We start from the raw sequence: 135,906 nt of genomic DNA, 5'->3' as shown, positions 1-135,906 counted from the left end.
AATATTAAGCATATTTGTAATGTGGTAATCATTCATCATGCCTAAATCGATTACGGGCGTTTGAATCATCCATTGATAGTAGAAGTTACAAGTGTTTGATGTTATTAGTATGTTATTTCGGTAAAATCTTATATCTCTGAAAATTAACATTAAACAGGCCAAGTAGATACAGTACAGTATGTTTGTGTAACAGGTGACTTAACGCATAGTGATGAGACAGTGGACATTATTATTGTAATACCTGTACATTTTTAAATAGAAGAAAAAAAAATGACGTGTGGCCTTAGTACAGTCAAGAATGAACTATGCATTTAATAATGGTGTTTTAAACAACGACAAGCCTGCTTAAAGATTGTACAAAATATATTTGATTATACTAAAAGAACCCTTTTAAGAACAAGACATTTTAAATCACTACAGTGGTTAATCGTTGCTAACAGGGTTCTGTATCTTGCAAAAAGTGATGTTTATAAATGCCTAAATGGTCAGGTACCTGACTATTAACAGATGTTTGAGCATACCAGATACCAGCATGGGTATAAAACTTGCCATAAAATTCAATTCAAAGATACTGTATGGTAGTTTTTGATCTAAATCTAAAATTTGGAACAAGTTACCAGACAAGGTAAGCTGTTCTCAGGCCAGAGTTATTTGATCTTTTAGTGTTTTTATATCGTGTCATGCTTCAGTTTTATGCATAACACTTTGTTTTAAATGCTGTTTATGGGTTGTTTTATTTTGTTCATTATGCATGTTTGTTTTTTAAGTGATCGTGTGGAAATTGGTGTTGTGTGTGTATAGGTTGTTATATGCCACAATAAAACCAAACCAAAGCCATTCTACCTGACTGTGTGCTACATCTCATCCAGGGGTTTGGAGGAGAACTACTGTCGTAACCCAGATGGGTCGGAGGCTCCCTGGTGCTTCACATCGGTGCCAGAGATGAGGACTGCTCTTTGCTTACAGATCAAACGCTGTGCGGACGACATAGAGGCTGAAGGTGCGACTTCTTGATTCAGATTTGAGCAAAATGATGAATTCAGTTTTAGTTTACTGTCAACTGTAATGGATAAAGATGATGTTGTAAAGGCACTAAGACTGCATCCTATTTACACGATGACATGCAGGGCTGCAACCATGATTGTAGAAACACTGAGGTCATGAATCCAAATTCCTTCCAGTGCAACCCCTAATAACTCCTAATCAGGGGTGTCGGACTAGGGGTGGAAACGGGACTGAGTACCCAGGGCCCTCATGTGAGGAGGGTTCAAAAAGATGCTAGAATAAATAGCTGTGGATGCAGGGAGGGGCCCATAGAGAATGCCTTTCTACAGGGCCCAGAATTTTGTGCTCCCTGCCCCTGATAATAGTCTCTATCTCTGTTTCTTCTCTTACAAAGTTTATTTATTCAGTGTACTGTATGTTATAACTGAAACACATTAAAGCCACTCTTCGTAACTCACAAATGAAAAGTTAAATTTGTCAGCAATAAAATGCACCTTTGGTCAATTCAATACACTAAATGGTTTCGCTGCTACAGCCTTAGTTGGTCCGGTATGTCGGATGGCTAATATTTGCTAATTTTAGCCGATTTATTCTTAGGCAACCGATACTCAACCAATACTATGATTTGCATGTACCATTATCATGTTGTTGTCAAAAGTTACATGGTCCCACTTTGAGATCTAAATACAGTTTTGAAGAATACAATTTTGATAGGGAAATACAGAATCCTTTATTTATTTATTTGTTTGTTTCTTTGTTTGTTCTTAGAGTTAGAGTTTGTTCTTTCTGCCTTAGAGTAGTAATGTATTAAGTAAAAAAAAAATACAACTGTATATAATCAGTGTACATTGTGTCCACCATGTCTAAGTTTTTGGAATGTAAAACCCCCAAATCCCCCCTAAAATAGTTAGTATATTACCTCATTGTGCGCAACGGTAGCTATGGCCCTGCATGAGAACAGGCAGTTTCGCTGTTGTATCCAAATTTTACAACTTTTTTTAACACTTTCACTGTTATGATTCATCAAGGTAACTGTCATAATAACTATTTGTATTTTTTCTTCAGATTGCTACCACGAAAATGGAAAAAACTACAGAGGCATGGTCCGCAAAACTCGTAAGGGGATCACCTGCCAGAAATGGAACGTCAACACACCTCACCAGACCAAGTATGATGATCATTTAAGTGTTACAAAGACCAATGATTTTATTATCCAAAAGAAACAGTCAGTACGCATTTGTGGACATGAAAGAATGGAACGGGCCCTGCTTGTGGCCTTTGTATTGAAGCTGTGTCCAAAATCCAAACTGCATTATAATTCTAAGCAGGTGTTGAGTATGTTGTGTATTCAAACAAGAAAAGTGTCTAAATTAAGTATACTCAAAACAGTCAGTATACAGACAAAAAAAGGACAATACTTTCCCACAATGCAATGCATAGAAATAAAGGAGTTTCTCACAGATGGAAAATTTTAAACTAATTGTTGATGGTGGTGAAACAGCTCCAAGAACACCCCACAAAACAAAAATAACGGTTACATTTAATGTACATCTGTTTCAAATCAGCTATAACAGGTAATATGTTGTGTTATGTTTCATCCTACAAAAATAGATCTGTAAAAATAAGTATATAGTACATAATGTATACAGTTAGTATGTAGTATGATAGTACTTATCACTATGATTTTCCAGGAGAAACCCAAGGACGCATCCTGAGGCCAATCTGACAGAGAACTACTGTCGTAACCCAGATGGGGACCAGCACGGACCCTGGTGCTACACCACCGACCCCAAAACTGAGTTTGACTACTGTGCCATCAAACAGTGTGGTACATAGACTTCAGACTTTATTTTCCACAGCACTGTACACATCAGATAACAGTACACACATACAAAGTAACAACATACAATCACATACACACTCAGGCCAGTTCAGTGAAGCGGCTTGGCAACAATTATTCTGGCAGTGGTGTTGGTTATGCGTGTGAGTTTGGCAATTCATCCAGAGCTTCTGTTTTCTGACTCTAACAATTCATCTGTTTTTTGTTGTTTTCAACCAGCTGGAGAGAAAGTGTCAATGACTGAACCAGTAGGTTAGTTTCTGAATGAATATGAAGCAACAACAACAAGCCTTCTCATGTGTTTTTTTGTTATTTTTTTTTTCAATAATGTGTCACCTTTTTGTGAACGCAGAGAAAGTGGAGTTCAGTGAGTGCGGGAAGAGAGAGGACCGCTTCCAGAGGTCGAGGTTGCGTATCGTGAATGGGATTCCTGGGAACTCGCCGTGGACAGTGAGCCTCAGAGACAGGTGAGACTGAGAGCGGATGGTGTTGAAGCTGGCAATGAACACGTAAAATACACTCTGCTGTGCTGAGTGTAAACTCTGACCTCTTGTATGCAGGAGAGGCAACCATTTCTGTGGAGGATCCCTGGTTAACCCCAGATGGGTGATCAGCACCAAGCAGTGTTTCTCCTCCTGGTAAACTATTTATTTTAAAGTTTTTGGAGCACAGCCAATCAGCTGGCTGTTAGAATTGTTATTGTGAACATATTAGCATTTAACTCAAAGCACTGCTCACAGAACTGCTAGCATGGCTGCAGACTCTTAGTCTTGTTTAAAATGTCTCTTGCAAGTCCTTTATGGAAGAGCGGTATTAAATTGCTCGGCTTAGGGATATATCAAGATAAGACATGAACTAAAAAGAGTTGTACTTTGCTTATCTGCATGTGTGCACAGTTACGTTGACCTGCCTGGGTACTCGGCCAAGATGGGAACACTGTATCGTGATCCACAAGAAGAAGAGCCTGGCGTGCAAACCATCCCTCTGACCAAGATCGTCTGCGGACCCTCAGAGTCTCAGCTAGTCATGCTACAACTGGAACAGTGTGTACTGTCAAGTGCCCCCAGCAGGCACACACACACACACACACACACACACACACACACACACACACACACACATACACACTCACACACGCACACACACATTCCAATAATTTCCTCTGCCTATCTCTTCTTTCTGTAGCCCGGCCCAGTTTAATGAGCGTATCTCTCAAATCTGCCTCCCTCCTGAGCGCTACATTGTAGCTGAGGGGACGACTTGTGAGATCGCAGGATGGGGTGAGACAAGAGGCAAGTATAATCCTTTGGAAATGATAAATTTACACTGAATTAACTACATGCTGCGCTTCATTCCACTACTATATGCTTCAATTGCAGTAATTGATAATAGATGACTTCCTTAGAACAAGCATCTTGTTTCTGCCCTTGAAGTAATGTTGCATCTAAATGAGAGCGCTATTCAGACCATTGAGCAACAGATGGTGTTGCTATTTCCAGAACCATTCAACATCTGTCTACCTTCCTTTTTTCTTTTCTACATCTCTCTAAACACATTGGCTGCTAACTCATTCCTTCTTCTCGCTGTTTTTGAAGGGACTGGAGATGAGACTGTCCTCAACGTGGCCCACATACCAGTTCTTAGTAACAAGGAATGCAACAAATACTTCAGAGGTCGTGTTCGTGAAAATGAGATGTGCACCAGCTCTTTCCAGGGCGGGGTGGGCGCCTGTGAGGTAGGTGTCCATGCAATTTGCAGTATTAAAACTTTATTATCCATGTTGAATAGAATATGTTTTCACCTTGGAGCTGCAGCAGAGTTTCTTCATTCACTATTTTCTTTTGTAAGATTTCCTTTGTATTTTTATTGTTGCATTTTGCCTTTATTAGATAGTTTTCAGTAGAGATGCACTGCGGTTAATATGGTATACATCTAGGTCCCATGACAAAACGGACAATTTTCTTTGACATTTACTGCAGTGTGCAGTGGCATTAAACGAATAGTTTGACATTTTGGGAAATACACTCATTTTCTTGTTGAGAGTTAGATGAAAAGATGTATACCATACTCTCATGCTTGTATGCTAAATATGAAGCTAGAACCTATAGCCAGTTAGCTTAGCACGGCGAGTCTGGCTCTGTCCAAAGGTAACGAAATCCTCCTCCCAGCACCTCTAAAGCTCGGCTCCTTTGTTTAATTCGTACAAAAACTGAACTGTAAAAACAATTTGTGATTTTAAAGGGGGCTGTGTGCCTGTGAACCTTCGAGATTTGAGTGCATTTTTTTTTTACCTTGTGCATTTTTTTTACCTTAGCGGGCCTAGCTGTTTTCAGTTTTTATGCTAAGCTAAGCTAACTGGCTGCTGGATGTATAGCTTTAATGGTATCAATCTTCTAATATAATTCTCGGCAAGAAAGCAAATAAGCGTATTCCCCAAAATGTCAAACAACTCATTTTAAGGAGCAAACATAACACCATTAAGCGCTGAGAATTAACACTTCAAATACTGATGGTGAAGAAAATCTTTTGATGATGAAAATCACTTGAAGTAAAGAGCATACAGCTATTTATGTTCCTATAAATCAAACACATTTACTATTTGGATAATGGAGGTGGACTGGACAAAATGTGACTGCAAGATGTTTCCAACCTCAGCAGTGACAGTCAGTCATAACACAGACAAATAATGACTCCAGAGTGTTGTTCCTGTGTGTCTGCAGAGAGACTACGGCGGCCCTCTGGCGTGTCAGAACAGGGATTGCTGGGTACTCGAGGGTGTGATTATCCCCATGAGGCGCTGCGGACACCCGGGGCAGCCCAACATCTTCATCCGTGTCTCTGTCTACGTGGACTGGATCAAGAAGGTCATGGAGATGGCTTAGAGACAGAGACTGCCCTCCAACAGGGACTGATCAAATCCACTGTCAAAGACCTCAAGACCATTTATTCACTTACCGTATACATTTCTTTCTTCTCATATATCTTTTACATTAAAACATTTTAAATAATACGTTAAAATGTATAGTCAGAAGTTACAACGTTACTATATCATAAAGAAGACTCATTCAGACTCACACATGGAGAAAATGCAAAGACAGCACAGTAATTTGTTACAGTATATCTGCAATTAATTTCTATGTGCATTTATATTTAGTGAATCTTTTCAGCCAGAGTAACTAACTTTAGGTGCACCAGTGGGGGCATTTAAACAATAAGCAGAAAACATTTACATTCCCAAAACATAATCATGTATGCTGAGATGCCAAACAATGCAGAGAAGATTTATCATTAAAATGTAGTAAGTATTATTAAAAGTAAGTACATTTCTACACATTTTGGGCAACACTTTCCCCTCAGAGTCCCCCTCTTTATTCATTCATAAGAAATAGTCTATGTAAACATTTAAACTATAATGTAGGGGTAAGTAGATATAAAGACATTTGTAAGTGGTAAATAATAACGAGCAGTATTTGTCAACAATTTTAACTCCTCCTTCTTCTTCATGTTTGACATGACTGACATTTTTTACATTATTACAACTGTGTTTTTACTATATTTTCATGCATCATGTACAGCAGCCATCACTTATGGGAGCCCACAGGAGGAGTCATAGTTTTTCACAAATACAATAATAAACACTGCTTAGACTCGCACTTGCACAGCAACTTTATAGTGAATTATCAACCATTTATTAAATGTGTATATACTGCTTATAAATGCTAAATGTGTGGACTTAAAGTAAAGTGTTGTCAATTTTTGTTATTTATTCACCCAAAAAAGAATGCAGGGGCAAAAACTAATTGTAGCAGAGGAGAATAACTGAGAGTAAGTGACTCCCAATAAGGTGTGTGTGTGTGTGTGTGTGTGTGTGTGTGTGTGTGTGTGTGTGTGTGTGTGTGTGTGTGTGTCTGTGTCTGTGTGTGTGTGTGTGTGTTAAGTTTCTAACATCCCCTGGAAATGCACCCTTTACTACAAAACTGTACGCCTCCCCTCCTCTCCCTGGCATTGAATGGAGCTCTGAAATACCTTCTTTGCCCCCAGCCTCTAAAGAAATCCCGCCTCTCCTCTGTCTTTTGATGCCTGCCCCCACCTCTAAAGACATGCCTTTGTGCCTTATGCAGAACTGTATGCGCTGCACATTCTTTCTATTTCTATAGGAGGATTTTTGTAACCCGGTCCTGATGAGCCCACGGAATTCAGCTTAAATAAACCTCAAGATCAGAGTCTGACCGAATCTCAGATACACCAGCCTGCAGAGGGCCACTGAACTCACACACACACACACACACACACACACACACACACACAATTTCTCTCATGCAAACCCTCCCCCCTCTCTCTCTGTCTTATTCCCCATTCTAGCTCTCTGTTTTTTGTTGCTTGGACATTTTCAAACCAACATTTTTTTTCAGAAGATACTGACATTTTATCTTTTGCAGAACAAATAGGACTGAAATGTAAAAGATGTTCCCTTTAGCTAATGATAGCAATCATCCTCCTGCTGCACACAGCGTTTGGAAATAGCAGGTTGACAGTTATGATTTCAATGTCATTCTGCTCACTTTCATTTAGTAATATTTATAGTGGATGACTAATCTAATTCACATATGACTATGGGTTTTCACCAACTGTTAAAGCTTAAAGCTTCTGGGAAACCCAAATAAATTTGAAATAAATGCCACAGAAATATGCAAATAGTTTCTTTGTTATTTTGTTTTATGCATCTTATGGTAATGGTCTGTGTGTAGGCTGAATGAGAGAGAAAAATGTGTTATCTTTGAATTCAACATTTCATTATGATTTTTATCACAATGTAATGTAATGTAATGTAATTCATGTTTCACAGGATATTTAATATGTGAATTTCTGAATTACATCATGGAATTTACACTAAAACTCATTCAAAAGGATCCCTGTGCTTTATCTTATTAACTTAAAGCTTTATATTTTGGTCCTATGCCAGCACGCTCACCTGACATGACTCCATGAGTGATCTGGCATTAGCCGTCCCTGGAATGTATATTCACTGTGGTTCAGACATTTCTGTCTGTATTTATCAGTTTGTGCAAATTTACAGTTACCTCTTGAAAATCACAAAGACAAGAAAAAAAAAAGATTTTAAACCTACACCCAAATATGCAACAAAAACTACAATGGGAGAATTTAATTCCAGAAATACTACATCTACTCTAGGAGGATGTGATATTCAATTTTTATTTCACTATTTGAAAATAAAGACAATAGCTAATTGGAGGATGGCGTCTAATACAAACTTTTTACATCTTCTACGTAAGAAAATTGAAAGGGAAATTTGTCCTTTTGCTCACATATCTGTTTGTTTACTGCTCACACTTAATGTGTTTGCATGCAGCACATGATTAAATGAACAAAACTGGGGTCAGTCCCCCACCCCAAACAAATGCACATCAGACGGCTGCTCCTGCAGACTTTGTTCTCAGAAACCCCATTTGATATTTCTGTCCTTATTTATCATAGAATAATATATCTTAACACTGTAGGTGGGGATCTAACAGAGAGAGAGAGAGAGAGAGAGAGAGAGAGAGAGAGAGAGAGAGAGAGAGAGAGAGAGAGAGAGTGTGAAACCTCTGCTCAAAACAGTCTAGACAGTCTGATCTCACCAGAATTTATACTGAACCTTTTTCTTCCCGTCTGTGGGGAACTTCCCAGCCCCCGGACTCCACTTTGGGAACCCCGGAACCATACTCTACCCTCCTGTCTGATGCCCGTCTCTCTCTCTCTTTCCTTCTCTCAAGTGGGTGGTCCGGTGAACTTTTCGGGGCGGGGTCCTCTGTTTCAACCCTCCTTCCCTCTTTCCCTCTTGAAACATGCTTTAATAGAGAAAGTATGCAATGCATACTGCTCAGCTACAACCCCCAATTATACTGCAACTGGGGTATTCGTGACTGGACGTCTGGGGGGGATCACACACACATTTCCGATTAGAGGAGGAGAGAGAGGGAATGTGTGTGTGTGTGCGTGAGAGAGAGAGATATAGAGAGAGAGAGAGAGAGAGAGAGAGAGAGAGAGAGAGAGAGAGAGAGAGAGAGAGAGAGAGAGAGTTTACAATTTCAATCCAACCAATGAGACGGTCGATACACTAGGATTTTCATAGTTGTGCAGGAGCACAAAGTGAGCTGATTGTGTGAACTTCCAGGTAAAACTGCAAACCGTCTCTAGGTAAGTTCAACTCTCTCGGCTCTCATTGTTGCATTTGGCGCTGCCTGCACGAACAGGAGCACTCAGCCTGAACATGGAGCCTATAGCCTGAATGTATGTAGCCTATGTGTGTGTGTTTGTGTGTTCATGGCTGGTTTGATAGGAGAGCTTTTGCACCTGTGTTCCTCGCCTTTGTCCTTCTTGGTACAAAGTTTTTGCAGCTCTTCGGTTCGTCCACTTCGGCGGACCTGTTATCACTGCAAAACCCAACACATTAAAGATCGATTGCGCAAGTGATGGGAGAAGGGGGATGTTGTGTAGTGAGAGCAGACTTAAAACACTGACGGTCTCGACTGTATGGCGTAAACATGTGCCAGTTAGTCAACCCAAAGTCGGGAAGGTTTGAACTCACGGGCTCGCTGCACGAGCGCTTTGCGCACCTTCTCTAAAGGCTGTAAAAGAATGTGTTTTTATGGTTGCAATTGCCGCCCATATGCAAAAAGTACATTCAGTCCCAGTACTTGACTGCCAAACACAGAAGCGGACGGTCTGCCGCTGCAAAAGAAGTGCAGGACGCTTGTTGTGTTGCTCGGGAAATCAGTTTAATAGCGACGAAACGACGTAGTGCGTCTCGTTTGGCTTTAAATCTTTTCGACGAGGACGTAGATTTCTCAAATGACACCGACTTCCTGCTTCAGTGCGGCCGTTTTGATAGGCTGTGTTGGCAATTAGTGTTTGGCACATTCTTTACAGAGCTAGACCTTATAGTAAACGACCACCTTGGGACATTAGGCTACATTACCAACAGCCAGTTTAGAGTTGACATTTGTGGTTTATTCTCTTAATAAAAAGTAGCCTAAATATTACATTTATACTACTACTTTTTCGGAAGTTACCAGAAATATGATGTTATAAAGGCATACTGTTGTTTACATCAACATGGGTGCTATTAATCAGACCACTATTTGTTAATTGATTAATCGTTTCAGTCATTTTCAAGCACAAAATGCCAACTGTTCCCTAGTCTCAGATTCTCAAATGTAAGGATTTGCTGCCTTTCTTTGTCTTATGTGATAGGAACCTGAATATACTGTGCTTATTGGGCACTATTTTCTGACATTCTGTTGATAGACAAGTGATCATTTACGGAATTATTGACAGATTAAGACATTTTCTTGTCAAATCAATTATTTAAATGGTCTGTAAAATGTCAGAAAATAGTGACAAATGTCCATCTAAATTGTCTAAAGCCCAAGATGATGTCTTTTTTGTGACCTACAGTCCAAAACCTTAAGTTATTCAGTTTACTATAAGTAAAAAGCAGCACATCATCAAAACTGAGAAGCCACAGAAAGTTTGACATTTTTGCTTGAAAATGTCTGAAATCAATCAATCAAAGTAGTTGCAGATAAATTTTCTGCCGATTGACTGATCGACTGATCGACTAATCATTGCAGCTCTAAAGTTCACTGTAGGCTAAAAAAATGTGTCAATAGTTTTTCATGTTGTCGTGATTCTTTCCATTAAGATTTTGCATTTAGTAGTTCTATTTGTGTCTCATTCACACAAGTTTTAGAGTAAAAGTTGTCGCAGCATCAGCACCCTTACAACATGCACAACCCCATTGAGAAATACCTCACAGAGGCCAATGGAAAGGCAGCGTACAGTAGAGCAAATGCAGATTTTGGATGGTAGATTGAGTTGTGAATATCTGTGCTACTTTTAGTCGCTGGACACCACTCTCATGTTTCCCTGCGTCTGCCAGACCCCTGTTTGTGTTCCGATGAACCTGGTGCCAAGGCTTATGCATAAGCAGTTCCCACGCTCGCTCTTGGAAAAGGATCCTGTGTGATTCTGAATGATCCTTTCAGTGATATTAAGCACTGATTGAAAGTCACTGTGGTAATTGTGCAAAAAGAAATAAGATTTGAAGTGGTATAATAAAGCTAATTATCCCAGATTCTTCAAAGATGATTCCTGTAATCAAAAGTAGCCCTTTTTTTCTTCATGTTTCTTAGCTCACATCTCCAGCTCATGATACTCAGGTCTTCTCCTCTTTAAGCCCTCGAGGCTGCTCCTCCAGGCTTTGATGCCCTCACTCTTTGAAGCAGGTGGACAGACGCAGGCATGAGTAACAGTGGGACCAAAGAGCCGTCTCCCCAGCCGAGCACTGCCCAGTCACCTCCTGAACCTCAGCGCAGAGGCAGGGGTCGGCCACGGAAACAGCAGCAGGTAGGACTTCCGTCTTCAAAGATCAATTTGATCAACATTACCCCTTGTGTTGTCCATCTGTTTTACACTTATTTTTGGATTTAATGGTCAATAAACCTAATTCATATTAAATTATACCTAATATTTGAGTTAAAAAACCCAGTAATTATGAATAATCTTGACTAATAGTTAGGATCGGAGAAATGTATGTTGATTGATAATCACAGCCTATTATTTTTGGGCAATTTTGGTTAAAAGAATCCCATATTTTTGATATAGAAACCTTGAAAACGGGTCAAATTTGACCCAAGGACAACAGGAGGGTTAAGTATCTAATTAAAAGGTAATTCTGAAAGACAAAGATAGTTAATGATGTGTCTGTTTTCTGGCTGTAGAAAACAGCTCATTCAAAGAAATGTTTTTCACTGGTTAGTTATGGCTCCACATTTCTCTACAGGAGCCTGTTGGACCACCAACTCCAAAGCGACCGAGAGGACGACCGAAAGGCAGCAAGAACAAAGGACCCAGAACTGCACTGAAGGTTGAAACTGATCAGAGGATCTTTTATTGAATTTTAATTTCAGAATTGTCATACCTTGTGTCTGCAGTATAGTACTAAGTACTAAGTAATCTAAGTACTAAGTAATAAGTAATCTACATTGAAAGTCAGAACTTTTTGGACACCCTGTATTTATACATTTTCGTTAAGTCGCAAGAAATGTTATTGGGAATTTATGGCAAACATTCTAATATTAGAAAATATTTAAAGCTTTAGTGCATAACTTTTTAATATTAATGAACGTCCATTACATTCAAGCCATTGCCAAATGAGCTGCTACAAAGCTAGTGTTCAGAAGATTGTGGCGTCCGGCGACTTTCCCGCGCAGAAACTCGAGCGAAGATAACCTCTTTTAAGATTACCTCTTCTGACGATTCCATCATGATTTTTTAATCCTCCGTGTCCTCCTTGGCTACTAGCAACTGTATGGAGGAGGGGTGGGGGTTTTGCGTGATCACGGAAGGCTTGTATCATGTAGACACGCTGACAGTGTTGTTGTCATTACTTAGAATTCCTCATGGGGGAGAGAGAAACTATGCACTACAGCTTTAAAGAAAGAAATTATCTTTAGTAGATTTTTATGTATCTTCACTTCATACTTTAGTCAAAACAACCTTGATCTTTCTGGCTCCTGAAAAAAGAAACCAGTAACACACAACATATTTGTCTTACAATTGATGGCAGAACTTTCTATTCGAGTATTTGTACATTGTTGTATTACTACTTTTACTTAAAGGATACTTTTTCCGCCAGTGTGCTTAAAGTGACAAAGATCAAGATCATTCTTACCAATTGGATCTAATTTCCAATCAATAAAAAGAAAGCATTTCTAAATTCACTTGTATCCTAAAAGCTCACTGACAAATACACTTGTCTCTTTTTGTGTATTTGTGTGATTTTAAAAAGCTTACAGGGTGTTTTAAAAAGGGTTTACTGGCATTTTGTGTGCCATCGTTTTTTAATGACAGCTCAGTTCAGTTCAAATAAGAATTTACTGTACACCTGTGGAAACATGCACTCAGATATATCATTATCAGCAACATTGCTGTTTGCATTGTTATTGAAGAATTTGTTAGTATACAAAAAATTAAGATACCCATTGTAGTTTTGCTAAATCTTCTCTTAAAGTTAAAGTTTGAAGATTTTCAGAGGCCTCTTGTATCAGGAGAATAAGTTGTTGTACTGCCCCTGCTGGCAGTTTTCCAGTTTGCTTGTAGCATGTAGTTGATGTATAACACTGTAAATCAACTAGTATTTTTATACAAATGTGAAACATTTTTCCACACTCTTTTTTTTAACATTTATTTTGTTTTGTTGGGAGAGACACAAATCTTTTTCTTTTTTTTTTTTTTTTAGCTTCATCGCTATTTCTGGAGACAACTGAACTTGTTCAACTTGTTACACCAAAGCAGAGCAACACATATGAGCCTGTAATTAGACATGCCATCACACAAATCAATTGTTTGTGTTTTGAAATTTGGGAAAATTGAACATTTCTCAGAACAGTCAGATATGACAGCAAATATGCCATAAATGTGCGCACTTAGATGTTGATATTTTACTATCCGAGTGTTTAAAATCATTTAACTCTGACACAGTAAACGCTGTTGCGTGTGCAGGATTTGATGACATATTCAGCTCTGCAGGCACTGCACATGTTGACATTTCAAGGGATGATTTGACTGAGAAGAAATATATTTCTGTCCCTGTTTATCACTAAAGAGTGTAGTTGTGTTGCAGTTCTGTTTGTTCTGCTCACAAAATCTTAAAAATTACAGTACTCAAATGAAAACGTATAAGCCCTTAATCTTAGTTAGTGATCAGTGCTGTGTGACAGGACTGTTGAAATGTGAAACCTCCTTTTAACCATTCATTTGTTCTTTCTTAGAAAGTGGAGCCCGTTGGGGAGAAACGACCACGTGGGCGACCAAGGAAATGGGTATGGAGCAATTGTTGACAGTTAGAGACATCATGGTGTCCAAAGCCTCGGATGTCTACTGGAGCTTTACAGTTCGACACAGGGCGGCCTTTCTTTCATGGTTAATTAATTCTGTTTCCTCTCTTTCCACAGCCCCAGAAAGTAGTTCAAGTAGCTGAAGAGCAGCAGGTGAGGAAAACCAAATCTTTAAAAGGTTGTAGGGTGGTCGAGTTTTATTCTGATGTAGCACTTTGAACCGCAGATTCCCTTGACAGAAAACCTATTGTGAGTGAGTTGGTTGAAATGTCTTATAATGAGCAGCGGTTTGTTGCAGAATCTTTAAATCATTACAAAGCATTAAATCCATTTAGCCTCTGAACATGTGACCTCCTCAATTTAATAGTCTTCCACTGCAGATTTACCAAATTATTTTCACCTGTTTTTTTTTTTAATTGGTCACTAATTAGTCATTACATCAAACTGAAGCTGAAGTCACTTTGAGAGTTTGTGAATGGAGAAATGCAACCTTCAGTTGAACAGAAATCTCAGTTCGTGTCACACAATTTACCTTTTGACTAATATCAGTCACAATTATGATAAGCGACGTGTAAAGGCAGAGCAGATCTCATTTAACTATTCATGAATATCTTATGCTTGTTTAGCACAGGGCTTATGTACATCAAAACTAAACTACATTCAAAAGCCCTTTGAACCCATTATAGTGGTGCTGCAGCCAACAAACCATGGCCTTCGGACCTCTCTATCCTTTGATATACACTCAGTTACCACTTTATTAGATATACCTAGCTAAGACTGATGCAGTTCATTATACTGAGAGGTGTTTCTAACAAGACAAGAAACATGAAGAGAGAGGGTGATGACATACAACAAAAGTCCTCATCTTAGCTACCAGGTTGCTGTATTACAATGCAATAATTTAAGATAGATGAAGTAAACTGGCAACTGAGTTTATGCTATTACATTCATATACATTGTCCTAATTATTTTTAGACTCACTCACCCAAAATCATACTAGTCTAAACTATTCCAGGTTCCATGCTCTGGCAAACGCCTCCACAACCACAAACCCCACACAGACTTAAGAAAAAGCTTCTTTCCTCTGTGCATCCTCCAGCTTGTACATTGTCTACAGCAAATCCTTTGCACTGCCCTGCACATGACATATATTCACATGTGACGTATGCACATGTAACTATTTTGTATGTATTTATATTTTTCTCTTTTTATATTTTTGTTGTAATCCAAATTTTTTATTACACTAGTCTTTAGCACAATCTTAGGAGCACGCCACATTCCATCTTAGTACATACTTACTTGTGTTTTTGAGAAATAGATCTTTGAATCTAGTACACTATGTGTTATGAGACAAATATAATACTGCTAAAATTGCTGTTGCTTCGGCACATTTGACGTAAATAGCAAACAACCAATGTACATGTTCCTGCGCTTTACGTAAACTGACTTCATGAGGATATGAGGAGTTCTTGGAAAAATGCACAGATGGTGGTGCTGAATTCCCCAGATACACCTCCAAACATCCAGTTTTGGTGAAAGTACGCCCAGAGTTTCTGAGAAACGTTGGTTCTTTTAGACACATAGTTCGTTTTTCAAACAAAAATCAAACAGTTGTCACCAAAGCGGGCAGTTTTCTTGATGCCCCTCGTCTGCCTTATCGCATCATCTCCTCTGAGCAGTTTGCCAAGATGCTTCAAGAACTGAAACTGTTGAGACAGACTCCCTTTTTTCAGACACACGCACACGAAGGGGAAGAATGAGTCAATGTAGAGAGGGGAAACCTGATCTAACTGTTCTCTTCCTCTGTCTTCTTGGTTTCCTGACATAACCGTCGTCTTCATCACATTTCTAGGTCTGACAGCTGGACCTACTTCTCCGCACGCAATCGCTCAATGAAATTTTAACACTCATTCTTGTATTCTCGTGCTCTTTCTAGTATTGATTCATTACCTTGTGCACAATGAGTCACTAGACTGCAAGAGATTAGACGATGACAGACAAAATGACAGTGGTTTTTGTCCCCCCAATGTTCCAGGGCTCTTCAGAAGAGGCTGAGGAGGGTCCCTCGCAGCTCAAGCCCTCAACGTCTCAGGTTCCAGCGCAGGAGGAAGGGGAGTAGATAGGATGCCTCTCTACCTACCTCAAGGTTTGGCCTCAAACAAACATGGATACTGTCTGGCTCCTATCTGTGACTGGGATTCATAAACAAACACACACACATACACACACACACACACACACACACACAAAAATCATTGCAGTGGTTTCTTCTCCCGACCTGATACTGTATCCTGGTTTTATTGGTTCACTGTAAGAGTTTGGTGAACAAACTCTGTTTTAACATTGAATAATTTGATCTTTGGACATGTTTTTTTTAAGGGAATAGTTCGACATTTTGGGGAATACGCTTATTCACTTTCCGGCTGAGAGTTGCATTAGAAGATTGATACCACTCTCATGTGTGTGCATGTGTGCGGTAGAGCTATTGTCAGCAGGTTAGCTTAGCTTAGCACAAAAACTGGAAACAGGAGGAAATAGTTAGCCTGGCTCTGTCCAAAGGTAACAAAATCTACCTACCAGCACCTCTAAAGCTCAGCTCATTAATTAACAAGTTATATCTCATTTGTTTGATCCGTACACAAAGTGGAAAAACGACAATTTTTTGTTTACTGTTTACAGAGGTCATGTGCCTTTTGAGTTTTAAAGGTGCTGGTATGTGGATTCTGTTTGTTTCCAGTCTTTATGCTAAGCTAAGCGCGCTTGCTTGATGGACAGGCTTGCAGGTTAAAATGAGAGAAGTGTGGGTGGGTAAAGGAACCAACCTGAACCTGAAGTTTTATTGAAACATGTTTTTAAATCAAGTGGCATGAATCCTCACATGAAATGGGAGCAAGACGGTGACATTTTTAGCAATGTTACAATATAAACATGGTGCGCTGAAGTCGTTATTATGAAAGTAGACGTGAAGAGTTTTCTTCCTCAATGAAATATCCAATATTTTATGTTCTTTGCTCAGAATAAAAAATGCAAAGAATTACATTAGATCAATTGTCAATGTAAGCAAGAGTTCAGTTCAGATTAATAATCTCAATGTTTGTTTTTTTCCTTCTAACCAGCAGCAAGAAAAAAAGCACCCAAAGGTTTAAATGGATGTCTCATTTTTGGAAAGAAACCCTTCATATATACTTTAGTCAACAACAGTGTTGACGTGTCATTTTACCACACTCAGGATTTTACTATTACAGTGCTTTTACACCATATTGAAACCTCAGGTACAAAGCTATTCAGGAACATGTTGTCAGTCTACTCAGTAATTATTGTGCTGTGTTTGTTGTGCATTTCTGATCTGTATTTGACATTACCAGTATGCCTTGACACAAAGACCTCATTTAAACCTCAGTTGTCCTCAGCTTCTTAATCTCTCATACTACCTCAGTAACACAAACGATCTCCAACAAAGTAACTCTCCACTCCCTCAGCAGCACACACACACACACACACACACACACACACACACACACACACACACACACACACACGTTCATGTGCAGATATACAACACAGACAGGCAAAGGGTTTTCAGGCCTACATACAAACACACAAACACAATCAGCAGAGGATTTTTACTATGGGTGTATAGATAAAAGCCTCAGTGTCATTTATTTAAAAAAAACTGTATTTGTTAAAAGCTGAAGTGAGACTTGGTTTATTCTCCTGGGAAATAAAATGCAGCCAATAGTTTACAACAACTTGATAAAATACTTTCTTTTAGGGTGTAGTTCCTTATGAAATACTTGGGCTTTTTTTTTGGGCGGGGCGGGGTGGTGTCCTGTTACTCATTTCTCATTTTTACTACTTCATGTATTTTCTGACTCTTACACTGTAAATTGTATGTGTGACACTCTTAATTTGTGTGATTTGAAAGGAAGGGCAGCAAATTACCACACAGTGCTGAAATACATGTCCCATATGGGAAACAACAACAAAACAACAGCACCACAGATACATTATGTATGACAATGTCTGAATCAATTGTGGAAACGTGGTTAATACTAAACACTGCATCAGTAACCCTTTGTTTTACCAATTTATGAGAGAAAGGGTCCACGTTCTTCCTTCCTTTCCTATTTGGCTTTTAAAAGGTAGTATGAAGGATAAATGCAAAAATAGTGTAATAGAAGCACGAGTAGAAATAAGTTATAAACTGACTCAGTAAAAACTGACTCAGTAAAAGTGTTTATTAACGTCTTCCTACCAAGTGACCAAATGAGGCTGTTGCAGGAAACCCTCTGTGTTGAATTATAGTGTAAAATTGTGTAAAAATAGTGTACAAACCCACACTTTAAGGTTAACTCATTAACAAACTATTGATAGATTACCAAATTCGTTTGTTTGAACATTTTTTTTAAATAAAGAGGATTCCAGCCTCCAGTCTGTTTTCACAAAAAATGTTTTTGAAACATTGATGGTCAGGATAGTTGCACTTAAACTGACAGACTGCCTGTTGCAAATACTTCAAGCTCCTAAGATTCATTCCTTGTGTCATCATATGTGATAGACATTTATCCAACATGAACTACATATCACTTACTAGTTGTTTATTACATGACTTGAATATCACCCATTATTTACTGCATGTATCAAGTGTTTCCTCCACAATATGTTGTATCCCAATACTTTCATGTACTGTATTTCAGCATTGTTGACTAACTTTCTGCCAGAGGAGCTTAATTCATTTACATACAGGTATGTTTTCTTGTTCAATTGCATTGACTTTACTTTTTTTGCCATCTGGACTACCTCTGAAAACTAACAAGCCTGGGACATCTCTAAGGAAATGAGTTAGTTAGTTTGTTGTATCTGACCTTTTCCATCAGACCAGGCGATGTGCATCATGAAATCTTGAAATAACTATCAAACTAGTACTGTTGTAGTCCACTCATCTCATCTCCCTACATTCATTTCACCATAATGAATGGAAGTCAGCCTGAAAGTTGCCTCTTAATTGAACTAAAGCTGGGTCAATGTTTGTTATTTACACAAGCTGTGTCTGGATATTTACTCTCTATATGGGGACAACGTTGTTCTGTGATCTTACTGATAGTGATAAATAGTTACATACAGTACTTGATCCATTTTCAACTATTGAAAAGTTGAAGTGTAACTTGAGAAATCATCCTTTATGCCTTACTTTTAACACCATTTTGTAGCTATGTTATTGATGTGTCCTCATCCACTTCATTAATACAACTCACAAACCTGTGATATATATTTTTGTTATGATCCTTTACCATGTGATTTGTGTTATTCTGCTTCTTTATCGCGTATTAATAAAATATCGCACCTATCGACTCTTTTGTTATAGATCTGTACAACACTCTTTTTTTCAAATTGGTTTCAATAGTTTTAATGTATGCAGACGGAAACAATCCTTCATTGCTCAATAAAGAAGAAACTAAATGGAGAGGGACAGTTCACTTAAACATGGTAACACATCTGGAGTTCAAGCTTGTCAGAGACAAAGAACACAAAATCAGTATAACACTCTCTTATCAAACATGGAAGTAGATATTGAAGCTCAGAAGAACTTCACTGACAAGCTACCAATCATTTTAACAACAATGACACAACATGATTCAAGAATAGTGCATTGCACTGCATTTGTGCGCCAAATGACAACAGTGCAAGATTATATGTGAAGCTTCCCATTATGCTCCCTTATCATACATGCACCCTACGTTTGTTTGTTGTTGTTGAAAAACACGCCCATTTCAGGTACTGTGTCGTAGTGAGGAAAACATTCACCAAAGCTCCAGTTGTTCCAAAAAATAGTCCAGTTGTCCCTTTGTTTTCCTTCCTGAGAGACAGTCTGTATATCGATGAATCAACTAATGGAAGAGAGCTGTTAAGCGTTGAGAGCTTTGGCTACATCTGTGAAGACCAGACGACTGGGCCTCTGCATGGTCCCCTGGGAGGTTGTGAGAGTCTGCAGAGGAGATGGGCAGCAGGACGGATGGGAGATAAAACTGTTAGTGACATTAACTCCAGCCTTGGATTGTGAGAAATAGTGATGACAGCTAGTTGCCCCAGTGCGACATTCTGTTTTGTTCATTTTAGGACCATCAAAACAGCTAAATCAACCTACAGATTTAGAGTGTGACTGATTACTGAAACCAGAGAAAATGTGTTAGAATCTAAGGCCACATGTCTAAAACCATAGTATGCAAACTGTTTAGGGTATGTAATAAATTCACCAGTATATTAAAAATGCCAACCTGCATTCTAAAAATTGGTTGATAATTAATTGTAGTGCTGATGGACACATCTTGTTTTGCAATGCTCAACAACGGTTTGACTAAATAATCTTAACCAAGGTCTACTTTCTAGCTATTTTGCGTGCTTTCAACAGCATTTCATGTACTTCATCAATGAATGGCGTTTGCTCAGTTTGTTTCAGTTGCCACGTGTGAGATTTAGTTGAAAGCTATGGAAAAAGCCAGTAAGTGGGCCTTGAGCTTGAGATTGTGAGCGTATGTTCATGTTATGAAAGTTTGGCTATGGAACAAAACATTTCAAAACTAATAAAACTGCATTTATCATTTTTTTTTTTTTTTATCAATACTTCTTAACACATCACTCTGAATGTTCTCTACCACTGGAAGTCTTCAACATGCGATGGTATTAAACACATGAATGGATAGATTTGATTATTTGAAAATAAAAAAGGTGGTGATTTTCATACTTTTTGTGCATGTGGGCCCTGCAAAATATGATGTTAAAGTATTAAGTTGAAGGAACACAAAGGAAAGGATGAAAAATAATATAGGTGTAGGTTCAAAGGTAAAGACTTTGATTGTGTTGGTTTGTGTCCTCTGTTAGCATACTTTAATATAGATTAGTTTATATGAAATGACAAACACTACACATTACAAACAGCTAACCTACTGGTTATTGTTTGAGATACTGAAATAATGAAAGAATGAGGATTGTGGGGAAAAAAGAGGTTTAAAAGAGATGGTTCAAAAGACACTCAGGTGATACTTTACCATGTTTTCCTGTTACTCTTATGTCATTGTCAAAACTTAGAAGAAATCAAAGAAAATAAAGATAAATTATGACAAAAAAAACCAGAAATGGACAGTTACAGATTTACATCTATAAATGGAACAAAATAAACTGATGATCAGTAGCAGTAGCCTAAAATAAAGCACATCAAAAATAAAAACATATGCAACAACAACAACAACACGCCAGAAGAATCGCTTCGATGCACCATACTGGAGCATTTTGATAAAAGTTTGTGTTTTGTTATTGACGATGTCATGGCTTTTGTGGTCATCAAACCATTCACCACTTTTGGTCTGAATGGGAGCACTTTCATTCTAGTTAAGACAGCGGAGATACAGTGGTTCCTGTGAGAACCTTACCTTTGCATTGGGACCTGTGAGGCTGCCTTCCCGGCCGTGGTCCAGTAGTTCCTGTTCCAGCAGGTCATCTTGTTCTTCAGCCGGGTCAAAGTTGTACATGGGCATAAGCTGGTGCCTCAGCTTCTCCAACCTGTATGACAAGAGTTTAGAGGTAAAGACCAGTTAGCATGAAGAAATTATGCCTCGTTGCAAATGCTGGATTACCTAGTTGGTTAAAAATGGGCAAGAATTTGCTGGCCCCTACTAACCCTACACCTATGGAAGTATGTACACTGTTGTCTCAGTACTCTTACAGTGGAACAATACAATATAATAAATTGTGTTAGTTTGTGTAGCAATATACCATGCTGTGGACACAAAATAAACTAAAATATAGCTTTTTAAACAAATTTTGACACAGGCCTACTGTCATGGTTGTGGTTTTCAGTTGTAGTTTTTCCTGTTTAATTGTGTTAATTTATTCCCTGTTTCCTTGTTGTTTACTGTCTCCTGTATTCTCTGTTGTGTTTTACCCTGTTTCATCCATGTGTATGTTTCTTGCTTTGTGCTACGACATTTCAACCTCTCTGTTTTTCAAAAATAACATTGTGCACAGCTGTCAGTTTTCAGAAAAGTGTTCGTTTACATGTACCCGTGTATTATATGCTGTCAATGCCGTCAAGAGCATGGCAAACCTGTAGGTGGCAGTGTAACAAGAGAAGCTCAAGCCCACGTTAGCCAATCAGAATCCCGAAAATAGCAACAACAGCAACGAATCACTTCCTCTCTCTTCTCTTCCTCACTTCCTCGGCTGCCTAAAACCAAAGAATTTCTAATAAGGGAAGAAGTTACACTCTCTCGTTACTTCCGGCTTCTGAAGTGGTTGCAGTTCCACCAGAGTTCCATATAGGGGGCGCTCACAGGCCAGTGCAGAATGAATGGGACTCTATGGAGCTATACCCCTCAAAATCCACTTTTCTCAGGATATAATTTTTTGTCTAGTAATTTGAATGTTGCATTCGAAAGGGGAGGCTGAGAAAATACACACTGATTTTTTTTTAAGTGGCTTTTTTGTTCTAAAAAGCCTTTTAAAATATCAATGACGTCATACACATATATGGCCAGATATACTGCTTTACGGCAAGCTCTGAGTTGCTTCCTTTTTTCTCTCGAGGCATCGACAACACAGCTGACAGGTTAGGCTCTCACTGTCAATACACGTGCTAGAAAGACGTTTGCTAATGTTTTAAAGACCATGCCGAAATATTCACATTCTGGTTCTGCTTCGGATGCCGTTAAGCGGATCTCTGATCGTAATCAGTCCTTCACTGACCAATCATCATTCATTAGCAGAATGCTAGCGTGTTATGGGCAACAACGACTCAACCTGTAAGAAATCGAAAGGACATAAGTACTCCTTCATTCAACTTTCGACCTATAATCCATGTTGAACTTGCAAAACTACAATCAAATCTGAGATTTTTCAACGACAATCGGGCGAAAGAGACAAATTTAGCCGTCTAGCTCCATAGAGTCCCATTCATTTTGCACTGGACCGCGATCGCCCCCAGTGGAACTCTGGTGGAACTGCAACCAAATTCGGTACAATGGGGCTTAATAGGGAGTGGAACGGCTTTCCGTAGACCGGCTTTGCTAAAACTCCGTTTGTCTCAGTTTACAGATTTTTACAAAATCTCCACTCTGGTCGGAGGTTTTAGAGAGACTCGTTTTCAGAGGCACAAACGAAGGGAAATGTCTCCGTTTCTCAAAATAACCATGTATGTGTAAACAGGGCCTCAGTTTTCTGTTTTACTTTGTAGTGTCTGTTTTTTACTGTGTTATGTCTTGTTTTACTTCCTGCCTTGTTTTTCCCGCCTCTGTGATTGTCTGCCCTGCCCTGATGTGTTCCACCTGTTCTTCAGCCTTTAAGTCACCTGTCCCTCATTTTACCCTCGTTACCTTGTGTATTTAGTCTCTGTGCTTTCTTTGTCTGTCACAACATAACCTGCAGGACTTGCCTTGTCCTTGATATGTTTTAGTGGTGGAAATTCTTGGTTGAATTACTGAAACTAATTGGAATGTCGTAAACTAAGGCTAGTTGTGGCAAAAAACATCTTTGTAAACTTACCGCTTCCGTTTCCGAATATACAGCATCTAGGATGGAGAAAAGACATATAATGACAAACAAGCAGTGCTATTGATAGAAGTAACTTGTCAAAACTAGATGACAGAGTGACGTATATATGTTACATATGATGTGTCTCAAGACAAATATAAACAAATGTAAACATGATATTGGGTACAGAATCCAGGAGGTCAAGACATTCCAGTTCATTCAGAGAAAATATAATTTCTATTGATTCAAATGCTATTTTAGGGACAACATCTAAATGATTCCTTACAATTGCCACTGCCAAGCCAATGACAGTGATGATGCCAAAGGGTACGAGCACCATTCCCATTCCCGAGCCCTCGATCATCGCCTTCGGAAATGTGGTGGCATTGAAGCTGGTCTCGTTTGTTGTTATAGTAACAGTCATTAATGACGTTCTGGAGGTGACATTGTCTCTGGCGCTTTTGCTCGTCGAGAGAAAGGGGAGTGGGGTGGTCGTGGCAGTTGTGGAGAGAAAACTTGTAGTTGTCTCAGCTGCAGTCACAGCCATGGTCAGGTGTAACAGTTTCAACTGAAGGATGTATTTTCAATCTCTGTGTGGATGTTGATGTGTCGCTCAGCCTCTAGTGCGTCTCATGATCAACACAGGTGTCTTCCCTCTGGTTTGGGGTCTGCTGAGGCATTAATGATGCTTTGGCCATATGATCTGGAGGATAAAAACTAGAAACAAAAGGATATACAGTACATGATTAACAAAGGGTTATTGTAGGGATCATCAATACAGGTGAAGTGATTATTCTTCTGCCAAAATGAAAAAATATAATTTCCAATTTGCTTCTGTGCAGTGATTATTTACTTAAACCTTTGTATTAAAAAAATTAAAAAGTTTGAATTTTGGCACACATCACCCTTTCATTTATTCAAACCACGGTTGATTGTGCCAGCAGGGTTGCGGTAGGTGTTTTGGGGCAGGATGTGGGTAGCAAAGGCACAGGAGAAAAGTGGCATAACAAACTTGATAAAATACAGAGGAATACTAACCGCTCAAACTGTACCGTGCACTGTGAGGAAATGTGTTGGCCCACACACACACACACACACACACACACACATAGCTTCCATAAATATCTACTACATTCAAAACTCAGTACATGCACCTCCCCACCCACACACATACGCTGTACACATCCCATAAGAGAGAAGAGCAATGTACCCTGAAGATTTACATATATTGTGAGTTTTAAGAGATCCATTCCTCTCTCCTTAGTGCATTCTATCTGTCTTATGTGCCCTTAATGAGGAACATGTGCAGCTGAAGCAAACAACCAATGAAAACCAAAGGCTGGATTCAGTCATTACTGTTGTCTAATTAACAACCCCTGCACTGCAACAAGCAAGATTTCGTTGTTTAAATTATGTTATGGTCTTATTACTGCGTTACTGATACACATCATGTTATTTTTAGTCCTGCTCAAACAGCTGAGCTTCTAATCCTACCAACGTGACCAGGTCCTACAGTACTCCATGTGTCCTCCTCTCAGATTAGAGATGCATACGTAGCCTACCTTAATATACAACACGCATGACTTCAGAGGTGATCTGCGGCAGTCCGGGGTAGCTAGAGAGGGGAAAATTTCATTGGAAGAGGCAGCATTTCCTCCAGCCGCTGCCCCTCCTCCTCTTTTGCTTCCCCCTTTAGCAATGCAGGTACTGCACAGGCTGTTTACATTGACAAAACAGCCATTTTTCTGTGAAGATGGACTCCACACACCAGTTACCCTATCCCGGCAGCCTCCAAAAGATCCCCTTCCCGTTCTCCGGTTGCCTCCTCGTTTCCTCCCCCTGTCTTGCCCTTTCTTGTATTTCACACAACAGGGGCTGCTTCAGGGATGCTGCAAACAGAGACTTCCCTCCCCCGCCACCCTGCAATTGGTCTAATGGCTTCAAGATGATAGATGCGGTTGGCTCTCTCAGCTGTCTATTTGGCTTTGCAGGGATGAGAATAGGATTGAATGGCTCTGCACACCAGATGCTGTCAGACCCATGTGAATGACTGTATCCGGGTGGCAGCTCTGAGGAAATTAACCCTATGTTGTCTTTTCTTTAACTCTCAATTATCTGAATTTATTCTTGAACAAAACAGACTCTTAACAAAACAGACAGAAACAAATCACAATGTTACTGTAATGTAGAGGATTTATACAGTTATTCACAAATCACATGTTATTGCACAAATTCCCATTTGTACGACTAGAAATGTCGAAGACCAAATATACTTGTCTTTTCTTTTTTTTTTTTTTTTACAATTGTGTGTAATTGTAACACATGTTCACAACAGCTGCAGAATATCCACAAGATCTTCAGCTCATTTTGAACGAGTCCCCAGTCATCATGGCCACAAATTCTGAAAGAGTTCAAACCAGCAGTAAATATTTTTGTAATTTCCTTATTACCCTGTCATCCCATTTATTTCAATTTAAGGAAACATTTTTGATATACAAGCGTATTTGGACATTTTTAATTGAACCCCAAAATGTAAACAAATCCAATCCTTGTCACAGAAAACTACAATATGGTAAGGATCATATATTTGTGTATTGTAATTTCCTAATACACAACAGTAGTTGACAGGTTAAATAGTTCTGGAGTCAATCTGGCTCCAGTGGTCAATTCAAATGTCCACATACATACATACATTGTAAAAACATAATGGATTTATCTTGTTGAATAGTAATTACATTTTGACCTAGACAATAGATGACCTATACTGAATCAATATGACAAACAGCAATGCAGTACTGTCAAAATGTACACTATGATAATTATCTCCCATTAACATTTCATTTATATTTTCAACCAAATAAAGGTTTTTTATAGAGTTTTTATGGCCAGTAATTGAAATATACATTCAAACCTTCATAATTAATGGTTCCATCTCCATCTTTATCTGCCTCCTTCATCATCTGCTCTGCCTCAATCTCATTGAGTGGTTCCCCTGCGTTCATCAGTACATATCTGGAAATGAATATTAAACATGAAGGAAACACTGAAACAGCATTATGAAAAAATAATGTTAACACTGATTGTGTTTGTTTTTCATTTGTTTTATCTGGATTTTTATTTGGGATGAAAATAGATAATTATTTTTCACTTAAATAGTTGACATTGTAGCATAATCCAGCATGCAATAGATCAAATTAAGAGTTTATAAGAATGTACTTATTCAGTGTAAGGGGAATGTTTATGCTTTGCTTTTCCATCACTTCTGTTATTCTTACTTGAGTGTGTTCCAGTCGATGTATCCTTTGGCCTCTTTGTCAAATACTTTAAAAGCAGCTCGGAGTTCAGCATCCTGGTTCTTGGTTCTTTCCAGGTACAGTGCCATCAGACCCAGGAAGCTGTCACAGTTAAATATCCCTTTACCTGGAGTGTCACAAAAATAATAATATAATATAATTAAACAAACCCTCATTATCTGTGTGCAAAACAGTAACTTTTGTTAGTTTGTTGGATAGACATATTTATGTAGACACAAATACACACATGCTGTAAATAGAAGAGGAAAAAAATGCATAGATATTGTGGGATTATATTTCCAATGAAATTAAAATGAATCAACATCACAGCCTTTACTACAATTATCCAACCCCAATGATCTGTATCCCAATATCTCTGAAAACCCCTGGTGGTCACAATGTCCTGAATTGTCCTGAAAAAAATTTGCTTTTAGGAAGATAAATTGTTGAGTGATATTTTAGCATTAAAGGACATCTTCCGTTTTCTAGCATTTTTATAACAACCAAAACATTTTATCTAGATTCTTGTATTTGGATAAAAAACATTAATGTTTATAGGACTGAGATATAAAAATCTAGCCATGTTTTACAGCTAGAATTGAGTCAGTAATCAGTATTGTCAAGCAAAACATTTCAAGCAATACATCTTTGACATCAAAACGCCAAAATAGAATTAATAGAAAAAGACAGCATTATATTTGTTCTTTCCCCTTTTGCAGTTCAGAGAGAGGGGGGAGGCATACAGAGAGATGGCTAAGAGTAGGGGAAATAAAAAACAAGAATGAAAATAGCAAATTATAAAATGTATCAGTTAAGGTTAATGTACAGGGAACTTAATTTAACATAAAAGTTATTCAAGAAAAAGTCCATTTAAAAGATGTCCTCCTTAAATTAGCTGAAGGCAGACATGTATTGCTGGGCACTTAATGAAGCCCCTGTTCATGTCACATGACTTCTTTCACAAGATTTCTTTTGTTTTGTTTGTTCTTTTATGACTTTTCTGTGTGATTAAATTTCATTTATGACAATAAACTATTTGTTATTATTAGGGATCTCAATTCACATATAGGGAAACACTGACACCTAGTGATTAATGTGGTAACCTGCAGTAAAACAGAATACTGCAGTATTAGATAATGTTATGTTTTTTTATAATGCATTTCAGAAGATGTTACGGTCTTAAAAAATTGCACTAAATCCTAAATGTATGTAGATTTGCAACTAAAATGTTCCTAATACAGTATGTCTTGGATTAATTGATCTCAACCTTATTAGGACAAGTAGCAAAATCCATTTGATCTACCTTCCTATACTTTATCTTAATAGAAAACATTAGCTGATGTGAAAGCCAGGCTTTTATTACAGAGCCTAATTGAGCACATTATTTACTGACTTGGTTTGGGCTGAACTTTAGACAGATAAAGCTTCTCCTTCCATCCTCACCTCCAGGTGCAGCTCAGAATACATGCAAGGCATTGCTAAAGGCATTGCTAAAGGCATTTTAAGGCGTTACTCGTTTATGGAAATAGAACCATCTTACAATAGTAACAGTCAAATACACCACCACCACCACCACTGGTCGCAACCATAGAGTTGGAGCAGCTTTCTAACACATAACCAAAATAATTACCATTTTACGCTTTAAAAATATCGGATTTATGGCAGGGCTGTTGTACTGGATTACATTTTATTTTACATATATACTTAAATTAAGAGGACGTTCAAGTGATATGCTGTCACAGGTGTGTGTAATACCTAACCTATTAATATTAAACTTAGTCAGAGGCCCATAAAGGTTAAAAAAGCCAAGTTAAAGTGTTTTAGAGAATAATATTCCATAGTATGGGCTTTACTATCATTGCAGTTCATATTCACCATCTTTGTCCACATCTTTGGCCATCTGGCTGAGCTCTCTCTTTGTAGGATTGATCCCCATTAAACTCATCAGCCTCTCCAGCTCCTGTGTCTTCACATCTCCATTCCCCTCTTCATCGAACATCTCGAAAACTCCTTTGTACTCTGTGATCTGCTCTTGTGTTAACTTGCTGGCCTGAAAGAAAATAAGGGAGTTGTTTAGGGAGTTGCAGTATTTAATATCAGTCTTCAACCAGATTTATCAAGAGGAGAGTTAGATCAGCACAATAAAGCTTCTGGAATTACTTTATGTTGAATATAACAATGTTAATTACATATAATAGAATAAACATTTTTGTTTGTGAAGTTAGTTCCTTAATAAGATTCTCACCATTTTCTCTGGTAGTCCAAACACGGCTGAGGACAAACACTGTGGCAACACTTACTGTCGAATGAGAGTCTGCCTTGGCCAAGTCATAACTACACTTCTAATGCTCTTTCCCCAGGGTTTAGAGGAGCATGCTTTGTGGCCTTTTATGGCGCTTAAAGGATGGATTTGCTAATCACCCATGAGGAACATTTGGTTACTGACCTCAACTAACAAATGGTAAACAGCATAGTTAAACTTGAATATAATTTTGGAAGATAACTGGTTTGGTAAACTTGTAATTAGTTAAAATATTATGCTGTTCTCAAAGTAACCAAGACAGAACAGGAGAGAGGAGAGAGATAAGATAACAAAATGTGAAAACTATCAGATGCATTTTCTGACCTCAACATCACATGGTCCACTTATGGGAACTGCAATTAGCTTGCTGTTAGCCATTAGCAGGTGTCTGTGCAGCCCCTAGTGACTCTCATGAAAGCAGATAACCAAATAAGGAGGCACTTAAGAAGTTATTTCCAACATTGCAGTGGTAACATTAAGAATTTCCCATTTGTTAGTCAAGGCAAGGGGAATGTCTATGAATGCCACACACATATGATACATATACAAGTGAAACGACTTCATCAAGGTATTGGTACTTAATATTTACATGATCTGATAGTCAGCAAGTTAATCAATAAAAAAACATATTGTTCTTTCCTATATTCTATTTTTGTACACTCATGTTTAACATTTTCATCGTTGGGTCGTAGTTTGAACCACAAAATAAGTAATCTAAGACAGAACTAGCCATAACAGAAGATGGTTCTTTTAGACATAATAAAGTTTGGATCAATGTTGTGGAAGAATGAATGAATAAATGAATGAATGAAAATTATGGTCAATTTAACTGGCTGAAATGACCAGATTACATTGATTGGGCTCCTTCTGACCTATACACCTGACCTATAAAAAGTTTACTTGATACACCACAGGGTTTAAAAATTAAATATTAAAGGCAATGGCAGTATTGTTGGTAATTTGCACACAGGTGCAGTGAGAGTTTGTGAAGGCCTATCTACGAAGCAAAATGGTTTATGATCAGGCAAAGTAATGCGGAAATGATGTATTCTTTCTTTTTCTGCATCTTCAGCTGCAACCCAATTAATTGTGATGACCAGTCTTAGGCATTTATCAATTAAATTACTCATCTCTCAACTGAAAGCAATTTGTTTATGTGAGTTCCAACCCTTATACAGTATGTATGGATGCTTTATATTCAAAGTAAATGGTGTGCTGTGCATGTGTACTTTTTTGATTGCTGGTACTATGCACATTAGTACTAGAATGAAGTGAAAGTTAGAGACACTCATTCTTACTGTATGAGGGACTTTACCATTCGACTTATTGATATTTTTTATAATAGGACTACTTGTTTTCTGTGTGATTATTGCTGTGTGTGGCTGAATTGTCTTGTAATGTTGTATAGCCTATATGTAAGTTCTCAGGTCTCTTGCTGATCTCAGCAAGACTACCAGCACAAATAAAGCTTATCTTATTACTACCTATTTGTTTGAGGTATTGTACATACTGTGACAACAAATTCCAAATTAAAGGACAACAGCACATAGATCATTTATGATCATTTTGTGATATTTCAGGGAAATTGATTATGTTTAACTGTGACTGCTTCCTAGAATTGCACCACAAAAGGACCAATAACTAGTTAGTTATGTGCTGAAGTTTCTGTTATTTGTAGGCTATTCTGAGAAACACACCGAGAAAACAAAGTAAACCGCACTATAGACATTAACATAAGAACACACTATTTCCTAATTATCGATGGCCAGATTATGTTGTTGTTGACAATGCTAAAGCGAGCCCTGCTGAAATCAGTAATACCACCACTTACTTTTGGAACCAAGTTTGGGCCTGAGTGACTAACTGACTCAGCCTTTCACTGGGTTGTAGGAAGATAGAAAAACGAACACTCTTTGGCTTTCAGTCCACTCTGATGAAATGCACAAATACCAAATGAGAAGTGCCAAACATTGTTAAAAGTGATTGATAATCTCCAGCTGTATATTAAACATCAATAGATGGTTCTCTACCCATCGCTGCTGCAGCGTGGGGTTTCCCAGCGCTGACTGCAGGGTTACCGCGCCCATCTCGTCGTTCGATGGCCGGACGAGAGCGTTACTACGGAAAGGGCAGATGTTAAGCTTGGCAAAAGGGAGACAGTAGGCTGTCTTGTTGAATGAGGTATAGTGACTTTAAAGATTAGCATTTGTGTATGCCTGGGCAGTGTCTACAGTACAAGGCTAGCTAGTGGGTGTGATTCCCCCCTCCCCTCTCCGGTTGACTGAGGTTGTCAAGCTCCCTATAGCCGTAGCCTGCTGCGTTCGGGAAGGGCTGCTCCTCGGAAAACTAACGCTAGCTGGCTGGCTAGTTAGTAGGCTAGCGTTGTGGTGTTCGTTGATGCGTGGATCGGAGGTATACGCCGTCTTGCTTTCCAGTCAATGCCAAAACGCAAAAACAAACGCAAATTGAATCAGGTAAGGTGAAAAAAAGCGAGAATCATGCTGCTTTCACATCTTCCAGAGTAACTATTAATATCATTAGCTGATTAATTGTGGCGGAATTGGACTCTCCGGGGGTGGGGTTGCCAGACCTAGCTTCTTATCCATTTAGTTAGCTGCGGTTAGCTAGCTAACGTTGAGTTGGCTATTTTATCATGAGCAAATACAAGTGGCTAAGGTAACGTTACAAGAGTGTCTGCAGCGGTGGACACTGGCAATCAGTATTTGCGGTGGATAAACAGATTGCTACATAATGCCTTATGCATTCAGTCAAGTGAGTTAGCTAGCTATGTTAACTGTCAGTGTTCAATGAAAGCTCCTGGCTGACGTTGAAGCAACGATAATGTTGGTCAGTGAGGCTTGATGTCAGTGATGGCCCTTCGGTGGTGCTTCTTGGCCTAAAACACAGTACTTAAAAAGTACTGGGTAGTTAATGGGCAAAAGACACTGATTTTGCACTTTAAGCTTTAGTTGCTTTGTACTCGAAATGTTATATTTCAAGATGTTTCTGACAGTCGATGATGACACACTGGGTTGGGCTGGAACAATAAATGTCCTGTAAACAAATGAACAACAATTGTTTTTTGGCAATGGCAGAACAGCAAGCATAATTAATTAACGTGACAAGTGCACACTATACATCAGCTACGTGTTATTAACGTGAGTTATTGTAGCCGCGTTAACACCTTTTATTCTTTTTTTTTTTACAAGCCGAAGTAATAAGTTAGCATAACGTTATTGCTGCATCCTGCAACGAAACGGCCGCACCAGTGCAACGCCTTTAACTTAGGTTAGTAACTATCGTTAGTTATTTATCATTAGTTAGCTAATTGGCAGTTAACGTTATGCAGCGATGGGTGAAAGATGGTCATCTACTTTATGTAAAATCACCCGCATTTGTTATTGCATTTGTTGCTCCTGAAGTCAAACAGGCCACTGCCGCCCGACCTTGCAGTTTTGTTACAGACTCAGGTCCACTTAAGGATTAGAGAACCAAATAAATACACTGGAACGTTATAATCAAATCAACTGTGCACTGTCAGGTTTAACGAGATTGTTAGTACGCAAGTGGATTTCTGAAGGCCAAGCAACCGCCGGGTTTCTAGGTTTACCCACACTATGTTGGCTTAAAAGCTAACTACATAGCACTCCGTGTAATTGCGGAAGAGCAGCTGAGTCTACCCTTAAGTGGCTGTGGTTACGTTTTTTTTTTGTTTGTTTTTTTTTGCATTAGGTGCTAGAAGTGTTCTTTGTTGTAAAATTCAGCTTACGTTTTCTACTTGTCTACCGGACAATGTTAAATCACAAGCGAAACGGTTACTAATAAAGTGACCGTACATTGCTTTCTTTAATACTAGCTCTGCCCTGCCTGCAGGCCCACACTGGCTAGCCTGCTAGCAGGCTAACTAGCGGACAGCAGTCTGCAAGATGGCGTTTAGCTGCATCTTCTCAGATTTCCATCAGTGTAAGTCATATTATCATTACACTGTGCAGCGTTAAGTAAATGTAGAAATTCGATTAGACGTAGTCGGATACTAATAGTCTAATCCTCAGTATTCTGCCACATTATGGTGCTGAATTGCAACAAATTTTCTCCTGAAATATGTGTGGAGCCTCAGTAGCCCAACCCTCTAAACCTATTACGGTAAAAAACAGACTAAAACCGCTAACCAGCAGCCATTCAAATACAATGCAAACTAGACTACAGTTGTAGGCAAATCACAGTACTGCACACAGTGACAAAGTAAACTATCAGTACAGCACATACAGAGTTGGGTAAACCTCATTAGAAAATATGCATGATAGGTATGTTGATTCTATTACGTTGTGCTGTCATATCTTCACTCTATCTGCCATACAGTAGCTTAATATATTCTCTTTACTTTGTGCCAATTGTGTATGTAATTAGCAAATTAATTTAATATATACATGGCTTCTGTGAAAATGCAACTTTATCCTAGTTTATTAAGAATGGTACTAATTGTACAGTAGCTGGTCACATTGGACAACTAGAAGAGAGGGACTGTATTAGGCTTGTGATTTCACTGGCAGCGTGAAAATCCAGGCACTTGCTTTAAGCATGTTGTGTGTAAAAGAATTAAGATTAAACTCATCCTTTTATGATTGGGAAAACATATTTCTAATGCCTGGGCTGGCTTTGCCAGCTGTTTGTTAGTGGACATGGATAGGATTAGAGACTCATTGACGGAGGTTTTAGCTTTTAGGATTATGTAGTTGCTCAGTGATATTGCTGGTTATGGCTTTTTCTATGATCCAGCTTTAGACCTGTGGAACATTGCATTATCATCTTTTAACAGAACAGATACACAGGCTTGTCCTTCAAGAACAGATGTAAAATATGGCAGAGAGGTAAAAAAAAATTAACTGGAAATGTAGGAGACACCTTTTTGAAAGTAGCAGGCATAGACTGCCCTTAAGGGACCTGAGAACAGCTAGTGAGCTACAACTCCAGGCTGTTTGCCATTGCTCATTGTCTATCATGCAGTCAGCTGACCCTGATCAGGCGCTTTGAAAGCAGAAGTGATGAGGGAGTGGAACTCCTTAACTGTAAGCATCCACAGAGCCCTCTGTGGACCTCCTATGTAAAATAATATTTCTGAATGTGGAATATTTAAAACTTAGGCCTATAACATCACTCCAGGCTATCCTACTTTTGGATTTACCATAGCAGTTTTAGGGTTTGGTATAGAAACAGTCAAGACTGAAAATGAATTGGATCTTGTAATTTGATTGTGAACAAAGTGTGAATTTAATATATCACTCATTTTATAAATTAAATTTGATTAATCAGAATTTCATTTTAAAGCTAAAAATGACTAGAGTTTAATATAGGTAGCATTATTTTGCTAATAAATCATTATTGAAACATTCAGTATATTTTTATACTATAACATTGTTTATAACTTAACCAAAATGAAAGATAATTTACATGTCTTTTTTGTTTGTTTTTGGCTAAATACATGTTAATACATTAATTATACTATACATAGAGACAGAAAACAACATATTTAACTACTATACACTACTTTGGGCATTAGTAAACTTTATTATCTGAAAATGCACATCGGCGCAACTGATTCAACTTTCATTTTCTCACAGAAAAAAAAATATATATCAATTTGACAAAAGTTGAATATTGTTTTTAAATAGCTATCAACAATATTTTCAGAGGTTTTCAAGGTGAAAATAGCATTCTGCTGTCACTTGATGATACTGCGTAATAATTACAATTCATGACACGTTTATTTATAGATTAATGAATGTAAGAGAGGATGACCTGTGTTAAAAAGGTCAACCAATCAGGATAACAAAGTTGGGTAAAGAAGATTTTCAGTTTTGTCCTGAAACTCCAGTGACATAGGCCTACTGACTGAAATACACCAGGTAAGGCAAAGTTGGTCCAACTGAATGGTGCATTGCTTGCAATCTGCAATAAATCTGAATAAAATTTTAGTTTTCCTTTAGTCAGTTTATCACGTGTGCCATCTTTTTAAAAAATGTTTTTTTTTTTTTACATTGTAATATTGCACTTTGAGCTGCTACTCACATTATGTAAACATAGGTGATATGGTTTGTTCTTTCAAGATACAAGGGGGCAATACGTCTCTCATAGAAGACAGCTTGCACAGACTTGTTTAAAAAAAACAAATTGCACAAGTGATGAGAGTCACTATGTACTTAAAGAACGTGGTTACTGGGTTGTAATCTCCCATTCAACCGTGTTCTTACTTAATCAGTAGAAAATCCCAATTGATGTTGCATTTGGTCAAATTTGTATGTGCATACTCAATTTTCAACAAATCTGTACCATTAAAAACGCACACACAAACTTAAGAGTATAGTTACACTGTTGTTTTTTTTTCCTTATGTACTTCTGTACACATTTGAATAATTGATTAGATGGATCGGAGCCCAAGGTTATCCATTTCACAGGAATGCTAGAGTTGGTAAGCAATCAGTGACTATTTCACAAACTAATATCAGAAACAACTGACCTTATTCAAAGTGAGATGGTATATTCAGTAAGCTGTTCACAACTGTTTGTGGTCATGTTGCATTGTGCTTCCTTTGCAAAACTATTTTATTGCTTTAAATAAGTAGACTTGGACTGTGCATGTGTCATCAAACAGATGGATTGCCATGTGTGTCGCAGTATCCCTGCTTCTGCTGAATTATTTCTTTCACCCGGTGCGGACAAAATGTCACCAATAGACCATATATTATATACCTAAAATAGAAGTATTTTAAACTAAGTAAAGCGCTCTAATGTGAACTGTCTATAGTGCGATAGAACAATAAAATCTTGAGCGGCAGTTGCTAGATGAGTTCAGCCGCCGATAGGTGACTGTGAGCCGGCTACAGGCACCACCAGATGACGGTCCTTTCAGGGGCCAAGGTAGAGGAGTTTAGCCAAGAAAAAGTGAGCGTCATGCGTTGACGACAGTAAAGTTTAGGCACTAAAACGACTAGTTAAGTTTAGGAAAAAGATCGTGGTTTGGATTAAAACTCTCCCGAGGAACTAATATGCGTTTCCTGGGTGAAAGTATTTTGTTTTTGCCGGGAAGTGAATTCTGCTCCCCGGCTTGAAAGTGCTGTGTTTTATGTTGACACCACATTGTGCTATTTCATTTTGAGATTATTTTCCATTTGAATATTGAAGTTCATATCAATATGAACACAACAACAACTTTTGAGTATCCCAGGGATTGAGGTCAACAGGATAATGACTGATTTTCGGATCATTGGGAAGTCATGCCTTAACAGGATTTGTCTGGCAGTCTAAATTGTGGGTCAGGATTTTGTTAGCGACAGTGAGGTTGAACCGTTACCTGTACGTTGCATGTATTGTAGTTAAACCATTTAGTTGATTGAAAAGTGACAGCAAGCTGGCTGAAAATCCTCCCCTTCCCTACTGCTGTTAAGAGATTTGGTTTTGTCAGGCCCACTTTGCTTACGGTTGAAAATATGACCTTGAATTTAAAATGAGGAAGATTTACTTGAATGATTAAAGTGCTTCTCTTTCTTCTTTTTTTAATCAACAAGTGCCCCAGTAGCTGGAGTAAGGTAATTGAAAAAACAGAATAAAATGAGTGAACTGGACCAGTTACGCCAAGAGGCAGAGCAGCTCAAAAATCAGATCAGAGTAAGTAACAAACAGGTTTTTATTTTTTATTTTCCATACCATCAATTATCATTAAAAATGCCATTTACAAGTTGAGTCAGAGTTAAGCCTATACAACTTAAGGTAGATGTGAGAAATCCTGCCCTAAATATTTTTCTTCCTTTCAGGATGCCAGGAAAGCATGCGCAGATGCCACACTGTCACAGGTAACTTTTAAGATTAGGATCTTTGTCTTGGGTTGAAAAGCAATTGGTCTAAAAATTAACCAGAGTACTTAATACCTTAATATGTATCTGCTGCTATCATACTGTACAACAGACTATAACAACACACAGAGCCATTCTCCACAATGTCTGGTCCACTCGAAACACTCACCTCTTCCTCTCCACTGTCTCTCTGTACTGATTATATACCATACTGTTGATATATTCTTGTTATGAACTGGATTATACTGATCCAAATGTTACTTTTATTTATTTATATATATATATATATATATATATATATATATATATATATATATATATATATATATATATATATATATATACATACATACATACACACACACACACACACACACACACACACACACACACACACACACACACAGTGTTGTATTGCTGTATTATACAATACGTTTGATCTTACACTAAGTTATACTATATACTACATTATATTGCTGCATTATACTTATACTCTTATTTTATATTGCTGCACTATACTATATACTGTTATATTGTTGTACTATACTATACATTTTTATTATTAGGGGTCCAATCCCGAGTCTGTAAGAACGGGCAATAGCAAAGCTATGCCGTTCATACAGCAGGGCTGTAGAACCCTATTGTTTTTCTACTGATTTTTCCTCTTCATTATTATTCTTCTCCGCCTAAAACTCCGACTACAGCCTAAACCGTACATGGTGGGGGGTTGCTGTTTTCAGGACTGGTCCGAAACTCCGCAAGGACCTCAGGCGCAAAAATTGACCCACTTCCACCACTAGGTGGCGCTATAGCAGAAAAAACGCGTTTGGCCCTATAACTCCCACACCGTACACCTCACATTTAAAAACCATATATCCACGTGTTCCCTGGATCCAACTGAATCACGTGATATAGGCCACGCCCATTTCCGCCTAGACTTTTATGCGTGAAAAATCGCGATTTATCAAAAACCTACTTTTTCGAACTCCTCCTAGACCGTGCGACCGATCTGCACGAAACTTGGACCGTAGCATCTCCAGACCGACCTGACAAAAAGTTAATGAAAAGAATTTTTATAGGATAAAAATTGCGCATATTACGCACAAACAAATTTGTGTAGCTAACTATGAAAACACCGACTTTGCCATATCTCAGCCAAAATACATGCTATCAACGCCAAACTTTAGATTCTTGTTTGACATGACCCTCTGGAGGTCCCCCACGCGTTTTACGAAAATTGGTCACTAGGGGGCGCTACAAGTACAAAAAGTTTATATCTCATGAACGGCTCATTTGATTTTTACAAAATTTGATGGGTACCATCTAGGGACACTCCTGAGGCCATGTCTAGAGTTGCGTACTGAGGGGTCAAAGTGGGCGTGGCCAATGGGACCCAAGTCTAGATTCACCACTTACACTAATGTGAACAACTTTAAATTTACAGGGTAGATAGACAATGGGTCATGGACCACACCTACCAAAAATTACACATGTGGACCACTAGGTGGCACTATAATGGTTTTTTGCCTTTAACTCCCACATTACACATCCCACATTAGAAACCCATACATCCACGTGTTCGTTGAATCAAGCTGAATCACATGATATAGGCCACGCCCATTTTTGCTTAAAATCTTTTTCGCAATATCGCACAATGCGCAAAACCAACTTTTTCAAACTCGTCCTAGGCCGTGCGACGGATCAGCTCGAAACCTGGTAGGTAGCATCTCCAGATGGACTTGACCAAAAGTTACTCAAGAAATTTTGCTACGTTAAAGTATGCGCATTTGACGACCAAACACATTTTCATAGCTAGCTAGCACAAACATATCATATCATATCTCGGCCAAATTAAATGTTATCAGCAAGGAACTCGGAATCATTGTTCATCATGCCACTATCATGCTCTGTACCAAATTTGGCAAAGATCGGCCTTTAGGGGGCGCTATAAGCAACGTTTATTTGTTTTGGCCAATAACTCAATGCATTTAAATGGGAAATTTGCATATGCGATATCTCTGTCACGGTAAAAGCAATCACCACGAAACTTCTGGTGCTGGTTTGGCATGCCGCTCTGAGGCTCTGTACCAAATTTGGCGAAGATTGGCCATTAGGGGACGCAATAATCAACGTAGACGAGTTTTGGCCCTTTTACTCAATGTTAATGGGATATTTGCAATGGAAATGTACCACAGACCTTGCAGCTCACACTTGTCAATATTTACTGATGTTTGCCTCTTACCGTTAGGTTTTGGTTTTTACTTTTGTGTGCTCCTTTGGTTTTTTACAATAAACAAACTTCTTAACCCACCTGACAAAGTTTCTACTACCTTCACAGTGGACAAATGCAACTCTTTTTTCTCACTTTTTCAATCCAAAATCTACACCATTCATAGGCGGCGATACCGTGCAATTAAACATTGCAGTTGGTGCTAAGTGGAGCATCTGTCATAGTTTGATTGGTTATGTAGGTGGCATTGATGCTTAATTTCCCACGAAGCACCCACGGAGGAAAACATAAATCGGCGCCTATGACGCCATTTGCAACAACTTGACCACCTCCCCTGCTCCTTCAACCACCACACCTGCCTCCCCCCTCCACCCTCTCGGTCACTCTCATTTCTCTCTGCTGTACCCTGCGGTCAGGGGGGTTAAGAAGTTTGTTTATTGTAGAGAATACTTAAAGGTAGTCCGTATAAGCGTGGAGGTGAACTGTTGACCGCTACGTTTCCAACGGCGACGTACCGCAGGCGTCGCGCCTCTCGATATTTCGCGACGTTTGCCTCCCCGCCGCCCGGCTTCGGGTTCCGCTTACGCGCGCTCGGGGGCAACTGGCGTGGGTGGCTTGGGCCCCGTCATAACTGCTTGCAGTTCTAGTATACTATTATTACACTACTGCACCTTATACTAAGTCTTAATTCCCTCACTATTTTATGATGTACCATATTATACTATGTTAATGCTGCATTGACCCTTGCAATATATTCTATTAAGACTCTGCTGCTATTAATCACGCCACTGTCACTTTATCAGCACCACTCACTTTATCGTGTCATCTGTCTCCCAAATGATCTGTAGAGTTTAGTTTCTATTTTTTTATTCCATTTTAGTTTATGTACCTCTAATTATTATTTTGTTTTACTTTCTATACTTATCTGTATCTATCTGTTGTTTCTGTTGTACTGCTGCAACAACCGAACTCTCCCGCTGGGGATCAGTGAAGGTGTATCTTAATGTTTTGCAGATCACAGCTAATATTGACCCCGTTGGACGAATCCAGATGCGTACAAGACGAACGCTGCGGGGTCATTTGGCTAAAATCTATGCCATGCATTGGGGAACAGATTCCAGGTAACCCAACTGCCAGCGTTTATGACTTATGGTGTAACCAGAGATTTTGTTTATGTTGTTACGTTCTGTTCATGCTTTATGTCAAATGTTGAGCAATGTGTAAAAGTAAGACAATGCCTAAATGTAAGTTGTTACCAAGGGGGTAAGCTTCTCCTCACAACGCGTACCTCCTATGTCGCCATTTTGATGCTAACAAGCTCTCACCCCCCGTTAGCATTCCATTGACTGCCATTCATTTTGGCATCACTTTGACAGCGAATAACTTTACATCTGAAGCGTTTAAAGACTTTATTTATCCATTGTTTATTTCTAAAGAAACAGGACAATGTATAAAAGGCTCCATTACCTTGTACCTCACGTTATGGCTCCGTAGCAGATGTTTTTGTAAAAATAGGCTAACAATTGTGTCATAACCACGGGACTTACTGTCGCATAGTAGAGGAATTACCGTATAGTACAGGAGAAGCGCGTCGGCAGTTTCGACTTACGTTAGCTGTTTACGTTTAATTACTAATGTTAACTAGAATTTTAGTTGGCAATAATTAGCCTGTGTCCATGTTATCTCCTTACATATACCTTCGCTCTCCGTCTCTGCAAGATTGGGAATGATTGAGATTTCTCTTGGTACAGCTACCAGAAGACTTACAACTTTCAGACACGTTGCTCACGTCACATTGACGTCGTCTCTCTCAGTTGGAGGCTGCTCAGTAACGCTCAGCGCTCACCGGAAAAGTGCTTCTAATATCCTTCACTCCGTCCAGAGCAACGGGATCTGTTGGTCCATTCTATATACAGTCTATGGTTGTTACACTGATGCAGTGAATATTGTATTCATACATTATGTTTTTCAGCAGTGTGGCAGGCATCTTTTTTCCTGCAGTCCTTTTTCCTCAGTTTTTGGCTTATGATTCTAGATAAAAATAGATTTTGTGTGACGACTCTAATTGATGTTGTGTTGGTGTTAATATCGCTGTTCTCATTTTTGTAGGCTCTTGGTCAGTGCCTCTCAAGATGGCAAACTCATTATTTGGGACAGCTATACCACAAATAAGGTAAGTCATGTATTTTTTGACAGGGATTAATGAAGTAATGGTTGAATCATGCCACTCTGTCATCTAATTGTAAAGCAAAGTAATAACAGCAGCAGTTCAGAATTGCAGATAAAGGCGTGTCAAATGTTGCCATCTGCATGCAAATAGCTGCTACATTTTTAAAACTTGAGGCAGGAAAAGCAATCGTTTTAAAAAGCTTTTTAATATTGTTCCTGCTGCACTATATTTTACGGCATGCACCTATTTTTGTGGAACTCATAAGGTTATACTAGAAGTCCCAGGAGGTTAAACTAGAAGTACAAGGAGGGAAACAAACTAACTCGACCCATGCTGCATTCATTTGGAATAAATTCAAAAGAGTTGCAGATCAGCTGGAGGCTGAGGCATTTGTGGCCTTTACCTTGGGGCTGGTGTGTCTGGTGTGCAGTGAGTGGGATGGGTGGAAGTTGCAGAATTATGTTCTCATATATTGAAGAAGACATTGAGCTTGATACAGTGAGCAATAAATCCAACCAGGAATTAAAATCTCTAGACCTACTGAGAAGATTGCAGGCCAGATTGAGGTCAGAATTGTTTATGGGATATAGGGATGCAACGATTATAGATTTTGTTGTAGTCTGAAGTAGGGGTAGAACGGTACACTGAAGTCACGGTTCGGTTCATACCTCGGTTCAGACATCACGGTTCGGTACAATGGAGGGAAAACCATAACAAAAATGCAGAAGGCAATTTTTTTTTATTGTGCATGTCTCAGGCTGTACCACCTAGTGTGATCCAGTCTCTCCCCTGAGCTAGCTGCAACAGCCTGAAGCATATAAAGTAAGATGTAGCCTTAAACAGTAAACAATAAGTAGGCTACCCCACATCATCTCCAGACTCCATCTGGAACTTGTAAACAAAATAAGACAATCAGCTAGTAGTGTGATATGGGAGACAAGCGCTGCTCTCATATGTGAATGCACAGAGCAGGGGTGTTAAAGAGCAGCTTCGGTTACACAGAGCAGTTGGCGTTAGCTTTACACGCTAACAGTGGAGCTAGCAGCAAACAGCGAAGCTAACGGCGGAGCTAAAAGCGGAGCTAACAGCGGAGCAAACAGCGAAGCAAATGGGCCTGGAAGCCATTTGTGGTCGAGGCAAGAAGGGATACAGCTACAGTACATGCGTGTCTGGTTGTATATGGAAGGGACTAGTTTGCTTCGTGTGGACTCACTCATTGACATAAGGACTCACTGGACCGACTGGACATGTAGGCGGAGCTTGGGAGCTTCAGAGCTAAGGCGGGGCTACAGATTAGGTGTCCCTAAGAAATGCGTATGTAACAGTAGTTCCACATTACATTAATTAATTTGCACGCGAGTTTTATTTATTTTTATACCGTGTATTCTCCGTGTAAATTAATGTACCAAACCGAGATGCCCGTACTGTTTCGGTTCAATACGAATACATGTACCGTTCCACCCCTAGTCTGAAGAATAATCACGGTTTCACAATTATTATGCATTAATTTATTTCACTAATGTATAAAATCATACAAACACTCTAGATTTAAATGTGTTATGTATTGCTGCCTTTTGAAACAGTAATAACACAGTAACAGTTTTGAATGTTTTGAAAATGATTATATGATCAATCACCAACCTTTTTATTCAAATTCATCTGAAAAGATTAGAGACTAGAGGTGAATCACTCACACCACAAACAAAGGCCAAATTGGCAACAACAGTGCTGTCCTTTGGTAACGTTAAGCTAACAATGAATTAAGTTTGAAACGATTAAATTGCTAGCAAATTTACCAACTTGGGGTTGAATTCCCCCTGGCAGCTACAGCTGTCGTGAGGTCAGGGGCTGGCTCTGCTCGGAGTTTTCCTGCAGTTTGTTTACTTGATGTAACGTTAAAAAATTGCAGCAGTATCCCACCACGGGATGCCGTTGTGCATCACTCTTGACAGTCAATACTTGCGGTGGCAGGCGTCTGATGTGCGCACACATGAGCGTTTTTGTTGTCAACGAGGTCTAATGAGAAGAACTTCACACACTGCTACACATAACGTGCAGTCAGTTAACACTCGGTGTAGCGGAGCCTTTACGATTAATTAACCGTGCCGTTTTAAAGCGTGGTTAACGGTGAGATTGGTTAACCGCTGCATCCCTAAATACCTTAATGCGTATAGGGGCTCACAAATGGAAAACACTGCTAGTTTCAGCCTTTGTTAAATTAAGCGGCCACATTAAGCTGTCTGTGAGTGCCACTCTGCAGCGTATTGATTGATGTATACGATTTTTCCATCAAAAAAACAAGTCTAGCGTGGCCGGGTTGGTTCAGTGGGTAGAGCAGGCGCACATATACTTGGAGGTTTATGCCTCAACGTAGTGGTCCAGGGTTCGAGTCCGACCTGTAACGATTTCCTGCATGTCTTCCCCCTCTCTCCCCCCTTTCTCACCTAGCTGTCCTGTCGATTAAAGGCGGAAAAGCCAAAAAAAAAAAAGAGAAAAAAACAAGCCTAGCATTGGAGTTAGTTAGACCTTGAAATGTATATATCAGAGTAGTACCCACAGGTTGTGACATATTTGTGTATATTTGATGTATATTTTACATCAACAGATTATAATGGCATTTCCAGAGTGTTAGCACAGGGTGTCAAAAGTAATCTTAAAAAGGTTGCTCTCCAAAAACCAGAAATCAAGACTTTTTTTTTTTTTAGGTTACCAGACTGGTAAAACTAGCTACTGTAAAAGTACTGACTTTACTGTACCATGACATTTTTAAGGAAATTAACACATTTGTGTGTGTGTGTCACTTTTGTTGTAGGTTCATGCCATCCCACTTCGATCTTCCTGGGTCATGACTTGCGCATATGCACCTTCAGGAAATTACGTGGCCTGTGGTGGCTTAGACAACATCTGTTCCATCTACAACCTCAAAACACGCGAAGGGAATGTACGTGTGAGCCGTGAGCTCGCTGGACATACAGGTATATGATCTACTCTGCTAGTTACTTTTCTACTGCTAGTTATATTTCTGACATGAAATTCCATATTAATAACTCCCATTGATTTTTTTTTTTTTTTTTTTTTTTTTTTAATATCAGGATACCTGTCCTGTTGTCGCTTTCTTGATGACAACCAGATTGTTACAAGCTCTGGAGATACCACTTGGTAGGTAAAAGGATGGCCTATGCCTACATTGAGTTATTATACGGTGTTAAGTCAAACATTTTGTGTAAAACCTAGGATGTTGGAGAAATGGCAAACGGGTATCCTAATAATCTTGTATTTTACTTCATAGTGCACTTTGGGACATTGAGACTGGCCAGCAGACAACCACATTTGCTGGACACACAGGTGATGTCATGAGCCTGTCATTGGCCCCTGACTCCCGGTTATTCGTCTCTGGTGCTTGTGATGCCTCTGCTAAACTCTGGGATGTTCGAGAGGGCATGTGCAGACAGACATTCACGGGCCATGAGTCTGACATCAATGCCATCTGTGTAAGTTATTTGTTTCTTTATCGTTGAAATTGCACTTTGGGGCGCGTTTGTGTTTTTAAACAACTATTTATATAGATGTACTTCTTGTTTTTATGATTTTGTGTCTATGTGTGCGTTAACGAGTTCTCTTTTGTAATTTTCAGTTCTTCCCTAATGGCAATGCCTTTGCCACGGGCTCCGATGATGCCACCTGCAGGCTGTTTGATCTGCGTGCTGATCAGGAATTAATGATCTACTCTCATGACAATATCATATGTGGCATCACCTCTGTTGCATTCTCAAAGAGTGGCCGTCTTCTTCTGGCGGGATATGATGACTTCAACTGTAACGTGTGGGACACACTAAAAGCCGACCGTGCCGGTAAGTAGCTGAAGCATGATCTCCAATAGCAGCCCAATTTTTGCAACATGAAGGAAGGTGTTACAGAATTGCTCTTGGGTCGATAATTAGACAAAGTGATAAAATGTACTTGCTTGCTGTTTTGTTTTTAGTCTTGTAGACTAAATTACAATTGTTGTACTTGTCTAGGTGTGTTGGCTGGACATGACAACCGTGTTAGCTGCCTGGGAGTTACTGATGATGGTATGGCAGTTGCAACGGGATCCTGGGACAGTTTTCTGAAGATCTGGAATTGAAGCCTGAAGGTTCTTTTTTTAGTTATTATTATTATTATTATTATTATTATTATTATTATTTCTGTTTCACACTTTCTTACAATTGTACCTAAGGCTATTCTATTCCTAGTAAAGTAATAGTTGTAAACTTGTAGTTGCTTGTTTGTTGAAGCCTAATCTTTTGCTTGGCTGGAGTGGATGCTAATGTGGTCTTGCGCTACTTTTGTCCCTTACAGGTTTAAGAGTGTTGTGGGTTCAATGAAATATCTTTTTTCTTTGCGTTTTTGCTGGGCTGCATATTTGAGACACCTGTAACATTGAATGGATCTTGGAATTCTCTTTTGACTTGGTTTTGACAAACATTCTTGCTCCTACATTTTCAGCAACTTTGATTGTTGTGTTTACAAACCGTAAGGGACAATTCCTGCATATATGTAGGTTTAATATAATTTAATTTTTCTCTTAAATTCTTTCACCAAAAAATGGATGTCTTCATTCTGGTAGGCTCCTCAAAAGGCCAACAAAAAAACCAAATTGCTTTGTAGCTGCAGGTTGCATATGTACCTATAATGAACACAAGCAGCCTCCTGCATTCTGATGTCGGTCTGTGTTATTAAGTCTTAAATTACATTTGACAGAAGTTTAAATTGGCTTACTGTAGATCAAGTTAGATAAGGTAAATTCTAAATTGCATTTCTTTGTTTCCCAGATGTTCTTTTAACTCCAAAGTTGACTGGAAGACCATTACAACTTGAGAATGTTCACAGCATCTTCAACACTGTTTAAACTGACTTGGACACCACAAAAACGAAGGGAAACCAATGCCTTTCCTACACAAAGAAGAGCACAATTGTTTATCACCTAGTTAAGAAAGGATCTCCTGTGGTATCGAATCAGAAACTTGTGCATTCCTTCTTGGACCATTTTATGTTACCTTGAAAGAGAAAACAACACTATCATCCCATGCAAATGTGTGCGTCTTGAAAGCAAATGTTGGAGTGTAATTGTACAAATTATTTAACTTTTTTTTTTCTTTTTTTTTAAGAATTCTATTCTGATGGTTTTTTTCTTGATGGCTTTCCTTTTGTCATTTCTTTCATGGTTTTAGATATGTTTGAATTACAGCTTGTCTTTCTAATCCAGTTAAATCATATAAGACAGAGGAGAGAAAACATGCAGCAAGAAATGCGAGTAAAAGCTTGGATCATATTACACGAGCAGCTTTCAAAATGTCCATTATGTATTTATATACTAGCTGTTTTTGTTTCATCACAGCCTTTTGCACATGAAGAAGCTTTGCCTCTCAACTAATACTATGTTAACTAACCAAGCACATGCTATAAGTTATGAATGCTCATTCCAGTACAAAAGGAGTTATTACGAGTAACTTATCCAGTTAACCCCCTCAATTCTTGTACATGCCTTTGACTTTGGGTGGGAAGGGGTGGGGTTCTGAGGTAGGTGCTGAGATAATTGGGGCATGGCTGAATTTTATTCGGGGTTGTGTTTAGTATCCACTTTGAGTGATACACCTCACCTGACTAAATAGACACTTCCTTTGCTTGGGACTGCAGTTGCAACTCTGAATGAAATGTACAAATCAATGTCTGAAAATAATGGTCTGATGTTTTGAGTTAAGACATTTAATTTTGTCTGCCATGAGTTAATTTAGATGTGCATGCTGTAGACTTGCTTTCAATGGTGCAAAATCCTAATTTTTTTTTTGTTGTTTCTGAAAAGGAGAGTAACCTATTGATTGAACCTAGAAGCCAAATTTGTTTTGGCTCCAATTCTGCATAAACGTGTACTAATACTGGTAATGCTATGCACCAGAGTGAGCAAGAATGGAGAAAGACTTAATATTGACTGCATACTCAGTGTAAATGATGCTTACCAGTTCTGTTGATGCCAATTTTTGTAATAATTATAACAATCATTGTGAGCATTCATAGTCCTTTTTTCTCCTTCAAATCTTCACACTCGATGGAACAAAAACACCCTCACATACTGTCCATACTAAAACTTTTGTACATTATTTTTTTTCTTGGTCTTAAATTGAAAATCAGAGCATCTGAATGATAACATTTCACTGTATACAGAAGCACTTTTGTTAAAGTTGTGACATATTTTCACTTTTCCTTTTTTCTGCGATGATGTACAATAAATGTGATGTATTTCGTGTGTGGCCACAAGTGAAAATGCAATTCAACTGAGATGGATTCCTTTTTCTCTTTCCATTAATATTATAGAACTCTCCACCCTTATGTACCTTTTCACTTTTTGTATTTCATTTGTCTGTTGGTGTTACACGGTGAGCTGGATGCAAGATAGATACTGTACTAAATTGTACTGTTGATTGAAAAATGTAATAAAACGCTGTTTGAGATCTCTTTTTGTTGAGTTAAATCTAAAAGCAGCATTGAATGTTTATTGTATACATGTGTCATTCAGATTGAACATTCCTCTGCTTTCTGACAAGTAACTTGTAGTTGTACGAGATGCTTTTTCACTATTGTTCAGGGAGGGCAAGAATTAAAGTGAGAGAACCAACCAAATTCAAAAGTAACAAACAACCAGTTGATTGCAGGTATGCAATTAAGCTTTACTTATTTTAGATTCTGAGACCTATGGGTTGGCTTCCTTAGTTTTTAACAGAATAAAATTCAGCCAATTAGATTTCGTCCTGGTCTATCCAGAACAAAATCTAGCAACATCACACTGGAATACAGTAGCTACAATTTTGTGAGTGTAATAATTATAGTTTTGCTGGGTGTTGCTCTTTGCTTTTGCCTTGTAGCATCTTTTGTATTTTTACCACCATATACTTTTACAAGGTGTCTCTCATTGTTGACAGTTTTTGACATTGTTGACATTGTTGTAGTTTTAGATTACATAAATCTGTTGTTTCTGAATCAAAACTTAATCATGTGGGTTGACTATTTAACTGTATTATACTGTGTTATACAAGATTTTATTTCTATGTAAAAAAAAAAAAAAAAGAAAACAGGTGTACAAGTAAATGACACAATCTTGTTGATGGCTTGGAACTAATTTACAAATTATACTGCCAAATGACTTGATATCATCCTCTTTATAAACTTGTTTATTAACAACGTCTAACGTCTACTTAGCACAGACTTGCAATTCAATATATAATCTTTGACGACACAAATTCGCCAGGCTCCTCTACATATCACACAACTGCCGTTTGGCAACAACAAACCGTCGACACTGACTGTCAAAATGTTTGAAGATGTAGCTCGAGTTATGCCTCATGTCAATGCTGTTAGATACACATCATATCGTTCTCGTTTTAGATCAAACTAACGTTAACCCACGGCGCTGATTCAACAATGCAATCGAGGTTTACATTTATGTGCACCTGAAAACACGCATCGTGATACAGCCTGTGATTGTGATGCAGACAGCGGTTATCATTGTTGAAAATAAGGCGATATAGCTAACAGAAATGAGAACGTTTCAATTTAAGGTAAATCCTTCTGGTCAAAATAGTTATTGAGACATTTTGCGTCAATGTGGAATATAGGCTCCTAACGAAGCTACTGTCAAAGAATTTCTAATATTAGTCAGGCGTTATTATGGAACCCACGCTTCTAGGAAAGGCCTGCCCTTCAATAGCATTCACACACTACTATTGGCCAGGCGTCCATGCTAACGCAAGGTAACGTACCCGATTTGTTCAGGTCCTATCCCCTGACCAATCGGCTATCCTAACCTTAACCACTCGAGGTCTATGCCTAACCCCAACCAATCGAGCTGCTTCGTAGGGCGGGCCTTTCCTAGAAGTTAGGTGGGTTCCATAATAACGCGTCATTGCTATATTTTTTATTTTATTTTTTTTAATTTCTTTTATTGCAAATAAATGGTACAAATCACATGTGAACAGCCAAAACATACATAACATATAACAATAAAAAAATAAACAAAATATAAAACAAGATTGCCAGGGGAAGCTTATAGGCCATTACAGCGTCATGGCTGTAGTGGACGTACTCAACCTGGCCTACCATACTTTTTTACGGGGGTAGGAGCTAAATAAAATGGATTATCAACAATACAACTAATCGAGTTGAATTACGTTCTATACAAATAATCACATTATTATTACAACGTTATACTGATGAATGATTTAGTTACTGCTTATATTAACGACACACTCTAGATACATTAACCTCCATGAAATGAAACCGTCCAATCCAATGACGTACTTCCTTTTTCGTTTAGATAAAGCCATTTTGGTAGGCCGCATATGGTGGTTTCACATTTCGCCTCGTGGAAAAAATATATTCTGTACTCTGCGTTTGAGACGAGACTTTTGTTGCGGTTGGATACCGTTATCAGGCTACGCAAGCCATTTTGAAAAAAAATCGTGTTGTTGGATTACGTTAGTTAACGTTACGCAGTTTTCATTAGCGCGGCACAATTGCTCGGTCGTCGTCCAGTTTTGACGACACAGATCCCCGTCTCGGAACAAAGGAACAGAAGGCCGAGGCACGCTTGTTGGCGCGGTCAGAGCGACGTATTATCTATGAAATAATTTAAAAGTAAACCCACCCCAAGGCCTGTTTTGTTATAGTATTTTAACTTGAGACGTCTTTTTTTCTCAACTATCACTTTAGCCTGACTCATTGCTATTGTGGTCAACTAGCTAGCGAGCTAACTGCTAGCTTTAGCATTGTTTTGATATAGCTAAGCAAGAAGTTTTATTTTTGGGGCAAAATGGCTGAAGTATACATTCGAGTAGCAGAGGAGGAAAATGAAGAACCCATGGAGATACCTTCCGAGGACGACGGCACTGTTCTGCTTTCAACCGTGGCAGCTCAGTTTCCTGGAGCGTGTGGCCTACGCTTTAGGAGCCCTATTTCTCAGTGCATGCGAGGAGTGCGTCTTGTGGAAGGGATCCTACACGCGCCAGAAAACGGATGGGGAAATGTCGTGTATGTGGTGAACTATCCAAAAGGTAGATATGAGCACATTGCATACACTTTTTTTTATTTTTAACGTTACATAATACTTAAACCGAACAGGTGTGGAACGGTATTTATAATTCATGATGTAGCTTCAGCACACTGAAATAGAAGACAATAGCGTGACCTGCAGTTCGTCCACGCCCCATAAGTGCACTTTCAGACGCTAACTCCATTCACAAAAAGGAGCAAAACAAAAGTTGCCAATTTATGTAGACCAGGATCGAACTACAGCTTCAAATATTACTATATAGTTGAATTGACACAAAAGAAAAACGTTGTTTAACAAAGACTTATAAAAAAGTAGCGCTGAATGATTGGAGGTGTGTTGCAGAGTAGGTTAAGCTAGGTTTACCTAATAAACTATGTGCAACTTAGGTCCTGACAACTGCATAAACATTCAAATTCAATTATATGAAATGCATGCATGTTAAACCCCAATTGCTACTAATTGGTTGGACAACATAAATAATTGCAAAACGAAATATTTGTGGAACAGTGGAAACAATGGAAAATACTGATAGTGTATATTTTGTTCATAGAAAGTGAATTTAGTTTTGCTCTGCAGTTATTTACAGTCTGCAGAGAGAGTAGTGATGGCAGCCGAAAGTCGTATCTCATAGCTGTAAGGTTAAAATACAATGAATTCCTCTGTTTATCACATTTTAGACAACAAAAGGAAAATGGAGGAAATTGACGCCTCCTCTGCAGTGAAAATGAAGAGAGGGGACATGAAGACATCTGACCTGATCGTACTGGGTCTTCCTTGGAAAACCTCTGAGCAGGACCTGAAAGACTACTTTAGCACATTTGGAGAAGTCATCATGGTTCAGGTATAACATTAGCAACCGTAATTTAACACACATTACTTTGGGTTGTATGTGTTGACAATTGATCTTCATTGCTCGGTTTCTTTCTTTCTTTCAGGTAAAACGAGATACCAAGACTGGAAACTCCAAAGGGTTTGGCTTTGTGAGGTTCACAGAGTATGAGGCTCAAGAAAAGGTGGTCTCTCAGCGTCATATGATTGACGGAAGATGGTGTGACTGCAAGCTTCCTAATTCAAAGGTGAATTTGATAATGTCAATTTTTATTATACCCATACAATATAGCAATACACATTGTTGTTAATACTCTATAATCTGTAGTTCCCCTTTTGGTTACAGCAAGGTCCAGATGAGCCAATGAGGAGCCGGAAAGTGTTTGTTGGCCGTTGCACAGAAGACATGACCACTGAGGACCTACGGCAGTTCTTTATGCAGTATGGAGAAGTTACAGATGTCTTCATCCCCAAGCCATTCCGTGCTTTTGCCTTTGTTACATTTGCAGATGATCAGGTATACTGTTAAATGTGTAGAAACTACTTCCTGTTGTAGTGGTACCATTGCCCTGATTCATATCTTTTTATTTTATGTTTTTTTCCCTCACAGGTTGCCCAGTCTCTCTGTGGAGAGGACCTAATAATCAAAGGTGTCAGTGTTCACATCTCAAATGCTGAGCCCAAACATGGCAGTAGGCAGTTTGATCGTACAACACGGTTTGGGAATGGTTTTGGAGCTCAGGCATTTGGTAGCAGCCGTAGTGGGTTAGGGAGCAGCACTAACAGTAGTCTGGCTAATTTTGGTTCCTTTAGTCTGAACCCTGCTATGATGGCTGCTGCTCAGGCTGCTCTGCAGAGTAGTTGGGGGATGATGGGTATGCTGGCTAGCCAGCAGCAGACATCCACCTCAGGCAGTGCTTCCAGTGGAACAAGCTCTAGTAGGGACCAGAGTCAGTCTTTCGGTACAGGCAACAGCAACTACGGCACCAGCTCAGCCAGTCTCGGCTGGGGAACAGGGTCAAACTCTACAACCAGCGGTAGTGGGTTTAGCACAGGTTTTGGGTCCAGTATGGAGTCAAAGTCATCTGGGTGGGGTATGTAAGTTAAGTGTTTTGTATGGTAAGTATTGTGACAAAGATGAGTCTTTTCCAAATTTATTTCTGGTGTTGATGCCTATCTGAAATCTTAACACTTTTGTGGGAGATGTTTTGTACATTTGGAAAAAAAAATGCTAAAGATTTAATTTAGAAAGTGTTGACGTGAATTGTTTACCAGGATGTCTGACTAAAGTGCTATTTTTGACGTCTCATTTGTTAGTATCCATTTCAACTGGATTCTCTAATGCATGTATTGTGAAATGTGATAACCATTTTGAAAATGCATGAATGTTTGTGGTTCACCATTATCTGGCTTTGTCATCGACTTAAACGGCAATCTTGCATTGGAAAGAATCTGGTTGAAACCTAAATGTTTTTAGTGCAACTTTATTTGCAGTAAAGTTCTGTGGAAAAGCCTTCATTGAAATCTCTTCTGCAGTTCACCTCTCTTCCATTTTCCTGTGAGGAAGCTCCTCTTTGGCAGCATTCTTGGGGTGATATCGGTATCATTCTCCCTCTTCCCACCTGTAAATGCTATGCCATCAAAGAACGGCTTCACTCCGCATGTTCTAAGAGACGGTGGGTGTTTTCACTTTTATCCACTTTTAAATGGAAACAACTGCGCAACTGACATTTTAAGAACTGATGAGTGCGATTGAGGATGGCTTGTGGCGAAGAGTGAAGCGATGAGTGAGCGAACGGAGAGACGCGTGAAACGGACTGGTTGTGCAGTGAAAGAGCCCAATTTGACTGCTTTTTGAATGTGTGAGTGGAAGCTGCAGATGCTACGAGCGCCTCCCCTAACATGGACTTTCTTTAATTAGTACTTCAAGATTTTTTTTTTTTTAAATCTTTGCAAGTTTTTCCTTACTCTTTAAGTATGTCGATCAAGTGCAGAAATATCAAAATGTAGTGGAATGTCGTGATGAATTTGTATTGCTTATATTATCTGATTTGAATGCTGTATGGTGTGTGTGCTTTCCTGTTATTGAACTGATCTGTAAGTGTGTACTTGATGTGGATGACACCTGCTGAAGACTCTGGGGGACGCGAGTGATAGTGTGAGAACGTGGAGTGGTGTGTCCAATGATTCCCAGTAGCTCTTGTGTTGTTTGAGGTGTTTAAAACCTGTCAAATGAAGGGAGTTCTAATAAAGTTCATTTGAATAGATGCTTAGTAGTTGATATTGCTTGGGTCAGTTTGTCAAATAAAAAACATCTAATTCGATTCACATATCTAGGGACCTTGGGCTCTGCTGGTCGAGGTCTCCGTTTGAACCCTGACTGAAGTCTGTTCTGAAGGACGAAGACGGAAGTTCCAACACTTTCAGTGTGTGGCCTTCTCAGACATGACATGGGGTAGTACCTGTCTTTTTGCTGCTTTTGATGGCTTGTCAGAGTGAATTATCCCTTTTTTGATTATCCACAGCTACTTTTAAGGTGGGGAGGGGAAGAGGTATATTAACCTTAAATGGATGAGTTCAACAATGTGGCATCACCTCTCCAAACTGTATTGTCTGTCCCTACTCTGGCTTAAGTAATAAGACAACTAATGGCATGTTGCTGAGCTTAGGAATTTGTAATTTTTAGAAGGCCTATTTCACTTAGTGGCCACTTCATTAGGTACACCTGTGCAATCTATTGCAAATCAAAACAGTTTGCCATACATTTTACCTTCAGGAAGTATAAAATGTTATTTTGTTGACATTGTTAAATGTTTAAATTGATTAACTCTGAGGTCATAGGTGTTGTACTGGACTAAATTATATTGAGACATTTCATATTTATTTATTGTCCTATTTACATGAGGGGGCACATTAGAATCACCACAGAATATACTGCAGGCCAGTACAACACCACCACTATGCATGCAACTATGTCAGTTTATGAAAGTATCAACAATTAGGCAGGTATATTGAATAGCACTAGATTATGCAGGTTTACCTAATAAAGTGGTCGCTGAGTGTACGTTAGTTTGCCTGACAGTCTTAACAGTACCTTTATGGTTTCCCAAATTGAAAAATACATGTAGTTTGGAGAAACAGCAGGTATATAATGTAGTAGTCAGTCACTTTGACAGAAAATAGCCTTCTTTTGACTCAGTTCATACATAATTTTTATTGTATGTCAAACCAGTGCATTTGGCACTATCACTTGACAATGCATCAACAGGTCCCAGGACAGATAACTGCCTGAAGTTATTTTCTCCAAATCATAAAACTAATGTAATATAAAAAATATCTCATGCTGTGGAATACTTGAAAAGTTGAAATGCATCATTTCCCATGGCATCCTATGGCACATTTTATTACACTTAACTTATTGTCATGTATTAGTCAGCCTTCATGTTTATTTTAATGTTGGGCACAAGTGAGACACTGCAGGCCTGTCTTTGTCTTGTCCTTATTCTCTGCTCTCCTCCTCAGTGTCTCTGCTCTTCCTCTTCCCAGCATTCTTCTTTTTCAAATCCCTCTGCTCCTCGTTCAGTTCTTCACTTTTATTTTGTATGTAGATGGACTGAAATAAATAAAGGCAAATTAAACATTAAGTTTGCTGTCTGCTGTAGAATATATACCCCTACATTAGTTCCAGTATACTACATTATTAGGATGAAATGTTTGAGTGGTCTACATTGACTGGTATAACCATGTATTTTGATTTTGTCAAGTTACTTGACGTAATACACGAAGTGCTGTATAATTTCTTTCTGACAATAGACTGGAAATAACTCACCAATGCAGTGCTGCGACGGGCTACAAGCTTTACATCTTCGGAAGACACTGTGCTTCTTTTAGCATGCCTGAAATCAAAGTTGAAATAATAAATCAGATGTATTATGAAAAAGAAAGATTATACTAGTCTAGTTCTATTTTCTAAATTAAAGGCAGTACATAGTAAACTCATCTGTTAATATGGTAACAAAGATTCTCACCTTGCAAAGGCCTCCAGGTCTTTAGCAAATATATCTGAAAAAAAAGTGAGGGGATGTTGAGTTTAGATTGACCTGTGGCATTACAATGAACATTGTTAGATATTTTATACACACACACACGCGAATATTAAAGTTCTTTATAGTCTGGATCAACGGAAGTACATTTCCAGGATAATTGCCTGACGTCCCTCACCTTCCACTCTGTGTGTTGCCGTTCTCTAACTCGGTTCGCTACGTGAAACAACGAACTTCGAGCTAGCAAGCTACACGCTGAAATGGCAAGTTTTGAAGAAAGTTTGGATAGTGCAACAAGGCAGGCCTGCTTGGTTCCTTCTGGGAATAATTGTAAAGATTTACAAAGAACATGTTCACGGCGTTTACTATCTAACTGGGATGTTTTGGGAACGATAGGTGGGATTGCTGTGGACGAAGTAGTGACGGTGATACACTGGTATCGCCGTGTATCCAGCTAATTTAAATAGCTCACGTTACTGGATTGTGTGAACAGTTAATATTTTATGTGGCGTTTGCTTTTGCGGGGTGCAAATGTTCCACCAAAACAAGTTCCTTCCCAAGGCCAATAATTAAAGCATCCGTCGCTACGTCTGGAACTTAGACAAGACGATTGTGATTGGTTTAAAGAAAATGCAAACCAGACCGTTTTTTTTTTCCCTCCTATCCCAGAATATGTGTGTGGAGTAGCCAGACGTCACTCCACAGCGCTGTGTAGTGGTAGAATGAGTTGATGCTGAGACATATATAAAATGTATTGGTGTCATTAGGGCATTCTGGATGTGAGATTAAATTGTTGTACCGAGCTGCATGCTGGTGGAGAACACGTAACAATTATGTAAACAATTATTTAAAAAAAACTGCATACGCTACAATATAATCCAATTCAATGTAACAACAAACCTATAAATTATAAGCTTTAAAAAGGTATTACATATTTCCAGTGGTGGAATGAGGTACTTGTACTTTGAGTATTTCCATTTTATGCTACTTTATACTTTTATTTCACTACTGTCAGAGGGAAATATTGTACTTTTTACTGCACTACAATTGATTTGATCTAGTTATTAGTTACTTTGCAGATTCTCATTAATACAAAAATAACAAATAAAGTAGGATGTATTGGTATAGATTACTGTAATCAGTTGAAATCAGCTCCACATTTGGCAGCTGCAACATTAAAGTGATGCTTACACATTAATGCATCTCTAATTATAGTCCAGTAATCTAAATTACATTATTCTAAAATGGGTTATTCTGCATAGTGAGTTCTTTTACTTTTGGTACTTAAAGTACAGAGCAATTATTGGATTGCAGAAAATGTACAAATGTACCCGGTAAACTTGTAACTTAGATTCAGGACTGGTGACTGGATCTGCTGTAATGATATGGGAGTCAAATTTTGATATTTTAGCACACGTTGCACCTATAGAGATTTTAAATCCCTATGGTTCAGTTGGACAGATAACACTAGATAGAAATCTAAAAAAATGAAATATATCTATCCAAACAGCAAACTAGATACGATTCATAAATTGAAGCTTTACACTTGATAACGGGATGCCTATGAGTTTTACCATTTGGTATACACTGCATGTCTCTGCTGGACTAACGTTAGTTGCGACACCCACCACACTGTCTGAATGCTGTCTCGGCTATCGCTGCTATGACTTGTCGACTGAACTCTCTCCGGTGGTCCTCTCCCATCCTCTGACACAGGCGTCCCACGGTATAATGGACTGCTGCCTTTAACCTCTGAAATTCAAAACATTAAATCAGATTACAAGAAATCAATATGTATTAATGTAATTTTTTTGACCTGTCTGTTGCTCAGTGGTAGAATGTAACTAAATACATTTACTCCAGTACTGTACTTAAAGTATAAATTTGAGGTACTTGTACTTTACTTGAGTCTTTTCTTTTCATGCCACTTTCTACTAGCCTAGAAATCTAGACGCACCCTAGCGGCAGCTTGTCATGCTAACTTTCTACTTCTACTCCATTAGATTTCAGAGAGAAATATTGTACTTTTTACTCTACTACATTAATCTGACAGTTTACTAAATTACTTTACAATTTAAGATGTTTGCATACAAAACACATGTTTATAAAATACGATGTTTTCTTAAAAACTAAACTACGCAACAGTACATAGCCTACCGTACAATTAACGTCACAGCTGAACTGATTAGACAATTAATTAATAAGAAACATTTCCAATTCTAAAATGTGAGGATTTGTCTGCATTGAGTACTACTTTTAATACTTTTTAAGTAGGCCTACATCTTCAAGATGATACTTACATACTTTTACTTAGCTAACATTTTCAATGCAGGGCTTTTACTTGTAACAGAGTATTTTTACAGTGTTGTATTAAAGGATCTGAATACTTCTTCCACCAATGCCGTTGCTGTAGCTACCTTACGTTAAATCACAAGCAAACGGAAATGTAACTGGCTATTGTTATTAGCCGCACAAATTAAAATAACGTTCTTACCTGTTGCGTCTCGTCGTTATCAACTGACATCTTCTTGCGGAGAAACTTTAGACCACAGTGGCATCAATTAAGTAACTACGTTGAAAAAATTCCACTAAAGGTGTGAGAAAGATATTATGTCAAGTTGCTTGCTTGACGGTACAACTAGAAAACAAAAACTCGCGGCACAAATTCACCAGCAAACCAAGGACTCCTGAGTTTAAGTGCATATTTAATATACAGTACCACCTTGTGGTCCGGAGGAGGTACTGTAATGTTTCAGCATTTAATTAGACTCCTAGGCTATTCCACTCAGATGACATGCTCTTTATAAAGCATATAGACATTGTGTGGCTTATGCCAACTCATTTCATTCAATACTGTGAATGCATTTCTCTGAAGTCGGACATGGTTTTAAAAAACAAGATCATAGAGTCCTTTTATAAACTTGCTTGCAGACTTGATCCTCACAAGTAAGTTCCTGAGGAGACAAAACATAAAGTTGTAAAATTTTCCAACAAACAATGCTAAAAGTGAGCATGTGACTGAATGAATTTTATCAGTTTTCAGGGGAGAGCAAACTGTTCTTATGTATATAACTAATTAACATTATAACTCTATGAAGCCTATACAGTGCTGCTCATGAGTATTAGAACCCATGCTAAAGTTGACTAAAAAGAGGAATAAAAAAATCATCTTTTGGAAATTGATCTTAATGCCTTAATTGAAAAAAAATAGGAAAAATCCAACCTTTGAGAACAGCAATTTTCTTTGTGGATGAATAATGTATCGTAAATAAATAAATGTTCTTCCTTAAAATACAGAGGGCATAACTAAGTACACCCCTATGTTAAATTCCCATAGAGGCAGGCAGATTTTTATTTTTAAAGGCCAGTTATTTCATGGATCCAGGATACTATGCATCCAAGTTCCCTTGGCCTTTGGAATTAAAATAGCCCCACATTATCACATACCCTTCACCATACCTAGAGATTGGCATGGGGTACTTTCCATAAAATCATCTCTCAATGCAAATCAAACCAGCTATTAGGCTAACTGAAATAAAACCATGCCAATCTCTAGGTATGGTGAAGGGTATGTGATGATGTGGGGCTATTTTAATGCCCCTGTATTTTAAGGAAGAACATTTATTTATTTACAAAAATTGCTGTTCTCAAAGGTTGGATTTTTCCTAATATTTTCAATTAAGGCATTAAGATCAATTTCCAAAAGATGATTTTTTTATTCCTCTTTTTAGTCAACTGTAGCATGGGTTCCAATACTCATGAGCAGCACTGTACGTCCACAAAATATTATAAATCAGCATATGACAAAGTGTTGATCACAAACACTAACTGGACTGTCAGGGGCCACCAGAATAAAAACTGCAGAGTCATACCAGATGAAGCTCGTCTCCCTGAATCCAGTGAGTCCACCCTCGGTTCTTCTTTTCTCCTTTCTGAATACACACCAGCTTATCATTTTCCCAGTTCACCACAGTCTGATAGAGAACAAAAATGAAATACAAATAAAGCAAACTACATAGGCTATAAATATGGTTATGTTACAGTAGCCTACAGCCACAGAAAAGTCATTTGCTTGCTTTTATTTTCTTCTATTGTGTGGTAGTGATCACACATTCACATGCATCTTTGTGACCACATTTTACTAACGTGATTACCTGGCAGGACCTGTTGTCCATCCCTTTAGTCACTTCTGTGACCTCTTCTCCAATTTTGAATGAACACTCGTAATTTCTGAAAGTAGTGAATGTCCTGATTGTGAAACAATCTCCATCTTGCTTAATCACTTTCTGAGGCTTCAACATCGAGGCAATCTTGCGTGTTGCAAAATCAATGCCTGAGTGTAAAAATGAGAGGAATTTTTTAACTTTGCTACCACATTCATCATGTTCTGATCATAAAATAAATGAACAATTACTTGTTCAGCACACTTAGATAGATAAATAGATACACAGACAGACAGACAGACAGACAGACACATTATTGTCCTTTTCTTAGTAAATTTGTTGTCACAGTCTGAATCAAGTCTTTTCCATCTAATTTACATATATGATGCTGAGAACAATTTTACATTTACAAGAGATAAATACTCAGTCAACTATAGGCCTACATAAGGGTTTTCATCATACCATAATTTAACATTCTTTGAAAAACAAAGCTCAAATATCAGTGTGTATGAAGAAACAGTGACACTTACCAAGTGAGACCATGTATCCCTCAAAATTGACATTGCTGACAATGTCCCATGTCCCGCTGTAGTTTACAGGCATCTTTAGATGTTTGTGTGACTCTCTGGAAGACTCAACAGCACGAGCATCAGGAATTAACAGGTTTAAAGTTAATGGGTGGGATGTTTCATTGTGTGTCAATATGGGGCAGGGGTGATATGCGGACGGTTGCAGCTATTTTGGACACACAGAGGAGCACTAGAGGGCGGAAACAGCACTTTTTTTTTTTTTACACATAATATGAGGAAACTATTCTGTTCCTGTTAAGCACGCGCCTCTGCACAGGGCATTATTCTTAAATCTTATGAGTACAATGTATCTTTAACACTTTAATACAGACAGCCAAACACATAACAACAATTATCTTCAAGCTTAAATGTATGTGGAGATGTTGGGCTTTCAGGGAATGTAATGCAGCAGAAGTCTTTGTACATGTGCAGCATGAAATACAATCCTTCCTCCTGGTCACATTTAGAGCTGATGGCAGTTCTTCAGCTGAACACATCCCGCCATCCGGAGTAGCGTTACAGTATAATCTGCCTGAGTGTGTGACACCCATGTTTCTCTACATGCTAATCTTCATGGCGTATCATAGCAGCAGATGGATACCGAGGAATCAGAGGCTAAAATTGTAAGTGCTGTTTTCATAAGTCATAATAATCTGTTTTGATCGGATGTCTGTTAATTTAAACATTCTCATTGCAATGGGTTTTTACTTAATACTGATGTTTTACTCCATTTGTAGTCAAATAGTGAATGCAGTGTTCACAGCACTTGTCCTGGTCCCTCAGTTCTACGTCATGGGAAGGTAACTAGGACACAGGTGATGGCATTGAGCCGTAGAGCTCATGGGTCATTTGTACAAGAGGGAATGTGGCATTAATCATGGCGTCTGTTTTGTTTAAAGGCCAAAATCCTCAAGATACTGTAGGCAGCCTCTTCTGAACAACCTGTCAGCCTCAATTGCCTTGTCCTTTATAGCTTCAGGTAAATCCCATCACATCAGACACATTTCAAAAACACATGCATTACATACCACAAGCAAAAAAAGGATTAATATAGACATAACTTCAACTCTTTCAATAGGGTTTTCAGTGATATTCACATTGATAGACCCAGTTCCTCAGAGCTTGTGGGCCTCCTATCATGTGTTTGGGCTGCTGACATGTGGACAAGGACTATGCACGACCATCCTGACTCTGACAGCAGCAGCATGTGTAAGAAAAATACTAAGAGTTATTAAGTTCTATAGAGAAACTGCAACATCAAAATGATTCATGTATGTACATTCACAGGCCAAAACCACCCCTGAGCTGTACTACATTTCCCTGATTTTAACTGTCGCTTCTATTTTAAGTACAGGTAAAGCACATTTCTTATAAATTACATGGGGCGATTCATACACTGGATATTCAGTTAAAAGAAAGTAATAACACATGCTTGTGTCTGTTCAGGTTTCTTCATGGTAAGAGGAACGCTCTGGTTGACTAACAGGAAGCATGCGCCGGAACCGAGCAGAAACAATGAGCAGTGAAGCAGTCCAGCTCTCCCATGTCGACATCTGATACTCCACCTATTAAAATTTCATGTGGTTTCCACGCCACTAGCAGCTGGTAACTTCAAACCTGGAATGTGACTTAATCCTTCTCACGTTTTAATGCTCACTTCAGAAAAACATCACAAAGCAGGTGTTTGTCTCAGCTGTTTGCTTTTATTTGTTGAAAGTGATATTTCATTGAAAAAGTAAAGCTACATTCCATACAATCCTTTATATTTCAATTTGTAACTTTCACACCTAATGACCCAAACTCTAAAAGAACTGAAACATTATAGTAAAAGGAAATAATGTAATATTACATCCCATGGTGCCAATGTGATGCATCTAAGTGCTCACCTCACAGTGCGTGAAAAATATATTTTGTAGATGTAGTGAGTGTACATCAAACACGTTTTTAGTCTCATTTCAGCTTGTTCTTAACAGGCCCATAATGTTTGTATTCTGAGACCGTGATGCAGGACGAGGTCTCCTCTCTTCAGCTGAAACTAATGCTCATCAAGATGGATCAAACAAGGGCACAATAACACGACTGCTGAAACCCAGTCGCTTTAATTTAGTTAGAAGGCAGATAAATCGACCAACCTATTGATTGAAATAAACCTTCTCCTATTTGGACTCAATGTCTTAAAAAGCACAGGTATTAGATATTTTAAATGGAATGTGAACGGGTCAGGAATGTGATGTATTGTACCAAATATTTTCAATTACCTGAAATCGATAACAAATGTTTGTGTTTCTATTATTAGCATACACAAAAAACAATACAATCAAAAAGTGTAGATTACACAGCAAACTGCACATCTGCAAATTATCAAAATCACCTGAGATCATACAAGATCAACAACTTTCTGTTTGTAGTAATTGGTTTTCTGTACAAGTTGTTTCTGACATCAGATATGCATATACTGCTATACATACATACGTCGTACTTGTAAATGTGGACATGCATACTTTATGTATTTGTCTAGATTTTCACTCATCTCACACAATTAGGCTAAGATAAACTATAAAACAAGTCTGCATATGCATTTCACACACCCCCACAGAAAAATATTTCAATGAGGATTAAACTTCCAATAAAAAAAAGGACCATACCAGTTGTTTTAACCCATTAACTACAAATTGCAAATACTAAACATTCCTGCCACAAACCTGATAATGTGGCATAATGTAAAAAACTGCAGCAGTAATGTTAATGTGATTTGTGGTTATAAGTTAAAACTTGTAAACCCGCTGGTCCTTAAGTGCTGGCTCATACTTTCTCTTCAACCAACCAGCTGTCCAAAAGCATTTGTCTGATTGAAAGTAAGGAATGTAATTCCTACCCTAAAAGTGCATCATAGTCTATATACCAAACAAGTCTACCGTCAGCAGGCTTCACTCCGGTGACAGGCCACTTGTCTGGGTTGTCCTTCACTCGGCTCAGCTGGGTGATCAGTTCATGCTTGCCTTTGCCCATCACTAAAAGAGCAACCGTGCGAGCTCGGTTAATGGCACTGAAAGTAAGGCTCATGCGTTGGTGAGGCTTGACGGGGCTCTCAGTGAGGGCCACCAGACTCTCCCCAAGTTCATCCACTCTACTACCAGGGAACAGAGAGGCTGTGTGGCTGTCATAGCCGACTCCCAGCAGTACAAAGTGGAAGCTGGAGCCATTAACGAACTTGCTGACCTCTTTCTCATACAGCAGCGCTCCTCCGTCCTCTTCCACACATAGACGCTGGTTGAGCTGCACTGGCATGGGGTGGATGTTGTAATAGGGTATCCTCACATGTTGCAGTAGATGGTCATGCATGCCGTGGAAGTTGGAGTCCAGTTCTGTCAGTGGCACGCAGCGCTCGTCCACCATCCACACATGGGTGTTCCTCCAGGGGAAGGAGAAGTGGTGCAGGGCCAACCTGTGGAACAGAGCAAGGGGAGTGGATCCACCAGAGAGGGCAAGATGGAAAACACCGCCCTCATCCACTGCTGCCTCCGCTGCTTCCTGAATGTCTGCAGCTAGCCTCTCCACCAGCTCCTCAGCCCAGGCCGACACCATGTCAGCACCACGATATTTGCCTTGCATCACTTGGAAACCGTTTGCTGACATGCCACCCATTTGATCAGGGCTGATTATCACCACCTCACTGTTAAAGCCAATGTCTTTCCCTTTCACACGAATGTCCAGAAGGTCTCCGTTGTCGGCACCCCCGGGGTAGATGCGGGGAAAAGAGTTGGCTAGGCTATTGAGTAGTGGTGTCCATAAGCCCCAGGAAGCCAGCAGGTTTTCAGTACTAATGAAACTGTTCTTACGGCCAGCAAAAATGTGAGAAATAAGTTCGGAATAAGCTTCTCTCTGCTCTGTTGGAGTTTGCACATAATAGTCTGAAATAGGCAAACCTAGAATATTGACATCTGTAGGCTCTGTCACTTCCTTCCACTCACTGTCCATTAAAACTGGCTTGAATAAATTCTTACTGACAAGAATTGCTGGATATTGAAGGCTGCCATGCCCAAAGTAGAAAACTACCTGTTTGGGCTTGCAGTGGACACTGTTGTGGTTCTGAAGACAAAAGATGTCATTCTTGAAAAGGATGCGTGCATATCCCACACGCTCATCCAACATCTTCCCTGAGGTCAAAAGAATTGGCACACCTTCGTACTGGGTGTCATCGATGTGTGCCAGTACAGCTGAAAGACACAAACAGGATCACTTGTTACTAGAACAACTACATTTGTCATATAGCAAGTGTTTTACAGCAGCAAAGAATACATAAATTCATAATGAATAAAAAGAAAAGCGGTCACCTGCAAATGTTGGCGTGAGACAGACGTGATCTTTTGTCTTATTCAACTCCTGCTGAACTGCGGCTTTGTATGCTTGGTACTGGCCGACCACAGCTTGACTCCTTCCTAAAGGCAGCATGGAACTGAAGATCTGCAGCTGGTTTTGGAGGACTTCCTCACTGCTGCTCAGATTCATGGGAAGCCTCATGGTCAACCGGGTCATGACCTCAGTCATGTGGTTCTGGAGCACATCTCTGATCACCCCGTATTGGTCATAGAAGGGAATACGACCTTAAGGATCAAACGGGGACAGGGGACCCATGATTGCGTCTCAGGAATTCTTACTACTTTTTCATATCTGAAAAGACTTAATTACAACATTAATAACAATTTGTTTTTTTAAAATCACCTTTCACATCGAGGGTCTCTTTCATTACAATCTCCACTCTCTCAATGTGGTGCTTGTTCCAGATGGGATCCAGAAACTTCTTGTTCTCTATTCTGAATGGAAGTATCTTTGCAACCACCTTTTCAGAAAAGCAGAAGAAAAAAAAGACATACTATGAAATCAAACATCTCAATTACAGAGTTATGGGTGAAAGGCACATACTGTGTAGGGTTTCCTGACCTGCTTCCCCAGGTAATGGTCGATTCTGTACATTTCTTCATCCTTCAAGGAGCTCCCGAGCTGAGATGCAAGTACCTGAGCACTCCGGAAGTCGTGTCCGAAAGGTTTCTCTAGCACCACCCTCAGCCACGCCCCGTTGGTCGGCCTGCAACTATTATTTATCTTTTCAGAAATATCTGCGTATGCAAATGCTGGTACTGAGAGGTAGAAGAGCCTCCCTGCCTCTGTTATGCCCTCTTGTTGAAGCTCTTGCTCAATGTGCTTGGCCAAATCCTGGTAGTCCTCTAGGGTCTTCAGCTGCCGATACTGTGCGAGCCGCAGGTACTGCTCTTTCAGCAGAGCGCAGCGATCCTGCGATACATTCCTTGAGCAGGACACCGCCTTTAGGATCTCAAAGAGGACCGGTGTGGCTGCGTCGGCCGGTGACAGCCCTCCGCCGTAGAAGGAAAAGGTGTTTCCACTACTGACCTGGTTAACGTACAGCTCAAAGAAGCCCTGCCACAGGTACTTCTTTGCCAGATCCCCTGTGCCTCCTACTATCACCACTGAAACATGGCCGGGTCTCTGTGCCTCCGCTCTCTCCTCGCCATTTCCTCTCTGGGCACAGAGAGTGACCAGAAGCAAGAGCACAGTCACAAACATGCTCTGGTCCTAACCGTCCAAACTCCTGTATGAACACAGCAATGAGAGACATTACATGTAGGCAATTATCTAGAACCACCGAGCAATAAAGACATCATATCAAGGCTAAATATATGATTGACACCAAGCGTGAAAAATATGTTTGTAGGGTTGCAACTAACGATTATTTTTCACTATTGATGAATCTGTTAACTAGCCTATTTTCTTGATTACTTGTTTTGTCTATAAAATGTCAGGAAATAGTAAATTATATATATATATATATATATATATATATATATATATATATATACATATACACACAATATATACAATAAAATATAATATATAATAATATATACAATAAAAAATACAAATAATTATAACAAATTATAATTTCCCAGAGCCCAATGTGATGTATTCATATGTCTTGTGTCTAACCATCTGTCCAAAATCCAAAGATGTTCAGTTTACTATTACATATGACAAAGACAAGCAGCAATCCATCTGATTAAAGAGGCAAGAACCAGCAAATATTTTGCATTTGTGACTAAAACAATACATTATCAAAATAGTTGCTGATTATAATTGAATATTCTGTTGATTAAGCACTACATGTTTGTGATAAAAAGCTAAATAAACATTAAAGTCGCTCTGTCCCTAAAACTAAATGAAATTAACTGAAAAATATTTGAAATTTTCCTTATGAATGACAAGCAGAAAAGCTACAACTGGGAAATAAAGTCCCATTCACATTTTTTTAACAATGTACACATGCAATATTATAATAACAAAAAAAATTAATATATAATAAACTGCTGTATTTCTTTTGTAATGTCAAAATGTCATTAACATAACTAAACTTATAAAAGGTCTGATTTAAAAACCTAAACGCCATTACAGATACATACTTTGAATACAATGAATGTAAAGTAAAGCAATTAATATAATCTTCAAATACACTGGAACTTACACAAATATCATCAAAGACAAAATAGTTAAGCAATAAATTACTTAATGTCTCTTTTTTTTTTCTTCGTTTTAATGTCCCTGGAGAGCTGGTGATATGGTGCAGTAAAATTGTCATGAGCATAATGATCAGTGGATACTGGTGGAGCTGGGTGGAGACTTTGCACTTTGCTCAGGGGCATTTAGCTTCCCGTACAAACGTTCTGCTGATAGTTGATAGTGTGCGGGGAAAGTCCGACCAACTTAATGACGACTTTGCAACAACCTAAAAAAAATGTATTTAGCAAGATAGGAAAAGCTGCAGCAAAGGCAAAATCGACAGTCAGATATTGAGGTATAAGTGGAAATATATATATATATATATATTCTGTGCGCCAAGACAATTTGTGCTTCGGTGCACAGAATTGCCCACCGCAAGCATGTGTGCGTTTTGACTATCCATCAACACAATGAAAACCAGGTCAGTTCCCAGAGAAACAGTTTAATGATAAATCAACTACACACCCAGTTTTCATAAGACAAGTGACAGAAACAGATAATTTCTGTAAACGTGTTACACTGAAAAAGACCTGACCAGATGTGACCATCAACAACAGTAACACACTGGTTTATATTTAATCAGCGATGCTGCAATTTAATTTACCTGTTTAGGTCTGAGAGTGATCAACTACATGGTGTGCAGGATAAGCCACAAGCCAAAAACCTACATGTGTGCTGTCTGAGGACCTTAAAATATCTAAAACTTTAGAATGCCTTGTAAGTGACTTAAAAAATCTCAAAATATATTATTTCTGCATATCATTTGGCAAGCAACCAGTACAGAGAGGCCAGTATAAAGCGAGATCTAGTCAGTGTTAAAAAAAAACAACTTAATATTTACAAAAAAACAACCTTGAATGTATGTGCACCAAATGGCCCCTTGCCCTAATTGACCCTTTTAGTTTCTTTGACATACACCTTGCTGAATCCTTTTCCTAATTTCCTTTTACAGGACATACACACACTAGTTCAAGTTAATGTGCAGTTAAAATGTTTTTTTTGTTTGTGTGTTTTGTGTTTGCTTTTTTTATTGCTAAAGCTTATTATTCTGCAACAACTGCATTTACAATACCGTGCAAACTGTTATGTTGAAATGTTAGCTCTCATTGATGTTTTTTGGTTCCTTCGTGTCTTTATATAGTATTAGAAAGTAACTAAGTACATTTACTTGTGTAGTTTATGTAAGTATTTCCATCTTATGGTACTTTATACTAAAATATTGTACTTTTAACTTTATTACATTTTTTTTTACAGCTGTATTTTCTAGCCTCTTTTCAGATTACGTAAGGCTGCACGTATTAAATATAATTAGTTTATAAACTATGATGCATTGTTATAGGTGGTACTACCCATTAGTATATCAAGTTGTTAAAATTTGCTCCACCTTGTCAACATTAAGAAAATGGGACACCAACACACATTTCAAATAAGTGTCTCAATGTAGATCATGCATCTTCTTTTTTAACATGAAAAACAGACTCTAAATGTAAGGAATCAAAGTTTGTATTAGTAAACGTGCTGCTGTAGCAATACAGAGCAATAGTTAAAGCAGAGGCCTAGATGTTATAAAGCTGATTAATGACAGAAAACATTTTATTCCCCCCCCCCAGGGAGACTGAAAATTGTACACGTTGAACAGAACACCCACAGTATAAAGCTCATTTTATGATTGAGTGAAACATCTGGTATCCCTGTGTTCCACAATCATGTTGACACAGTAGCAATGCAAACAGCAAAGGCCACCTCATGAGTGCTGACTGCTTCAACAACAGCTGAATTTTAGGTCTGATTTACTTTCTTAAGGATTACTGCAGTCAAAATATGCATTTATTTCTTAATAACTTTTGCCACATCTTATATAAAGATCAACAACATCACAACATCACATCTAAAACATTTACAGAGCAACTGGAGAAATTATACATTTGACAAACACACTTTCATTTCATTGCTCATTTTAGACTACATACCACTAATATTTTGTATCTATTTTTCTATTGACTTCTGGGCTATTACTTGTTCTGCTTATTTTCCCGCAGGAATCAATAAAGTGGCATATCATCTGAAAAGACAGACATCTTCATTCAGCTTTTGACTTCATTCTTCCTCCCCAGCATGTATCCAGTTAAGTGGAACACATGATTCCTCCTCAGTCACAAGCTGCTTTCATTTTCTATCAACAACATAGAAAATCTTCGCTCACACCACATACGAACACCAACCTGATTATTCTGGTGGGAGGTCGCGACTCGAAAAAGTCAAGAACCACTGTTCTGACGTAGCCTAGATATTGCTGTTTAGCAGTTTGCCAGCTTTTTTCCCCCCTCAACATTGCAATAGAAACAATATAGAAAAATATAAAATATATACAATACAATATATACAATACTGTAATGCAGCCTGTAAAACCAGGCTGGGCTATTTAGAGAAAATCAAATATCATGATATTCTTGACCAAATACCTATGTCGATATTGCGACGATATTGTATGGTTGACTATTGGTGCTTTAACAAAATGTTATTTACACAATGAGATTTTTGATAATCTCCAGAAATGATTGAATGACTTAGTGGGTAAAGGTAAATAATAGAACAGCTAGAACAGTCTGGTAAGTTCAGAAAATTACATCACTTTACTGTAATGCAGCCTGTAAAACCAGGAAAAGACATCATATTACGATATCCAAAATCTAAGACGATATCTAGTCTCATATCACGATATAACATCGATATATTGCCCAGCCCTACAATACACATCCGTTTTGACGGATATAAATCGTCGTATCGCCCAGCCCTGCATGAAACTTGCCAGAGTGAGCTAAAAAGGCCATCTTCCCTTCTCCTCAATGGACCATCACACTCTTTTATTCACTGACTTTTATTCTGGTAAAATACTAAGGACGTTCTCAGCAACAAGAGGTGCCAAGACCCAATGTGCAATGAGGAATTGTCTAAAGACTGAGCAGTTTTGTTGATCACTGAAGAAAGCACTGGAGGGATATGGCTGTATCCTGTTTAAATCTTTGTGGCCACATTGGTCACAGCCAAGTCTGCAGTAAATAACATTAAGTCTTCTGCCAGGGATGTTTAAACTATTCACTCACTATCATAAGAAACTGGTGACCCTATTCAACTGTCCTGGTTTGTGACTAATAATCGAGTCATTAGCATTCAGGTCCAACTAGCCTACATGCTCACTTATGAAAGTGGACTTATGACCCTGATAATGCCTATATTATATACACAAGCAGTGTGGGGGTTTTGAATGCTGTAAAGTGCTTGGTAAAAATGGGAAAATGGACAGACAAAAATGTAAAATTATGTCTACCAAACATTTGTTTTGTTTTTCATACAATATGACATATCTGCTGAATTTGAAAAATGGTTTAGCAAAAAAAGATGTGCAGTTTTATCCTTGTGAATAGCCTGTGTATGATAAAGGTAGGCACCAAAAATATAATTTCTTTCACATAGTGAAGATTGGAAAAACTTCATTTGGCAGTCAAGTTACCTGTCATCAGCACCTTTTCCTTTTCTGTGCTTCTATGCAAATCAAGCTGAGATAAAGTTCAACCTCTTGGTTCAGTATCAATAGTCCGTTAAACTCAACACGTGAATGAGAAGGTGAAGACATGCAAACGTAGCAAACGTTCAAAATGATAACACTGAATGAGCATGGCTTCCTGTAGCTTCAGTTTATTATTCATTTTGTACTAATGATTACATTGAATTCACAGACAAACTGATTTATAATAAACGCAAGCCAAAATAAAATAAAAACTGGGAGGTCAATGGACATTTCCAGACTCATCTACTGTATCTAGCTGGTATAAAAATAATTCCCTCTGTTGTACATTTTTAACTTAGTTCACAGGGTGTGACTATTCCATCCACCAAACAAAGATGGTAACTTTCGTGGTAATCTTATCTGGTTTATATACTGTATTCATTTTATTTTTTCAAATGGCACAACCGAACTGTCAGACACAAAAATAAGCAAGGAAAAGGGGCATAGCCTACAACTGCACTTTGTGAAATAGGTTTACATTGATAAAAATATATTTCAACATTTTTTTTAAATTAATATTTGGATTATATGTGAACATACCATTTTGTTTTGCCCAGCTGTTCCAGTTTCAAATATTGATTACTTTTACAGATTTGATTCTTTCCATTTTTGTGTTGAATTTTCATGTGCCAGAAATGTTTTGCTCCATTTCCAAATAATTATGTGTTAATAGCAGCTTAAATCTGTGACTCAAATGTAATTATCAATACAAATGATTACACAAACTTGTGCAAGGCTTGTTAGGCCTAGTCCATACCAAACAGGTATTTTTTTTAAATGTAGCGGACTGTCATTTTTCTAAACTCTGCATGTGTGGACGGGATTCTTTTTTTGGAGAAAAAATGAAGGAAAACCCCCATTTTTAAAAATACCCGTGTATGTGTGCGTGGACTAGTGGCCGAGCCCCTGACCCTCACAGTGTGTTTGTATGCCACTGCTGCAGTTCAGCTTAAAAACACAAGTCCAGTTTAAAAGGTTCCCTGAACGCATCCTGTTTGCACGTGTTGCGCTAAATGCTGTACCCCCAACAAAATGTGTTTCCCTGTCACTGTAGTCTCGCTAACCAGGAAACTAAACATCACAAACATGAACTTGGGGGGAATGGGGGGGATTATTTCTCGGTGAGATTTTTCAAACGTTTGAAAGCAACGACATTATCTACAGGTATGAACGTACCAAACGTAACGTTACCGCTCGCGAACGTACGTTAGCGTAGTTAATGATTTTATGTCAAACACAAGAGTCAATGAACTTTACATACTGTCAGTTCATATACTGAGCTACTTAGGCGAAGCCCACTGGTTATTTTTAACGTTACAGTCATCCCCCTGTAATGTAGATGAACGATTCCACCTGCTGGCTGTCAAACTTTACTTCCGCTATCGTTACAAACACACAATGCTCCACAACCCGTTTTCTAATGTCTACGACTGCAATATCGATAACAAAACTGATATACGACTAAACTACAAAGAAACACATGTAAAGACAACTGAGAGACTATGCAAAAAAATAATTGGATACGAACCTGCCCCGTGGTGGCATTAACCGGCTTGGGCTTGAACAAATACGCCGCTTCCTGCACCAGTCACGTGGTATGGTCCTGCTGCTGCTGCTGCTGCTGCTGCTGCTGATACCGCAGCTATGTAGCCTACCGCAGGCCACTGTCTGATGCAGAGGTTGTATGCTACATTTGTACTTTCAAAGAAAGATATATATATATATATAGAGAGAGAGAGAGAGAGAGAGAAAGATAGAGATATAGATATATCTATATCTATAATAGCATGCTTTAGATGGATAAAGTGTAAAAATGAGAATAGTATTTGGGACTAGGTCTAGGGAAAAAAGGCGCGTTCCGTCTACTTGAGCTGCAGATAACCTAAGTGCAAGATTATCAAAAGAGGGAATTTCACAAATATAAGTTGTGTAATTGTCAGTCTTGAATAAAAAAAATAGTCTAATTAATGATTTTACAAGGTGAAATATATGAGTAAAGAAAGAAAATATATGGGTTTCTGGCCAGAAGATGCTGTGGAAAATAATCCAATTTGATAATACAGTAGGCCTATATGACACATGGTCAAAGCCCTGACTATAGGTCAGGACCACTACATCAGCTAATAACTGTAAACCAGCTTGCTCTCTTCTCGGTGAAAGTAAGAATTAAATTGTTACACTATTGGCTATCTTTGACTTTGAATGATTTCAGGTGCAGAGGTTGGTCCTCTAACAACGCATGTTGTGTTGTAAAGTAGCCTAACCATAATGTGTGTTGTCCAAAATATGATACAAATGTGTAAAAGATTGATAACTGGTGTTATATACACTATATTAGATTGGTAATTGATTAATACTTGTTAGATTGGACGTGGATTTAAAGTCATGGACCGAGGTAATAGATGTGGCCCTCGATGCACATGGGTCTCTCCGCCCTTTCATCCCGTCTTTCTCTGCAAAAATGTAAAGTCTATAGGTCTACTTGCAGGGAATATGCAGAGTAATTTAAGTCAAAGCAATATTATAAAATGCTTTGCACGTTTCTTAGTAAAAGAAACATTTCTTTTAGTGATAGAGGCCAAATGTAATTTTCACATCTTATTAATCCCTGTTTGTTGAGTTCAATACTTTAACAGAACAGATAACATTTAGCACATTCAAATTCATTTACTTATGTAATGTTGATGAATAATTAACCACCTTATACAAGTCTTATATCAGCTGTAGTTAGTGTCCCTGGCTGTTGCCTGTCACTTGGGGGCAGCTGTGTAGACTACAGTGTATTGTTCACACAACAGGGACCTCTGTTGGTGTCTGTGTGCTATAGCTGCTTTCTACTTGAGCCGTTGACTTTTCACAGTCCGAAGCTCATCAATCAAATGCCATCAGCTCTACATGCTCCTTCTCAAACTGAAAAATAACAGCTGGCCTTCATGATGCCAACAAGCTACCATAGTCTATACTGACTGTCAACAATTTTAAAAACAGGAATTCAAAAAATCTGAATAATACAAACTGCTGACTTTGAGTGAATAAACAGCTCCTGTTTGCTCTGCATTGTCCAGGTGTCTCTTGTCAGCACCCTCTGTATCCAGACCTACCTCAAACAAAGCAGGTGCCCCTTTGGCCAAATAACAATTGTTGTTGACCACACTGCCAGCCGCCCTTCTGCTCCTTCCTTTTCCTCTACTCAACAGTTGTGGTCGTTACAGCACAGACCTTGACTCAGCAGCTCTATGGTCCCATCTAATACACATAATGTTAATGTTAGCAGCTGTTTTTTTTGTTTTTTTTTGGGATTTTTACATAGGAGAAAAATGAACATTTAGTGGAACAGTTTGTTATAAAACAATATCACCAACAGGTCTATTTAGTATCTATTCTGGAGCTTTTAATTGTATAGCACAGTCCTTCTCAAATGCTGTTTCCACAGTCAAGAATTACCTTTCAATCTCAACTTTTAAGCCGAGAAGTCCTTAAAGGGCTCAGGAAAAGTGTGTATTTAAACATCTACAATTCACTGACAACTGGGAAAAATCCATCTGCTAAGGAAGATGGTGTGATATGATAGAAAACTCCAGAATAGCTATTAAATGGACCTGGTGGTGAGACTGTTTTCAAAGGTTAGGAATTACCTTTTCATCTCAATGTGTTTTAGTTTCAGTCCCAAATTTTAACATGGGCTACCACACACACACACACACACACACACACACACACACACACACACACACACACACACACACACACACACACACACACACTATCCACACCACTACCTTTACAGACAGCTGTAATGCCTGTGATCACCAGCCCTCCCAAGTTGGCCGGCCACTGTGAAATGTAAACAGTAAACAGGATGGAGCATCCTGTGTGTGTGCGCTTCTTTGAGTGTGTCGGTGTGTGTGTGTGTGCGCGCTTCTTTGAGTGTGTGTGTGAGGAGTGGAGTGGAGGGGAGGGGTTGGCTGCTAAAGAAGAAGAGAATGACCCCATGCAGAGCCTGCTATAGCCCAGCTGTCACTGCTATAACTTCAGACTTGAGAGACCATACCACAGGATGCAAGCTGGAGGGCCACTGTGCGTATGTGTTTATGTGTGTGTGTGTGTGTGTGTGTGTGTGTGTGTGTGTTGTCGGCCCACAGCCCCCAGGCATTCCCCACAGCCCCTGGCTTCCTTCCTCCCCTTTGTTAAGCATGCGAGGCAGACTTCGTCAAGCTGAGCACACAAACGAATGCATATGAATGTGTGCTGTCATCTTTATTAGGCCCCTTTGCCAACACCCATTACATTTAACACGGATCTTTAGTCTTTAGTGCAGGAGATTTCACTTTCAGTCATGCCCTCGTCCCCCACTCTTACTTGCCAGACGAGGAGGATTAATAGTAACCTCAGTCTAGGATAATTTTGAATACACATCCTATTACACACTAATACGAGACTGAGCAATGAACAAAGGCTGATTTTTTTTATGGTTGTTTTATTTTAACGGTGGTTTTATATTTCAGAGGGGGGACAATCTTTCTTTTGATTCTTAGTAAAATATCTGTCTATACCTGCAGTGTTCACTGCTCTTTGATGAGGTCAGTGCCAATGCAGGCAGCGATGACAGATCAGGGTGAAGCCACAAATAGACTTATGCCATGCATGTATGACTAATGCTCCGTGTTTTTAACCACATTCTCGCATTTCTTCTCTTCATAAGACAAAAACTTGTTGAAGCGTGTTCTCTCTTTTGTTTCTGAACGCTACGCCGCACACAACATAGCCCACATAGACAGCAGACACCCACCCTCAAATTCCATTGAGGAGAGGTAGTGTTTTCAGTGTGTTTAGAGGTGGCATGTGGAGCTTTTAAAAAAAACGGGATGACTGAGGACATGGAGGGAAAACACAACAATGCACAGGCTTTTCAGTCCAGACAACAGAGCACATAATGAAGAAGCTTCCACAACACCCATCCTGTTTGTGAGGAACATAAAAGCATAGTAGTTGGGCATTAGTGTAATTATTAGAGCACACAGATACTGTACAATATGTGGTTGTGTGGTTTTTCAGTTTTGGTGAGGGACTTTATCTACCTGTATTGAACTTGCAGAGATTAGGGACTTCAAATCTGACTTTCTGTTGTAGTTTATTTGTGTAAAGCTTATCAGTACATATTTCATATTGTGTCAATACAAGTACAGTAGTAAATTGAACAATGTCGTGTTTGTTGGGCTGAGATATCTTGGGTTTTTGGCGTCACATCTGATCGTTCTTGCCTTGTGTGATTTTAATGTTATCAGAAGGATTACAACCTCCTTTGTGGGTTAAAACGTCCTACCTCATAGGATTATCTCAAAAATGCAATGTCTTAGTCACGTTCCAGCTGAATCAGGACCCACATGTATGATTTTTTTTTGTCAGTGATTCAAATCCAGCTTGATTATCAGGCTAAAGTCGCCAAGTTTCTTAACTCTTGAAAATTTGACCCTGTTGGACATATGGTTATCACTGAAAAGCCATGTTTCTGCAGAAAGCTCTCCATTATTTCACTGCAAGTAGACTTTTAAATACTGTGATTTCTATAACAATACATCTCAGATGAAACCAAAATAAAATAAAAGAAGAAAAATTAAATGTACACTGGATAGTCATTTACTTAGGTGCTGTACTTCAGTACAACTTTAAGGTACTTGGAATATTTTTTTTTACCTTTATTTAACAGTTACACTTACTAGTTACTTTTCAGGTTAAATGTTTTTTTATACAAAATATATGATCATTTTACAAATGATGATGCATTGATATGGATTTAACTAGCCAACAGTATATGAAAGAGTTCAAATTAGCTCCACTTCCACAACTACAACAATAAAGTACTGTTTGTTTATATGTTATAGCATGAATAAAAATAATTCCAATGGCCTAACTAATTATTAAACACTGACACTCTATATAATGAGCACTTTTACATTTGACACTTTAAGTACATTTTGTTGCAAATACTTCTGTAATTTTGCTGAAGTAAGGCTTGTATGGAGTGTTTGCTTTTGGTTGTTATTGCTATTTTACTTAAGTAAATAAGCTGAGTACTTCTTCCACCACTGATGGTTATAGGCTATAGTCATCAAAATGTATAAAGAATGGCGTGAATCCATCATTTCTTAACAAGGGTTTTTGTTTTGGGGGGGGGCCTCGCTGAGATGGTGGAATGGTGGAAAACAGTAGGTGCACTTTATGTTGACAGTCTACAAAAAGTCCCCAGTGCTTTCAATAGTGTCCCACCTCTCTGTTTGCAGATACCACGAGAAGTGTAAGGAAAGCAGGGGGTTGTGAGGGGATCAGGGTCTGAATGACATGGCATTGCTGCCACGGACTGCTATTCACTGACCCACAAAATGCAGGCCCAGCCCCCGGTGTGAAGTACTTTTGTGTTGTCATCACCCACTGAAGCCCGGGACCAGAGGGAGGGGTGGTGGTGGGGTATTTGGGCTGATGTGAGGCCACAGTCTGCTCTTCAGCAGCACACATGCACTGTTAGGTGAATAAAAAGAAGCCTGTATTGTAATTAAAGCATTTGCATACTTGTGTGTTAGAGGGTGTTAGCCTTTGACACCTTCGAGAACTGGATGACAACAGAAACCACTTCTCAGAGTCTTAAGCATTAACACACTCGAAATAAACACCTTAGCGTACCTCAGTGTGTAAACCAATACAGAGAGGCTTGAGTGCTTAAGATGGAAGTTTCCTTCAAGTGGCAGTTCACACTCAAACCAAAGTGTGTGGGATCATTTGAAAGTGAGGGATATCTGGATCTTAAAGTGTAGTATCAGGTCTTTATGGGATTGAAAATAATTTTTTTCTTCTCAGGAGAGACATAAAACTGGAATTTGGTTACTAAACAGAACTGATATTTGAGCAATGAACAAGAAATATTTGTGGAAGCTTAAGCTGAAAAACAGTATAAAAGAGAAATATAACTTTTTTTTGCTTGAGGAATTGTGTTGAAAATGTTTCCTCTCTCACCATTTAGAGAACAAAATTTAACTTGAAATGCATCCGTTAATATATATTAAAAAAAAGACTTATTAATTCTCATTACATGAAGGTTTCTTCTTCTTTTCCTGTCCTGTTGGAATTATACTTATCATGTTAAACTACAATTTGTGTTTGTAAGCAATTGAAGTATTTGTCACTTGAAGGTCAGAAAGCCATAATTCAGCCCACACTTAACTTGTTAATCTATTATTTCACCAACATCTTTCACTCTGTCTGTTGTATGATTAATGTCCGTGTATGGTAACGTTGGACAAGACAATGTGCGCCTCTTCAGTTGATTTTTTGGGGGTTCTTTGTCAGAGTGGCTGCCTGTGTTTGGCTCTCAAATCGAGGGGCTCTTCTTTCCAAGTACACGGCGCTTCACAGAGAAGACTTGACTCTGAAATTCCTTCAGATATAGTTGCTAGGTGATGCTATTGTCAGATCTTCTTTGTGGTCACATATTCATACCCAAATTGTAAGGTTCTTTATGAGGAGTGTCTCATTAGTAGTCATATATTCATACCAGACCACCCCCTCCCACTTGACCCCTCCTTTACCAGTCGTGGGAAAGACAAGTCCTGGACGAGATGTGGAGGATTCAGACCATTATTTGGAAGACATTCAAAAAAGATTGTCCAGCTTAAACACTCTTTCATTATGAAAGTCTAGAAAAGCCAAGATATTTGTACTGTTTGAAACATTTAAAACCAGAACGTAAGATTCCAGCACAGATAAAACATCCAAGAAGGTTTCGAAATGTATATTTAAACACCAAGTGCAAATGTACCCAAGCAGGAGTAGAATGGATTATTTACATCCATTCTATTGTACAGCTTGGTGCTCTATCTTTAATTAAATTCCTATGCCATGTGCAAGACACCAACGCTACAGTTCATACAGATGCAAAGAACCTCAATGGAAGACTCAAATGAAATCTGAAAAAACTTCATTTAAAAACAAAAACAAATTTTGTCTGTAATGCTTCGTTTCAAAAATGCAGTTCAGCATTTGATAATGCAACTGAGTTCAGTTCAGTGTATTGCCTCACATTCTCCTTGCAGCCAGGTCCATGAAAACATGTATATTAACTCTAATACAATCCACAAAAGTAGGCCTATATGTAAAACAAAAGCACAAGACACAAGTTTTAAAAAATACTATATTTCTTCACCATGAGAAAATCATATAAAGCTTTACTGCGGAACTTTTTGATATTATTGAACGTCCGTTACATTCAAGCCATTGCCAAATGAGTTGCTACAAAGCTTATTAAGACTATCAGCTCTACACAACTCTCTCTGTATTTCTCAGTATGGCTATGTTCAGAAGATTGTGTCGTCCGGCGACTTTCCTGCACAGAAGCTCGAGTGAATTCCTCATGGGGGCGACAGAAATTATGTACTATAGCAGAAACTATGCATAGCTTTAAAATGCTTAATATTTATTTTAATATTGTAATAATATATATATATATATATATATATATATATATATATATATATATATATATATATATATATATATTTAATATTTTAATCAAGTTTTAAACTATTGTACTGGTTACTAGTGGTGGAGAGTAACTACATATATTTAGGTACAATTTTGTGGTACTTGAATTTTACTTTCCATTCGCATTTTAGTACTGTAGCATTCTTAATTTAGAGTTGGGGTTCTTTACAAATGTAGGTACTTTATGCTTGTATCCCACTTTATATTTCAATGGGAAATATTATGTTTTACACCACAAAATGTATTTCTTGCATATTGTCATAGTTGTAGGCTACTATACTAGTTACTCTGCAGAATAATATTTTATTTAGAAAACTGACGATCAATTGCTAAAGAATGATGAATTGATTTACATCAAACTACCCAAAAGTATGTGAAGTACTTAGAATTAGCTCCACTTCACTAATGCTAGATACAATGCATATAGTAGCCTAATAAAATCTATTAGGCCCATGTGTTTTTAGCTAAGTCATTTTTTATTTGAGTGTTACACTGTGGTAGTACAACTTTTAGTAAAGGATCTAAGTCTACCACTGATTAAATATAATGATATACTCTGGGATGGTTCATTTGCATAATAAAAACTTGAACATTGTGCTGATAGCCGCTACTGTAGCCTACATTTACTTTAATAGTAAAACGCTTAAACGCTGGTTTACATTGGGGTATTTCTACTTTTACCTAAGTAATCTGTGTACTTCTTCCATCACAGCTTGACACACTTGCAAAATGTTTAAACAATTAGGCTACTTAATCTTTTGCATTTAGCTTTTGTTGTTGTTAACATGAGTTAGCTGGACTTTATGTGTGGTATGTAGAATACACATAGAGTTTGATTTGACATTGATTTATTAATTAAATACAATATCGATGTATTAATTAAGCAAACATTTAAAAAAAAATCAATACAATTGTTAATAGTTAATTTTAGTTTAGTTAATGAAGGCCTACATCCTTGTCAATGAAACAGGTGCGGTCGAACAGGTCTGGCCCCGCCCCCTCATTACCATATTCGGAGAACACATTCCAACGCGCGCGGGGCGGGGCGATGACGCCACCTGTTTCTCAATGGGCTGCGTGCTCGTGCTCACTCAGCCAGTAGAGTGAAATATTTGGAGAAGTGGATTCAGTGAGACAGACGGAGGAGAGAAGAGAGACTTTGGGATATAAAACCACGACTTATATAAAGTTTGTATGGAATCATGGAGCTCCGTCGGGTTAACTTGTTCTTGTTTTTATTCATCAGTCAAGTATTTATCAGCCTCCAGTCGAAAGAACGTAAGTACTTTTTCACAAGTTGTGTAAAAAGAAATAAAAGTGTAGCCTAGCTTAACCGCACATCGTGAGTCAGGAGGTTGGAATTTGATAGCCTGCTTTTAAGTTTTACTTCTGTTTTAAATTTTTAGTCAAAATTGCTTAGCCATTTGGCTATAAACGTTTTTTTCTGTTTTTGTTTAATTCTGTAGCCTACATAAAACATAATATGCCTAACTATAGTTTGGTAAATGCCTCTTTTAATCCCTTTACTATTTGAATGTTGTCTGAACTAGAATAGTTTAAACGATGAAAGAGATCGGGTTATCACTTTTTTAAATATGCATCAGTTTTTTTTTGAGTGAATTACTTATTTGTTTTTACTGGCCTTTGTCAATTTAGGGTTAAAGGGCACCTGTGAGATGCCTTAACATGTCAGACGATTTGTTTCACTTGTGGTGCAGATTCATGTACTTCTCTCGTCATGGCAATTGAACTGCCCACGCCTTTCTCAGACATTATTAGTCCTGTATCGTGGACCTGGAGGACACGGTCAATGAAGTTCTGAATCAGACCGACATGCTTGATTAGACTGTCAAAGCATGGCTGGCATGTGCTCCCCATAAAGCTGTTGGCCCCGAAGATCAAGTCACAGAATTTAATTGTACTGTCAAATCAGTCATTTTATGATTATTTAACAGCCTTCTAAACAAATAAAAATATACAGCCTACACTGTTTGGGCCAGAGGTGTATTAGGTCTGCAAAACATGTATTTATATATATATATATATATATATATATATATATATATATATATATATATATATATATATATATATATATATATATATATATATATGCGCATCAGGTGTCATTAGTTTCTTCTATGTTTGTTGTAACTATGTCATATGTTTTCTGTTTGTTTCTGTAGAAGTATTGCTGGATATGAGAGCTTCAGGATCCGAGTTGGGATGGTTGACGTTGCCATTTGAGAACGGAGTGAGTATTTATACCTCAACAGGCATTTTTAAGACTTCAGGTTCAAGACTTGAAACTTTCTTTCGCTGAGTAAGACAACAAATGGAAAAAAAGGCAGCTGAAGATTAGTCTATGTGAGAAATTGAATAATATTTAGCAACCATAACATAAGGGCCTCTTTCTGCTCATTCACTCTATTCTATACTAAAAAAAGCTCTTTGGGAGAAATGGATGAGTGGCAGCACAGTGAGGTTTGGCAGAGCTCAGCTAGTCTTGTGTTAACACTACCCTTTCATGAAGAACTTGATGAATGCCATTAAAATGTCATGGTTTAACCTACATTTAAATTTACAGTATTGATGTACATTTTACACAGTTGCGGGAGGTTGTTTTTTATTCCAACACTAAACCATAAAACAGCATTTTTAGGATTTCCCTGTGATTCTTCTCAGAATTTAGAAATAACAGCAGCAAGATGATCTGTCCAGTTGTGGGAAGACATAAGTAAAAGAGAAACAAAAACTGGTCCATGTGTGGAGAACCATCCCTCTATCTATAGTTCAGTGGCTTTCCATCTAAAAAAAGCCACAGGACATGGCCACTTCCACTGTGGGCCGCGTTTCTTCTTACATTCTCAAAGATCTAAGGTTCTTGTTTTATCAGATAGGATTTCCCCTTGTCCATCAAGCTCTGCTTTGTTCTAATCCAACTTTCCCACACTGTACTTAAATTTATAACATGTTATGTTGTACCAGGGATGACTATTTGCAATATGTGGTCGTGGCTTCAGCGTAAAAAAAGTATTTAAACGGTTTATTTTCTAAATGCAGTGTAACCTGTCTAAGTGGACGATTGAAGTTTGGATAGTAATTATTAATTGCCGGAAATGCAGTATTTAATTTGGCCAAAATACAGAGGAGCTACGATGTGAAAATCACTGACTTAAATGATTGACGATGCCTCTCTTTGAATCAATGGCAATGTTTTTGCTTCTATTTTCTAACAACTGGTCAAGTTAAGCATTGATTTATTCCTTGAAACACACCAGTACTGCTAACACATGAGGTGTTACATTTTAATGTTAAATGGAGGCTTTTAATCTTTCTGCTCGTCATTGCTTCCCTGTCTTAAAAAAGTCTTAATTGCTGCCACTGTGCTTATGAAACTCATTTAACTGCCATAAATGTTGGTTGGTAGTCTACAGTAGTATTTGCTGGATTTGTGTGCGTCTTACACACATAGCACCCTTGTGTTTTAGTGGAAAACCACACACGTCGTGAGTAAAGCACATGTCCAGGCCAATAATCTTAATTTGTGGAAAAAAAGCTCCAGCTCACTTCTGCACTTTATGTGTTTCTCAGTCAGCATGAAAGAAGAGGTGTCTCAACAATAAAACGGGTTCTGAGCAAGAACAAAGCCTGTGAAGCCTGTACTTATTCCCTGAAAATCTACTGTTTCTCCTTTTAATTATTATAGCTTGGTAACGGTGACTTTTGCCCCTTAAACTAATCCCTCTCCTCTTTCTTTATTTTTTTCTGTTCTATAGTGGGAGATAGTCCAGACGGTGGTGAACGGCTCACTTTTCTATACCTACAGTGTTTGCAGCATAGACTCTACTGAACAGGACAACTGGTTACGCACAACATTCATCCAGCGTCGCCCGGGGACGACACGAGTCTCTGTGGAGCTCCGTTTTATTGTGCGAGACTGCAACACTTTTGATGGCGCTTCCGTCGCCTGCAAAGAAACCTTCAACCTTTTCATCTCGGAGGCTGATGCCGACGTGGGCACCAACTTCCGCAAAGGCCAGTTCCGCAAAGTGGCCACCATCGCTCCTGATGAGGTCACGCGGGGACGCTTGCTGAAGGTCAACACAGAGACGAAGACCATGGGGCCACTGTCTAGGAAGGGCTTTTACCTGGCTTTTCAGGACATGGGCGCTTGTGTGGCGCTGCTGTCTGTCAGAGTGTACTACAAGACATGTCCGTCCACAGTGCAGAGCTTGGCGGCCTTCCCGGAGACGGTGGCGGATGCTCTCAGGGAGGTGGAGGGAGCCTGTGTGGAGAATGCCGTCAGTCAGGCCACCCCACGCATCTACTGTACAGCTGAGGGTGAATGGGTGGTTCCTGTGGGCCAGTGCCAGTGTCTCGCCGGCTATGAAACCACTGGAGACTCCTGCCAAGGTAAACACACTGCCAGAAATATGCCACGCACTCAACTGAGACGTGTTTGCGTTGCCAGGGGAGTTGTAGTAAATTAAACTCTTCCAGCCACTACTTTGGCAAAGTGTGAGGAATGAGCGCAGAGGAATGTTAATTATGTCTGGTTTGTTTGGAAATCTTTCACAAAAACACTCTATCTCTGTCATATGATATCTGTGTTGAAGTGGGTCAGGTACAGCAGATGTCTAAACCTGTTTGTTTTGTTTGGATTTTACGGCAACCACAGATTGCTCAATGTGATATAGATAGTCTCCCGTCAATGCCTCATCTCTTTACCTGTTGGCCAATAGCTCATTCTCTCCACTGCCATTTTCTCAGGACTCAGGAATGGGGCTGGGCTGAGGTTTTATGGCTAGGGCGATGGCTGGAGGTGATAATGTACAGTACAAGAAGCTGTGTCCCAATTCCACAATTCACTGCTCAATAGAAAGTTCAAGAGCTAATTAAAGCTCAAAAAAAGTTTAAACTAAAATAATTGAGTGTTAAATCTTTGTGAAAATATTTAGCTTTTTCTTTTTCTAGATTTCAAGTTTACAGCACCTTTCCAAAATAGCAAAGTACATTCATTTCTTGTATACAAACCGCACATGCCGTGTACTATGAAGATTAGTGCATATCACATAATGTAGTATTGGCATGTAGTATGAAATAAGGAAAATGTTCTTCTTTAAAATGACATGAGGGCACACTTTTAAACAATTCAGATAATTATAGGCAGGTAGTTTAATAGTAACTATCTGCCTATTAGTAAAAAACAAATATACATATAAATTGAAAGCTAATAGCAATTTGGGAACAAACTGTTAAAGGTTTAAGCTTTTGTCTATTCATATGAGTGACACCCATAATAAGGTTAAGTATACAAAAACTTTGCAGTATGTACTGCCCTCAAGAAAGACCTGTGAGTACATCTAAAAAACAAATAGATGTGTACAGTAAAAGACATAACTGCAGCGCTCATACTGTATGTGCTCCTACTTTTTGTGTGGAATTTGTCTTTGGCTTTTCTCGGGTGTGGTGTGTTGAGCTGTCAGGAGGAAACGTGGGAGGAGAGAGGGTACAGAGAGAAGAGGAAGGAGGGAGGAAGGGCACAGTATGCTGCGGGGACTTCTGAAAGGAATTCTTTCACCCTCGCGTCACCTGCTCCACTGATTGACTAAAGGAAGGGGCCGTGTGAATGTGTCAGAATAACTACCTGAGTGGTGCGTCTTCTCTTTGCATGTATTTATTTTGCGCCAGTTGCTAGGGCGACAGGAACCACAGATTACAGGGATGGGGCCGACACGCCTATGAGGTTGGACTGAGTCAGGCTGCGGTTTATGACTCCTGATGGTCCGAGTCACCTTGACTGGCAGAGTTTGGTTTCCTATAAAACAGCTTCGACCAGCTTAAAGAATTGAGCGATTTGTTGGGAACTATTTTGATAATTGAGTCATTGTTTAAGTCCTTTTTTCTAAAAAAAAAAAAAAAAAAAAAAAAAAAGAAGAAAGAAAGAAAAAAGATTTGATTCTAGTTTTTCAATTATCAGGATTATCTGTGTTTTCATATGCTTATATCTCTAAATCTTTTGGACTGTTGTTCAACACATTTGAATGCGTCACTTTGGGCTTTAGAAAGTTATGACAATAACTTCACTATTTCGTGGCTTTACATAGACCAAACGAATAATCCATTAGTTGTAAGATTAGGCTAATGGTTAATGGAAATTATCGTTAGTTGCAGCCCTGCATACCATTGATAGATAAGTACAGTGCTTCAAGAGTGAGTGAGTCTTGTACTGAGGTTGTAAAAATGAAGACAGATTAAACAAAGGAAGGAGGGGAGGAAGTCATGGCAGAGGAATGTTTCAGTCTTTGAGGTTTCTGACCACAGGTGGACTCTGAGCCGAGCACCTGAAGTGGAAGTTATAAGAGGAAGACAGGAAATATTTATGATTTGGGGGGGGGGGTGAAGTGTAATTCCAAAGTCTGGAGGATGACCTCAGTATAAGGATGCAGGAAACATGTTTTATTACATAGGTTTTAAACACAATTATTATGCTCTTCTTTGTTCCAACTCATTTCCATTTCACTAGAGAGAGTGATATCCTTAGCCTGCATGTGCATTCCACTGAAGAGCACAACTGTTGTGGGAAAAGGAAGTAAAGCGAGATGAGGAGGAATGCTGACTGACACAAATAAGAAGGTTGTCCTTGGTCGGAGTCGGAGGGTGGGGAGTCAGTCGACAGTTGGTCCATGAGGGTGGTTAGTTTGAGGGTGGTGCTTAGTTAGGTGTGGAGTGTAATTTAGTCAAGAGGATTAGTAGAGCAACAGGACAGCTGTTAACCAATGACATACCCCGCTTTTCCTCCATTTGCTCTTTCATCCGGTTGTTAACACGCGCAACGAGCTCCCTAATCCATGTTCCCACTCGTTAGAACAATGGGCCGACACAAAGAGCACGAAACAGATTCAATTAACAGATGCACCGGTGCGGAACATAAGTCCTTTTCATATGTGTGTCGTAGTCAAAAAGGAGCGTGGGACAATTAGAAGAACAATTTCCATCAAGATGGGAAAATAGGAGTTGGTTGAATGAAAGTTTTAGATCAAATGAAAATGATATTGGATTAACAAAATGATGCTAAAAACTCCCAAAGTAATCGTAAACCATCGTTTCCAAAGTTTGCATTAACAATGTTTGTTTTCAGCACCCATGTCGCCATTTACGAGCTCTATAATGAGTAAAGCAACATATTTACGGCACCACTCTGTCCAATCTCAGAGACAATAGATGAATAGGGCTGGACTTTCTTTGGTACGTGACAGAGGTCCTGCTGCTGCAGCTCAAGAAGAAATGGGCTGGCCCCCTTTTCTTATACTGAAAGGCCTCCGCTACACCCCCACTGCCGCCAAGTGACTCCCCAGAGAGAACTTCTGTTGGTGCTCCAGACCTTTAACCCCATCCCCCATCCATCCATTCATCTTTATCCCTCCTACTCAAACCCAACCTGCTCCTTCTCCTCCATTGCGGCAATACTTGGAGTGCAAAGGTCCTTCTGCCTGAATGGCAAAGTAACGCAACCACGTCTTAAATCCAGGGTTCACTCGACCTCATCTCAACGGCCACCAGCACAGGGGCCAGATGAAAGGCTCCTCCCTAGGGAGACAGCAGAATGAAAGCAGAGAGAGGAGATCTTACATAAGATCCGTTCTTTTACTGTGCTGGAGCCCTTTATCACCCCAGAAAGTATGTGCGTCTGTTTCCATAAACATACTGAAAATCATACTCGTCTCCCAGCAGCTTTTCCTCTTTCCTGATTCTCTCGTCTTCTAACTATTCAACCTTGGATGCTGTAATTTGCGACTGGTGTCGGGGGTTAGCGGAAGGAAGGAAGAAAGGGAGGAAACATCAGCCTCAGACTGAATTGCAGCTTGTGCGCTCTGGTTTCTGTCCACTCTGCACGTTCATTAACCTCCCATGCCCTGGAAGGCTGTTTATCTGTGTGCTGAAATGTCCATCTCAACTCTCTACCCGTGTCCAAGGTGCCATTTCCTTTGGCAAAAACAGATATATTATCTGCCAGAGAATATGAGCTGGGAGTTCACAGGGGAAAGGCAGATCAGATCACCTGGTGTCATCCGGTTGACACTGGCAGTGTGACCTGAGATTAGGCCTTCAGGCGAAAAAGGCGAATGGAGGCAGGTCGTCTGGGAAATCCCTCTTTCATTCCTCTGGAATACAAAGCCTCGGTGATTATAGGTTACTCACAACAAATGCTTCCTGTCGGTTGGAACGGGCTGGTATTACAAAGACTGCTTCATTGTTTGCATTTAGATCAGTCATTTCTTCCTGTGTTTGTCTGTTTCACAGTTCCTCCTAATGTCAAGCTTAAACCAACACACACCTTCTTTCTCTCACACAGCATGCAAACCAGGCTACTTCAAGCCATCTGTATCGAGTGAGTTATGTCAGGTTTGTCCTGATAACACTAAGCCCTCCGCAGCCGGCGCAACCGAATGCCAATGTGAGGAAGGTTTCTTCCGCTCCCCTTCGGACCCTCCTACGTCACCCTGCTCTGGTAACAACCACACTCACTGTCATATTACCGACAAAGTAAACTTTTAGCTCATTACAGGCAGGTCAAGAAGATCAGGCTAACTGGTCTGTGTCATGTACTTTCTCCCCAAGCTCCACCCAGTGCTCCTCGTGACCTGACCGCCACCACCCTGTCATCAGAGGGCCGGCTGCAGCTGTCCTGGAGCCCGCCGCTGGTGACCGGGGGCCGCAGAGACCTCACCTACAGTGTGGTGTGCGAGCACTGCGACGGGGGCTCGTGTGTCCCCTGCGGCGAGAAGATCCGTTTTGAGCCAGGACCTGCAGACCTGCAGGACTCCACGGTCGTCGTTAGTGACCTAGATTCTCATCTGAACTACACGTTCACAGTGGAGGCTCACAGCGGCGTGTCCCAGTTCGGTACTGACCGGCCCATCGCAATAATCACCACTGCTCTGGACTATACAGGTGAGCTCGGTCACATGAAAAGCTTTTTTTTTATCCACAGACCCAACTGCTGTATGTGTGATAATGATAATTGTGAAATCAAGCAAAACCTTTTTAAAACCCAATATGTAGAAACGTATTGAAGTGGTTGTCCTTCCCCTTGCCACAAACTGAACCTGTACATGGCAGTATACATACAACTTCATTATTTTTCTTTAGTGTATTTCTCAAGAAATGTCATGTTTTATATGCATTTCTCTTGAAATTAGGAGAAGTCAGGAAGTATGAAGGTGATAAAACTATTTGAATGCTTTTTTGAGATGTTAAAGAGGGTCTGTTGTCTCCAGACATTTTTAGACATTTGATTTTTTTATTGTATTTGTCAGTAAAAACTATTGTACAAAAAGAAGGCCTTACTACACAAAGAGGAATTCAGTGTGACCCACTAAATCCCAAAGGCTTCCATTTCCAAACGTCCTTTTCCAAAGACTATGATTAGTCTCTAACCATTATTTTGCTTTCTGTCTCTCACCGACCGTTAGATCCCCCCAAGGTGACGTTGATCCATCTGGATGATCGCGGCCCCACCAGTCTGTCTCTGTCCTGGACTCTGTCTCGCAGGCCTCCAGCCCACATCAATCACCGCTATGAGCTTATGTACCGCAGAAAAGTAAGACAGAGTGCTTTGTGCTCTTTTGCCTCTCCTTCCCTCGTTCAAAGTTGTAAATTATTCCAACCTCATTCTAATCCACCCACTTTCCTCTTCGCAGGACGACGAGGGCGAGCGCGATGTGACCACCTACACAGTCCTGATTTTGGAGAAAAGTTCCGTCCAGATAAATGACCTCACCCCAGACACTACTTACATGTTCAGAGTTCAGGCACTGAGTCCTGAAGGACACCCCGGCAGCTACAGTGTGGAGCACGAGTTCCTAACTTCCCCATTAGGTACCAGCTAAATCTACAGAAGATGAAACAATTTTCTCAAATGTCTCTCTGTATGAACTTTTATTTCGCACACTTGAGTTGATAAAATGTTTCTCTTTCTGTGATTTGCGCAGCTGAGTCTCAGATCCAGAACAACTCGGCCATGGTGATGGGAGCTGTAGTCGGAGTAGCAGTTATTCTTCTCGTTGTGGTGGCCGTTCTGCTGCTGCGTAGACGGTTGGTAACAACATGCTTCATATCCACATCCAACGCCTGTCATTCAGATAAATGTTATCTACACACCTACAAACTGTGTGATTATGTGCCACAAGCTCCAGTAAATTAAAGATATTCTGTTATGACGGCTGAGGGAGGGTTTATCAGTAATAGCTGGTGCTGCTATTGAATACAGCCTTGGTCTTTTTCAGCAGAGACTGACCTGCAATTACTAAAAAGCCAGTCTGTATTCTGTTTAGTCCTTTTAGTAATGATTCTTCTTGTGTTCCTCTCAGAAGACTGAGCTCTCGTGGCAGGGGAGGAGCTGAAGATCCCTACTTCGCAACAGGTTAGAAAACCATTCTGTACATGCAATAAAAATAATAATAACAGTTCATTAAGTCATTATTTAGCCTAACAAACTGGACATTATTTCCTCTCCTTAGATCAGCTCAAGCCTCTGAAGACTTACATTGATCCACACATGTATGAGGACCCTAACATTGCCATCCAGAAGTTTGTCACCGAAATTGACCCCAGTGCCATTAGCAAACAAAAAGTCATCGGTGTTGGTAAGTGTTTTAAATCACCGGTCTTCCATGTAATAAAATGTTAGAGCACAGTTTCTAACGTTTCCTCGTGCTGTCCGTCCGCCAATCAGGAGAGTTCGGGGAAGTGTTTTGGGGCGTGATGAAGACTCCCAGGCGAGGGGAGGTGGCCGTCGCGATCAAGACCCTGAAGCCGGGGTACTCGGAGAAACAGAGGCAGGACTTCTTGAGCGAGGCCAGCATCATGGGTCAGTTCTCGCACCCGAATATCATCCGCCTGGAGGGAGTTGTCACCAAATGTGAGTTGATAACCTCAGAGAGAAGCCAAACAATTCTTCTCAACTTATTTGAATCCACTTCTTGTACACTTTTCTTTCACTAAACATAATGTTTTGTTTTAAATTTTCAGTCAAGCATGCCATGATAGTGACTGAATACATGGAGAACGGAGCTCTTGACACATATCTGAAGGTAGGTGCATGCATTTAGTCAAGGAAGGTCAAATGACTTGAGCTTCAGACACTTCAACTTGATATTATGTATATATATATATATATATATATATATATATATATATATATATATATATATATATATATATATATATATATATATATATAATGTGTGTGTATTTTTCCCTTTTTAGGACCGTGATGGAGAGATTTCGTCATATCAGCTCGTGGGGATGCTGCGTGGAATAGCTGCTGGCATGAAATACCTCGCCGATATGAACTACGTTCACCGGGACCTGGCAGCAAGAAACGTTCTGGTTAACAACAACCTGGAGTGTAAAGTGTCTGATTTTGGGCTTTCACGTGTGCTGGAGGATGATGCTGAGGGCACATACACAACAAGAGTAAGTCTAACAGCTACATTTCACAGCCTAAAAGCATAAAGTGAACAACCCTTTTTCTTTTCTTTTTTTTCTAGTGACAAATGCCAGACTGTTAATGATATTTTCACTCTCAAGTGTCCAATCTAAAGTGTTGGTCTTTCAGCGCCTTGTGTTTCCCCTCCCTTCACCCATTAATATGATTTGTTAATGTTTCTCTTCTGTCAGGGAGGTAAAATCCCCATCCGCTGGACGGCCCCCGAGGCCATCGCTTACAGGAAATTCACTTCAGCTAGCGACGTGTGGAGCTTCGGCATCGTCATGTGGGAAGTCATGGCATTTGGAGAACGGCCCTACTGGAACATGAGCAACCATGAGGTATGTTTCAGATATCATGTTGTCTTTCTAGCTCTTACAGTTGAGCCTGTGTAGGTCAAACTTTAATGTGTATAACCACTGAGTCTGTGCTAGGGTCGGTGGTGATAGAAAGCTGCCTGACATGCAGAGTAGTTTCCCACCATCCTCTTCAAATGAACTCTTACTGTCAACATACGAACACAGCAGTTTTTCAGACCGAGTCTGTCACTACACTCATAAATATACTTCAGATCTAAGCACTGCTTTCATTCTTCCTCAGGTCATGAAGGCTATCAACGAGGCCTTCAGGCTTCCTGCTCCAATGGACTGCCCCTCCGCTATCAACCAGCTCATGCTGCAGTGTTGGCAGAACGACCGCTCCAAACGACCTCGCTTCTCGGACATCGTCAACATTTTGGACAAACTGCTCCAAAGCCCAGAGTCTTTGAAAACCATCGCTGACTTTGATCCACGGTATGAACTATATATACAAGTCCAAATCAAGTCCATAAACAAAATACATTACATACAGTTAATCATATAGTTACTGAAACATATCCCCCTCTCAAAGGCATGAGCTCCTTCCTGGTATGAACAATATTTTTTATTAAAGTTCATGATTTGGTAACAAAGTGAAAGAGACAAAATTAGAAGAACTACTATAAAAGAAACTAATCTTCTTGGGAGTATAATGAATTCTGTGGAGAATTACACAACCCGATTACCTAACAATTACACATCTTCACGTGCACTCCGTGTACATAATGTAATCCAAAATCGACGTTGTTCCCCGCAGCGTGTCCATCCGCCTGCCCAGCACCAGCGGCTGTGACGGCACTATGTTCAGGTCGGTGCCCGAGTGGCTGGAGTCCATCAAAATGAACCAGTACAGCGATAGCTTCGCCCGCGCTGGGATCACGACCATGGAGCAGGTGCTCGCCTTGAGGCATGAGTAAGTGCACACATGGCACAGGTGCAGCTCTGCCTCACTGCGCTGATTCATCTGGCACCATGCCACAATGTTGTAGTAACACAGAGAAAGCATTCAGCTCTCAGCATGAACATTTGTTATCCAGTTTGTGAATGCAGAAATACTCTACTCCGCCTATGCCCATGTCATTCCTGTCATTCTACTGCCATAACTTCTACAGCAGTGGTCTTTTTTTAATCTGATGTACCCCCACAGCTCAGTCAGATAAACAAGATATTTCAAGAGTTGATCCACAACTTTTAGCTCACTATTTGAATTGGTAATTCATTAGAGAGCGTCCATATTGGTTTTTTTTTTTTTTTAGCCCACTGAAAATTGTATCATTTATCTTGTCCTTTCAGAGACATCAGGAATATTGGAGTTCGGTTGCCCGGTCACATGAAGAGGATAGCATACAGCATCCTGGGACTGAAAGACGAGACAAGCTCCCTCAGCGTGTTTAGTGTGTGATCTAAGCATTCCTCCATATCAAAGTGCACTGACCGACCACGCCATTTCACTCACGCACGAGGAGGACTGAAGTTGGGGGGGGGGGGTGAAACTGAGCTACACTGCAGGGTTTTTTTGTGGCGCGACTAAAGAGGACCCTCCAAGCCACTCAGAAGGACTGAGATCAAAAACACTTATGTACTTTATAATAACAGAAGACAAATAATTTATCTTTATGTAAAAATGTTTTATATGTTGAACATAAACAACTTGTGTGATGTAGTAAATAAAACAATTATAAAAGTAAGTGCAAAATGTGAGACAATGTGAGAGTGCTTGGTGTGTATTCACTGAATGACTGACATATTTAATGCTCTTTATGATTAAGGGTGTTTTCTTCCAAGCACTCACTTTATCCTGCCAGTGTTTCTGGATCCTTAAATCTGTTTGTTTTTCTACATTTTGTTATGATCAATGAGACTTATTACATTTGGAATGATTATTCCACTCAGGGCAAAGAATCACACATTCTTATGTTTTGTAGTTAGTCCCTGCATCCCATGATGCATTTTCTTCAAGTCTTTTGTTTGTTTACATCATGTCTTATTACAACTGTCCATTTTTATTTAATATTTATTTTATTTTGTATTTATGTCATTTGTTACGTAAGAAATAACTGATCTGGTGCATATTTGTCAGGCAGTGTATTTTTGTGTTTAAATAAAATCAATGTTTCCTTGTGACTGGATTACTTTCTTGTACTTAGTAGTCAACAAGTATTTGTTTTTAATTGGTCCAGACTGAAATATCTCAAATATCTCATCTTGACATAAACTTTGGAACAGACATTTATGGTTCCCAGAGGATGAACCCCACTGGCTTTGGTGATCCCCTGACTCTTTAGCGCCAGCTTGTCAACTATTGGATGGATTGCCATAAAATGTTACAGACATGTACAGTCTTTGTGAGCTTTGGTGATCCCTGACTTTTCATCTAGCACCATCGTCAGGTTAAAAATGTAATTTGTGCATTACTTTGGTTTATGACCAAATACTTGTGCTCATTATCAGCTATTACGTGAAACTAGGATGGTTAACAGTGATGAAAACACTGATGATGTACAGTATATGACACCCAGTAGCTACAATTGAATTACTTCAAGCCTAAAAGTTCAGAAAAAATAAAAACTATATACCTTACTTCTTTACGGAAGAGGATTAGGGCCACGTTTTGAGTTTAATCTCAGAATTCTGACTTCATTTTTAGAATTCTGAGATTATTTTTTCTTTTCTGAAAAAAAAATTCTGACTTTAACATCAAAACTCAAATACAATTTTGACATGCCGCCCTAATCCTATTCCGTACATCTTTCTGGCTCACTTTTCATGTATTTGCTCACTCAACATAGATATACATGTGACCTAATATAATGAGCTTTTTGCTTACACCAACCTCTCACAAATAAACTATGCAATACTGCCACATATAGCTCTTAACACTTCCCTGCTCAAAACATGATGAACTCTTCTGACATAGGCTGTTTAGGGCCTTTCTTCGAACACCACCCTCTGGCCAGTTATTACGTTTACTTCACCACAACTGGTGCAAATCAAAAACAAATTTCAGACCTCAACTTTTATCTATCTTAACAGTTTGGTTTTCTTTACAATTTAGCACTTCAGCCTCACAGAGCTTGTTTTGGTAATGCCTGTCATCCAGACGTAGTTGATCAACCTCAGTGACTTTGCCACGGTGGAGCAGAATGTCACACCTACACACAACTTTGCTTCATCATTTCACAGTCACTCAAGGTTTTCACTGAAAATGAATTAGTACAGTGTCATTTCCATGACAAATCCTACTGATTTAGCCCAATTTTAAAAAGCCCAATTAAATTTGATCTCAAAGTTACTTTATTGCTTCATATTGACACTTTTAGCTGTGAATGACAATATCAATATCGCACCTGATAATTATAGCTTATTCCTTCACAAAGAAACAGCTCCACGCCCTTTCTCACACACAACCACAAAGACTCATATGCTGCCAGTCTGGGGTGTGGCTAGACATTTTGGACCTTCTGACAACAGTTCAACAACCGTTCTAACACACTGAATATCTACAATCCGTGTTATGTTCCACTGCAGCTGAATCTCACCCCACACACACACACCCACACACGCACATACGCACGCACGCACGCACACACACAAGCACGCACACACGCGCACAAACACAAACACACACACACACACATATATATATATATAGAGAGAGATTAGAATGACCTCTCTTGGATCCAGACCGTAGATACACAACACCTCCTCAGCCTCCATGGAGAAAGGTCAAGGTATTTTCTCTGAAGATTCAGGATCACTGCCTCAGCAGACCTGTAGAGACAGCAAATTTACAGGTCAGATTAACAAAGATTGAGATATATATATATATATATATATATATATATATATATATATATATATATATATATATATATATATATATATTCTTTTTTTCCTATTTATATAGCATTTTTGACCAGATTTTTTGTGTGTAAAATCAGTGAATGTTAGAAACCTGAGGACCGGCCTCTCAGTTTGTGTCATGTAGTCATCAAGATTTGAGAGCTGTAAATGATTTCTGTTTCAGGCCACTCATATCCTACAGGGAAGATCCAGGTCATTGGAGACATTTTTCAGTTCACAGTCGATGTGAGTGAATTTTGTCCAGAAGATGTTATCATCACAACTTCCAACAACCTGATTGAGGTGCATGCGGAGAAGGTGAGCCATGCAGTCAGTCAGCCTGGTTTAGTAAATGGCCAATCTGTAATAGTAACCACAAAACAGTAAAGTGACCTGTTGTTTGATTGCTGAATTAGGCTTGAGAGGAAATATATATTAAGTAATTTGATAGAAGTATTTTGAATTTTGGCTGTAGCCTAGAGTATTCTTCACAGCCAACACGAATGCAGATAATATCAACATATAAATGAACTAAAGTACTCATGTTATAGTAATGGCTTAAATCTAATGGATTACTGGAGTTGGGTTACAGAACAGCTCAAAGTGACTTTAAATTAGGGCCTAAAATTTGAGTTATCAAACCCTCATTTTCCCCTGCTTACAATGTAAAGAAATAAATGTGTACAAATTCTTTGAATTTAACTTTTCCACACCAATAATGTATGCCTTCCTTGTGTTCTCATACATTATGCAGCTGGGAGAAGATGGCACAGTAACAAACACTTTTTCCCACCAATGCAAACTACCATCGGGTGTGGACCCCATATCGGTGACCATGACGATGGAGAGCAGTGGGGCCCTGACTGTGAGAGCTCACAGGGTATTATAATGCCTAAAACCTCCTCCCTGTATTTAATGATTCAATGCTGGAGTTTAGTGCCCTCTGGTGGTGGGCAAAGCGAACCAACGCACCATTCATGTACTATCAGAAATATGAAAAATCCCCTTCCAGTGCACTTGAACCCAACAACAAGGCAAATGATGTATAAAAAGTGGGATTTTCCATGATGCTCTTGTTAAAATCAAGGCCAAACAGCAGCAGATGGCACAAAAACCTGAAATATTCACACACAACTTTTGTTAGCAGATTAACTGAACCGTTATCAACATGTCTCCTGCAACTCTATGAGGCTTAATATCTGAAGTGTAGGCCTACTCACAGTCGCTTTTTTACAGTTTTTCTCAACTGTTTACACACTGACCACAACCTGTAACTCATGTACCAACCCTCTGAACCAATTCTTCTCAAATATAAGCACATTTACACCCAGATTTCAGTTCTGGGAACTGAAATTCGGGGAACTGAAATCTGGCTATTTCTATTTATCTAACTATTTCATTTTTGTAATTAGTTAGGCCTATGTAGCCTAATCCATTGGATTACAAAAAAATGTAATCTAATCTGAACAATTTTGGAATACTTCAAAATCAAATTTAAAACATTGCACCTTATACTAAAAAATTGACAAACATTTGCATGTGCTTGTTAGTTGCAGGATATACAGTATGTACTGTATCAGAGAAAGGACAGGAGGAGCAAAGAACATACTGCAATGTGGTGAAAGTGGACGAGGCAGAAGATGCTTGGTCAGCTTCCTAATGAGAACAGGACTGATGAGGAAAATCCTATGATACATCCAAAGAGGTTATATACAACCTCTTTGGCACATCCATTGGGAAGTTCTGACAGACTGGACACTGTAGGAGTTAACTAAATCCAGAAGATGGCAGTAGTGCAACATTAAGGATAAAACTGCCGTTAAACCCCAAACCCAAAGAAGAGGAAAAAGTAAAACACGGAAGTGACGTGACGTCAGGAAGCTGTTGTCAAGGGATGTTTGTTTTTTTCTTTTACTCTATTGTGGTTTTTCATTACGGACGTTTTTATCAGGTGGCTGCACTACTTTTAGATTAAAAATGCTATTTGCCGACAAAAGTTGTTATTAAATTGCTTTATGGTGAGAAAAGACTACAGTTCTACAGTCTGACTTTTTTGATGAAAAACTGACCTTAGCGGGGTTTACGTGCAGTTTAGTGTCCCAAATTATTTTCCAAAAACTGAGTGTCCCAAATGATGGTGGTTATGGTTAGCTAGGTTTATAGGGTTAGGGCTACAAAACACCTGTTAAATAGGTGGTTTAGCAGGTTCATAATTAAGGATATTGTATGGGGAATTTGGGACACTAAACTGCACGTATACCCCTTAGCAGTGTGACGCTAACGTTACCTTTAGCTAGCTATCTGAGCAGCACAACTAGCTAGAGATAACAACATGGCACAAGTTCCTCCTTCCTCCGGATCAATCGTAGTAGCTGACTGGCATCGATGTAAAGACAGCAAAGAATATTTCAGCAAAATTCTACACAAGAAGAGACGCAAAAACTTCGGTATGACTAAGAAACGGTACCATTTTGGTTGAATCGCAACAGTTTTCAAAAGCAGCACATGATTAATATGGAACAGCAGGGCTTTAATTATACAACAAAGTATTTCAGGAAATGTGTTCAACAGAACATTTTTGAACAAACGTATGATGTATGAATTGTACGTGGGAAACAGTCTCACAAAGTGGCTGGTAGATACATGTGCATTTCCAATAATACATCTCCACCATCTCTACCAAAAAAACTTGGAAGACATGATGTGGGTTTTGTCATTATTGGCTCTAGATGTAGGGAGAGTTGGTAGCATTTATAAACATGACTTTTAATTGTCTTATGAGGCTATACGAATATTGTAAATGACACAATTTGTGTCATAACTTATGACACAAATTGTTGTCATAAGTTATGACAACAAATAACTTGTTCTGAGAAAACAGAACAATGTAAAAGAAAGAAAATGACATGTTACAAGCCTGCCTCTATAATACCATGTACAGTTTCACTGGACAATCAACATGAAATCACTAAAAACAAGATGGCATAACAAAACCTAGGATTGTTGTGTGTGTGTTTTTTTTTTAAAAATAATTTGTGATGTATAATATAGATGTAGGAGATTTCTAAGAGTGTCATACACTTGACATATACAGTATTTAATAAACAAAATGATAGACAAACTAATTCAGGGGCTCTATATAATTGCTTGGAAGCTACTTCCATGCTGCCATGTTGTGTAACAAATTCCAATTCAGAATTTTAAGACCAAGTGACACAGTGATCTTTGACCAGCACACCATTTTGACGCGGTCACGACTGAAAAGTATGAATACCAAGCAGTACACAAAAGTAACTATTTAGACGGCCCTTTTAAAACTTGTTTTACAGGCCTGTTGGAGTCTCCGGTGATGCCCCCACACATAGCTGTGGACACAGTTCACTATAAGATCTTCATCTCTGGCAAGAGTGGAGTCGGGAAAACTGCTCTTGCTGCACGTCTTGCAGGCCTGAATATTCCCAACATGCACTATGAAACCACAGGTAGGTCTAGAATCAATTGCTTTTAGAGTAATTTATACAATTAAGGGTAAATATGGTCACAAATATTTGTCCAATTTGTCTCTTGTTGTTTAAGGTATTGAGACGACAATGGTGTATTGGCCAGTGAAGCTGAGAGAAAATGGCAGAGTGCTTTTCTTCCGTCTGCAGCTCTGGGACTGTGGAGAGAATGTCTTGCGTAGATTTGACCATTTGTTGCCAGTATGTTTATAATATAAAGGGTTTTTCACACAGCACATTGTATTGAGTTATGAACTAATGTGAAACAGAAAAAAAAGACTATTTTTCTAGGTTAAAAAAAAAAATAATAATAATAAGTACCACAACACCATCACACCAGACTTTTTGTCAAATCCCTGTTCCCTGTCTTCCAGGCCTGTAAGGAGCAGGTGGACGCCGTCCTTTTCCTGTTCTCCTTCACTGACAGGACATCCTTCGATGATCTGTCAAATCAAATTGCTAAATGGACTGGGACACCTGTGGGTCGTGTCGTGAAATTTGTGGTTGGCACCAAGTATCCTTTTGTGTTCTTTAAAACTTGAAAGTGTTTTGAGGGCTTAGTGTATAACTATTAATACAGAGATGGGCATTCATCCTTAATGTTCCCTTTAGATTTGACCTTTTCATGCACTGTGATGTGGCAGAGAGAGACGTGAGGGACTTCCAGGAGACATGGAGCTTACCGGTGCTGCGTGTAGGCGGGGAGGTCAGTGACGGGCTGGGTGATGTAGCCCCCCTCCTCAACTGCCTGGCGGAGAGCCTGTGGCATCAGGACTGTGTTACAGCCAGATCAGCCAGCCACCATTAACAGCAGGAGACAGACTACTTTAATACCGAAAATGATTTTAAAGAGGCAGTTGAGGTGAACTGGAGGTTCACCCCTGGGTGTCTGCCTTCAAGGGATTGCACTTAGCAGCTGATCTGGGAGTGCTTCAGATTTCTCAGGATGAGATGGAGGCTGCTGTTGAGATAAATGGACCATTCCCTCCGACACTATGACTGCTGTCAAGATGGATTTTTGATTCTGAAATGTCTTAAATTCTCCCATCCTATGTCAGCAGGTTGTTGAATCAATCACGATTATGGGTACGTCCCATAGCACTTAATTGCCTCCTTGAAGCCTCCACTTGCTTCCCTTCCTCGCGTAGAGAGGCAAGGCGACGAGCAAATGTGTTTTAGAGAGATGAGACGTCCTTTCCTCGGAAGCGTCACATGAATTAGTCAGCTGTTTGGGCGTTGTTAGGAACTTCTTCAGCTGCACAGCTTCCGGGAAGGCTGCTCTCGGGTATCCTCGCCTCGATGATCCCTCCTCGATGCTCGCTCCTCACTCCTCGGGGCAGAAATAAGAGCTTTGAGACTGCCTTCACCGAGGAGGGACAGAACAACTTCCAGTTCAGCAGAGGACTGAGGAGTCGAGGAGCTAACAAATAAGGGTTATGAGATTCAGCCATTGTCTGGGACTTCGGTTATGTTAACGTGCAGAAGCTTGTATTTTGTGTTCTCCATGCCATTGAGTGCCAGTTAATTAAGTGCATAATTAAGTTCTCACTTATTAGCACCAAAACACTTTGTTTGAGACACCTTTTTCTACTGTTTTTTTCCCCACAGATTCCTGTTAACATCTTCTAAAAGCACCAAAAATGTCAAAACATTAAAACAGTGTTAAATATTTTTATGTCAGAAGATCAGGGGCCGTTTGTCAAGTTCTTGTTACCAGCTTCAATTTTTTGTTGCATTAGGCTGAGCTGACAAAGTCAGACTTTTTTTTTTTTTTTTATTAAAAAAAAAAAAATAAAAAAAATAAAAAGGGCACATTGCTTAAAAGAGGCCAGCATTTTAATACAAGTGAAAAAAAATCTATTCCAATAATTAAAAAGTCACCTTCATGCTTTGTGTCTAATTGTGACATGTTCAGTGCATGTTTGAACCCGTCACGTCTTATCAAGTGCAGTCGAGTTAAGATTAATTTTAAGAGTGAACCAAATTTACATTTACCAAATTCTTTCAATTATCAAAATGTATACATTAGTAATGTGCAAGTTAAAACAACCAAAGTTTGAATTATAAAATAAAAAATGATCACACAATAATGTTCCCATCACTGATTAGACGAAAGTGCCTTCATCCACGCCTCTTTATCTGACCTGCAATTTAAAAAAGAAAAAAGAAAAGAATCACAGATGGATGACTGGCTGCTGAAGATTTTAGTCATTAAAAACATAAAAGATGTCCACTTGTACCTTGTGTGTGCAACAAGTATCATGGCGGTTGGTTGTCTGGTGTGACTTTGAGAGAGATGCAACAGAAAGGAGTCTGGGGGTAGACCCAGGACCTCAGTCTTCAGAATGTGCACACGTGTGGGGAATTCAGCATGATCCACAACTGTGAACCTCTGGTCCCTGATATGCGGAGAGAAAACAGTCTGGTTCAAAAGGCAATTCAGTAATAGGATGGTTAAAAATAGGTTTGTGGTGTTAAAAGATGAAGTTACTTTTTCGAGGAGATGATCAAAAGGTCATTGAAGAGGTGGAGGTAGATGCTGACGAATGATACTCTTGAGTTGTAAGCTGCCACAGTCAGCTGTCTCATGGGACCCTGGTGCACCAAAAAACGCCCACTTACGATCAGAGGGACTGACTGGATGGAGGAAGAGGCAGTCAGTCAGAATTTATAACAGACTTGATTTTATTGTGTAAACCTGCAGATGTCCAATATATTACGTGAGAAAGAAAAAAAAAGAAAACTTGTCACCTTAACTTTGCCAAAATCCAGCAGCATTTCCAGGCAGACCAGCTCCTTGATTTGTTTAATTTTGCTGACCCGCTTGTCACACTCGGTCACTATCTGGTCAGAGTAGATAGTAATGCCATTTTTGACATATTTAGAGTTGACTTTGAAAGCTATCTACATGGCAAGTCCTATTCATTTTCTCAGTTCCCTTCCAATAACAAGCTCACTCCCCTATTCAGAATCTGAACACTTGAATGTAAAACAATATTACCTCATGGATGGCTTCAATTGCTTTTTTGAGATTTGAAATTGAGGCAGAGCCTGGTTCAGTCAGTTTCAGGATGCTCTGAAATGACAAAAACCCAACTTTAGTTGACGTCTGAAACAAGAAAGAAAGAAAGAAAGAAAGAAAGAAAGAAAGAAAGAAAGAAAGATATAATTTCAATTATCACCAGATGCCTATACCTCTAGGATGAGTTTAATACGAGTAATTCTCTGGAAGGGAAGGACAAGGAATGACTTCAGGCTCTGTCTTTGACACACTGGGTCACGCTCAAGCTTCTTGATTGAATACAGAAAGTCCCTGTTCTGCTGCCTTTAAAATAAAGGAAGAGAAATACGTTTAATGAAAAGTCACTGGTGTACCAGCAGTGGTATTAAGTAGACTACAGAACAGAGACTTACAGTAGCTGGTTGAAGAGAGTCTCTTGGTACATCATGTTGGTCACATATGGCACATAGAGGCAGTGAAACTCAGGGCAGTGCTGAAGCACAATGTCTCCAATCTGAGATATTAACACACTCTTTCCCAGTTGAATTTCCAGATCCATAAGAAACCTAGAAGAGACGGACACCAGCTCAGCATAGACACCAACAAAACGAAAAAAAGAAAATTAGATACTGGTATGTGAAGCTCTGACTTTTCACTGGCTGCCATCACACGGCGAATGTTGGAAAACAAAATGTGATGCTCCCTTTGATTCAGAGTCTGTTTCAGTGCCTTTGACGCATAGAAGTGATTGACTGCAAGTCCAAGGCTCCTTAGGTAAGACGCTTCAGAGCCGATCAACTCAAACATCGACTTCAGAGGAAGAAAACGAGAACAAGGATTAAGGAAGAATGTCACACTAAACCTTAAAAGAGCATAATAAACAGTTAACAGATGAGGCTGATGATTCTGTTTATGGTCAGCAAATCCCATGAAAAACCATAACTGAAATGGTCCTACTAACCAAGTATTGCCTGTGTATTCAATTCCTCTTTGCCACAAACCTTCCATTGTTTTCCAAAAACTATTATAAATGCAAAATTTGTATTATTTCACGGCTGAAAATAGTCCCCAGCTAATGCACTTTTAACTCGGTTTGAGAAAGGAGTCCTAAAAACTATGGTGGCCAGTTGTTTATGAAGTTAATTAGCCTTTATACAAATATTTAAAACTATACATTAGTGACCCTTTCTAAGACAGAATGGATGCAGAGGCCGAGTGCTCCAGATAGAGCAGGAATCATAAAGTATTAGGAGACACTTACGCTTTTATTTTATTTTTATTTTTTTTTTTAAATGGGATTTGTTGACAACATATAAACACCAGAGTTATCCTTCAATAAACATCAGTACAGCCTGTTTTGAGATTAATGTGAACATTCCAAGCTAACATGCTAAATGTTAATGCTACACCTTACAAGTAACCCCTCCCCCAAGTTACATGCAACATTTGGTATATAAAATGCACTACATGCTAAAAATGCTAACATGGTGAAGGTTACATAAAAAGTTAGATATAACCAAGGTTCAAAATTAACACCATTTACCAGCCAAATGCTGGTAAAATATGCAAGTGGCTGGTAGATTTGCTTCAGTCACCAGCCAAAAAAACAATGGTAATCTATTAAAGTGGCTGGTCAAATTTGAACATTCACTAGCCATTTGGTTGGTGGACGAAAAAGTTAATTTTGAACCCTGGATGTAACCATATCTAACAGGTAACCGTAGCACAATAACATGCTAAATGCTAAAAGCATGACATGCTGAGTCTGAAAGAATAACCCTTTCTGATTTAGGTAGAGTGTTCATCCCTTGCCTAACTTTAAAGTTTGGCATAGGCCTACTGGTAAATAGCATAGTTGTCCCTCCATTTTCCAGTCTCTGTTGTGAAACAAACATTAGTGACCCAGGCCCAGAGCCATAGACGGGTCTCTCTCTATCACTCTGCCCAGGACCAATAATTTTGCTACACTTCTGTCTTCCTCTGTGATTTTAATGTCATTTGATCCCAAATTGGTTAAGCCAGCTCCAGAGTGGAGTGTGGAGATTATCATGACGTGTAAAGTATGAAATATAGAGCTTTCCACACCTCCTGAAGGCGAATCTCTCTGGTTGTCAGGCTGCTGAGCAAGCCAGACGCCTTCACCTCTTCTAGATCTTGCCAGAGAGTACATGGAGTCACCCTGACTGGTTGAGATAGAAGTGAGGATGGAGTCGCTTTAGGAGAGTTTAATTGAGGGGATGTAGCCTCATAGCCGAATTGACGGCGCTGCAGACCCTGGGAGCTTATCAGTTCAGACACAAAACTCGTGCTCAGTCTGTGCAGACCGTCTGTTACCGCCTGTAGACAGTAGTCCTGATACAGTGGGACTGCAGAGCAAAGGAAGAAATGCAGACAAGGTACTTTACATTGCTGTAAATGTTCCTCTATTCAATCACTGACAAGGCTGGAGGAGAAAGGTAAACTTACAAAAATGAATGTACTTTGACTGGAATGGTACATTCAGCACTTCCTCCTCAGCTGGATCGGCTGCCCTGGGTTTTATTAAGCAGGCCACATTTAGTTAAGTGTAAAAGATTATAAAGAGTATAACAATTTACAGTCTCTCTCACCTTTCTGCACTTTTTTCCTGATAATTTAATGGAGATAAAATTGGATAATCCTCAAGTGTAGGTACTGACAAGGGCACAGGGGAATGCTTTTTCAAACCCCTTGTTAAAGCCACCGACCTGAGAGCTGAAGATATGTCTATGGGAGGACTAAAAAAAAAAAAAAAAAAAGGACAGGTTTCATCGTCATTATCCTACATGCAAAGTCTACTGAAGTGTTCACCATGCACCATGTGGTCCTTACCTGCAATCCTCAAGCTGGTTCAGGGAATCATCAAGGTCTCTCTTATCAAGGCCTCCAGTGTCCAGCATACTGTTGGTTTCCAGAGAAAACCTTGAAGGAAGCTGCTCTCTCGTCTTTACGGTTTGTGTTTGTGAAATCAAATGATTCACTGGATGACTATCTCCAAAGTAGGAGTGTAGATTAGCGATAATGTTGCTGCTCCAACAGGGGCTGTTTTCATCTGTGTAGCCAAATTGAGCCATAACGCTTCAGCCTAGAACTGCTGCCACCAATACTCTATTTTAAAACTCTGACCAAGGTGCAATTGTGGATGTGTTCTACTACTATCTACTGAAGCATCCTTAATTTGGCCCAGAGCCACTCACATTAAATGATCTGTTGGATGCAGTTTGAGATTTACTGAGCTGCAATCACAAAAACTAGAACCAGGTGTGGCTCTTTTTTTTTTTTTTTTTTAAAGCTCAAGTTAACAAGCTGTGTCCTAGTTCAATACATACCCATTCAAATTGAATATTTTGAGTTTATAGACTGTTGCTTGAACAAAACAAGCAACTTTTTATCATCACTTTGGGCTCTGGGAAATTCAGATTTGTAACTATTGTCAAACATTTTATAGACCAAATGATTCATAAAAAAATAAAATAAAAAGAATTTGCAGACTAACTGAAAATCAAAATAATTAGGTAAGTTGCAGCCCTAATTCTTACCAGGGTTTGAGTAAATACTGTGTCCACATTGGTGGACAAAATTGGTAAAATATATTCAAAAGAACCTAGTATGCATACCTAAGAAACAACATTTTTCCCACAATGTATTACACAAAAATGAGAAAAGGAACAGTTTTAACAGGAAGGGAGACCAAATTTAAAAAAAAACTTGGACGGTGGTTTGTGAGCTTTGTGAATACCTCAAAAACAACACTATTAGTTTGGAAAAACATTTTGCTATAATATGAATTTGTGTGTGTATATATTAACACACCAACTGGTGGAGAAAGCACCATTTTCTGCAGTCAACTATTAATCTTTGGAAAAACTTTTAGCTATAAAATTAAATTGGCAGTGACAACAAATTCAAGGTTTTACGTGCATTTGTATCAAACAGTTGATTTAGTTAAGTACATTGATTTTTTTGTTGTTGCTGCCACTGTATATATAGAAACAATTTGATGACTTTATTAAGATGCAGCTCTTATCACACTGCGTTTACCAACCAAGTACAAAATAATTTCGCACAGTGTACAAATACTTGTTCCATTTTATTTGCAATTTAAAATGTCATACAAGATAAAAGTAGATAATTCAATCTGCCTGAACATTGTTGGTATATGACTCTTAATAAATGATGTACTGACATGGCAATATTTTAATGAATTATAAAATGAAAATGGGTGTTTTTAAAAAGGTACACACACTATTTTGATTTGACACAAAATAAAAAAGGTCTTTCTGAACAGGAGCTACGAACAGTTTTGTAATCTACACATGGCAAAGCTTTCAAAACTGTGGAAAATAATACACACAGTACAAGATACCTTCTGTTATACACATACTTGATTTAAAAATGCCAACAAACACACGTGTGGCTCAATTGTTATTTTAGTGTGATAACAGCCGTGGCTAAAGGGGGTTCCACTCTCCATCTGGAGACAGTATTTGTAAACTTGATCAAAAATGATCAACCCTTCTAAACTGCAGCAGTTCCCACAATGAAGCTTTTCCATCATTGTGGTCTGATTTGTGAATTGAAGGGGCTACAAACAACAAAAATCAACATGGTGCTTTATTTATCAGCTAATTGCTTCAAATATCCATATTTGTGCTGAATGATCTAAAGCTCACCAGACAGAGCTATTCTGGAACGGGGAGTAGGAGTAACGCTACTCCATTTTGAGATTTTTTTTTTTTTTTTTAAATTGATGCTCCACAACAATAGTTTTATGACATATCGAAGGGGAAATTATAATAATGTTTAATGGTTAAAGAATCAATCATACATTGGGCATTTAATAATGTGTCAACGATGGACGACAAAACAAGAAGAAAATCAATCTACCATACCAAATCTCTAAAAACCAATGAAATGGGTGGCCACCCAAAACATCTGCATGCAAACACACCTCACATATGCAATATCCAGAAAAGTATTACTAGTTGTCCTGTTTGTTCTTAGATATTCTGTACGACAAACCAAAGGACAGCATTTCCCTGTGTTTATACGTTCTCCCTGCTAAAAAAAAAAAAAAAAAAAGGACAGACATCTGGATCAGTAACAAGGTATAAATAAAACAGATGCTGAGTTGGGAGGCTGGGGACTCGTATGACTAGTTATGAGTCTAGGTGGGCACAGTGATACTGCGGGCTAGTAGTGCCAGTAGAGCTAGCTCCACAACCCCATGGGCTTGTTCCAGTGCCTCTGCTGCCTCCCCGGCAGAAAACCCTGCTGCCTGGATTCGCTGGATGTGCTCAGCTGGAAATGGTTCTATAAAGGGATGCGGAGGTGGGAGAAAAGGGGCTGGAGATGTAAGCTGGGGAGCCTGAGCAAGAGGAGAGGAAGAGGGGGAGGACGTGCTAGAGACTTCCTCAGGTGAGCCCACTGCCATAGACAGAGGGCTGAGAAAAGTGTGCTCAGTCTGGAGGCCAAGAGTGTCTGGGGTGTTGGTGCCAGAGGCTCGTCCATCTGCAACCCCTCTCCCCTGCTGCCCCTCAGGAGGTTCCCTGAACTCCAGGTCCCCTGCAGGATCAGGAGGAACCTCTGGCTCAGGCTGAAACCTGCTGATGTTATTTGCTTCATCTTGCCCACATCTACCTGCCCTCCTCTCCCCGGAGCCATCTGGACACTGCGCTGGTCCTTGTCCCTCCACAGTCTCTGCTGTATCGCCGCCTAGATGCTCATCGTGGCCAGAGAGGTCCGACACAAGACACTTAGATGGTCCCTCATCAGACACAGCAGCAGCATCGTTGGCTTTGGCATCGCTTGGTTCTGCACCGGCTGTGATGGCAGTAGAGGGGATACGCTGGGTGTTTTCGGGCATTGGGGGGCATGGCTCGGGGGCCACTTCGTCTGAGCAGGAGGCGCTGTGGTTTTGGGACTGAGATAGGTTGTTGGACACCAGCAGCTCGTGAAGCTCCATCAGAGCGGCCGCCAGCGACGGGATGCTGTCGGAGCTGGAGCAGTGCTCCCCTTCAGGCTGGTCCCTCTCAGAGGACACCACGCCCTGCGAGGCAGTGGGGGACTCCATTTCAACCGAGTCCCGTTTGTCAGGAGCACTCGGACAGGCTTCTGTGGCATCAGCGGTGTCAGACTCAGTCGCCTCCTGCTCCATGGGTTGAATGGGGGAAAGTTCCTCTTGATGGGGGAGCACGGGACTGTTCATCACCTCATCTGATCCATTATACCCCTCTGCATGTCCAGGCTGGACATCTGTTGAGGGACTGGGTACAGGGGACACTTTGGAGTTGCTATGGACAGGCAGAGGGTGAGAGTGGACCTGATGAGGTGTAGAATCAGCATCCTCTGCTGAGGACGAAGTCAGAGGAAGCTCCAGGAGGCCGGGGGGGTTCCGGCACAGCCCTGATGCTGAGGTCTGCTCCATGGCGGCCGGTGCGGACTGGGAGCGATCCAGGGTTTGGGGCTGGCCAGGGGAAGGACTTTGGGAAGGGGAGGTGGATGAGGACATTTGGTCTAAGGTTCTGGGTAATGTAAATGGTGGGGGCTGCGGTGAGGTAGTTTGTCCATCTGCAGTGTCTATTGTAAGAGACAATATAACTGGGAATGAAACAGTGTGTGAAGACTTCTGGAAGCATTACTTTGGATAATATGCATTTAAGGAAACAACCGAAAACACACACTTCCTTGCTGAAACTCTTGTAAAATTCCTGAATACCCGCTGCACATATCGTTTGTGACTTGTGCTACTTTTGACTGTTTTTAACAGTTATATGTATTCAGAATAAATACATAGACACAAAAGGTACAACATCAATCAACCAATCCAGCAGCAAAATAACAGCAAAATAAAAGACATAAATAGCAATGGGCTTAGCACTGGCAATGGACTTGTGAATTTGCAGTACCTGGTTGGTAGGGCCCTCTCCAGCGGTCTCCAAATGCATCAGTGCTGTCCTGCTTAGGGGTTAGGGCACACACCACACACATCATGCAAAGGGACGGAGAAAGTTAGCAGTCACACACAGGGCATGCAACAACCTATCAACCTTTTCACACACACACGAAGATGTGAAAAGTGTCATCCAAAAACAACTTGAGCCTATGTCCTGACAGAGAGGTCACAGTGTAATCACATAACCCATCACTGAACCTCAGAAAACTCAATTGAGGTCACGTCAGTAAGACATTTGATCAAAATCCTTAAAAACATGATTATCAAGACCAAAATTGATTCAACAGCTGATTAATGCCTCTTCTCTAGTGGAGTATTGCCTCATTTCACAACATGGCCACTGCAGTTCCCACCAATCCATTGCAACTCTGCTGCTGCTTATTGTTTGAATTCCACTTGCAATGTGCAGCCATTACTGGACATGACTGGCTGATGGAAACAATAACAACGACTAAGCGTATCAATGGCAATAGCACAAACGTTAATGTTAAAAGCATTAAAGGGAAACACTAACATGATTATGTTTTGACAATCTCAAATACTAACACACCTCCAATTGGTGGAGAAAGCACCACTTTCTGCTTACAGTTAACCTCCGGACAGTTGCTTTTATACCCATGTAGGAGTGGGAGATATGGATAAACTCTTCTATCACAGAATATGTAACTTTATATCACAACATTGTTAGTAGTGATGGAACATCACTTTCATGCTTGCTGCTGTGATATCTTACTGATTTACTGTGGAAGACAGTCCTGCTCACACAAATAACCACCTACGTTTCTCTATTGGCACTAGATGTCCCTTTCAGTTTGTCTTTGTAGAGGGCTTTAAGCTAACAAAATCTGACAAAATCTAACAGTCCATGCTGAACACTACAATAAGACACACTCAGTACTGTTGATTAGGAATGATGACTCCATTAAGTGTTAATGGAGGCAAAAGCGATTAAGGGTTTTCTCCAAATTTCTGCTTAATATAGGCGTTAAAATACACAGAAAATTACTACAAGATCACACCCACAAAAGGCAGCTAAAACGTAGGCAAAAGCATACAGAAGATTGCTCTGTGTTATGTCTCCTAATGCAGTATTGGCGCAATTAAAGCTTTTGTGCGTAACTCTTTTATAATAATGAACGTCCGTTACATTCAAACTATTGCTATGAGATGATACAAAGCTAATTAAGACTCGGCTCTACAAAACTCTCTGCAGGGTTCATACGCATTTTAACCAATACTTTTCCATGACTTTTTGGCAAATTTCCATGACTATGTTTTCCTGAAAATGTCAGTCGACATTATACAATAAGAATAAAAATCTGTGTTAAAGGTCCAATATGTAATATATTTACTGTAATAATTTTGAAAAAAACAGTTGGTTACTCGCAAAAACAACTGAGACACAGCCAGTAAAGTGATCCCGACTGGTCCTGGCTAACGGCGCCATGCTAACCCTGCTAACTGCTAACGTTACCGGAGGACCACGTCAGGCGGGCCACGGCTGTTAACAACATGTAGCCTGTTCAGCGGCAGTAGCCGACAACGGTGAGTTATTTGAAGCCAAGAGAGGGGGACTGTTAATCGGGAAGCGATTGTTTCCGTAATTCTAAGCCAATAAAGTGTGTTCCGTCGGGTGGAGAGGATGGCAAGGTAGTGGTATTATATTTCTAAGCTGAGGAAGTGTGTCTGTCTGGCATGTGGAGAGGACAGCGAGGTTGTTGTGTTTTTAGCGGTTCCTTCTGTAATTCTAAGCCGAAAAAGTGTGACTGTCAGTTGGGTACAGAGCTCCACGTGAGCACGGGCTTTTATGACTGTCAGTATAGCCAGCATCTAACGTTAGCTACTCCGCTGTGCTGTGAAGTAATGTCTGGCTATGTGAGTCAAGCGTCTAGCAACATTGTTGTGGATGCTGTGGTCTCAACCTGGAAACCTATGTGAACTTCGGATCTGGGGAGGAGGGAGCAGGGGAGACGACTCTCTCCAGTATTTTGAATTTGTACTGCAGTAACTATTTTAAACACTAGCTGTCAGTATTACATATTGCACCTTTAAAGTTTTCCCATTAGAGGTTTAACAATAAAATGAATGACAATTTATGTTGTTCATAGTGGGATTCGTAATATCGCGCCCCGAATAGAACGGTGAGGTTAAGACGACGTGAAATACATTTATTAATCACATATTATTATGCTGTGTTAAAAAGAATTCCATGACTTTTCCAAAACTTTCTGGGTCTTTTTAGGTTTCCAAAACCTTTCCAGGCCTGGAATTTGCATTTTTCAAATTCCATAACTTTTCCAGGTTTTTTCAAAACGTATGAACCCTGTCTCTTTATTTCTCAGCATGGCTATGTTTAGAAATTGGTGTCGTCGGGCGACTTTCGCGCACAGAAACTCCAATTAAGATAATTACCTCTTCTGCAGAGTTCATGTTTTTTTAAACCTCTATGTCCTCCTTGGCTCCTAGCAACTGTGTGGAGGAGGGGTGGGGGTGAAGCGCGATCACGGAAGGCTTGTGTCATGTGAACCATAGATATAGAACATGTTCTATATCTATGATGTGAACACACCGACAGAATTGTTGTCATTACTTAGAATAACTCATGGGGGAGACAGAAACTACGCACTATAGCTTTAACTATCATATAGTAGAAACAAAGGTTGCTAATGAAGTGTTAGCTTAGTAACCACCATATAGATATAGTTTTAAATCATAATAATACATTTGGTTTTAAGTGCCTTTCACATAACCCAAGGACACTCTACATACAGAATAAAGCAACAAATAAACCCAAACCTAATCATGAGTGTTTCCCTTTAGGCCTAAAGAACTTGATCTTAGCCATGAACTCATTTATCTTCTTTTATTATATACGCTTACATTTGCCTGATAGACATCTCTCAATTTCCTGACCTCATCTAATTCTGAAGTACATATAATTTGCTGAGGTGATGACATAAAGTGATCATGTGACTGAAAATTCAGATGACTGCATAAATGAGGTTGAGAGTAAGAAGCTTTAAGTGGCACATGCAAATGTGGTTCTAACTGAGCTGAAACAAGCCCAATGAAAAACAGGCTAAAGTGCAGAGATGGGAGACTGTTTCTTACCGCTTTCCTGTATGGACCTCTGAAGTGCCTCTGCCAGTTCTCTGTCACCAATCTCATCTGGACGGGCGTCTTCACGCCCCTCTGCTCCGTATGCCAGCCGGGCACACTCTGGCAGCTCGGCCTCACACAGGAAGCGAGTCTCAGTGCCTGTAGTGCCTATTAGAAGCACGTTCTTCTTCAGGTCTATCGAACACTACGAGAAAAACATATTCAACAATATTCTTCAACCTTCCTTTACATTCAGTATACAGGGAACACAAAAATGGAAATATTGTGTAACTAATTCCAACCCGACACTGTACTGCACACTGTGATCAGGTAAAAAGGGGCTCACACCTGATGTCTCTTCAGCATATCCAGGCCAAGGAGCATGTCCATTGGCTGATCCTCCAAGATGGAGAAAGAACAAGGAAGGAAGTCCCCCTCTATTTGGACCTGAGCTACATGAGCACAACGAGACAACACAATTTAAACTATGCTCAAATGTCATGCAGAGGCTTGATTACTGATGCAGTTAATGGAATAGATCAAGGGAAAAGTATTCTACCTACCCAGAGTCAGACAATCTCTGACACCATTGTATATCTCTGTGTGCAGTTTTAAAAAGGTATGTTGAATCCTAAGTTAAGGTAGTTTGTGGATATCTGCAGTAAGTTACTTTGTATTTGTACAACTAGCGTTGACAGCGTTTCTTACAAAGCCATTTCATAATAAATGTGTGGAATAATGTATTTTTAACCATAACTAGTGAAAAGGAAGTAGACTCAAAAACATCCATTAATTGTGCTAAGCTAGGCTATCTAACCATTCAGCACGTTTTTAAAACTGCATACAACGTTTGTCTGACCCTAAGTAGGAAAAATTCAGCAAAAACTGAAATATACCTTAAAGCGTAACTCTCGCCAAAATGCAACCTAGGGTCTTTTTGTGAATGTACCCGAGTCAAACTTTCGTTTAAAAGCATATTTAGGACGGAATGCCACTTTTAAGATTTACTGTCTTTTACCGTAACAATGTTGTCAATGCTTTCGTTAAGGTGTACAGCCCCTGGTGATACTTGGAGCAAAGTTTCATGTTGTGTCGAGCCTTCTTAGTGTTTTAAAAATAGCTATTTTGAGGCTAGCATAAAAGTGCCCCTAGCACTCCCATTCAAAAGGCCATTTGACCGAAAAACGAAAATACAGTAAATCTTAAAAGTGGCGATTACGTCCTAAATATGCTTTTAAACGAAAGTTTGACTCGGGTACATTCACAAAAAGACCCTAGGTTGCATTTTGGCGAGAGTTACGCTTTAATGTTTTTTTTTCTGGGAACTAGTCTGACGTTATAATACAGTGTTGCACAAAAAAAACAAACACTCACCCAAATGAACTCTGCCAATGATCTTCTGGGTGCCAACTCCTTTGGCAATCCCGGCCCAGCGACGGTCCACCAGCCGCATGATGTTACAGCGCTCAGCACATGCTTGGCTCATGATGGTCATCTGGGCTCCTAAAAACAAAGAATGTCAGAACTCTACAAAAATGTTTAATGCTAACCAAAAAAAAAAAAATCCAAAAAACGGCCTGTGCAATAAAAAGGGGAATACAATGCTGCGTAAATCCAAATGGTACAGCACGTGTATCATATTTCTGTGCTCCAGGATAAGGTTACTCTTCCCCATCTTGGCTGAGACATTGTAAAGATCACAAGGGGAATGAGATCACTAGATAGAAGAGTGTGAAGATAGAAGCGGCTGAAATCGATAATATATATATATAATTTACAAACATGCAGACCTGTGTGAATCAAATCAGAGAACTGAAACACATTTTGCTCTCTTGTTTATCTGTTAAGCAACAAACAAACACTAAACCACAAAGTAGCACACCAACATCTCAGTAGCATTCCCGTTCATGGCCAGACAATTGTAACTACTACACATGGGATCAGGATTTAATGCTCATTACCTGAGTCAACAAAAGCTTTCACAGGGTGCCCATTGACTTTGCAGTTAATGTAGAGCATAACCACCTGTCCAAAGCTTTCTGGGGCCTCCTCCATTGCAATGGTCATATTTTCTTCCACATTGTGCTGCCTGGAATATGCACAAATCCAAAGGGTAAGACTTTTTTTTTTTGGTTTTTAAGAATGAAAACATGCTGCCTAACTTTGGGAAACAAGCTGCCTTTCCTAAGGTTAGTTCTAAATAGTACAGTACAGTACAGTAAAAGTCATAAAAATTCAATATATAAAAAATTTTACACCACAGCATGTAGTTATGGAAGTAAAACTGAGCTGTACCATGCTGAAGACGAGGGGTATTATGTGTTCTGTTATGAATATTTACAAGTAGTCAACAAAATCTACGTTCTCTGCACCATACCTGATGTCCTCCTCAATCTTAGCTTGGGCATCCAAATCAAAAGGATCAGCAGTCAAAAGCCTGATCCTCTCCTGCTCTCTCTTGGCTCGATCCTGCTGTTGCTCCTGCAGCACTTTGGTGAAACGCTCTGAGGAAATAGACAGTTACACTAGCATGATCGATTCAAATCTGCCATAAACAGAAATCGCGGCATGTGACATCAACTGTTTTTTTGTTTACCCAAGTCTCCACTCAGCAGGGCCTCAGCAAGTGGCGGGTTTCGCTCCTTGAGAAGTGAAAGCTCATGTGGATTGGATAATAGCATTTGTTGGAGTAAGGCAGGGTCATCTAGCCCCTGAGGAGAGGAGCCACGAAAGGCCATTGGCGTGGAAGGTTGTGCCGTGCGCTGCGGCTGCTGTTGAGGCTGCGGCGGCGGCTGCTGTGAAGCCTGTTGCTGCGGCCTTATGGCACCATGTTGACTAGATGAAGATGTGCCAGGGATTGTGATGGAGCGAAAGTCAATATGGGGCAGACCTTAGAAGCACAAAGGATAAATAGTGAGAGGTTATAATTAGGGCTGTCAATCAATTAAAATGTTTAATCGTGATTAATCACATGATTGTCCATAGTTAACTTGCGATTAATCGCACATTTTTTAATCTGTTCTAAATGTACTTTCAGAGGGATATTTTTCAAGTTTGGCCAGTTTGGTGATCCCCTGGATATTATCACAGAGCATTTTACGGTTTCTGCTAGCTATCCACAACATTACTGCTGCATCGCTTTCCTAATTTCCCAAATTATGGAGCGGCCCGAGGCCCAAATTACACAACGTGTTAAATCGTTATTATCGTGTTAATTTTGACAGCCCTCGTTATAACGCATAGATCTTTTATGTCTTTTGAATAGTGTTGCCTTGTGTCCCTAGATTTTAAGTCAACACTTTTCTCTTCCTGTAACCTGCACTTACTTCCCTCATACTTTTGATGGTGGTCGCTACCTAGAACTACCGGCACTAATACAGGTTGAATAAATGTATTTGGATGTAAAACAACATTGTGAATATCAGCATTGTTGTTTTTGTCCTGCCTATTTCTGAACTCTCAATTCAAGTCCTACACAAAATCAAGTCCCAACCGCCTTCTTGTGGAAAAACATCAATCCACGGAAGAACCCTCAGAGCGATCTACCTTTCATATCATTTTCAACAAACACGTGTGTTACCTGGAAAGGCTGGCTGAGTTGGTGGGGGCCTTCTGTCAGCTTGCCTGAGAACCACCACATCTCCATCCTTAACACCATAGGTCCCCAAGGCACGAGTGGGGTCTTTTAGGGGCTGTTCTACATATGTGATCTGTTTATGGGAAAATACAGAATTAAATTGTATATGTCATCATACAGAAGATTTACAGATTATGCTTGTGTTGTATTTGATGTGAATATTGAATCCCTGACTGAATAAGCTAAGCATGCTAACACAGATAAGATATTAAATTAGCTGAAATTGTACAGTTGTTACAAAATGCTGCAGTCATTAGGTGGCACTTCCTATTGCAAACTCTACTTTTCAGTAAGTAAACTAGCAGTTTCACTGGCTGGCCAATTCAGTGGTCTTCCTGACTGCGACTACTGCCTTAACCCAGATCTACAAGGTTATATTACTTGGTGTCAATGTATTTGTTTCAGGTTCATTTCTCACCCTCACTTTCTGTTTCCCGCGTGCCCACAGACATATTTCATAACAGACCAAGCTGTATTAATTATGAAAAGGAAGACAACCCCCTACCTGCAAAAGCGTTTCCCAAAAAAGCAAAGCTGTTCACGTTGGGAAATTTGTTGGGGTAAAATGTCTTTGTGACCAGAATTTTATCTGTCAAGACTGACTTTCAGTTTAGTTAAGGCTACCCACTTAGCTAGCTAGCTAAGCCGACTGTTTGTAACCGTTAATAGCCGTTGGGGGCACAAGTCAGCAAATGTGTCTGCAGTTAATAAACGAAGTTTCGCAACAGCCCGTCCATCAAAACAGCAAAAGTACGATTCATGCTAGCAAGTCAGTTAGCAAGCTAATAGCTACGTTAGCTCTATGGCTACAGCTAGCCTGGGTCTTACCTGAATTTCCCCAGCTGGGATTCCTGATTCCAGTTCACAAAGTGCTATAAAGTCTCTCAGCTCCAGCTCTGGGGATACATCGAGGGCGAAGGTGGTTTCTGGACGATCCGTCGGCGCGCAGAACACGGTGACCAGCATCGCTTTTTTGGGGCAGGATCACTAGACAAACCCGCTGTAACAGAATGCGGTTAGTGTAGATCCTTGTTTCACAAAAGAAAACCCGATTGTTATTGGTATTTTGTACAGTTTTAAGATGTGTTTCAGTACAAAAAGCGTCAGAGGGTAAACTGATATCACACGGATAGACAGTGACTGCTTTGCACTTACTGGGTAAAAGCCTGATGTGACAGTTTCTCTATTAACAACAACTAAACAACATCAAGTATTGCTCAGTGCCGCATTTCATCCAGCTTGTTTTTCGACATGTCGCATTACAGAATTTGCTGTCGTGATTCGTGAGAAGTTTCTTCTTCTAATCTTAAAAGCACTGCAAGCCAGAGTCCTATTACCACCATCTACTGGATCCTTTGGAAATTATACATATTCAAGACAAGGCATAATGAAACTTAGAATAATTATACCATTTGATTATTTTGCCCTTTTGGCCCTGGCATATTATATTGACTTATTATAAGGCTTTATGAAATCAATATAAAAAGGGTTACATTTGACAGGACTGCACTGACCAAGTAACAAACAGTGGTTGTTATTTCCTTTATTATTTACACAAAATCCACAGCTTATTATATTTCAGGTAAGTGAGTTCAGTGTCAACCTGCATGTACTATCTGTAGCCTACTTTTGTGAGCTGGGTAGAGGTGGGATCGGTATTAAATACTGTCAGCCAGTGACAAGTAATGAACAATGTTTTAAATGTAAATATTTTTTCAAAGCTGCAGTATTTTTGTGCTAGACACCACACAACCTAAATTGCACGAGTCCATTCCCATCCTGTTAATGTGTGTGTCCACTGGCACATTGTGTGTTTTCAGAGTGTTGTGCCCTATGAGTGATCTTGACAACCATTGTTTGGGTGGTAACTTAACCTACACACAGATTTCAGAAGTACGCAGTTAAAAAAAGGAACGAATAAAAATACCAGAGCCACAAATACTTTCTCCTCAGCTCCGTACACCCAACTTTAAACACTAAGCTGCAGAAAATAATTTATTTGCTTTTGGCCTCAATATGTGTTAGTCACACATTTTGAGGCCAAAAGCAAAGAAATTATTTTGCATACTATTCACAACAATGTCGCTTAACAAATGGTCAGACTTGGTCTCCCTCCCCTACAGAAAGTTTGTGGTTTTGGGGATAACAGGAGTTTTGTCAAATGTATCGCAAAGCACTATGTTGTAGTTGAATACTACAATTGTGAAATATAATCTTCTTTGAAGCAACATCATTCTTAAACAATAACTAAACAAACTAATATTTAAAGGACTTTTGCTAGCTCAGTGTATAAAATAGTTTTGTAATCACTGTGTACAGTTGAAATATATTTCAGTTGATGAGAACTGAGGACGAGAACTGAATGTAAACTGTTTTTATAATTCAAAATCAAGTGTCTTGCAGCCATATGTAGATTTATGCATATTTAATCCAAGTCAGAACACTGAATCTGAATGAAGACGCCAATTGCCGTCTATGTGTTTCTTTTTTCTTTTTAGCTGTACAGGCAATATTTACTCACCACACTGAAACAGAAAATGTTCTGTTTCAGTGTGGTGAGTAAAATAGTCCCATTACAAATTAGAGGATGAGAAGTCTGAGACATGAGTCTTAGTCTCATGTCGTAATGTCCATTTTACGTTCTGTAAATACAAATTCAATTCAAGGGCACGAGATAAAAACTCCTTATGAATTTAAACAACATTCATTCCACATATGCTTAATCTTACTGCAATATTTTGAGAATGCAAAAGTGTATGCTAATGAAAAAGCATATTAGAATGTGTGTTAAAGCCCCACAGACCAACAGTCAATCAGCACAGTCTGATTAGCCCTCTTCTTAAGATTAAGCGGGCGTTTACAGACTCCAGTTAGTTTAGGTGGGACAATTTACACCTTTATCATTATTATTAGTCCCAAGACTCATTAGGGACCAACACATCACTACGTCAGTGTGCACAGTCACGTCACAGTCTTTACTTTAATACTTCTATGGGTTGTCCAAAGCAAAGAAAGGAAACTTGCTATGTTGTGTTGTGTTTTTAAATTTCCACTTCCCTGACATGCTTTGTCATGGAGTTTGTTTCCTTTTGAAACTTTGTCTCAGGAGCAAAATATCTTTATAGAGAAAGTTAGAAATCACAGAATAAGCGGTCTGATTAAAACCTTCTGTGATGTCAGAAAGAGACAAACAATGGACTTCTCTACTGATAAAAATCTTGGCAAATATAGAAATTCACTTTGAGTTGGCCATCAGATGAACATCATTTCAGTGATGACAGCTCAGCATGACTCATCACATCATGTAAGCTGCTTTTCACTTTTTAGACTTGTTAAATTGGTTTATGTTAATAGTGTATCAAGATGACAACCAGTCACTTGAGCATGGACTTAATAAGAATTGAGTGATGCCCTAATTAAAGTGTTTTTTATAATTTAACTGAGCAACAGCCAGCTAACACTTTAGCAGAGGTGTATTTCAACATCCGTTCTATCTACCTAAAGCGAGTTTGCATTTGTGTGGTTGTATCTTGCAGAGTGATCAAGACTGTGGTTATTTCCATCTGCTCTTTTACTCCATATGCAAAAAGTACTGTCATGTTCTTACTGGCAAAAAACATAAAGCTGCATAGTTTCCGATAGTTAAACCACAAAGTTCTTGCCTATTTTCCTGAAAGAATAAAAAAAAAAAAGCCCAGATAAAGGGTAATAAACATACCAAAATAGCTCTAAAAGGCTGCTTTTGTTATAGGTTATAACATTCCGTTTCCTAAAAAATTATATATGTTATAATAACCTATAACAAAAGCAGCCTTTTAGAGCTATTTTCGTATGTTTATTACCCTTTCATAACAAACATGTAATTAGTTATTTCATATCAATCAAATAAACTTAGGTATTTAATGATGTGTCAATTAAAATCATCAAAATATATATAGTTAAAAGAAATGTATTGTCTGTTTGAACAATTGAATGACGGATTCTAATTCTAATACTAATACTAATTCATTAGTGGAGTGTGTGCACTGAGGCACATGTGAGAAAGAAGCATTTTTCCTCCGTTATCTTAGCAGAAGAGTAACATTATACTACAGTATCTTAGAAAACCCACAATCCGCACATCATGGAGAGCTGTTCTTTGTGAAACGATGTGACGCTAATTATTTTGTTAGGCTTCTAATATGTTATGCATGTCTGTTATATAAAATGTTTTTTTCTTTTATAGAAATTAGCACAGGTTTGCAATTTATTATACTGTAGTATATATTAACATATATTGTTTAAAATATTTTCAAAAAACTAAAGCACTATTTTCAACAAATAACAACATGTTATGAACAATTCAAATATTGAGTGTTAAAGTCCATTCTTGACCTTTTGACAAAAGAAATAATAACTCAACCAGTCTCAAAACAGATAACATAGACAGAATAATGCACAAGTGTTAACTGTAACTTATTATCATCTTTATTGTTTTCCTTATTGCCATGTTTTTTTTTTTTTTTATTGTTTTGTATTTTAAGTAAGATGTTATAATTGGGCTTATAGTATCCTCACTCCTATTTATGACATCAAAACTTAAAAATGACACAACTTTTGGTTTAATTTAAGAACAACAGTAATGTAAGCCTAAATGACATTGTTATTGGGTCAAAATAACCACATTTTTTTTTTTAAACACACGTGGGTTTTTCATGTCTTTATAAGGTGGTGGTGTCCCCGTCTAGGGTCGTTCTGTCTCATTCTCTGTGGTGCTCCACACAGGAAACGCTCAGTGGCACTTGTCGGCACTGAAGTATTGAAGATGAGGCTGCTCAAACTGCTTATAGTCACTTTAACGTTTTATGAACTCATTGTTGATTCGGATGCTCAGACTTGTCCAAAAGGTAAAGTGTGACTTTATTGTACTAAACTCAAATTTTCCTCCTCATTCTGCATAATGCCGTAGTATATACTAATGATTTTGGTTTTACAACTTCCTCTTATTGTAAAACAAGGTGAAAGACTAATTTATCGTGGAAACGTAAAGCTTGACTGTGACATCTGTCCCGATGACTCTTATCAGCCTGAAGAGAATTATTCCCAATACTGCAAACCATGTACAAGGTGTGATGACGGTAAGTGTTGAAGCTTTTGGTATGATGTATTTTACAAAGAAACTAAAAAATAAAAATAAAAAATACTGTGAGCAATAGCTGAGAAACCTACATCTACAGAATTACTAATTAATCTGTTAATAGAGCCAAGATGGTGCATCAAATTGGCTTTTTTTTTTCTTTTCTCTGAATATAAATATAAATATAATATAAAAATCTGACTGGCTGGTTTTCAAGTCTCATGTGATCTGATGTGTTTTCTTGTTGTAGCAAAGGGAAGTGATATTAAAGAGGAGTGCACGAAAGTGACAAACAGAAAATGTCAGTGCCGTGGAAAATTTGTTCCCTCAGAGAGTGATTCATCCATTTGCAAATGTGACATAGGATTTGGACTAAAGAATACAGGTACAGAGATCGAACACTGCATACAGTATATAAAAGAAATGGTCTTTTTAATAATTCATTATTTTTCCTTGACAGAATGTTTAATGTGTGATGACGGCTATTTCAGCACACAAATCAACTCGCCCTGTGAAAAATGGAGAGAGTATGTCCGCTGCATTATAGTGCACACACATTATATAAACAAATTTGATCTCAATAATGTCTAAAGTAGTTACCTGTTGTTTACAGCTGTATAATGTAACCTTCATTCTAGATGTAAATCAGGAGTGAAAATTCCTGGAAACAGAACCTCAGATGTCACCTGTAATCCGGAGTTGAACCCTAATGACATTACACCCCCCACATCAAACAAAAATGTGTCTTTAATCACATGGTTAACAACCAAGCGTCCACTTGAGGGGGCCCAAACTCAGAGGATGCACAGTACCACCACCACCACCACCACTGCGGCTGCTCCAGCACACACAGACCCCTCAAGGGACCGCCCTTCACCCACAGGCAACTACATTGGTACAGGTACAACTTTGCTGCTATCTTTTTTTACGACACAACCTCATGAAATGAATAATAAGTAACCTGTAGCTGGCTTGTCTTGTTTAGGTATGACCCTCCTCATATTTGGAATTATTGGACTGCTTGTACTGACTGCTGTGACCTGCAAGCTGCACATTACTCCTCAACCAGCAATACTACCAAGTATGTAGCAGGATTAAAAGTAAAGCGCTTTTGTGTATGTAAAGTAATAGTGGACATTTTGGGAAATATTTGGTGTTTTGTTGCTTGCTGAGTTATATGAGAAGATTGATACCACTCTTGTGTTTGACAGAGGTATTGATCTTCTCATCTAAATCTTAAACGAATAAGCATATTTCCTATCAAATGTATTCCTTTGAACATACCTTGTGCATGCTAAAGTGAAAGATATTATACTCATTGTTAGTATGAATCTGAATGTTTTTCATTGTTGTAGGAAACATATGGTTCACATGATATTGCCCACCTTTGCTTCTTCATTCTTGGCTCTGTGCCATTTGCCACATGTGCCAAACATCTTTTGAAAGATAAGGACTATCGATATCGATATTAATTGTGGATAAAGTGTGTTGTAAATAACAACTCGTTATTACTTATGCTTTAATGTTTGTTTTCAGAAAATGACTCATTGTGTCGGAGGCCAGTTGAGGAAAGCGGCGATGGCAGTCTGTCCTCTCTCAAACTGTATCCAGGGGATCACTGTGGTGATGAATCTGTCAACTAAGACTGTGAATTTTTACATTGTCATGTCATTGCTGTTTTTTCAGAAAAACTATTTACTGTATCTGTATTGTAGCAGGTGTATTCACAATCTGCAGTGTGGTCAATACAACTAGTTTTTTGTTGTATAGAATATTGGGCGAATTATGTAAAAGATTTGTCTAAATCATACAACCTCACTTTTGGCCATTTAACTGTAGACTAATTTAAAGTTAAATAGTAAAAGGTAGCAGTAAGGATGTAAAAATATATGTTTTGCTTTCTTAATTAAGATAATTTTGCTTAACAAGTCACTTTCTGTGTGACGTTAATATTTAATACTAATTTGGATATGGAATTGTTTTATAATAACCTCAGAGATCATGCCACTAAATACCTTAGTATGTTATATTACAGTAACAATCCTTAATACTCTTGCTAAAGTGCACATTTATACATATGTTTCTTCTTGCAGTCTTACTGTCTCTATTTTTGGTCATGTTTTGTTTATTCAATTATGTTCCACTGGTAGCAGATTCGTAAGGCTGAGAACAGTAAAAAAAAACATGCTTTCAGTGGTGTGTGGGGTTGGGGGATTTTCCCTTGTGGAGTTAAATGTGCCTCTTTTCCCACTGAGAGATACTTCCTCTCATGTTTTCGTCTCAGCAGTTGGAAAGATTGATGTTGTTAATGTGAAGAATTTCATGTGTACTTCACTGGAGACTTTCCCCAAAATCAATCAGTACAGTCAAAGGAGTTATGAAAGCATGCCCTCATTATTTGTATTCACTTATGTTTCGCTAAAATATCAGATTAGAAATAGAATAGTAGAATATATTTCGAAAAAGCTGCAATTTGGTTCCAACTCATTGATTCCTTTGACAGCTCCCTCTGTTGGAATACTTCAGGGAAAAAAATAAACTTCTTATTTACTGTAAAAACAGTGGTAGAGGAAGTATTCACTTAAGTACAAGTATCAATAAAGCAATGTAAAAATATTATGTTGCAAGTAAAAGTCCTAATAATCCTACTTAAGTAAAAGTACTGAAGTTTAAGCAGTAAAATGTGAAAATATGAAAGGTAAAGGTAGGCCTAAAATGGATAATATTTTATCATTTACTATTTTTACTACTACTAGTTATACTGCATCAATGTGCAAGCAGCATTTTACTGTAGTTGCTGGTCAAGGTGGAGCTTGTTATATTGTTTATATACAGTCAGCTAGTTTAGTCCAGCGGTTCCCAACCTAAGGGTCGGGCCCCTCCTCAAAGAGTCACCAGGTAAATTTTAGGGGTTGTGAGATTATTCTCTAATCTTTGATTTTTTTTTGTGAAATGTTGATTTTGAACATGTATTTAAATGAAATCTGAGAAGTTTAGAGGGGAAATGCCCCTTTGTTGGAACTGCTAACAACAGCTTTTATGTGAGAGGTCACAAGACAAAAAGGTTGAAAAACCTCTGGTTTAAGTTTATTATATGTTTTTATATACAAAATCTTAATGTGAAAAGTAACTACAGTATCAAATAAAAGTTGTAAAAAAAAGTACAATGTTGCCCTGTGAAATGTAGTGAAGAAGTATTAGGTAAAGATACCTCAAAATTGTAGCTACTTACTGTAAGTATAGTACTTGAGTACATGTACTTCTTCTACTACTTCTTCACTGTTTAAACAACAAACAAAGTAGTTGCTATGTGACTCTCTGTAAAGCATGTTTTTTGTTAAATATTTTGTCACCATTTGCAATGTGATGTCCTGAGTGTGTGAATAAAGAATTGCCTTTTGTAACAACTAAACTACCAAATTGAATCTAAGCATTTGTTACAGAGAGAATGCAAATAATGTACACTGGAAACAGTCCCTGCATATACTTTCAGTAAATGTCAGTGATCCAGGAAGTCAGTGTGTGGTTTCCAAGAAAGGTACAACACCCTAACCAAACCCTTTGCTTTTTGTAGAAATAGCTGCAACTTAACTCACTGAATAACAAGAATTAGTGCCACCAACTGATACATAACACACATTCTTAAACGGGGGTTTTACATTGGGCTACAGAGGTCTGGTAAGATCACTTCTTTCTAACTCCCCAATTCTTTTTTCATTTTTGAAGTGCCTCAAGTGACATCACTTTAGGTAATTTATCAGATTTCTCATAGCTCCCTCTGGAGCCACAAAAAGGCTTTAAAAAAACTTGTAGTTGTTTTTAGTAGTTAGTAGTACTGCACAAGACCTGCAAACGGACCTTGATGTGTAAAATCAATGTTCCCCTTTAAGATTAAATAACACATGAAAACTTCCAAGAACGGTGGATACTTTACTGTATTTTCGCTCTATTGGTTCTCTGGTTGTCTAATTTCAAAAGAGAGAAAGATCTTTATTGGATGATGCCTTCCTTTACTCCTGTATTCAGTGAAATAAAGTGCCACACCGTAACCTTATATATTATCACATTGAAGGCTAGCTAAAACAAGTGACAGCACATGTCTTCCACTCACCATCACCACAACGCCCACAGAGTGGGTGGTAGTATCGTCATTGTGTAGCCACAAAGGGCTTAATAGACACTGCAGACAGCTGGATTTCCCTTTACAATGCACTGCAGTATCTATTAAGCCCTTTGTGGCTACTCAATGACGATTTATACTTGAAAACTACGTTTAAGTACGTCTATCCTGAAGGAGGTTTCAAACATGCGACCATGTGGTTGTGAGTGAGTGTGAGTGACAGCAAGGTAAATGTCTTTGATAAAATTGGTGGTACAGCCCACATGTGATGAGGTTTTGATGGGTGAGAATTCAGCTGGGGGATGTCACAAACATTTACAGTTTGGGTGTTACTATTCATTGCGCTATGATCTAAAGGTGACCACCACACCCATACTTCTACAGAATGAAACGCAAAACACAGAATTCATGCAAATGAAGACCACAGCAAATATCTGGCTCTCCCGTCAAAAATGTACAGACCACAAGTCACGCATCAATATGAATCACTTACTTTTGCAAGCTTTTAGATTGAGTCAGTGTGGACACCATCAGAGTTATCAGACAGTATCCATCGATGTTTCTCTGGAAAACAAAGCACCTTGATAAGGCTCAACAACAACAGGCTGCAACCAATGATTGTTTTTTTTTTTATAGATTGGTCTATTGTTTATTTTATGATTACTTGATTTATAGTGGGGTATATAAAAAGATTCCATTACAGGAGCCCAAGGTAATCAATTAGATTCAGACTCCGCTGAATTGGCCAAGTGTGTACACATACAAGGAATTTGACAGCTAGAAACAAGGACAACAAAGCTGAACAAGGTAAACATGAACATTGACTACTATGTAAAGATATAAATATATAGTATATATATATATATATATATATATATATATATATATATATATATATATATATATATATATATATATATATATACATATACACATATACATATATATACTATATATATGTGATATATATATACTATACATATACACATACACACACATATATATATATATATATATGTAACAGGTAGCTTTATGAGGTAGTTAGATTTGGCAGTTAATACAGTGTGCTTGTATTCATGTTAAAAACAATGTGTATAAACTATTGAAATATATCATTTAAAGGTACAGTGAAGTACAGTACTGATTTTAACTGTTCATCAGAGTGATGACCTGTGGGAAGAAACTGTTCTTGTTTTTGGTTGTTTGGGCGAACAGTGTTCTGTAGCGCCTACCAGTGGGGAGGAGCTGAAACAGATGGTCTCCAGGGTGTGTGAGGGTCTGCAGTGATGTTACCTGCCTCTTTCCGCTGGACATGTATAAACCCTGAATGGAGGGCAGGCTGGCACCAATGTTTTTTGTGCAGTCTTTTTTGACTGTCTGTTGTAGTCGATTCCTCAAACACAGTGATGGATGTGCAGAGAACAAATTGGATTATTGCACAGTATAACTGGATCAGCAGCTTACAATGATTTTACAGAGAAAAAACATCCAATCCCCACATTTTGACAAATTGTTACCAGCAAATGTTTGGCACGTTTGCTTCATAACTGACTTACTGTACATTATTTAATTGATTTTCTAAATGGTTGATGAGTCAGGTTGTGTCAATTTCATTTACTAATCATTGGAGTACTACTCAACAGTGTTGCATTTGCCAGGAAACCCCTCCTGCATCAAATGTCAACAAAACCCAATCACACTACACCTACAGTTAGTTAACAGCAGTAAATTCTTTACACATCATAATGCATTTTTTTGTATGAACTCTCCTGCATTATAGACTACGAACATTTCATCCTTTGTTGTAATCCTTATTCCCACTGTTGATTTAAATGTAGTTTTTGGTGACGCTGCTGAATAGTCGGGGAAACCCTTCATGCAGTGGGGTTTAGTACTGCAGGGATTGGTTTCTTAGATTTAATTATATTATACAGATGTTTTATTGCATTCTCACCCTATAGGACGGGTTTTCCAGGAACCAAACTGAGACATATTCAGAATATTGTAATTGCTTCTGTTTCAGTTTATTGGCCTCTTAATGTCATGTTATGTGACTTACTAATTATTGCTGTTCACAATGTCATTTGACTGGAGGATCATTGTCTTGTGTAACAAAGAATTCGTTAACTATAAGACAGATCAGATCCTCAACGATCCTGCTCATCTTCTCCATCAGAAATTCAGAAGCCGTAGCAAGTCATACGGTACATTTCTGCAGCAGAAAACTAGAACTACAAGGTACAGCAAATAATTTGTGCCTACAGCAATTAGACTGCGCAATGAAAAACTATCTAAACTGTCTTTGGTATTTTAACTGCATTACTTACAGCCACTTATCGTAGTTTAATGGTTTGCTTATGTTTCTGTAGTGCTCCTGGAGTGTGCAGAAGTTGTTTTACCCACAGTTTCTGCAGAAGTGTCTGACGTGACAAAACCTGAAACAATACCTCCAACACCAACACATGCGTTATAGGAAAGCCTCTAAGGCCACGCCCACAAAAGATCCATAATAGTGATGACATGCTGTCACAAACATCACACATCACCTGTCTGAAAACACTAGGCTCCCCTTCTAAAGCCAAGCTGAATAACTCTGCTTTATATGTATATAAAATAACATTTCACAATAAAATAAAATCACAAGAGACACAAGACAGGAAAAGAAATTATGCAAACAAAAAAATATTAAATACACTACTTTTGTTATTCAATTTATACTGTTTTTAAATCATGTGCAAGTAGCCTACAATTGGTCTTTCACTTCCTGAACTACACCGCAGATGTCTCACACACTGTCTCTCTGTGATCTAACCACACTCCCAACTCACACTGACGTCAGCAAACAGCCAAGATAAAACCCTGAGGACATGAGCAGAGCACTGGTCATAATGACTGCTCGGATCCTTTCGCTGGCAGTAATATGTGTCTTGAGTATTTGGACTTTAGAATACACTGCAGGCTGTGTTGATGGACAGGATGAGGTAGATGGACAATGCTGTGACCTGTGTTCCCCAGGTAAAAAACATAATTCATCTTTAAAATGATATTATAGTTTATATAAATCTGTTGAACTCATTCATCTCATTGTGTGAATGCTATCTATATTCTTGAGAGTGATTCATTTAATTTGTTTCTTGTTTTAAAGGTACATATTTAAAGGATTACTGCACAGCGCACCAACAAACTGTCTGTAGCCCTTGTGAGGAGGGTTACTTCTCGGACCGACGGAGCATGTTTGACAGATGTGAGAAATGCCGGTCATGCCAACAAGGTAAGACTGAAATTGGTTTGATTTAGAAAAAAATGATAGCCCTGCTCTCTGTGGATTTCTAGTGAAACACCTGTAGATGCTGACAATGTATTTAACTCTGTGGATAAAAGACAAAGCACTGTTATCACCTGGAAGTCCTGTGGTTTAAATTCTTGTCTGTCTACAGAATATACGGTGAAATGTACACTGACCACAAATGCAAACTGTTCATGCCGCTCTGGTTTCCTGTGCTCCAACAATGAGTGTTCAGAGTGTGAGGAAAACAAATGTGTCACTGGGGAGAAACTGAAGAGGACAGGTGAGAGTGGACATATTTTTCTTTTAGATCAAAGAAAAAAGTTATGGTTTTAAAATCGCTGCTGGCACAAATATGGTTTGAATATGTCAATTACTGTTTTCTTTGTTTATTTGTGGGTGTCATGCCGGGGGGGGAGGGGGGTCAAGGTGCACAAATGGAAATAAATGTGGGTTAGACACAGACAGTTATGTACTATACTAGAAATGTAGGTTTGATGAATGCACCCAACCCATTTTTTTCACTTTATAAGACTAATTAAAAAATAAATAATATAAAATAATGATGTTTAAGTAGGCTAAGCATGCAGGAATTTGAAATGCCTTAATATCTCAGTTCACACACACACACACACACACACACACACACACACACACACACACACACACACACACACACACACACACACACACACACACACACACACGGTGAGGTTTTCTCAAATTGTTGTCACATTTATCATTCAAACACTGTTGAATAAACAAGTCTTAATCAATGTGGTCCTTTATGACTGCTATTAGTCAGTACAAGGAGAGCTGTCCATAACAATGTCAGGAAAGTTTGGTGTCAAGAAGTTTGCCAAAGTGTTTGCCAAATTTGAAAAAGCAATCTACCACTGCTACTATCACAAGACTTTAACACCAGTCATGCAAAAGTCTACAGCCATGCCAGTGGTTCTGTGAGGCGGTAATAAGGCACAGCTGTGCTTTGAGTTAAATGTAAACGTCAGCATGCTAACATGTTCACAATGCTAACATGCTGATGCTAAATGGTACAATGTTTACTGTGTTCACAATCTTAGTTTAGCGTGTTAGCATGTTATCATTTGCTAACTAGCACTAAACACAAAGAACAGCTGAGGCTGATCAGAATGTCATTAGCTTTGACATATTTCCCATGAAATGAAATACAAATGCCATCCTCATGGTGGTGATAGATAAAATATCAAGAGGGTCATTAGGATTCATCCTCTGGGCACTATGATTGTATGTACATAACTTCATGGCAATCCCACCAGTAGTTGTTAAGATACAGTATTTCAGTCTGGACCAAATTTGGAAAAATATTGAGAATGAGAATTACTTTTTGATTGAACAAATGGTGGTGGACTCACCTATCTGTCTCTGTCTTTTCAGCCAGGGCGTTGGGTGACGGGTTGTTAAAGTATTCATATCAGTGTGAGCGTTTATGCCCTCATAACGCATATTTTGATGAGAAAGAGGACATCTGCAGTAAGTGAATGCACAATAACTGTTTTTGCTTGATAAAAGTATAGGTGAATTGAACTAACTTGACTATGATTTGATGTTTCACCAGAGATGCACACAGATGGTATAGGCTCCATTAATTTGTTCCTTGGCATCGGCTTTGTTTTAAGTTCTCTCATCCTCCTCGTGTTTCTGTCTTATGCCTGCACAAAGAACCTAAGGAAGCACAAAGCACGTAAGTGGGCATTAATGGAAACATAGTATATAATGAACATAATGAACTCGTTTTAATACATACATACAAATGATCACAGATCTGTAAATAAAAAGGTCATATAATTAGTCAAAAGGAGATCACCTGTGAGTAGTCAAGGGGTTTCAATTGAATACTGTAAATACACCGGGTCAGTATTTGGAACTTTTGATCAGTCAGTACACGAGTCAATGCAGAAACTGTCCAAGTCATCCATAAACATCCATTTGTGTGCCGGTTCATAAAATATTAAGAAATGAAAAGTCACCAATACACCTATGACAATTCAGAAGCGTTGCACATCTGGACATTGCAATTTCCCCCTGTTCTTTTTTGCAAAGTGAAAAGAAAAACAGGGAGAAAACAAGATGGTTACTATGGCAAAGGGTTGTTTCTGAAAGAAATTTAAAAAATTCAATATACAGTATTATTCATTTTTGAAGTGTTTACACTGGCCGTTGCATTTTTATCATCAGATTTTCACTCAGATCCCTGTATTATTTGTTTTTTACTCCTTGAAACACATGAAATCCCAGTCTAGAGGAAGTTATAGTTAAAGTGTAGTGTAGTTGAGTGCAGCTGATGGATACTGTAGGTATAAGAATATGACATGACCGCAGTGATTATTTGATGATGCTACTGTTTTCATAGTTAAACTTGTCTATTTTCCTCTACTCCAGATAATATTCCTACTGAAATATTAGCAGTGTCCACCAACGCCAGTGACTTTCACCTGTCGAAGGAGGAGAGTGGGCACAAGCTCATCATGCAGGATGGATCTGAGAACAGCAACAGTGTTGACCTCCTGCATCTGGAAAAAGTCTCCACTTGATGATAACAAGTCTATAATGACATAAACAGTCTGTTCACGTTAGAGATGTTTTTAAATAGAACTTGAAAGCTATCTATCTATCTAAAGGTCCCTGATTGGATCTCCAGCAGGAAAGTGAAGACCAGCATTTGTCTGATGAACAGATGAAAGCTATAATGAGAAAAGTTTGAAACCATGGTCAAATGGTCCTTTTAATGTGTGTATTTTTAGTATGTGGATTTCTTTTCTAAAAAACTCTGTAAAGTGTCTTTGAGTGTTGTAAAATGTGCTATATAAATACAATGCATTATTATTATTATTATAACTGTTATTTTAGAAGTACTATGTTCATGAGTCCTACATTCATTTTTTGCCAGATTTGGTTAAAAAAATGACTACTGTTTAATAATTTCTAGACACATTTCTTGGAAAGTGACTAGCTGTCTTATATTCTAATGTAAATATTATGCAAAATACTTGCATTAAGCAATGTATTATACATGGTGTATTATACAGTTAATTAACCTCCTAATCTATAATTTTAATAAATAATTCTAAAGCCATTTTTTTCCCAACCACATTATAAAAACTAAATCAAACTAACATTGTAGACCATACACTGCACCACACAGTTTGTGGTCACAGATGATAATCCTGGCAGGATTTAAAATTATTTATGTGTATTATTACATAATACTTAAAATTAAACTGCATTATGTATTTCTTCCCTTGTTTTGTTATGTATGTATGTATGTATGTATGTATGTATGTATGTATGTATGTATGTACCGTATGTATGTATTCATGCTGGGACAGCAGTATAAGAAAGGTGTGCATGCATGAACATACACTATGTGTATGTTGCTCTCTTGACATAGTTCTGTAGCCCTGGTATAATATTCAACAGGAGCAGATTTTTTTGTTATTAAATGTGTTATTTTTCTGTATACATTTTTCTTTTATAGAAATAAAACCTAAACAGTCTTTAGGTAGGAGTATCAACTGGGTGTACTTCCTCCATGTGGTAGTGGGGGCGCTGCCGGGCGCGTTTCAGCAGACTGATCATATGACAGCTGGCTGCGTCCCACTTCCCTTCCTCACTGGAAAAACGCCACATCTGACAGGGAGGGAGAAACACACACAACCACACAGGGGAGCGAGAACACCGACGTAAAGATGTTGGCACTAATGAACCGGCTTCTGGACTGGTTCAAGTCTCTGTTTTGGAAGGAGGAGATGGAGTTGACGCTGGTCGGCCTCCAGTACTCGGGGAAAACAACATTTGTAAACGTGATCGCTGTAAGTCTTCAGCTGCTAGCCACCTTGTTGGGGTAGTGCTAATACTATTAGCGCTAATGATGGGATAAGAGTTACCAAGCTAACTATGTCTTTGCTACACTGTCTGGCTTTCGGGTCCAAAAAAGATGTGATGTTACTCAGTTTGGACCGCAGCATCCATAAAAACAACCCTGAAACTGAGTCAGGTTGTTGGACTTGTGTCAAAAAGTCAGCTGAGCTAACTAGTTTGCTGCTGCAGGTCCAATATACTGTAGGCTATATACAGAGGTGGTCCTCGTCGGCTAGTTGCATACTGTGTTATGACTGTTTAGCATGCTAAACCCAAACGTAGCATACATTTATTTGCTTCATTTAAATCTGATCACTTCCAAACTGTGGGGTCATTTTACACTGAAAGCTGTCAGCCACCAGGACGTTAACGTAAAAACATGTTGACCATTACAACAACTGATCACACACAGACAATTTCACATTACAACACAGTGTGTAAGTTGTGTACAGGTGTCCTGCAACAGGTGGAAACTGACCACTCCAAATACGAATTGTTAAGATGTTAGGAGCCTGTCACAAAGAGGTCAAACTGGAGCTAACTCTTTGAAAATGAATGCAGACAGGGTCAGTTATGTTGTTTTAAACTTGCATGAAATGTTTTGACATATTTACAAAAAAGTTGGTGTTGATATGCCCATGTGGCCAGTGGCATACAAATGTAGCATTTAAGTTAAAATAAACGGCAGTTGATGCTTTTTGTTGTAACCAGCAGCTTCAGATGCAAATTGTGATAAAGTTACACATACAGATTGTATCTTTGCTGTGACATGTGGCTGGAGGTTTTTTTTGCAAGCCATTTCTCTTGTGCAACTTCGTGCAACTTTGTAGGGATTACTTAAAATGGGCAGTGTCTGGTGGAGCAATTTTTCATTGGCTAATCCCTAGACAGCAACTGAGTTTTTAGCATCATATTGTGAAAAGCAAGTTTCGTGACTTTGTTTGGAGTTGTTAATCAGTTTGTGGTTGTGATGGCTCTCACAACAGTTTGCACGCATGGCTGACGACCAATCAGATTTCTCTTGAGACTGTGGCAGTCTGACCTGTTTTGTCCTGTTATTTTAATCTGTGCAATTTCTCTTTTATACACACTGAAAAAAATGAAAAAATGCCCTGCCAGCCAGTGACACAAAAGAGTGAGTGAATAGTTGTTGTGGGGGTGGTTCCTCCTTCCTCAGTCATAAGACCGATGCACTCAGTTCCACTTAGTTTCATCAGGTGACTCCGGCAAGTCATGTGCTGTGAAATCGCAGGATTGCAAAGAAGGGCAGGCGGAAGGAATAGACACAGCTTGTAAGTTTTCGATGTTAAAGGGGAATGCTGCTGATTCTGAATGCTGAAGTTGATTTTCCTTCCCACTTCAGTTTGCAATATTGAATACTCACAAAAGCCAGAACATGTGGAGATACTGTATAATGTTTGGCTTGTTTATCATTTTGGTTTAAAATGATTAATTCTGTGTTGTTTGTTTTTTGTAGTCCCTTTTAAATCTCATATATATATATATATATATATATATATATATATATATATATATATATATATATATATATATATATATATATATATATATATATATATCTCAGTATTTGACTTCAATCCAAGCTACAAAAGGATGTAAAACTGTAAAAGTATAATTCCCATGCAGATGTCATATTTATAATACATTTTATCAAATAATTACACACAGCTGCCCTTATTTTCCTAATAGTTTCCTATTTCCTATTATTATTATTATTATTATTCATTGTGCACATATATATGCACATCCCACTCCCACATGTTTTCTGCAGTGAATTGCAGGGACATTTTCAACAATCAAAAGTCATAGAGTTTCATAAGAAATGACTTATATTTGTTGTATACTTCCTTTCAGTCTGGGCATTTCAGTGAAGACATGATTCCTACAGTCGGGTTCAATATGAGAAAGGTCACCAAAGGAAACGTCACTATCAAGGTATTTTAATCCTTCTGCTGTTATCACACTGTAACTGTAATTAATGAAATGAAAGCAGCACACAGGTTTTACAAGGAGGCAACAATAATTGAAATAGGAATATCATATAATTCTGCAGATCTGGGATATAGGAGGGCAGCCAAGGTTCAGGAGCATGTGGGAGCGGTACTGTCGGGGAGTTAATTCAATCGTGTGAGTATCTCAGTTTCGATTTTCAAGTTTGTCCAAAAAACAAATGGGAGGAAATTTAACAAGCACTCGGTGATGAACTGCACACACTGGAAATGTATGTAAAACACATCTAACTAATACTTTCAGTGTTGCTCATTTTTAGGTACATGGTTGACGCAGCAGATCAAGAAAAGGTGGAGGCATCTAGAAATGAGCTTCATAATTTATTAGACAAACCTCAGTTGCAAGGAATTCCTGTAAGTGTTCTCCTGAAACCAATTTTAAGATTTGTGTCATTTCTGCACCAGTCATGCAAAACTATGTGTGGGTTTTGTCAATGATTACTTTCTGCAGTTGCAGATTTCAGAGTTTTTTGTTTTTTTAGGTTTTGGTACTCGGTAACAAAAGGGATCTCCCTAGTGCTCTAGATGAAAAGCAGCTCATTGAGAAAATGTAAGTATGAAAAATGGTGCGGGATAGCTCAGTTGGTAGAGCGGGCGCCCATATATAGAGGTTTACTCTATAGGCCTTTGCTGCATGTCATTCCCCCCCTCTCTCTCCACTTTCATTTCTTCAGCTGTCCTATCAATAAAGGCCTACAAATGCCCAAAAAATAATCTTAAAAAAAAAAAAAAATGGTGCAAAGTCCTTAACTTATTTAATTTAATTTAATTACAGCTGAATGCCCAGTTCTGTCATATACAGCAGTGCACTGCAGACTGTTTTTGTCATGAAAATGTCCCTATTTATTATATCTTGTTCAGAGGTATGGAGAAATAATTTAGGATTTAATATTAGAGTATTATTATTTTAAACTATGTCTTGTCTATACATAATACAACTTTATTCCTATATATATTTTTTATAATCCTACATCAGTTGAACCACCTTTATGCTAAACAGGTTAAAAGAAAAGCGTGACTTTCATTTATTTTTTGTTAAAACTGGACCTGTGTCGAGTTGTAGTTTACTGTAAGGAACTGTGGAGCTAGAACAGTGACGTGAGTTTTGGCATCGAAAATAAAATTTGGCATTGAAAAAGGAAACACAGTTGTGTCACGATTGGAAAAAGTTCCACTGAAAAATAAAACACAGGCAAGAAGTATTTTATTTTATTTTGATATTTCTGGGTTAGGGTCACCCCTAACCCTGATGCCGGGCTTCATAGCGGGTTGTGGCTCCATAAGACTGAGGTTCTCTCCTTAGTATGCAGATTCATTAAATTAATAAAATCACGCTTTCCTTGCAGTTCTTGAAAAAGAACTGTCAGTGTAAAAAAGAAAAACTGATTAAAAGAGTGACATAAAGAAAAAAATCAGAAGGTTGTCATTAAAAAAAACACATCAGAATGCAAACAATATCAAAATAAAATTGTATGCTTGTGTTTTATTTTTCATTGCCAATGTTTCTTTTTTCAATGTCACTGTTCTAGCTCCACAGGGAACTGGCTCCCTCAGCTGTCAAGTTAGAAACATGCACTGAGAGTTGTGCTCATTCCTTAAACTGTGCCGCACAAGCTGCAGATGAGTGAGATTGATGACCGGCCTAAATGCTTTCTTCTCATTATTTATTTGTTCATGCACCTTTTTCCCCTTCAAAGGAATCTGGCAGCTATTCAGGACAGAGAGATATGCTGCTACTCGATTTCCTGCAAAGAGAAAGACAACATTGGTGAGTTGCATGACTCTATGGACTAAAAGGAGCTAAAACTGTACAAAAATTGTATGCAAATCATATCGTGTTTTGCTCCTGAGTTAGAAATGCCTGAATCCTTAACCGATTCTCAGACTGACGCAGCATGTTTCCTTGATTCCAGACATCACACTTCAGTGGCTCATTCAGCACTCAAAATCCAGGAGGAGCTAAAAATATAGGAGTTGTTTTCCAGCTGTGTTAGCCACGTTACTGTCATGCCACCCCCCCCATCACTCTGCGAGGATGTAAAGTTGTATCTTCAACTCACATGCTGCTCTGTTCTGCTTGTGACACGTTTTCCCCCCTTTTCATGTTGTGGTTCTTTCACAAACCCTGAGAATGCACTACTAAAAATATGATTCTGATACCAAATGTAATGAATTTTATTGGCATTATTCGTCCTGTAAAGCTGTACTTAAACTTGGAGTCTGAATCAAATTTCGGATCTACATTTAGGCATTACCTGGTTGATCATACCCAGTGGTTTAGAACGCTAATCTTGGGTATACAACAACACCCTATGGAAGGAGGGTTGATTCTGTCAAACAGGCCTCATATAACGAGCAATGTTCTTTACACAGTCAGATATGATGCCAGGAGATTACTAATGTGGATATGTAGATTGTTTTTGATGACTGTCACCCTCCGCTTGATAAGGTTTTCTTCTTTCAAGGTCTATTGTTTTAGAAAACTCTGCATTTAAGCAAGTCAATTGATGCAGGTCTGTACAAATATCAAGCTAGTATGATTTTTACTGATGTGAGATGTGCGTGTATGAATATATGATTCTATTTAAAGTCTGAATGTGCTAAAAGTAAAGCTGTACGGGGTTGTGTGGTTCATATTGGCCTCTGTTTGTAAGTAGCCTCAGTGGAATGATGTGTGTGCTGCCTTGAAGCTGAGAGAGTGGCAAAATACAAAGTGCCTTGTGCAATGTCTCTCACAGCTGAAGCAAAGCAGCATGCAAGGGGTGCCTACCTGGGAAGTAAAGATTAAAACAACACAACTTCAATATATTCAAGAATAAAAAGGCATGCTTTTTAATTTTGACATTGTCCTGTTATTTGTGCACCCAATTTTGTATCACAAGGTGTATAGGTGTATGATGAAAGGATTGGCATGGTGCTGCAAAGCTATTCTTTCTTCTCGTTGCATGACTTTTGAGAACAGCAAACCGTTTGATCTAATCAGTGTAAGAACAATTTGAATTGGTCATATTTACAGAGTCATGTTGAAATTGGTTGGTAAGTTAGATCTATGCAGGATTACCTAACTTTACCTACTA

The 135,906-nt window shown here is 38.9% G+C and overlaps 18 protein-coding genes across 39 annotated transcripts in view; 11 read left to right on the top strand and 7 right to left on the bottom strand.

The window, feature by feature from the left end:
- The window catches only part of mst1 (macrophage stimulating 1), a 15,401-nt gene extending 7,819 nt beyond the window's left edge, over positions 1-7,582 (top strand). Inside the window, exons 9-18 of the mRNA XM_031301544.2 lie at positions 870-1,000; positions 2,071-2,173; positions 2,697-2,833; positions 3,065-3,097; positions 3,198-3,312; positions 3,406-3,483; positions 3,742-3,888; positions 4,031-4,137; positions 4,441-4,580; positions 5,566-7,582. Coding sequence (XP_031157404.1) covers positions 870-1,000; positions 2,071-2,173; positions 2,697-2,833; positions 3,065-3,097; positions 3,198-3,312; positions 3,406-3,483; positions 3,742-3,888; positions 4,031-4,137; positions 4,441-4,580; positions 5,566-5,727 — 1,153 coding nt within the window. The 3' untranslated portion in view covers positions 5,728-7,582. The remainder of the gene's footprint in view (positions 1-869; positions 1,001-2,070; positions 2,174-2,696; positions 2,834-3,064; positions 3,098-3,197; positions 3,313-3,405; positions 3,484-3,741; positions 3,889-4,030; positions 4,138-4,440; positions 4,581-5,565) is intronic.
- Positions 7,583-8,770: 1,188 nt separating this feature from the next.
- Positions 8,771-17,411, top strand: si:ch211-161c3.6 (high mobility group protein HMGI-C). 2 transcript variants are annotated; one of them, XM_031301556.2, is made up of 6 exons: positions 8,771-9,043; positions 11,131-11,254; positions 11,691-11,774; positions 13,681-13,731; positions 13,864-13,899; positions 15,782-17,411. In XM_031301556.2, the coding sequence occupies exons 2-6, from the start codon at positions 11,150-11,152 to the stop codon at positions 15,863-15,865; spliced, it is 360 nt and encodes a 119-aa protein (XP_031157416.1). In that variant the 5' UTR covers positions 8,771-9,043; positions 11,131-11,149; the 3' UTR covers positions 15,866-17,411. The 2 variants fall into 2 exon arrangements, with proteins under 2 accessions (XP_031157416.1, XP_031157414.1); XM_031301554.2 differs by having other exon boundaries at positions 8,814-9,043; positions 11,085-11,254.
- Positions 17,412-19,137: 1,726 nt separating this feature from the next.
- On the bottom strand, positions 19,138-25,247 carry si:ch211-161c3.5 (uncharacterized protein C3orf18). 5 transcript variants are annotated; one of them, XM_031301553.2, is made up of 6 exons: positions 24,831-25,247; positions 23,555-23,985; positions 23,281-23,306; positions 21,174-21,303; positions 20,793-20,827; positions 19,138-19,732 (listed from the first exon to the last, which is right to left on the bottom strand). In XM_031301553.2, the coding sequence occupies exons 2-5, from the start codon at positions 23,813-23,815 to the stop codon at positions 20,822-20,824; spliced, it is 423 nt and encodes a 140-aa protein (XP_031157413.1). In that variant the 5' UTR covers positions 23,816-23,985; positions 24,831-25,247; the 3' UTR covers positions 19,138-19,732; positions 20,793-20,821. The 5 variants fall into 5 exon arrangements, with proteins under 5 accessions (XP_031157413.1, XP_035858084.1, XP_035858082.1 ...); XM_036002191.1 differs by having other exon boundaries at positions 19,138-20,827; XM_031301552.2 differs by lacking the exon at positions 20,793-20,827 and having other exon boundaries at positions 19,485-19,732; positions 24,831-25,237.
- A 263-nt stretch (positions 25,248-25,510) lies between these two features.
- On the bottom strand, positions 25,511-30,976 carry LOC116051273 (calglandulin). 2 transcript variants are annotated; one of them, XM_031301549.2, is made up of 5 exons: positions 30,894-30,976; positions 28,437-28,611; positions 26,544-26,688; positions 26,180-26,280; positions 25,511-25,669 (listed from the first exon to the last, which is right to left on the bottom strand). In XM_031301549.2, exons 1-5 carry the CDS (start codon positions 30,948-30,950, stop codon positions 25,626-25,628), a joined length of 522 nt encoding a protein of 173 aa, XP_031157409.1. In that variant the 5' UTR covers positions 30,951-30,976; the 3' UTR covers positions 25,511-25,625. The 2 variants fall into 2 exon arrangements, with proteins under 2 accessions (XP_031157409.1, XP_031157410.1); XM_031301550.2 differs by lacking the exon at positions 30,894-30,976 and adding an exon at positions 28,807-29,207.
- On the top strand, positions 30,783-47,606 carry gnb1b (guanine nucleotide binding protein (G protein), beta polypeptide 1b). 5 transcript variants are annotated; one of them, XM_031301546.2, is made up of 11 exons: positions 30,783-31,044; positions 36,426-36,525; positions 36,672-36,710; positions 39,955-40,061; positions 41,050-41,113; positions 43,923-44,085; positions 44,203-44,269; positions 44,400-44,601; positions 44,745-44,961; positions 45,130-45,245; positions 45,925-47,605. In XM_031301546.2, exons 2-10 carry the CDS (start codon positions 36,469-36,471, stop codon positions 45,234-45,236), a joined length of 1,023 nt encoding a protein of 340 aa, XP_031157406.1. In that variant the 5' UTR covers positions 30,783-31,044; positions 36,426-36,468; the 3' UTR covers positions 45,237-45,245; positions 45,925-47,605. The 5 variants fall into 5 exon arrangements, with proteins under 5 accessions (XP_031157406.1, XP_031157405.1, XP_035858080.1 ...); XM_031301545.2 differs by lacking the exon at positions 30,783-31,044 and adding an exon at positions 31,089-31,337; XM_036002187.1 differs by lacking the exon at positions 30,783-31,044 and adding an exon at positions 32,807-32,826 and having other exon boundaries at positions 45,925-47,606.
- Positions 47,607-49,452: 1,846 nt separating this feature from the next.
- Positions 49,453-54,667, top strand: LOC116051264 (TAR DNA binding protein). 4 transcript variants are annotated; one of them, XR_004105313.2, is made up of 6 exons: positions 49,453-50,196; positions 50,873-51,036; positions 51,131-51,271; positions 51,352-51,540; positions 51,634-52,699; positions 53,361-54,667. XR_004105313.2 is itself a non-coding variant. In XM_031301534.2 (6 exons), exons 2-6 carry the CDS (start codon positions 49,956-49,958, stop codon positions 52,123-52,125), a joined length of 1,227 nt encoding a protein of 408 aa, XP_031157394.1. In that variant the 5' UTR covers positions 49,453-49,755; positions 49,856-49,955. The 4 variants fall into 4 exon arrangements, 3 of the variants coding, with proteins under 3 accessions (XP_031157394.1, XP_031157393.1, XP_031157395.1); XM_031301534.2 differs by lacking the exon at positions 53,361-54,667 and having other exon boundaries at positions 49,453-49,755; positions 49,856-50,196; positions 51,634-52,125; XM_031301533.2 differs by lacking the exon at positions 53,361-54,667 and having other exon boundaries at positions 51,634-53,296.
- On the bottom strand, positions 54,411-57,807 carry cenps (centromere protein S). The gene is made up of 5 exons (XM_031301540.2): positions 57,561-57,807; positions 56,695-56,818; positions 55,052-55,085; positions 54,853-54,919; positions 54,411-54,636 (listed from the first exon to the last, which is right to left on the bottom strand). The coding sequence occupies exons 1-5, from the start codon at positions 57,588-57,590 to the stop codon at positions 54,523-54,525; spliced, it is 369 nt and encodes a 122-aa protein (XP_031157400.1). The 5' UTR covers positions 57,591-57,807; the 3' UTR covers positions 54,411-54,522.
- On the bottom strand, positions 57,755-59,971 carry rbp7b (retinol binding protein 7b, cellular). The gene is made up of 4 exons (XM_031301538.2): positions 59,760-59,971; positions 59,221-59,399; positions 58,939-59,040; positions 57,755-58,020 (listed from the first exon to the last, which is right to left on the bottom strand). Exons 1-4 carry the CDS (start codon positions 59,830-59,832, stop codon positions 57,967-57,969), a joined length of 408 nt encoding a protein of 135 aa, XP_031157398.1. The 5' UTR covers positions 59,833-59,971; the 3' UTR covers positions 57,755-57,966.
- On the top strand, positions 59,907-62,426 carry LOC116051265. 2 transcript variants are annotated; one of them, XM_031301537.2, is made up of 6 exons: positions 59,909-60,421; positions 60,536-60,598; positions 60,698-60,777; positions 60,877-61,007; positions 61,086-61,152; positions 61,245-62,426. In XM_031301537.2, exons 1-6 carry the CDS (start codon positions 60,171-60,173, stop codon positions 61,322-61,324), a joined length of 672 nt encoding a protein of 223 aa, XP_031157397.1. In that variant the 5' UTR covers positions 59,909-60,170; the 3' UTR covers positions 61,325-62,426. The 2 variants fall into 2 exon arrangements, with proteins under 2 accessions (XP_031157396.1, XP_031157397.1); XM_031301536.2 differs by having other exon boundaries at positions 59,907-60,421; positions 60,698-61,007.
- h6pd (hexose-6-phosphate dehydrogenase (glucose 1-dehydrogenase)) lies at positions 62,072-71,547 on the bottom strand. 4 transcript variants are annotated; one of them, XM_031301531.2, is made up of 5 exons: positions 71,465-71,547; positions 64,740-65,406; positions 64,521-64,638; positions 64,133-64,402; positions 62,072-64,015 (listed from the first exon to the last, which is right to left on the bottom strand). In XM_031301531.2, exons 2-5 carry the CDS (start codon positions 65,379-65,381, stop codon positions 62,670-62,672), a joined length of 2,376 nt encoding a protein of 791 aa, XP_031157391.1. In that variant the 5' UTR covers positions 65,382-65,406; positions 71,465-71,547; the 3' UTR covers positions 62,072-62,669. The 4 variants fall into 4 exon arrangements, with proteins under 4 accessions (XP_031157391.1, XP_031157392.1, XP_035858556.1 ...); XM_031301532.2 differs by lacking the exon at positions 71,465-71,547 and adding an exon at positions 66,375-66,524; XM_036002663.1 differs by lacking the exon at positions 71,465-71,547 and adding an exon at positions 66,378-66,523 and having other exon boundaries at positions 64,740-65,417.
- Positions 71,548-79,526: 7,979 nt separating this feature from the next.
- Positions 79,527-92,448, top strand: epha2a (eph receptor A2 a). The gene is made up of 17 exons (XM_031301521.2): positions 79,527-79,746; positions 80,655-80,722; positions 82,248-82,884; positions 86,828-86,983; positions 87,094-87,426; positions 87,948-88,075; positions 88,176-88,353; positions 88,467-88,569; positions 88,845-88,897; positions 88,995-89,120; positions 89,210-89,395; positions 89,506-89,567; positions 89,743-89,952; positions 90,157-90,306; positions 90,566-90,759; positions 91,082-91,237; positions 91,618-92,448. The coding sequence occupies exons 1-17, from the start codon at positions 79,671-79,673 to the stop codon at positions 91,724-91,726; spliced, it is 2,925 nt and encodes a 974-aa protein (XP_031157381.1). The 5' UTR covers positions 79,527-79,670; the 3' UTR covers positions 91,727-92,448.
- Positions 92,449-94,003: 1,555 nt separating this feature from the next.
- Positions 94,004-96,189, top strand: LOC116051262 (heat shock protein beta-7-like). Its single transcript, XM_031301528.2, has 4 exons — positions 94,004-94,118; positions 94,352-94,485; positions 94,922-95,047; positions 95,718-96,189. The coding sequence occupies exons 1-4, from the start codon at positions 94,040-94,042 to the stop codon at positions 95,787-95,789; spliced, it is 411 nt and encodes a 136-aa protein (XP_031157388.1). The 5' UTR covers positions 94,004-94,039; the 3' UTR covers positions 95,790-96,189.
- A 7-nt stretch (positions 96,190-96,196) lies between these two features.
- On the top strand, positions 96,197-99,553 carry cplane2 (ciliogenesis and planar polarity effector 2). Its single transcript, XM_031301527.2, has 6 exons — positions 96,197-96,235; positions 96,429-96,614; positions 97,497-97,649; positions 97,744-97,868; positions 98,042-98,181; positions 98,280-99,553. Exons 2-6 carry the CDS (start codon positions 96,500-96,502, stop codon positions 98,473-98,475), a joined length of 729 nt encoding a protein of 242 aa, XP_031157387.1. The 5' UTR covers positions 96,197-96,235; positions 96,429-96,499; the 3' UTR covers positions 98,476-99,553.
- On the bottom strand, positions 99,450-103,893 carry si:ch73-15b2.5 (rho guanine nucleotide exchange factor 19). Its single transcript, XM_031301522.2, has 13 exons — positions 103,621-103,893; positions 103,519-103,584; positions 103,278-103,424; positions 103,135-103,199; positions 102,754-103,034; positions 101,318-101,478; positions 101,082-101,234; positions 100,863-100,992; positions 100,669-100,743; positions 100,419-100,511; positions 100,159-100,304; positions 99,908-100,066; positions 99,450-99,811 (listed from the first exon to the last, which is right to left on the bottom strand). The coding sequence occupies exons 1-13, from the start codon at positions 103,758-103,760 to the stop codon at positions 99,766-99,768; spliced, it is 1,662 nt and encodes a 553-aa protein (XP_031157382.1). The 5' UTR covers positions 103,761-103,893; the 3' UTR covers positions 99,450-99,765.
- An 864-nt stretch (positions 103,894-104,757) lies between these two features.
- ddi2 (DNA-damage inducible protein 2) lies at positions 104,758-115,689 on the bottom strand. Of its 3 annotated transcripts, none has more exons than XM_036001868.1 (11): positions 115,533-115,689; positions 115,206-115,377; positions 114,321-114,450; positions 113,337-113,630; positions 113,118-113,244; positions 112,702-112,829; positions 112,115-112,243; positions 111,089-111,192; positions 110,753-110,945; positions 106,268-107,265; positions 104,758-106,231 (listed from the first exon to the last, which is right to left on the bottom strand). In XM_036001868.1, the coding sequence occupies exons 2-11, from the start codon at positions 115,341-115,343 to the stop codon at positions 105,854-105,856; spliced, it is 2,619 nt and encodes an 872-aa protein (XP_035857761.1). In that variant the 5' UTR covers positions 115,344-115,377; positions 115,533-115,689; the 3' UTR covers positions 104,758-105,853. The 3 variants fall into 3 exon arrangements, with proteins under 3 accessions (XP_035857761.1, XP_031157383.2, XP_035857762.1); XM_036001869.1 differs by lacking the exon at positions 104,758-106,231 and adding an exon at positions 107,595-107,643 and having other exon boundaries at positions 107,073-107,265; XM_031301523.2 differs by having other exon boundaries at positions 104,758-107,265.
- A 3,409-nt stretch (positions 115,690-119,098) lies between these two features.
- On the top strand, positions 119,099-128,007 carry si:ch73-361p23.3 (tumor necrosis factor receptor superfamily member 4). Of its 3 annotated transcripts, XM_036001870.1 has the most exons (9): positions 119,100-119,263; positions 119,375-119,494; positions 119,744-119,878; positions 119,954-120,020; positions 120,132-120,394; positions 120,479-120,574; positions 121,030-121,155; positions 123,320-123,322; positions 127,995-128,007. In XM_036001870.1, the coding sequence occupies exons 1-7, from the start codon at positions 119,182-119,184 to the stop codon at positions 121,134-121,136; spliced, it is 870 nt and encodes a 289-aa protein (XP_035857763.1). In that variant the 5' UTR covers positions 119,100-119,181; the 3' UTR covers positions 121,137-121,155; positions 123,320-123,322; positions 127,995-128,007. The 3 variants fall into 3 exon arrangements, with proteins under 3 accessions (XP_035857764.1, XP_035857763.1, XP_031157379.1); XM_036001871.1 differs by lacking the exons at positions 123,320-123,322; positions 127,995-128,007 and having other exon boundaries at positions 119,099-119,263; positions 120,132-120,388; positions 121,030-122,905; XM_031301519.2 differs by lacking the exons at positions 123,320-123,322; positions 127,995-128,007 and having other exon boundaries at positions 121,030-122,905.
- LOC116051255 (CD27 antigen-like) lies at positions 126,453-130,014 on the top strand. Its single transcript, XM_031301520.2, has 6 exons — positions 126,453-126,628; positions 126,759-126,884; positions 127,051-127,182; positions 128,316-128,411; positions 128,497-128,622; positions 129,321-130,014. The coding sequence occupies exons 1-6, from the start codon at positions 126,481-126,483 to the stop codon at positions 129,470-129,472; spliced, it is 780 nt and encodes a 259-aa protein (XP_031157380.2). The 5' UTR covers positions 126,453-126,480; the 3' UTR covers positions 129,473-130,014.
- Positions 130,015-130,490: 476 nt separating this feature from the next.
- arl8ba (ADP-ribosylation factor-like 8Ba) lies at positions 130,491-135,669 on the top strand. Its single transcript, XM_031301515.2, has 7 exons — positions 130,491-130,750; positions 132,675-132,755; positions 132,874-132,947; positions 133,090-133,183; positions 133,312-133,379; positions 134,527-134,597; positions 134,743-135,669. Exons 1-7 carry the CDS (start codon positions 130,628-130,630, stop codon positions 134,790-134,792), a joined length of 561 nt encoding a protein of 186 aa, XP_031157375.1. The 5' UTR covers positions 130,491-130,627; the 3' UTR covers positions 134,793-135,669.
- Positions 135,670-135,906: the final 237 nt, after the last annotated feature.

Source organism: Sander lucioperca, chromosome 6 (genome assembly GCF_008315115.2).
Source record: "Sander lucioperca isolate FBNREF2018 chromosome 6, SLUC_FBN_1.2, whole genome shotgun sequence".
Classification (NCBI taxonomy): Eukaryota; Metazoa; Chordata; class Actinopteri; order Perciformes; family Percidae; genus Sander; species Sander lucioperca.
Note: the sequence above shows the minus strand (reverse complement) of the source record. Positions and strands in the feature narration are given on the sequence as shown.

What these genes read in the sequence shown, in the direction of transcription:
- LOC116051264 (XM_031301533.2), top strand. Translation starts at nt 49,956, where the DNA reads ATGGCTGAAGTATACATTCGAGTAGCAGAGGAGGAAAATGAAGAACCC. An exon ending in TGTGGTGAACTATCCAAAAG is followed by an intron (nt 50,197 to 50,872) that starts GTAGATATGAGC and finishes ATCACATTTTAG; the next exon opens with ACAACAAAAGGAAAATGGAG. An exon ending in GCAAGCTTCCTAATTCAAAG is followed by an intron (nt 51,272 to 51,351) that starts GTGAATTTGATA and finishes TATAATCTGTAG; the next exon opens with TTCCCCTTTTGGTTACAGCA.
- LOC116051265 (XM_031301536.2), top strand. Translation starts at nt 60,171, where the DNA reads ATGTGGAGATGTTGGGCTTTCAGGGAATGTAATGCAGCAGAAGTCTTT. An exon ending in CAGTTCTACGTCATGGGAAG is followed by an intron (nt 60,599 to 60,697) that starts GTAACTAGGACA and finishes TTTTGTTTAAAG; the next exon opens with GCCAAAATCCTCAAGATACT. An exon ending in CGCTTCTATTTTAAGTACAG is followed by an intron (nt 61,153 to 61,244) that starts GTAAAGCACATT and finishes GTGTCTGTTCAG; the next exon opens with GTTTCTTCATGGTAAGAGGA.
- h6pd (XM_031301531.2), bottom strand. Translation starts at nt 65,381, where the DNA reads ATGTTTGTGACTGTGCTCTTGCTTCTGGTCACTCTCTGTGCCCAGAGA. An exon ending in ACCATTACCTGGGGAAGCAG is followed by an intron (nt 64,639 to 64,739) that starts GTCAGGAAACCC and finishes TTTTCTGAAAAG; the next exon opens with GTGGTTGCAAAGATACTTCC. An exon ending in AGAGACCCTCGATGTGAAAG is followed by an intron (nt 64,403 to 64,520) that starts GTGATTTTAAAA and finishes TTGATCCTTAAG; the next exon opens with GTCGTATTCCCTTCTATGAC.
- si:ch73-15b2.5 (XM_031301522.2), bottom strand. Translation starts at nt 103,760, where the DNA reads ATGGCTCAATTTGGCTACACAGATGAAAACAGCCCCTGTTGGAGCAGC. An exon ending in ACTCTCTTCAACCAGCTACT is followed by an intron (nt 100,993 to 101,081) that starts GTAAGTCTCTGT and finishes TTTATTTTAAAG; the next exon opens with GCAGCAGAACAGGGACTTTC. An exon ending in TTGATCATCTCCTCGAAAAA is followed by an intron (nt 100,067 to 100,158) that starts GTAACTTCATCT and finishes TCCGCATATCAG; the next exon opens with GGACCAGAGGTTCACAGTTG.
- si:ch211-161c3.6 (XM_031301556.2), top strand. Translation starts at nt 11,150, where the DNA reads ATGAGTAACAGTGGGACCAAAGAGCCGTCTCCCCAGCCGAGCACTGCC. An exon ending in GGCCACGGAAACAGCAGCAG is followed by an intron (nt 11,255 to 11,690) that starts GTAGGACTTCCG and finishes ATTTCTCTACAG; the next exon opens with GAGCCTGTTGGACCACCAAC. An exon ending in GACCCAGAACTGCACTGAAG is followed by an intron (nt 11,775 to 13,680) that starts GTTGAAACTGAT and finishes GTTCTTTCTTAG; the next exon opens with AAAGTGGAGCCCGTTGGGGA.
- cenps (XM_031301540.2), bottom strand. Translation starts at nt 57,590, where the DNA reads ATGTCAGTTGATAACGACGAGACGCAACAG. An exon ending in ATAACGACGAGACGCAACAG is followed by an intron (nt 56,819 to 57,560) that starts GTAAGAACGTTA and finishes TTTGAATTTCAG; the next exon opens with AGGTTAAAGGCAGCAGTCCA. An exon ending in GACCTGGAGGCCTTTGCAAG is followed by an intron (nt 54,920 to 55,051) that starts GTGAGAATCTTT and finishes CTTTGATTTCAG; the next exon opens with GCATGCTAAAAGAAGCACAG.
- ddi2 (XM_031301523.2), bottom strand. Translation starts at nt 115,343, where the DNA reads ATGCTGGTCACCGTGTTCTGCGCGCCGACGGATCGTCCAGAAACCACC. An exon ending in AACTCAGCCAGCCTTTCCAG is followed by an intron (nt 113,631 to 114,320) that starts GTAACACACGTG and finishes TGTGCTTCTAAG; the next exon opens with GTCTGCCCCATATTGACTTT. An exon ending in AAGATTGAGGAGGACATCAG is followed by an intron (nt 112,830 to 113,117) that starts GTATGGTGCAGA and finishes TGCATATTCCAG; the next exon opens with GCAGCACAATGTGGAAGAAA.
- gnb1b (XM_036002187.1), top strand. Translation starts at nt 36,469, where the DNA reads ATGAGTGAACTGGACCAGTTACGCCAAGAGGCAGAGCAGCTCAAAAAT. An exon ending in TGAGCTCGCTGGACATACAG is followed by an intron (nt 44,086 to 44,202) that starts GTATATGATCTA and finishes TTTTAATATCAG; the next exon opens with GATACCTGTCCTGTTGTCGC. An exon ending in ACTAAAAGCCGACCGTGCCG is followed by an intron (nt 44,962 to 45,129) that starts GTAAGTAGCTGA and finishes GTACTTGTCTAG; the next exon opens with GTGTGTTGGCTGGACATGAC.
- LOC116051262 (XM_031301528.2), top strand. Translation starts at nt 94,040, where the DNA reads ATGGAGAAAGGTCAAGGTATTTTCTCTGAAGATTCAGGATCACTGCCT. An exon ending in TAGAGACAGCAAATTTACAG is followed by an intron (nt 94,119 to 94,351) that starts GTCAGATTAACA and finishes TTTCTGTTTCAG; the next exon opens with GCCACTCATATCCTACAGGG. An exon ending in TGACTGTGAGAGCTCACAGG is followed by an intron (nt 95,048 to 95,717) that starts GTATTATAATGC and finishes TGTGCTTGTTAG; the next exon opens with TTGCAGGATATACAGTATGT.
- rbp7b (XM_031301538.2), bottom strand. Translation starts at nt 59,832, where the DNA reads ATGCCTGTAAACTACAGCGGGACATGGGACATTGTCAGCAATGTCAAT. An exon ending in GGGATACATGGTCTCACTTG is followed by an intron (nt 59,400 to 59,759) that starts GTAAGTGTCACT and finishes TTTTACACTCAG; the next exon opens with GCATTGATTTTGCAACACGC. An exon ending in TGGACAACAGGTCCTGCCAG is followed by an intron (nt 59,041 to 59,220) that starts GTAATCACGTTA and finishes GTTCTCTATCAG; the next exon opens with ACTGTGGTGAACTGGGAAAA.
- epha2a (XM_031301521.2), top strand. Translation starts at nt 79,671, where the DNA reads ATGGAGCTCCGTCGGGTTAACTTGTTCTTGTTTTTATTCATCAGTCAA. An exon ending in CAGCCTCCAGTCGAAAGAAC is followed by an intron (nt 79,747 to 80,654) that starts GTAAGTACTTTT and finishes TTGTTTCTGTAG; the next exon opens with AAGTATTGCTGGATATGAGA. An exon ending in CACTGCTCTGGACTATACAG is followed by an intron (nt 87,427 to 87,947) that starts GTGAGCTCGGTC and finishes ACCGACCGTTAG; the next exon opens with ATCCCCCCAAGGTGACGTTG.
- arl8ba (XM_031301515.2), top strand. Translation starts at nt 130,628, where the DNA reads ATGTTGGCACTAATGAACCGGCTTCTGGACTGGTTCAAGTCTCTGTTT. An exon ending in CTCAGTTGCAAGGAATTCCT is followed by an intron (nt 133,184 to 133,311) that starts GTAAGTGTTCTC and finishes TTGTTTTTTTAG; the next exon opens with GTTTTGGTACTCGGTAACAA. An exon ending in AAGCAGCTCATTGAGAAAAT is followed by an intron (nt 133,380 to 134,526) that starts GTAAGTATGAAA and finishes TCCCCTTCAAAG; the next exon opens with GAATCTGGCAGCTATTCAGG.
- LOC116051273 (XM_031301549.2), bottom strand. Translation starts at nt 30,950, where the DNA reads ATGGGCGCGGTAACCCTGCAGTCAGCGCTGGGAAACCCCACGCTGCAG. An exon ending in CCACGCTGCAGCAGCGATGG is followed by an intron (nt 28,612 to 30,893) that starts GTAGAGAACCAT and finishes ATTTTCTTTCAG; the next exon opens with GCCAGCAAGTTAACACAAGA. An exon ending in TGGAACCATTAATTATGAAG is followed by an intron (nt 25,670 to 26,179) that starts GTTTGAATGTAT and finishes GAACTCTTTCAG; the next exon opens with AATTTGTGGCCATGATGACT.
- si:ch73-361p23.3 (XM_036001870.1), top strand. Translation starts at nt 119,182, where the DNA reads ATGAGGCTGCTCAAACTGCTTATAGTCACTTTAACGTTTTATGAACTC. An exon ending in ATGTACAAGGTGTGATGACG is followed by an intron (nt 119,495 to 119,743) that starts GTAAGTGTTGAA and finishes TTCTTGTTGTAG; the next exon opens with CAAAGGGAAGTGATATTAAA. An exon ending in ATTTGGACTAAAGAATACAG is followed by an intron (nt 119,879 to 119,953) that starts GTACAGAGATCG and finishes TTTCCTTGACAG; the next exon opens with AATGTTTAATGTGTGATGAC.
- si:ch211-161c3.5 (XM_031301552.2), bottom strand. Translation starts at nt 23,815, where the DNA reads ATGGCTGTGACTGCAGCTGAGACAACTACAAGTTTTCTCTCCACAACT. An exon ending in TTGGCTTGGCAGTGGCAATT is followed by an intron (nt 23,307 to 23,554) that starts GTAAGGAATCAT and finishes TCTCCATCCTAG; the next exon opens with ATGCTGTATATTCGGAAACG. An exon ending in TCACAGGTCCCAATGCAAAG is followed by an intron (nt 19,733 to 21,173) that starts GTAAGGTTCTCA and finishes TCTCCTCTGCAG; the next exon opens with ACTCTCACAACCTCCCAGGG.
- LOC116051255 (XM_031301520.2), top strand. Translation starts at nt 126,481, where the DNA reads ATGAGCAGAGCACTGGTCATAATGACTGCTCGGATCCTTTCGCTGGCA. An exon ending in ATGCCGGTCATGCCAACAAG is followed by an intron (nt 126,885 to 127,050) that starts GTAAGACTGAAA and finishes GTCTGTCTACAG; the next exon opens with AATATACGGTGAAATGTACA. An exon ending in GGAGAAACTGAAGAGGACAG is followed by an intron (nt 127,183 to 128,315) that starts GTGAGAGTGGAC and finishes CTGTCTTTTCAG; the next exon opens with CCAGGGCGTTGGGTGACGGG.
- cplane2 (XM_031301527.2), top strand. Translation starts at nt 96,500, where the DNA reads ATGGCACAAGTTCCTCCTTCCTCCGGATCAATCGTAGTAGCTGACTGG. An exon ending in GAAGAGACGCAAAAACTTCG is followed by an intron (nt 96,615 to 97,496) that starts GTATGACTAAGA and finishes CTTGTTTTACAG; the next exon opens with GCCTGTTGGAGTCTCCGGTG. An exon ending in CATGCACTATGAAACCACAG is followed by an intron (nt 97,650 to 97,743) that starts GTAGGTCTAGAA and finishes TTGTTGTTTAAG; the next exon opens with GTATTGAGACGACAATGGTG.